Genomic DNA, 144,179 nt, shown 5'->3' with positions numbered 1-144,179 from the left:
GCTTTCATTTCTATTTTAAGCTATCTTTTACGTATATTGTTCCAAAACTTAAAATGTGATTATGCATGTATTATGCACAGTCCACACTGCAGAACTGTATTATGTCCATGGCTGATGGTCAGATTAAATTGAGGGGTTATTGGATTATGTTTTTAAGGGTATTCCAGATACAGATTGTAAATTGAACTTCCTATTACCAAAGCTGTTTCTGAAGTGTCTGAAATTGTGATTGTTTGACGCCATTTCCTGCTCTTCTGTTCCACTCCAGATCTAGAAGAAATATAAATATAATAACAGTTTCAATAAACTTCACTGGATGTTTGGAGTGCTGCCTACACTTTTTTCAACTTTACTACTGAAGGATCTTGCCAGGATCCATGGAGGCTCTGCACTACCTCTATTGAGGTTTCTCTCCACTATTTCTATAGTTCTATAGATATGAAATTGTATATAGTTACAAACTGATTGGGATGACGTCAACACACCCCTGAAGAAGCGAAACTGAAGGCGAAACTTAAAATCTACCATCAAAATCAAGCATGATAAACAAGGGACATTTACTCATTGATTCAGGCATACACCCACCAGAGCTCCTCAGGCTCATAATCATAAAAGCTGATTTTAGAAGGAAGGAGCCCATATATAACAAATATAAGATTACACAGTCACAGAACCGTATCTATGAGTAAGTGTCCCTGGTTTATTATGCTTGATTTTCATGGTAGATCACCTTTAAAGGACACCTGTCATCAGGCCTGTGTCACTAGTCCTGTCACCTCTACCTGTTGGAGCAGCTCACAAGGATCCCATCCCAGCCTTTATCTAGTTATTTCATACATTATTCATTGTAAAATCATCTATTTTTTTATCATGTAAATGAGGCTGGTCACATGGTCAGAGGCAGATATGTCACCCCTGTTACCCCTCCCCTCTCTTGCCCCTGCTCATGTCTGTGTGTACTGTATAGTAAAGCATTGCTAGTATGTGTGCTGCATCTGCTGACATGCTGCATCCTCCTAATATACAGGTGAGAGACACAGACATCAGCTACACATGAATCTGACATGTTCTGCTGTAACATGGCTGCCTGGAGCTGCTGTATCTCTCCTAAACACACACACATGGACACACAGGCTGCAGGGGGTGTGGCCACCAGCACCAGGAAGCACACCATTATACAGCCTCACATCATTATACAGGCTGTCAGTCATGCACTGGGGGTGTGGCTGTGCCTCCCACTCACTCATGAATAAGGTGGACAGCTTGAATATGCTAATGACTCATTGGACATTTCACAGGTCATTTGCATACAGCTTTAGGACCTCATTGCTTGGGTTTACAGGCATGTAGAGGGACAATGAAGGGATAGAGGCAATGCTCTCTAATGGCAGTTTATGAAAATATATTTAGTTTAGGGGGGTTATTTTGCATGACGGGTTCTCTTTAAGTTGGTTGATGTGTGTGTGTTTATATGCTACAACTCATCTCCATATTTTTATCTAGGGCATTTTTTGTGAGTATAATATATTGAATACTAATAATATCAATCTTGGTGCTTCTCCTCTAACTCTCTGTGCACTAGAGCTACTAATGTGAACATTGGAGCTTGGTCTGTGACCACAGAATGTGAGATCCTACACTGAGGTACCAGAAGTTACACTGCAAAAAGGAAGCATGGTGTGAGTTGGACACTGAGAGCAGCTATGCATTCTGAGGATAAATTACACAGCAATACTAAGGTATTGTTGAGAACTTCCCTAATATTTGGGATGTTGATGAGCACCACTTATAGAAATATTGAAACATTCCCACTGGAGTCGATAGCATAGTGAGCAGGAACTTGGTTATTCCTGAGTGTGAATAAACACCAAAAAATACCCCCACCAAATATGTCCCCACTAATCCTCTCCCCAGCCCCTTTATATTTATTCCATTTTTATTAAAATTTATGTTTGCAAAGGTGGTTTTAATCAATCCGACCTCTTACCAAATAAGAGGTCAGATCCTCGTATTCTGTTCCCTGGCAGTCGGCCTTATTTACGAGAGGTCGGGGGACACACCCCCTCCACGTCCCTATCAGTTGGGGACCTGTAAGAATAGTCGGCAGCAGCGCATGTATTGTGCAATTGCTGCTGGCTCGCTATGATGAGGCGCATTGACACTGGCCACGCTGTGCTTTTTGACCTCACCGGCCGGCTATTCTTACAGGTCCCCGACTAACAGGGGCGTGGATGGGGTGTATTGGCCGGCCCCCTCATGAATAAGGCCGACTGCCAGGGTACAGAATACAAGGATCCAATCTCTTATTTGGTAAGAGGTCAAATCGATTAAAACCACCTTTGCAAACATAAATTTTAATAAAAATGGAATAAATATAAAGGGGCTGGGGAAAGGATTAGGGGGACATATTTGGTGGGGGTATTTTTGGGGGGTGACAGGTCCTCTTTAACTGGAGTTGGAACCTAATCTGGTAAGAACTTAAATGGTTATTTTGTAATGGCCCAAATTCGGGACACTACAGATAGATTAACAACTGTTTTTCTCATTAATGACTAAAGAGCAAAATAACAAGTTAGATGGTGTATGGTGTATCTAAGTGGCCATGTATTTAAGAAGGCACCTTTGGTTAATAGGTAGTTAGAAATTTAGCTCAAAAATTGATATGGATATTTAAAAGTCATGGACATCGTACATTCTTTCATTTTATTCATTCCGTATACCTCTGAAATACTGCAGGTAAGATTGGTGTCTTCTTATCATCATGTCATTTATCTCCATTCCTTGGATGAAATAACATGTCATTTTAGCTGCAGTGACTTTGCATTTGAAGGGGATATCTGTTAGAGATAGTTGTGGACAAAATGTTTATTGTTAACTATAAAATCAGTAACAAAACAGATTGACTAGAGATAAGAGGTAAAATTAGACCATTGCTAAAACATTTATACAGCAAAGATTGGGTGTCGCTTCAACTTTGTACTGAAGAATGAAATAGGAAATAAATTGATCTTCATTTTAGACAAAAAAAAAAGTTACAGTCAATTCTATGAAAAGTAATGCACAGGATAGGGCCTAACTTGCTGATCGGTGGGGGTCTCAGTGATGAAACTCCCACAGATCATGAAAACTAGGGGTTCGGTAAGGTCCCACATACCTCCGTTGGACCCCTCGTCGCTCCATCAGAGTAATGGAGCAGAAGGTCGTGCATGACCATTTTGCTCCATTAATCTCTATGGAGCTGACAGAAAATGCTGAGCGCCGCGGCAGGAAGGCCCGTGTCAGGAAGGTGCTAAAGGTGCTGATTGTTAAGGGGTTAAATAACTTACACAATGCTTACTTAACCACGGACCGAAAAAGGAGCTAGTATAAAATAAATTTGCCCCATAATGGAAATAAAATAGTTTCACCTGCATTTTATACACTTATCAATGACTAAAATGACCATGGCCATGACCACCCTTATAATCCTCATGTAGTATTTTATATTGTAATAGTAATTACTGAATTATTCTAGTGGTCTTATGGTCATATGAAGAGTTAAATAGTCTACAAATTATGTGATATGTCAGAAAGAGTACAAGTTGAATGAGCTGAAATGTAATCAAACAACATAAGATACCACCTAAATCATTAGTCAGTAAACAGTGCAGCATAAATAATTTCATTTATTATGCTAGGCTTTCTAAATGCTATTGCTTCAATCCGTCATTGCGTACTAAAATCGCTCATCCTTAATGCAATGATTTAAGTATCCCTACAGAGAATTCAAGTCATCAGAAAGTCATTAAATACTGTAAAAAATGAAAATGACTATTACACAGCAGTCAACACTATTAACTGTTAGTTAAAACAGCATTTAATTTAAGTAGACAGCCACATTTTTACAGTTTACTTAGTACAAAAATAATGAGGACTTTAATGTTAATGTCATTTAACAACAATAAGATGTACATTGAATATCCATGTTGTAACATGAAAATACAAAGCATCTGTCTAGCTTTGTCTATCTATCTCCCTGAATTTGGAAAATAATGACCAGTCATACTGAATTTCTCCTCTGCTCAGTTCTTATGTTCTTTCTAGTGAAGATCCACTACCAGCAGCTCCACATTAAAACTATATCTGACCCACATTTGTAAGTGTATAGTGGAGTGTCTAAAGCCGCCTACAAGGTGGCCTTAATTGGCAAAGTTTTTGTAAGGAAAGCCCTCATCAAAGGCCTCTCACTCAGCCAAACTAGTTCCCTACGCTCTACTGAAGAAACACAACCAGGTCGAAACAGTCCTGTCTACAGTTAGGAATCTGTTCCATCTGGAATAGATGTACTGGTTTGATTTCAATCCTACATCATGTCATTAGGCTTCCTGAAAGTCATGCTTGATGTTAAGGAGGCTGTCTTACGAGGTAGCAAAATAGGTGTGTTTTTTCTTTCCCCATCCTGATAAACCTATTTGCATATATCTCTCTACTTGATGCAAATATCTATAACAAAAGAAATTGGGAAAAGCGCTCATAGGGCAACACTGTCAATAGAGGTGATGTTATGTTTTAAATAATGCTTAACTACTATTCCAAGTATTGTTGATATAAAGTTGTGGTATCAGGTCAGCTCATCTCTTTGGATCCTTAGTCAGACCTGTTGAATTCAAAATCGCAAAGAAGAAAAAGTGGAGATGTGTCGGAGCACTCCTTGTGTTATTTAAGATCCTTTCTGGAACATAAACATTCATACTCTGTTTCTTGTTAAAATTATTTTAACCCCTTAACGCTCTGCGCCGTAGCTCGTATAAGGGATGTATGAAGAGGGCTCACGGGCTGAGTCCTCTTCATACAGAGGTGGGGGTTGTTGCATATTGCAGCAAACCCCCACCGCTAATAACCGCGGTCAGTGCTTGCACCGATCGCGCCATCTTTATTAAGATCACCGCGCCCCCGAACGTCATCGGGGGGCGGCAATCGGTTGCCATGGTAGCCTCGGTAGCCTTTGTTTGACCCGAGACTATCTGGCATCTGCAGATTCGTTACAATGAGCCAGTGGCTCATTGTAATGAATGTGCTGCAAAAATGCCATATATTGCAATACAGAAGTATTGCAGTATATGGTAGGAGCGATCTGACTATCTAGGGTTAATGTACCCTAGATGGTCTAAAAAATAGTGAAAAAAAAAAAAAAAGTTTAAAAAATAAAATATTAAAAGTTCAAATCACCCCCCCTTTCCCTAGAACGGATATAAAACATAATAAACAGTAAAAATCACAAACATATTAGGTATCGCCGCGTCCCAAAATGCCTGATCTATCAAAATATAAAAACAGTTACGGGCGGCGGTGACCTCCGAGGCGGGAAATGGCGCCCAAATGTCCAAAATGCGACTTTTCCACCCTTTTACATAACATAAAAAATGAAATAAAAAATTATCAAAATGTCGCACAGACCTCAAAATGGTAGCAATGAAAACGTCGCATCATTTCACAAAAAATGACCCCTCACACATCTCCGTGCGCCAAAGTATGAAAACGTTATTAGCGTCAGAAGATGGCAAAAAATATTTTTTCTTTTTTGTACACATTCGTTTAATTTTTGAAAATGTATTAAAACACAATAAAACCTATATAAATTTGGTATCACCGCAATCGCACCGAGCCAAAGAATAAAGTAGGCATGTTATTTGGAGCAAAGAGTGAAAGTCGTAAAAACTGAGCCCACAAGAATGTGACGCATGTGCGGTTTTTTTTCAATTTTTCCACATTTGGAATTTTTTTTCAGCTTCGCAGTACACGGCATGTTAAAATAAATAACATCACGGGAAAGTAAAATTTGTTACGCATAAAATAAGCCCTCACACAGGTCTATACACGTAAAAATTAAAAAGTTATGGATTTTTGAATTTAGAGAGCGAGAAATGAGCCGAAAAACCCTGCATCCTTAAGGGGTTAATAAAGCACAATTGTTAAAAACAATGGCCAATTGCTACACGTTTCAAGGCTGTGTATAACAGCTGATTGGTGGAGTTACTGGGTGTTGCCCCACTGGGATCAGCCACTTATGACCTGTTCTATGAATAGCATACCAGTAGTATAAGAGCCCAAGTACTTGACTTTTTATCATGTGCCGTAGACTACCCCATGATTTCATTGATGAATTGTGCAGCCTAGTTACATGTGTATGGCTTAGGTACACCTGTCCAACTGCTCGTTAACACTTAATTTCTAATCAGCCAATCACATGGCGGCAACTCAGTGCATTTAGGTATGTAGACATGGTCAAGACAATCTCCTGCAGTTCAAACCGAGCATCAGTATGGGGAAGAAACGTGATTTGAGTGCCTTTGAACATGGCATGGTTGTTGGTGCCAGAAGGCCTGGTCTGAGTATTTCAGAAACTGCTGATCTACTGGGATTTTCACGCACAACCATCTCTAGGGTTTACAGAGAATGGTCCGAAAAAGAAAAAACATCCAGTGAGCGGCAGTTCTGTGGGCGGAAATGCCTTGTTGATGCCAGAGGTCAGAGGAGAATGGGCAGACTGGTTTGAGCTGATAGAAAGGCAACAGTGACTCAAATCGCCACCCGTTACAACCAAGGTAGGCAGAAGAGCATCTCTGAAGGCACAGTACGTCGAACTTCGAGGCAGATGGGCTACAGCAGCAGAAGACCACACCGGGTGCCACTCCTTTCAGCTAAGAACAGGAAACTGAGGCTACAATTTGCACAAGCTCATCGAAATTGGACAGTAGAAGATTGGAAAAATGTTGCCTGGTCTGATGAGTCTCGATTTCTGCTGCGAAATTCGGATGGTAGGGTCAGAATTTGGCGTCAACAACATGAAAGCATGGATCCATCCTGCCTTGTATCAACGGTTCAGTCTGGTGGTGGTGGTGGTGTGGGGAATATTTTCTTGGCACTCTTTGGGCCGCTTGGTACCAATTGAGCATCGTTGCAATGACACAGCCTACCTGAGGATTGTTACTTACCATGTCCATCCCTTTATGACCACAATGTACCCAACATCTGATGGCTACTTTCAGCAGGATAATGCACGATGTCATAAAGCTGGAATCATCTCAGACTGATTTCTTGAACATGACAATGAGTTCACTGTACTCAAATGGCCTCCACAGTCACCAGATCTCAATCCAATAAAGCATCTTTGGGATGTGGTGGAACGGGAGATTCACATCATGGATGTGCAGCCGACAAATCTGCGGCAACTGTGTGATGCCATAATGTCAATATGGACCAAAATCTCTGAGGAATGCTTCCAGCACCTTGTTGAATCTATGCCACGAAGAATTGAGGCAGTTCTGAAGGTAAAAGGGGGTCCAACCCGTTAGTAGCATGGTGTACCTAATAAAGTGGCCGGTGAGTGTAGACTACTCAAGGCTAGGCAGGAAGGCATCGTTACTTATTGCCACTTTTGTATTCTCTGTTTTCACATACACATGTGTTATATAATAGATTATTTACTTAATCAGCGCAAAGGATTGGGCATCTCAAAATCAACCAGCCAGTGTTAACGTATATGTCAATTAATGCAGCTGAATATTGTATGACCATGAAAGCCAATGCAATTCTGTAAGAGGGTGTTCCCATACATCAATTAATATCAGTTGCATTGGTATTTTATCCTCAAATCAGCATCTTTGCAGCAGTTTTACCATCAGCTGGATTGCTGAGGATGGAAAAACCTGCTATAAATGTTGACAACTTATTTTTATTTGATTTATATGTATATGATGCATTACATTGATACAAAATATTTTAATACACATTATATTAAGAAGTATAGTAAGAAGTACTATATACTTCTTGGCAAAACATAAATAATTTTGTTTTACGATTGGTTTTTACTCTCCTAGTTACGCCCCTGACTGCAATGTAACACATATTCTACAATACTATTTCGTTTCACTTCATCTGCAGATTATGATTATAAAGAAATATATCCAAAAGTTTCAAGCCACCCATAGTGGTGACTTTTGGTTCATATTGAATTTAAGCCAAATCTCTGTAGTTTAGTGCCCCGTTGACAGGTGTAGGTGATTCTCCGATACTTCCCATGACAGACTTGGATGGGATGTTTATTTCTAGAATCTTAGAAATGTTCAGGTTTTAAGAAGCAGCATAGAAATGAGCAACAACTGAACTGTTCTGTAATTCCTTAAGAATTGAACAATAGTTAAAGGGGTTTTAATTTTGTTTTACGAATGGTTTTTGAAGGCATTAAAACATCAAAAACTATAAGAATGTGCTATCTTTGTAACTTACCGAAAGAATAAAATAGTTGTCATTTAGACCCCACAGTGAAAGCTATAAAAACAAAACTTGTAAGAAAGTCGACCAAATTATTATTTTCTCATCCATCACACTGTATTTGCTATTTTTCCAGCTTCTCAGTACATTGCAAGGCATATTTAATGGTGCTACTAGAAAGTAGTTTTTTGTTCAGTAGAAAAAAGCTTCATACATATCTGTAAATAGAAAAATAAAAAAAAAGAGTGGGTATAAATAAAATCATACCTTCTTTATAAAACAAAATGAGTGGATATAAATAAAATCATACCTTCTTTATAAAAAAAACATGCCTCTTATCAAATGGGTGGTAAAAAGTGTGTAAATCTATTAATAAATGTGGTACATAAGCATAGGGCAGTTTTTCTGACGCCAATGAATCCAGCATTCTGGCATATGTTCAACTGTAAATCAATCCAATTATTTTAAACTAGTTATATGTAATAGATTATTTATTATGCTCTGTTTATTAACATTTTACATTTGACATATCTAGTCTCTTTAAATATGTTAATTAATAAAAATGAAAAACGCAAAACCAATCGGTTGAGATCACAATTTCCCATCATGAAGACATCCTTTCAGAATATTGATGAGTTTTCTAGATTCCCACTGTTAGAGAATCAATATCTGACTGCTTTAAAGCTAATTTTAATGAATCTCTAAAATTGAAAGAATATGATCTCATTCATCTGACTTGATAATTGAGATGTTTACAAGAAGCTACAAGTTATTACCATTCTACTGTCATTGATGAGTTTTTTTAACACAAGACGTCTTACATTTTGTTATTTACCTTTGATAGGATGGATTTAATCTCTAATTAAGTACAAAGAGTAACAAGTTACGAGATTACATTGCTAGTCAATGATTTCTGTAACTGGGAGAAGACTGTGACATTGTTTCTTTTACTGTCACAAAAGTAAAAGTGACACGCTAAAAATGGAATAGTGATGACTTTTCACAGGTACCTGCTGTCGGCACATGCGTGTTCTTTTGAATCTCAATCTGAGAAACATGAAAATGTTTTTTTTTTGGTGGTGTGAGTTTGAGCATTTTAAAAATTTATGTAAGCATTGGTCAGTTGTACATGGATTTGAGCCTAAAAAGTCTCTAATTTGCTTGAAAATAGGGGATGAAGAAGGTGCGAATCAAAGAAAACATCTGTCTTTGAAAGATACATTAGGAGCACTGCAACAGACACACACAGCGGTAAACTTCTTAACACCGTGGTATAGCAGCAAAAAGAAAATAACTTTCAAAAGGCGGAAACCCCCCAGAAATGACCAAAGTGAAAGTCAAAATAAAATTACCCCCCTGGTGCATTGTGTGTATATGACCCACATTATGGTGGACCTGAGAATTACCACTATGTACTATAGACTGTCTCTGCTCTTCTTTTACTTATGTTCCTTCCTTATTGACTTCATTGGGCACAGGTATTGTAATTTGTAGCTTCATTGAGCAGTTTCATAGTTGGGGAGATGAGAGTTTAGAAGTGAAAGGGGAATGGAAAAGACAATGGAGCCATTTTCTATAAGATATATTACAAAGTTCCATATATTCACTTGCATTATTGATTTATGCATTTTGTTGACAAGTTAGCAACCACAGCACTATTCCACTTTTGAACATAAGTGAACATATTAGTGTTCTATATAAAACTCACCTAAACCAGTGAAACACATGCATTGAAACCACCTTCTTAACCTTAAATAGTATGATACCCACTAGAGTAACATATATTAAATTACTTTATTACCAAATAAACAAATGACAAAGTGGCAAATGACAAAATGGTAATGGTATTGTGCAAACATCAGCATTCCACAATGGGGATATTAATATTTCTTTGCTTTGTTTATTAAAAAAAACAGAGACAGTTGAAAATTCAATTTCCTTTGAATATGGGGCCCACAGTGTCAGGGGACCACATCATCCAAACTAACACCCTAAAAAGTGAGTGTGTCACATTGTACAGCATATAGGGGCCCATTTGCTAAGGGTCCGCACACCGCATTTCCGTCGGGTTTCCCGACTATTTCCGACTATATTTGCACCGCATTTAACAGGGTTTTTTGGCGCACTCGATCATATTTTGGCGCATTCAGAAGCCTGCTATGGGGCCCAGCCTCTCCTAGTTATGTCCCTGACCCCTGTAACAAATATTCTACAACACCATTTAGTTTTACTGTATTTACAGATTATAATTTTGATAAATAAATAAAAAAGTTTAAATTTATCCATAATGGTGACATTTGGTTCATATTTAATTTAAGTCAAATCTCTGTAGTGTAGTGTACAGATGACTAGTGGCGTTGATGCTCTGATACTTCCCATGACAGACTTGTATGGGATGTTCAATTCTAGAATCTTAGAAATGGTAAGGTTTTGGAAACAGCATAGAATAGAGCAACAACTGAACTGTTCTATATCTCCTTAAGAATTGAATAATGGTTAAAGGGGTTGTACCAACTATTTAATTCCACAGGATAGGGGGTAACAAGCTGATTGGTGAGGGTCTGTTCAATCTATTCAATAGTATAGTTGTCTTGTATACTGCCTAGAACAGTTCTCAGTTATCTAAGGCAACTTAAAGAGTAACTGTACACTCTATATCCCAAGAGTAGCGGTTGGGATATAGAACAACCTTGCCTGTTATCTTTGTTGCCTATATCCAGCAGTTTCTTTACAATACCCCCGTGATTATCTCAGTGCTGCAAGAGCTTCTCCCTCTGCCTGCGCTAACCAGCTTTGCACCAATCTCCTGCCCTCCGGCCGCCATCAAGCTGCCGCTGGCATCAATATGTCACCATATACATCCTGTATGTGCACTGTGCAGTGTTCAGTGGATTTACTTGTGGGAAACTAAATGGATTTAATGCTAAATTACTTAGAAAGAGAACAAGAGGCAACATGGCATCTGTGGGCAAGCTAAATGGCCTCAGCCTGAGAGCATAGACAGACAGTAGTCTCTGCCTCAATTTTTGTCAAACACTTTCAGAACAGAAAATGCCATAACTTTGGGAAGAAAAGGGCGAGCAGCACAAAGTAGGCATTGTTCTATTTGTTTTCAAAGGGGGAATCACATATAATAATTCGGTAAAATCATTATAACTTTACAGTTATGCTTTAAATAGTTTTTTAATCCCTTTTAGGGAACAAGGTAGCTCACGGTTATGTTCCTGTAACTACCATTTCCATCTATGGGAGTTTTGCAAACATTGTAGGTCAGTTCTTCACAGTTTTCTTTATTCCTTACTATTGCTGACTTTCAGCTAATATTTGATATTCTTTGTGTGAGGAAAAATTATACAATTTTCTAATATACCTTTTGTATGAATTCTTCATGGTTTTCTAGATATTTGCATGCTGTTCTTCTATGGAAAGCTTCTATATTTACTTCCACTGGCTAGAAATCTGTCCATGGTCATGTGATGGACAGGGCAGTGCATGAGTTGTTAGTATCACATAGCTCTGATTTCTCTATCTGATAACGGCTCCGGCACTTGCATATCACATGGTCAGATTTTTATCTACTGAAAGTAAACAGCTTTCTATAGCAGAACAGCAAGCAGAGATCTAGCAAACTGCGAGGAATTGATGCAAAAAGTATATTGGAAGAATGTATAATTTTTAATTACACAAACCATATCAATTATTTGCTGAAAGTGGCCAACCCCTTTAAGTTCCCAGAGAAAGAACCTACAATTATCTCATATTTGTGGTACATGCTGTAGTTATGCCATAAATGTCTTTGAAGGGGATGGTCGCTTAACTCCATATTTTTTGTAATGAGTGTAAGTATTGGAAGCACAATATCAGGCAATTTACCAGTATACATCTATTAATATTTCTGCACCACTTTATTGATATGTAAAGTGAAGCCGTCTGTCTTTTACCACATCAGCCAGACATTCTTGTCCATAAAATGGCCACAGCTGAAGGGTCATGTGATCTCTAACTTTCCATGAACAATCCCCCTGCCAGGACCCTGATCTTATATTGATCAATACAATTCAGGTCCTGGCAGGGCGATTGCTCATGGACAGATAGAGATCACATGAACCTCAATATTATTGCATGTGGCTCCGGCTAGTAACATAACTGTCCTCTACAAGAAATTTCCTGATGACAAACGTGACTGCAATTTTTATTACCTTCAAATGAAGATGATTATCACTTGCAAGGAACATTATCAATGTAATATTTTATATAGGAGTTTAGCATAGGTGAATGTGTTAATATGCTTTTAAATAACATATATGGTAGCTGAGGTTGCTCTCCAACAAAGTAAAAGACAAAGGGCCATTGTTTTACTTCTGATCCCAAAATTTCTGAGCCCTAAAACTGAAGTTTGGGTGTTTGGTGTATTTCTCTTGACTTTAAAGGAAACCTACCACTTGAAGTGGCAGGTTTCAGATGGAAATACCGGGCACCAGCTCAGGGTGAGCTGGTGCCGGAGCTTATTTTTGTTAGTGTTTTAAACCGCGGTATCTCGGTTTAAAACACTTTTTAAACTTTATAGCCGGCGCAGGGAGGTACGCGCTCGGCACTTACCATGCGCGCGACTGTGCGCGCGGCTACATAGGAAGTGAAGGAGAGCCGTGCGCATGGTAAGCGCCGAGCGTGTACCTCCCTTCGCCGGCTATAAAGTTTAAAAAGTGTTTTAAACCGAGATACCGTGGTTTAAAACAATAACAAAAATAAGCTCCGGCACCAGCTCACCCTGAGCTGGTGCCCGGTATTTCCATCAGAAACCTGCCACTTCAAGTGGTAGGTTTCCTTTAACATCACTGGCATTTTGAGAGAAGAGACCTCTCCTAAGTAACATGAATCTATTGTGAAAATATCACTTATAGATGGTGGTCCCCTTTAAATGTTTATGCCTCTCTAAAACATGAGGCTAATTCCAAAACTTGGATAGCACTTACATATATAAATACATGTAAATACATTCAGAGTAATCTATACAGAATACATTTTGTTTTTTCTGCAACCTTTTCAACACTTAAATTGGGAGTTTCCTGTTTCCTTGAAATTTAAGAAACAATACAGCTGACTTTCCCAGAAATATATAATTAGATTAGATTTTTGGAAAGAGGCATCAATTTACATTAAGAATAAGTAAAGTTCTGGCTCAGTCAGATGGTGTTAGTTATACTAAACTCTTACTTCCCCTCTTCCTTCTTTCTTACACTTTTGTCTTTTCCCCTCCACGAGTATATATACCCTGCTTCATCTACATATACATCTATATATATTCCGGGCTCACTAAAAATGGGCAAATATATCCTTTACTGCTTAAGGGTTAGAATGTTTTATTTTTTGCTTTTCTTTCTATTTTTTTTATTTTAGCAGGACATCTGGTTTCTTTTTGATTGCCAGTGAATCAGTTTAGAGATCCAAACTGTGGGTTTGTGTGACACTGAAGCAAAGTAAACCCTGCAGTACTTGGTAATGCAAAGACATAATTGAAAGCAAATCCTCAGTTACAATTACGCTTTTAAGTTGTATGCAATTTATTTTACCAGCAGCTTTGAAATGATTAAATGACTTCCTATACTAGTAGACCTCTAGAAGTCTACAGTACGTTCAAGCACTGCTGCATAGTTGTGGTAGCCAAAGTTGATGTTAGCGTTTAATGTTTGAGGTATAATATGGCAATTAAAGAGCCTCTGGGTTATAGCATTAAGTTATTTATTTATATATATAAAAAGTCATGCAAACATATTGTGGTAACACACCTACTTAAAATACACGCATAAATCATTACAATATCCCATTAGAAGGGATTTGTGTTACGACAAGCTATCTTAAATTAAATTCAGATATAAGAGTCAGCTGCACATGATTCTGCTTGTAAAATTCTCACAAAGTTACAGGCAAATGCATTTTATTCTCAATAGTGATTTACGAGTAGATGAAATACCAGTAAAATGTTGCCGACAATCTTCTGGTACAAAAAATAAATCCCTGATTATTGATTTGATGAAGTTACGGCTGCTGTTTGGAAAATTTGAGACCATACATCAAAGGGGTGGTCTGGCATTTTAACATCCTATTCTAGGTCCACGTGAATAAAATCATATTTCTATGTCCAAAGAAACAGCACATGGACAGCACAGGAACTCATAATTGGGGCCATTTATTTGTTCTTGTGAAACATAATTGCAAATTGTACTACTCTTCACTATTTTATTTTTGAAATCATTTTTATTGATTTTCATAATTGTACACATACATATACACAGAAGTATATTATATTATTTACATACACATCAAATCATCTCCAGATCGTGTTATAGTAGTTTTGGATTAAGTCCATTTTCTCTTGTTGTTATTTGTTGGAATCTGAATATAAAATTAGTACAAGGTACATGAATAAAGAACAGTCAAGAACATTTTTAAACAAACGATATCGCTCCAGATTTTATTAGGGGATTCATTCCACCAAAATTGTGACTGGTCTAGTATAGTTGCATAATGATAATCTTTTAGGTCGGGGAGACCTAGACCTCCTATATTTTTGATAGTGTCTTAAATGCTATTCGAGGCTGTTTGCCCTGCCATATGAATTTGTTAAATTGTGTTTTTGTTTTGACAAAAAAAATTTCTGGAACTGGGATAGGGATTATACGTAGCACATTTAGATATTTCAGGAGTATCATCATTTTATAAACTGCTACTCGGTCAAACCATGATAGAATATATTTAGAGTATTTTTCCACATTCTACATTAACATTAGTGATAATGGTATCATTTACTTACTGGGTATGTCAGGTCTATTCCCAGATATTTTGCCCTCTCCAATCCAGTTCATATTTCCATTTTAGATTCCTCAATAAGTTTATGTGAATATTGACTGGTAGGATTTCTGTTTTCGTGTTATTTATCTTGTAATACGAAATATCACTAAAATTTTCCATTACAGTGATTATGTGTGTCAGAGAGGTTTCTAGATTTGTAGAGAAAAAAATAATGTTGTTGGCAAATAGCCCAATTTTGTGTCCCATATTGCCGATCTTTATCCCATGAATATCTGGGTTGGATCTTATCGTTATTGCTGGGGGTTCTATGGCTAGTATAAATATGATGGGTGATAGCGGACACCCTTGCCTCATTCCATTGGATAAGGTGAATGCACAGGAACAAACCCCATTAACAAATACTGGCAGATGGGAAAGAGTAGAGAGCCTTTATTGCCATAAAAATATGGCCTTTCAGACCATACTTTTGGAGTACTGCAAATAAATATTCCCAGTTTACCCTGTCGAATGCCTTTTCAGCGTCGACAGTAATAAAGGCAGCTGGAATGTTACTTAGCTAGCAATATTGTATTAAGTTTATAGTCCTACTGGTGTTGTCAGGAGCTTGTCTCGAGGGGATGAACCCCGCTTGGCCTGGTCCTATGAGTATTTTTAATATTAGTTTAAGACTATTGGCTATCAGTTTGGCGTATATTTTTATGCCCTCATTCAACAAGGAAATTGGACGGAAGTTGACAGGGCAGTCAGGTGATTTCCCTGGTTTAGAAAGGGTTATTATTATAGCTTCTAAAAATTCTTTGGGAAAATTCCCATTTATGCAGCTTGGGAATATATTTTAAGCATGTAAGGAGTTAGGGTATTTGCGAATTTTTTATACTACACTCCTGTAAGTCCATCTGAGCCAGGGGCTTTGTTCAGCCGGAGTGCATAATATTTTATTTTAAGCTTATCTAAGGATTTTGCATATTTATCTAAGAGTAGATTACGCAGGTTGGTTCTAGCTATGATTAAGGCTTCATTAAGAGAAGTAGGGTAGGGTTTTATTTCTAGAAATTCAATATGGAGCATTTGGGATGCGATTTCTATGTTATTAAAAAAAATGTTCCTGTGTTTAGATAATTTCACATAAATGCAGCCATGTTGTCCCTTAGAAACGAGATTGCTTCCTCGGATACGGCCACCTCTGATGGATTGAGTGCACAAATAAAAAAAAGGTTTTTGTATATAAACTGTCCAGGAGTTACTACATGTCGCACATCCACCCTGTGGTAATGATTGCTGAATCCTGGTGGTCTGGCAGGACTCTATAGCGCAAGTCTGGCCACCGTGGTAGTGTGACGTGGTCGTATCCGAGGAAGTTATCTCATTTCTAAGGGACAACATGGCTATGTTTATAGGAAATTATCTTCACACAGGAACATTTTTTAAATTAACATCCAATTGAAGAAATGTTTACACATGGCAAATTAATTTAATTAAATGTAAATGCCCAGATGGGAATACCCCTTTAAGGATGGGTGGAGTACAAGCCGGGTAATGTAAAGAATCAGCAATGGGCAGACCACAGTTTTGGTGGGAACTAGCCAGGAGAATAACAGGTCAGAAACCATGAATTTCAGTGACCAAACCAAATATTGGTACAGGAGTGTCAGGCAACTATTGCTATACCTTTGGAGGATACTTGAAAATTCATAACTTTAATATTTAGGCACCTACTTATAGGGAGACAAAAATGCCTTTCATCAGTAAGAGTTTCTGGGGAGTGGAAGGGGACAAGTTTGCACAGGGCTCACTTGTCCTTTGAATGTAACTGATATGTTGTATGTGTCCAATACAGCATAGCAAAGTCCAAATCACACACTGTAATAAATGGGTTAAAATCAGACAGCGATGCTCTCAAAGTAACCGATTTCCTCCCCTGATGACCTCACGGGGTGCCACGATCAATTCCAATATGGCATCACCAATCCCACGCCTGGATTTAAATGCCTCTGGCAGCTTTGCTGGTGGCAGTTACATGGTTAGCAACCACGATCGGTACCAGCACCAACTTATTCCTTAATATTCTTGTTTATCACTATACCTCCTAAATTGGGGGTAAAGGTATTAATTTTATAGGCTTAGTATCTGCAGTTTGCAAAATGGTTAAAAGAATGATATACATGTAAGTTTTGTGGAAGTAACTTGGAATTATGACATGTCATGAACCTGTCCAGCAACATCACAACTAAAACCAGACTTGACGCAAGCTGTCAGACTGGGTCAGAGGTGGCAAACTAACCCTGCGACCTCCCTGCAGGCTGTGAGCCTCCAACTTCAGATGTACTGCCCTGATAATGGTAACCCAGGATTGCCATTATCAGGAACCTGCTAGCAAACCCTGGGAGACACAGCAAGGTGAGAGGGGGAACTTACTTCGTCTAGCAGCTTCTGGTTGGTAGAGGAACAGGTAACAGGAATAGCCCAATAGTCAGAGATAGCCCAATGTTCACACAAGTACACAGAAAAATGCAAAACCAAACCAAACACTAGTTTGAATCAGGAAAAGCAGGTGCACACCTGGAGAAACAAAACACAGAGGGACAGAAAACAGATGGCAAGATGGCAGCTAGGCACAGAATTGTATAGTAAGATAATGGTCCAATAAAAAGAGCTGAGGTCGGATACACAGAAATGCAAATACCGTATATACTCGTGTACATGAAAACATGTAAACTTGGGGATGTGTATCTTTATTTCTGGTAGTTAAAGTGTCTCACTTGGTTTTGTGACTTTTCGCTGAAACTTTTGCTGTCGTACACCTTGGTCTGCACCCAGTGCAGTATGCCTTATGTATCTTTATTTTCCAGGTGCAGTAAATCGCCACCTAGTCCAGGGCAGGTGCAAAGGAAGGATTTTTTTTTCCATGGACCATTAACTTGGAATTATTTCACATGCTTTATGTGCACATTAACCTGTTTTTTAAAAATTCATACATTTTTGCATTTACATTTTTTTTCAATTTCATGGTCACACGCGGCACTTCGGTTGCATGTTCAAAGACATTAAAACAGCTGAGGAGAGGTTATTTGTCTAATTACAATGTCTTTCAAAATGCTATGAAAATGCAACCGCAGCCTCATATGTTGTCATCTCCCTGGGGTGTGACTAAAGTGCTTTGAAATTCAGGACACGGCCTCAAATCCAAAATTTACAGTAGTGTCCACTAGTGCATTTAACCCACTCACATTGCTTGTATCCTCTCCTGTATATAACCCCCTCACATGGCTTGTGTTCTCTCCTGTATATAACCCCCTCACATGACTTGTGTCCTCTCCTGTATATAACCCCCTCACATGGCTTGTGTTCTCTCCTGTATATAACCCCCTCACATGGCTTGTGCCAACTCCTGCATATAACCCCCTCACATGGCTTGTATCCACTCCTGTATATAACCCCCTCACATGGCTTGTGTTCTCTCCTGTATATAACCCCCTCACATGGCTTGTATCCTCTCCTGTATATAACCCCCTCACATGGCTTGTGTTCTCTCCTGTATATAACCCCCTCACATGGCTTGTATCCTCTCCTGTATATAACTCCATCACATGGCTTGTGTCTTCTCCTGTATATAACCCCCTCACATGGCTTGTGTTCTCTCCTGTATACAACCCCCTCACATGGCTTGTGTTCTCTCCTGTATATAACCCCATCACATGGCTTGTGTCCTCTCCTGTATATAACTCCATCACATGGCTTGTGTTCTCTCCTGTATACAATCCCCTCACATGGCTTGTGTTCTCACCTGTATATAACCCCCTCACATGGCTTGTATCCTCTCCTGTATATAACTCCCCCTCATATGGCTTGTGTCCTCTCCTGTATATAACCCCCTCACCTGGCTTGTGTCCTCTCCTGTATATAACCCCATCACATGGCTTGTGTCCTCTCCTGTATATAACTCCATCACATGGCTTGTGTTCTCTCCTGTATACAACCCCCTCACATGGCTTGTGTTCTCCCCTGTATATAACCCCCTCACATGGCTTGTGTCCTCTTTTGTATATAACCCCCTCACGTGGCTTGTGTCCTCTCCTGTATATAACCCCCTCACATGGCTTGCATTCTCTCCTGTATATAACCCCATCACATGGCTTGTGTCCTTTCCTGTATATAACTCCATCACATGGCTTGTGTTCTCTCCTGTATATAACCCCCTCACATGGCTTGTGTCCTCTCCTGTATATAACCCCCTCACCTGGCTTGTGCCCTCTCCTGTATATAACCCCATCACATGGTTTGTGTCCTCTCCTGTATATAACTCCATCACATGGCTTGTGTTCTCTCCTGTATACAACCCCCTCACATGGCTTGTGTTCTCTCCTGTATATAACCCCCTCACATTGCTTGTGTCCTCTCCTGTATATTACCCCCTCACATGGGTTGTGTCCTCTCCTGTATATAACCCCCTCACATGGCTTGTGCCCTCTCCTGTATATAACTCCATCACATGGCTTGTGTTCTCTCCTATATATAACCCCCTCACATGGCTTGTGTCCTCTCCTGTATATAACCCCCTCACATGGCTTGTGTTCTCTCCTATATATAACCCCCTCACATGGCTTGTGTCCTCTCCTGTATATAACCCCCTCACGTGGCTTGTGTCCTCTCCTGTATATAGCCCCCTCACATGGCTTGTGTGCGTGTGGATTTTAGACATTTGCAACATAAAGTCTCAAAAAGAAGCCAAAATTTGTGCCTTCCAGGATAGGCAACACTGAACATGTATCACAAGTAAAAAGACAGGATCATACATAAGTTGTAAAAAAGAACTGTCAAATATCTTGATTATACAACAAAGAGAAAAAAAACTATGATACATGCCCTCCAATGAGTATGATTGCAATAACCAGCAACCTCTTAAGAAACAGGGCAGAATATAAAGGGAGTAATGAATGCTGATCCCAGCAGCAGTCTATCACTCAAGCCATCGATGCACAAAAAACAAACTAACACCCAGCTTTCCCGATGGAAAAGATCCTGAAAGGGAGTTGTCAATAAAAGGCAGCCTTCATTTTTGCTATGCTTTCAACACTACTGAGCATGCATGCCCATTACTCACTTTATTCAATAAGTGATTGAGTAAAGAATATGAAAGATTTAATAAAATGTGCATCTGTTTGTTTCCCACAAAGTTCCATAGTTTATCCGTGATCAAACAATTTGAGGTTCATGCATTCATGAGCATAACTTATGTTACTACAGTGAGTGCTTTTAAGCAGTATACCCCCAGGTTTTTAAATGGGTGCATGTCCTATACAAGGTGAGAAAACACCAAAAAACACCAAAAAAAAATGTAAGTGTTGAACACTGCACACAGTCATTGGAAAAAAGATTTGCAGAGCCTTAATAAATGTTGATTGGCTTAAACACAATGGGTGAGATTTATCTGTCTTTACTAGTAAACTGGAGTAATTTGAACCTAAAATGCTGTGCACCAGATTTTTTTTGAAGGTTTTATAGCATATTTCATCAGTTTTCAGACTCGTCCAGAAAAGGGTCATGTCCTCTGTTACTAACGGGTGTGATCGGACAGACAATAGCCAATGCGCCAAAAAATTACGTTTGTGCACCAGAATTTATTTTAGTGCAGCAATCTATACCAATGTATAGCAACTAATAACTCTCAATCTTATACTGCATCAGATTAATCATTCAGCATCAGACACAGTGATAAATCTGTCAGAGCAGTGATTTGTCTAGTTCTACTCTGCACTGGTCTAATGACCAACACATTAATACATCTCCCCCAATTTCTTTAAATGTATTTATGTTTTTTTAAAGATTTTTAGGGAATTTCAATAAAAAGAAAAAAATAAAATGATTAAAGATCATATGGGATTCAGAAACACATAAGCTCATCAGGAATGGACAACCAACTTTCTCAAATTTAGTTGAACTTTTCAAGGACATGCTGTGTTAATAGTTTTACTTTTGGAGACTTGGGGCTAATCCAGACAACAGTGATAATTGACCATGTGACGTCCGTATTACACTAATTGCAATATATTCTAATGGATCAGCGCTCGCCGTAGTTTTTCATAGATAACTAATATAATATCATTTTTGAGGATCTGTGAAAAACAGATGACCAACTGATGCAAATAGAGCATGGAAAAATGGTCCCTTCCACCAATGGCTTTTTCCGTTTTTGCATTTCCATTTTTTTTGCTCCTCTATTTTAAGAATCCATAACCACTTTCTAGTGACAGCATTTAATATTCTATGCAGTGTACTGTGAACCTATTAAAAATTCCAAATTCGGTGAAAATGATTAAAAGCGCATATACACCATTTTCTTTTTATGGCTTTCACTGCACCCTCCACATGACACCTCCCCTTTTTTCTTTTGCTATGTACAATTATAATACTATACCAATATTTAGCATTTTGCCATATATGACATCAACAACTATTTCATATTGTGGTGTGTGTACCTGTGAAAGGTGTCATATTTTTGCAGGTTGAGTTGTTGTTTTAATTGCTACTTGTAATGTCCGTTCCTAAATGTCACTCTATTTGCAGATGTCGTTTATTTGTGTGTGAACAGTGCCTTAGCATTTGTGTTTGGGCGCATTCACACGTTGCGTTTTGACCTGCGTTTTCATTGCGTTTGAAACGCATATACAACAGCTGAGGAGAGGTGATGGCCATGACTAAGAGTGTCGGATGACACTGGAAACGCGTTGGCCGGAGTAGGCTAACTCATACCATCTGCAGTGTTGCTGTGCTGTGACTACGGCGGTAGTCACCATAATTTTATAACTTAGTTTTTATTCGGACTACGAGTCCACAATAAAGCAATCAAGATTTTTTCACCACCTGGATGCAGCACGCTGGATTATTTTCTTCCTTTCTCAAGCATATGTTCACGCAGAAGTCCGTGCGGAATCCGTGTCGTGCAGCTCTGGTCGGAAGTATAGGGTGAGCAATACTAAAAACGCACCTATTTATTTTCTTGATTTTGACCTGACCTGTATATAATCTGCTTGACCTGAGCTGTGTATATCCCGCCTGTCTTCCTGTATCTGTTGTTTGTCCCTCAGTATCATTTACCTTCTAGTGTTAGCCTGTTTTCCCTGTCTCAGACCTGTGTTAGTATTCTGTGCAGCAGTGTGAACACTGACCTATATCTGTATTCTGGTTAACTGTTCAGACCTGTGATAGTATTTTGTGCGCCAGTGTGAACACTGGTCTATACCTGTATTCCGGTTAACTCTCCGCTCCACCATCCAGCAGCTGCCAGATGAAGAAAGTTTTCCCAGTCATCTTGTAGGGTTGCTCAGGGACCGTCAGTTAGGTTCCCGATAGTGGGTTCGCCCTTATCAGGGCGGTTTATCTGCTTTATGTAAGGCCATAGCCCGCAGGGACGTGGCAGGGTGAGTTCGCCACCTCTTACCTAGTCTGACAGCTAGCACCAAGCTTGGTTGTGGTTGTGCGGTTTGCTGGACAGGTGCTGACACTACTATTTTCGGGACTGTATAACCTTTTGTTCATTTTGAATTGCAGTATTCAGTACAAAGCAGTTTTGCACATGATCTTTATCTGTCTGTCATAGGAATGGATCTTCACCCCCCTCCTTTTAGGCCCCTTTCACACTTGCGTTTTTTCACGTGCGTGTTCTGCGCGTGCTTTTGACGCTTGCATTGCACTCTGACATATTGTAATCAATGTTTTTTTTCAGATTTGCATTGTTTTTCACGCACACACGCATTTTATTTAACGCGCATTTAAATCTCAGCATGCTCTACTTTTGCAAGTCATGCGCGTGAAAAACGCACCTTATAAGTCTATGGAGACGTATCAAAAACGCATTGCACTCTGAGACACATGCAAGTCCAATGCATTTTCCACACATCGATTGCCATAGAAAAGATAAACCTCAGTCCAGAGGTTCAATATTATCTGTGCATGAAAAACCCATTGAAATTGCATTAAAAAATGCATTGAAAACGCATGTGAAAAACTGAGACACTGAACAAACTCTGACTGAAAACTTATTGAACTTATTTCACTAACCAAACCCTGATCGCACCCTGAGCAAACTCTAAGGTGATCTGCAATGCAAGTGTAGAAGGGGCCTTAGGGATCATGCAGATCACTGCTGAAAGGATTCTGGAGCTGTTCAGTCAGGACTTTATTTCACTTCACTCCCTGTACTCATCCCTGTCATCAATACAGGAATGTGAGAGGAGAAAGGAAGCCAAATCCTAATCTCCTTTGCATAACATTTGCAGCAGAACCATCTTTCTACGTAAATCAGTTATCTGCCGTTGATCCCAGAGCAGAATTCAACCTTTCCAATTCTGAGCCACTTTCTGGTGCAGAAAAAGGGGGCAAGTAAGTTGAAACAGATGAAACACAAAAACAGATCATTTTGGCCATTTTCTGATGTGCAATGGCTGTGGAATTACTGTTGGGTTAGATTCTAGAGGCCCCAGGCAAAACCCAGGGCTTGGCGATGTGATTCAGCAATCTAGAAATCTGATTTTATATGACACACACATTTTTATAGCTCATTTTGTGAGAATAATAAATTATACTTTTGACCTTTCTTTGGATTGTACAGTCTGCACTATTGTCTATTTCAATTCTACCTAAACCCTAGATCAGTGATGGCTAACCTATGGCACTGGTGCCAGAGGTGGCACTCGGAGCCCTTTCTGTGGGCACTCAGGCCATCACCAGAGATGACTCCAGGTATCTTCCTGCAGTCCCAGACAGCCCAGGACTTGCTGTGCACAGAGCTATTTTAAAGTGACAGCTCTACCTGGGACTATTTTCTGCTTTATTGCTGGTATCAATGAAAACTGTGACAGAGAAGGGAGTATAAATCACTAATTAAAGTTCTGTGTTGGCACTTTGCGATAAATAAGCGGGTCTTTATTGTAGTTTGGGCACCCGGTCTCTAAAAGGTTCGCCATCACTGCCCTAGATCAAAAGAAGCCAGGCGACATAGAGGAGTTTGGTTATCCAGTACACAGGATTCACAAGGTTTTTGTCGGAAGACGCACAGTGGGAACTGTCCCTGATCTTAATCTTCTACTCTTGGCTCAGAAGGTGGCTAGAAGTATCCATGTTATGTGACTTTTCTTCCTTGATGCTGATTTAAAGTAGTTTGACCACCGGCCATCTTTCTTCTATGTACTGGAATATGACTTTGCCAAATGCATGAGACGTGGTCATGAAACCATCAGAATAGCCATGATCAATATAAATACGCTTATTGATATCTAGACAGAAAACACTTTTAGTCCTTAAAATGTATCCAGTTTAGTGTCCTCCTAAACACAAATGTATTTTGCATAAGTCATTGAAAAAACCAAAGTCATTTAAAACGGATACGTTTAAATACTTGAAAGGGTTAAACAAAAAAAAATTCGACATCTTGGAGAAGAGCAGTCAAATACTGTTGTGAGGTCTGGAAACCTTTAGTGTCCACAAAGTTCAGTTCAGTGAGGTTGCGTGACATTTCAGATAATTCAGATTATGTTCAGATACTTTGTATTGTTAATGTGACTTGACATTTGACAGGGGAAAGACTCAACCAAATATTTCACATACTTGCACATCAGATTAAACCTCCTGCTGCAGTATATAGCTCTATGCTATCTTGTATGTATACATCTTTATCTCTATATAATATAATATGCTAATGACTTTAATTTAGGAACTGTTAATATGAGGCTGGTTCTGTGATTTCCTACAAAGCCAGAAATCTATTCAAGCCATTTTTCCCGTCTCTGCACGAAACCCTGTCTGTCAGAAGCATAAACACTTGCAATCATGCACTTCCAAGGATGCATGTGCTATCAAAAAGGGAGGTGTTAATTGCTGTGCTAATTACAAGATGATTGTTTTGCACTTGTTTTGCACTTGCAGGTGATTAAATTTTTAACGAAGCATATTACTTGGCACTGTTAGCACAGTTAACACATTTTTTTTTTTAATGCCTTGGGAGAAGTCCCGCACCGCAGACCCTTTGCTGGCTGTAATGTGCTGTTGTGTTTGGAACAAGCCTCTGTTTAGTATGTCAGTAGCACTGCCCCAGCTTCCTGCTTGGGAAAAAGCAGCAGCATATTATAATCATACCCAGCATGAACACACCGGCCAGATGCGAACGCTGAAATCACTAAGGTATTAGCTAAAAATTAGCCAGTGCCGCTGATGCCAGTCTCCCAGACTTCATTTAAAAACTACCACAACTCCAGCCAGTCAGACAGCAGCGTCTGATGGAGAAAAAAATGACAGCAAGTTTCATGTGATTTATATCTGCTTTACAGTGTCTGGTCCCAAGTGGACGAGAGCATGGGAACCTTGCATCTGTTACATGGGCAGACTTGTATGTCTGTGCTCCCACTGTGCAGCAAGCTGCATACATTGAGCACATGAGCCGCAGATGCATGCACACACACCATAAAAAACACAAGAACACCAATGAATCAAAACTCTGCAGGGACTTGTGATGCCATCTCATTCTCCATTGCTCTACTCTAGCCCATCAGTGATGTTGGGTGGTGGCACCTATATTGGCAGAAGCTAATATGCCCTCCAGCGTTTTGTCTCCAGCCGTGACTGCTGGAATAAAATCGAAGCTCAAAATTTCAGTGAGATAATATTAGTTACCATGCTGACAGCACTTGGCAGATTCAATCTACTGTAACCACCTACTGATTGTGACTCGTACCTATTAAATATAAAATCTTCCCAAATGAGTCTGCAGAGAAAAACAAAATTAAGACTAATGCACCATAAAATTTCACATTTCTGTCCTCTGAAATTATATTGATGCAATTTGAAGATGATATTTATTTGCCCGCAATTGAATTGTTGTAATTAAAAGTACAATCTTTCTTTTCTTTTTTTTTTTTTGCTCTCATTTGCAGATAAGAAACTAGGCATTACCCACCAATGTGACAGAATGTTTGCTCCGGCCTTGTCCTAGCAGGGTAGGATAATTGTGGAAACACTCCAGTAGCCATTTACATTGCTGTTTTTCAATGTGACTTTTTTCACGGCAGCTGTCACCATTTGATTTCGATATGAATTGCTAGGGCGTACTATAAGGTCAGCCACCTTTTATTCTCCCACACACCACAGCATGTGTTCTCTGCTGTAACACTGAAACTATAACTGTGGCCAGGCAGCGGAATCAGAGCATGCTACTGAAAATTGAGGATGAAGAGACGGAAATATTAAATTAGGTTACAGGATTACAGAACTGTTTAGAGTGCAAATCTAGAGAAATTAGTAATGTGTAGAATAGCTATAAGCCAGAAAGTAGAAATGTATCATAAAATCATATAAATATATATATATATATATATATATATATATATATATATATATATATATATATAATGTAGAAAAGTCCAAGCAGCACGGCAGTATTTTCAGAAAAAAGCACAAAAATTAAAGTTGTGTGCAAAGCCGTATTGGGTCCGGGCAAAAGAGGACCCTCCAAGTAATAAATAATGAAAAGGCAGCACAAAAAATTATGGTGAAAAAAAAAACGGTGGTTTTAATCCATAGAAGACCTTCTATGGATTAAAACCACCGTTTTTTTTCACCATAATTTTTTGTGCTGCCTTTTCATTATTTATTATATATATATATATATATATATAATATTAAAGTATTATATTTTTGTTACATTTATTTAATAACTACATACTTTTGACCTTTTAGATAGAGGTGGATGCTTTTTATCCAAATAAGTTGATCCTTGTTTCCAAATAAGTTGATCCTATATTACAAATACAGTGTAATTACCCAGTGTATTAGTTTTTTAGGTAGCACAATTACACAAAGCACAGTGTGGTTCATTTACATTTGTAAGTCTAAAAGGTGCCATTAAGGTTAAGTACTTATCTGCAGCCCTAAAGATCACAGGCTCATCAAATGAAATCTCACACAGACTTGAAAGGGTGTTTTAGGCTTCTAATGTGCTAATTACAATATGTGATCTAAGGAATGACCTATATTGCTGCCTATTACCTATATTATAAGTATTGGCTAAAATAAACATTATCTTATAATAGTAACCATTTTTATTAAATTGCCATTGCATGCTCCAATTGATGTGATGTAATTCTGGCGTTGCAGATGTATATGCATAGTAACAATATCTGAAATGTGTCTTTTACATCTAGGGGGATATTTATTAAGGCTAGTGTTTCATATTTCAGTCTTAGGCCTTTTTTACACATTCTTTTATAATGCATCTATTAACTTTAAGACGTGTATTCAGGTGTCCCATCTATGTCAACATCTGCAAAGGGTTCTCTCAGTGTTTGCATGCATTTCCTCCGGGTCCTCCGGTTTCCTCCCACACTCCAAAACATACTGGTAGGTTGATAAGATTGTGAGCCGCATGGGGACAGCGACTGATTTGGCAAGCTCTGTGCAGCGCTGCAGAATCTGTGTGCGCTGTATAAATAAATAATTATTATTATTAGGTATTCTCAATTCTACTTTTGTGCTCTCTGTGATTTTCATGGACACATCATACAGAAGAATAGTTTAAAAAAAATTGTTCCAAAAAGGTTTAAAATAGCCTATTAAATAAAACCTATGCCCGTAAACACACTTTGCAAAAATAAGTTAAATGTAGTAATAAGTTAAAGAACTCAAATAGCAAGTTTGTGGCACTAGAAGTATAGGAATGTCATTGAGCATGGAGCCAGGAGAGCAGGAATTGGAGATTGTAGTTGAGTCAAAGCAATAGCATGTTCAGGAATAGCCAGGAATTACATACCCTGTTTACCCTAAAATAAGACATCCCCCGAAAATAAGACCTAGTACAATTTTGCTCCGTCTTAGAAATATAAGGCCTCCCCTGAAATTAAGACCTAGCGGCAGTCATTGCAGCAGCTCCCCCCACACCATACATTAGTATTAGTGGATCTTTTAGATGCTGCAGAAGGTTGTGACATGGGTAAGAATTCATGGAATAAAATCACTGACTGTTGTGCTGCAAATGTGATCCCAGCAGCTACCGGGATAAGAAGGGTCATTTATGGAAAGTGCTTTTACTATACATGAGAGATTGGGGCCAATGATTCTAATAGAAATGGAGTCACAAGAAATACAGCATGAAATTCAGAGTTTGGAGAGTCATAAGAGAAGTAGATTTTTTGTTCAACGATAAATGTAAATTCTTGTTCTTGGAAAAATAAGAATCCCCTGAAAAAAAGACCTAGCGCCTCTTTAGGAGCAAAAATTAATATACCGTATATACTCGAGTATAAGCCGACCCGAGTATAAGCCGAGACCCCTCATTTTACCACCAAAAACTGGGAAAACCTACTCGACTCGAGTATAAGCCGAGGGTGTAGTATATAGCCAGTCTCCGTGTAGTATACAGCCAGTCCCAATGTAGTATACAGCCTGCCCCCATAGAGTATACAGCCTGCCCCCATAGAGTATACAGCCTGCCCCCATAGAGTATACAGCCTTCCCCCTGCCAAGCGAATAAAAAAAATAAAAAACGTAATACTCACCATCCGGTGTCCCGATCTTCAGCGCGGGTCCCGATCTTCACCGCGAGGCTCCCGTTCCTCGGCGCGGTACCAGGCGGCGGCGGTGGCTCCTCTTCTCTTCTGTAGCCGGCAGATCACGTCCATGTGATCTCCCGGCGGGCGCGCACTAGGATACCGCGGTGTTGCGGCTGATGACGTCATCAGCCGCGACACCGCTGCATCTTATTGTGCGCCCGCCGGGAGATCACATGGACGCGATCTGCCGGCTACAGAAGAGAGAAGAGGACCCGCCGCCGCCTGGTACCGCGCTGAGGATCGGGAGCCTTGCGGTGAAGATCGGGACCCGCGCTGAAGATCGGGACACCGGATGGTGAGTATTACTGTTTTTATTTTCTTTCTTGACTCGTGTATAAGCCGAAGTGAAGTTTTTCAGCACATTTTTTGTGCTGAAAAACTCGGCTTATACACGAGTATATACGGTAAGACACTGTCTTATTTTCAGGGAAACAGGGTAGTATTACAAGTAGCAAAAATCACTTGGAACAGTCTTGAAAGACATTTGGGTAAGACTCGGCACAAGTTGACCAGTGGCAGGGCCCGCACACAGCTAATGTTTTGGACATGTGCTAAATCTAGTGTTGCTAGCACAAGTTGTCATGTATATCTATGGGCTTTCACATGTGGCCATTGTTTCTACTACCCCGTATGTGAGCAGAATGCCCAGGCTTTGGAAGTATTTTCCCTTCTTATCGGAACAAGCAGATCTTGTACGCTGATGACATGTGGGCCACACCCATGGGTGCACTGTTTGCAGTCTGAGTAAAGCATACATTAATTAGTAGGTAGCCTAAATTTTTAGCTGGAAAAAAACAAATCAATTTGCGAACTTGTTTGTGTTTATCTAGAAGATCTTTATGAACTCCCTACCAATAAAACATGAATAGCGAGAAGAACTAACCTTAGTTTTATGGTTCTGCAGGGTGTGGATGAGCAAAAGAACAATTTATATGGTAAATATTTCACCAGAATCCCATTTTATTCTATTTGAGGGGGAGAGGTAACTGAGGCATCTGTTTTTGCTCTTAGTATGCTGTCGAATAGGAAATTGACCCTTTATTTTTTTGCATTTTTTTCACATGTCAGTCTTTTTCAACTGATCCCTGGTCCATTGAAAACATTTTAGAGCCTGTCCTATTTTTTCATGTCTGCTAATCACACATGACAATACAAGTCAATGGGAGTCATTACTCCTTAGTCAGGACATTTGTGACTGCCTATTCTTGGGTTTTGGACTTGTTTTGTTTATCCTAGAGGTTGATATACCACGTAGCTGAGTCTTTGTGTTTTTTTGCAACTTTTAATTAAAAAAGTCGCACAAAAGTCCCACTAATGTTGCAAACTTTTCTCCAAACCCTTCTAAAGTTTGTCTTCAGTTTTATCGGGACTGGAGTTTATTTGCAAGCTTTTAACCATGATTTGTGCCAAATTATGACTTTTCTACATCTGCGACGTTCACATTTCGATTTTAAAGATATATAAGGCGCAACACTGAAAAATACTTTGCTTTCCACTTTGCTAGGCAAGTGGAAAAGTCACCATTTTTGGTGCATATATATCAAACGTGCCAAAATAAGCTGCAAAAATAAGAGAAATAAAAGAGTTAATTCAAGGATAAATTACCCCCCCCCCCCCTGCTAAAAATTTTGAGAAAACTGGTGCAGTCAGTTATTTTTCATTAATAATTAGTGTTGATCGAACCCAAACCATTAAGATTGAGTCCATGCTGAAACTTACTAGTACCAACCCATGGGACCTCATACAGGCAATGCCCACAATTGGTGCCATTTCTTTTGGCATTTAGGGGACATTAGTGCCTGTGAGCATGTGTTACATTTGCCGGTGGCCAGCGGCGATTGTGGCTATTACTTGTGGTGTTTTTATGTCTGGGTCTACTTTGTCTGGTCTGCTTATAACTCCTTATAATACTTTCTAACTAATTTTAATCCTTCAGTTCTTTGTAGCAAGAAATGCGTTACCAGCTTAAAAAAGAAACTCAGGTCAAACATTTTAACCGTTCAGGTCTTTCTTCTATAAAAAGCTATAGCTGATTACTTTGTAAATTACCAACTACTTTGACTTTGATCGGTACTTTGTATAAATAAACTGTAAACTTTGCTCTTGAAGCTTTAAAACTCAGTTTAAAATTTACAATAAAACTGAAAATTACATAGTGATGGCCTTGGAAGTTTTTGTTTTAGAATCATTTTCTGATTTTCAAAATATTGGCTGATCCAAACAAGATCTTTCAGTATTTTATTCCTAATCCAAGAGAGTGAGAAACATGTTATGACAGCCAGAGAGAAGAGATGTTTGGATGAAGAATAGCATCTATGAGTAGATTTAATCAATAGGTATAATAGTCAGTCAAGGACAATCCTTGCTGGGCCCTACTTCAGGGAGTTTGAAAATTGCAGGGATTTATCCAGCTCCACAAAACTATTGTATTAGACTTCTATGTTGAAAGATAACTTTTAATGAGACTTGGGAGTTTGTAAGTCCTCCTGGAACAAAATTTCTTATAAGGGTGTTTTTTTCCTCTTTAATTTTTTTAAGAACATTGCAAATAATGACTGGGGTGGAGATTTAATCATAGCTTGAACTTTAAAACTTATAGAAACAAAGTTTAATTTATCATTGAGTTTCGAATGGGTATAATTTTAGGGAATTTCGACAGCACACATAGTAATAACAGTAATTTTCAGGCAAAACCATTCTTGTGTCTACACGCGGAGGAAAAACCAAGCTATGCTGGCTGTCAGTGCATGTATAGTCCTTCTCTGCTCTCTTGCTTAACAAGTGATTCTTTTGAGCATAGTTCATTTTTTAAGCAGCTTCTGTGGCTCATTCCATCTATTTTTGCCAGGTAAGATATCATAAGTATTACCCATAAAGTGGTTTGTGATTACAGGCCTACCTAGAAATCAACCTACCTACAAAATAAGACAATGTCACTAATGCACTGGTCCCATTCAGCAGTTTAAGATTAGAGATGGATTAATCCATCATAATCTCCAGCGAGTGTTTAGATCGTGAGCCCCGTTGGGACTCGGACTGATTTGGCGGCTCTGTGTACCATTGCATAATCTGTGTTTGCTATATAAATAAAGGAATTATTTTGTTAGTGTTATTAAAGGGCCACTGAGCTTTTATGTTAACACATGCATTTACGCATGTTTTATTAGTTTAAAACGACATTCTTAAAGAAATACACTACATGTATTTGATGGTTTTAACCCAAGCATACTTACATGCTGGTGTGTGCCCTATGAACAGGATTCATTTCTTCATCCAGTTATTAATAGTTTACTTTAATGTGAGAACGGACTTTAAAAAAATATGCAAATGAGCCGCAGGGGCTCCCAGGTATGTCACAGAAGCCTCTTTTGGCTCCGTCAGCTGTCAGCGACTCTCTGGCAGTAGAAAGGAGAAAGGGGTCATAGGCACTGATAGTAGAGGAGAATAATTACCGGAGCCAGAAAGGGCTTCTGTGATGCACAGGAGTCCCTGAGGTTCATTTGCATATTTTAAAACTCCCTTTTAACACAGCTAAAACAGCTAAATGAAGAATGTATGCTAGGTTAAAGTCACTTAATCCTTTTGGTGGATTTCCTTTAAAATATACCACTAGACAAGCAATACATTGCAAATTCTTCTGTTCAGTAACTGTTTTCAACCATTAACTTGTAAACCCAACTGTTCCAGTAGCATTTTGCAATGTTTGAAGCTGCTTTTTATATTTCTTTTTTTGATTAGATTTTAGTTAGCTTTATTGGGAAAATATGATATTTATACATGGATAAAGTTTGCATGAAAAAAGAGCACCAAAAACATAAAACTATTTAAAAAAAACTTTTAAAGTTTGCTATGTGAAAACAGATACATTTTTTTTTTACTCTTTGAATGATTTAGACCCCTAATAGGGTAAGTTTTCTGTGAAATAGGAAAGTATATTTACCTTTGGCTTGAGAGATCCAAGCTATTTAATTAAGATGAATAGTGTTGAAAAACAATGTAAAATATATATTGTTGATCATTTTGTGCCATTTATCCTGGAGAGTCTTAAGCCAAAGGAAATGACTAAATTGTATGTAAAATTGTAAGTTTTGTATGTAATAACATAAAAACAAAATTCCCTCGACAGAACCTAGTGATCTGTGACAGTTAGCTTGTCGAGAAAATAAAGTTTCAGACTTTTATGAAGGATGCAGTCATGGAAAGCTGGAAGTGATTTTTTAACAACAGTTAAAAAGCAACAGGTTCTAAAATATGTATTTGCTAAACCAAAATTATATTTACCATTTATATAACTTCAGTATCATATATGGATAGCTTGGATCCACCAGTAAGATCCAGTCTGTAGCCCACTGTATAGCTATGTGCAAATAATATCTGTCTTGCAGAAACTGACTCCAGCACCGATATGCAATGATGGTTAAAATCAGCTTTTATTGTAGAATATAACCATAAAATACACATCATGAGATCATGAGTAAGACATGTCTTGAAACGCGTCGATCCAGATGAACTAAATGTACCTGCTATTGCATGTTTTTTACTGAATAAAAAGAAGGAAGCATGTATATAACTCCAGCGTGGTCAAGTGTGCTGAATTTTCATTGTTGCTGATTGTGCTCCGTGGCTTCGTACGATTTTTTGTGCACCTGTCGTTAACTGGAATTTGTGCTCCAATGAGGAAAGGGTGAGCTGGCTTATTTCCAACAACTGTCTTTTTGGTTTATCGATAAAGTACACATGGTGCCTGGCTCAGTGTCCACACTGCAAAGTCCTGGAACATGATATGATGACTGGACACAAAGGTGGTGATCTGAGGTTTTGCTTGTTATGTGAGTAAATATTACCCTAAACTCATTGGAAAACTCCTAAAGATTATCTCCAACACAAATTTCTTTAAACGTTTACTTGCCGCCTGGCCCTTGCCTTTGGCCATTTTTGTCCTGGTGGCCTTTTCAGTAGTCTGCACACTGGCTCATGCCTTATGCCAGGGCTTTCTTAGCTCCCAGAGCCAGTAACTACATGTTCACACAGAAGCAGTCTTCAAATAGCAGCAAGGCACTTTACACTGTAGCTGGATGTTATCTCAATCATACAATGCATCTACAGAACACAAAAGTAATCTGGGAACTTTGTTGAATAAATTGGTAGATTATTAAATAAAAATCTGCTATATGTTGAATGTGCTCTGCCATATACAACTGAGGCAGAGGCTGGAGACCCACCTAGCTCAGTGGTCAATCAAGGGATTTAAAAGGATATTCCCATAAGGACAAGATTCAGAAATGTACTCAGGATAACAAAATAACACATTCGCTAATTAACTGTTATTAACAAAAATACAGCATTTCACAGATATAATTCCAACCTGTCTCGATTATTCCTGGTGTTTACAATTTTATTTGTCCCTGGATACGACCGTAAATATTCTAACTAAAGCTACTTCACACAGACATGTGTCCGCCGTACCGCAGCATGACGGCCACACACGTCAGACACAGGCACTTCCTGCCGGCAAGCAGCAGTGCACAGAAACTCTATGTGCAAACCCCTATGGGCCTGTCCAAGTCTAAATACTTCAACTAGTTTTATTAACAACGTCTCAACTTTACAGTTCTTTCAATGCCCAGAATTCTTAACGTTTGGTTGTTATGAAATCCTCGCTACTTGGTTTGTGATTACTTCAATATGGCAGATATGGGAATTCTATGAAAACATTAAAGCACAGCAACTGTTTTGCCAATAGTCTGATGAAAAACCGTGTTCTATTTGGATTTGAGTGGTTTGCATCTTTTTATATTTTTCTCAAAACTAGTATCTATTTAAATTTTTTATTGTAAATGTTTCATTATTAGATTTTTGGGGGATTGGCTTGGTGCCCTGGCACATTAATGAGCCGTGGGTAGATATCAAAAAGAGAAGCACAAGTCCATTAAATATGTTTTTTACTTCAGGATCCATTTTTAGTTGAATGCAAAAAAGTTAAAATTCATAAAAAGACATTTACAGAGGCAGGGCCAAGCAGTTACTTGATATGAGTTCATTGACATACATAAAATGAACAAATACAAAGTAAAGCAGAGAAGAAGAGAAACTACTTCTATTACATACCATGCAATGAAGCATGCCATTATTTTTCTTCTAATGGGTACCATTATATTTTGCACATATTTTGTTTTCTAATATGATACATAGAGGATAGATCTGTAACAACACATCGGTATGGGTCTTTTGTACTCCGCAAGAGAGGAGTTGCTTTTCTGCATCAGGAATGAGCCAATGTTGGCCATATACCTTACCTGAAATTGTCAATTTTTTAATCAACTTTAGATGAATGTGTATGGGTGCTTATAAATACAGTATACTTAAAGGAAGTCTATTATGGGGAATTTACTTTCTGAAAGATTCCCCATGGTAGATTCCCCCTTCTTGCAGCAGCTGCATCCTGTCCTGCCCAGAGACATAAAAATTGGAGCTTGCGTGGTGCCGGAGACGCGGACGCAACAAGCGGCTTGGCGGGTATGCAAGAGCGACTGGGGGCATGGAGTAACCTTCGCTCCCAGCAGCTTCTGAAATAAATTTGCATATACATGGATTAAAGTTTATTTCTGCAGCAGCTGCATCACAAAACTAGGGAAAATGGGATTGGGCTGCTGCTGGGATGGAGAATCAACCATGGGGAATCTTTCAGAAAGTAGATTCCCCGTGGTAGATTTCCTTTTAAGAGGAATTGTAAGTTTGTAAGTGAACAAACTTTCCTGATTTTTTTCTCTGTAAAACAATTGACAATAATGTGTAAACCATAATGATTACTGTCATGGATAATTAGTATTTTAGAACTTTGTTGCTATGGTACATAGTTTCCTGTTCTCTGTTACAAGTATAGTGTCAGTAAAATAGGGAGAGGAATAAAGATGTCAGTTATGTAAACAAAACATACATCAAATAGCAGCCTTCATCCATTGTAAACCTGTCAATTTAACTCTTGAGATAAAGCTAAAGTCAAAATAAGAAGAAAATTTAATTAAAAGGAAAAACAAGACAAGGGGAGTATGATCTGTTAGTCTAGTATTGTTAAAATAATATATGAAATTGATTCAATTGGTGCTCCTGTGAACACGGCCTTTTTCTTCCCCACTCCAACACTTTACAAGTGATGTTACATCTGTTTGTTGGCTTGTGTGAACCTAAGACCTTTTCAAGTGAATGGGGCTGAACTGCAATTCCAAGCAAATCTACTGTACCATATGCATATTCTGCAGTGTGTTTGGTAGCAATTGAATTTTTACTGTACTGATCCCAGAATAACACTTTAAGGCTACATTCACACTGCCGTATGGGGGAAGTATATACGTCCGACGTATATACGGCCGATATACATCCCCCATAGATGGCAATGGGCGCACGGCGCCCAACGGGAGCAGTACGGTGCCACACATGTGCGGCACAGTACTGCTCCGTAACCCGGAAAAAGATAGGACATGACCTATCTTTCTCCGTAGTACGGCGCCGAGCGCCATATGTTCCTATGGAGAGGGGCGCGGGTAAGCTGCGCTCACCTCCTCCTCCTCTCCCCGTGCGCTGCCGTTGCCCGCCGTGCTACGGTACGGCGGGCAACGGCAGTGTGAAATAGCCTAAGGCTGCATTCACACTGCCGCAAGGGGACGTATATACGGCCGTCGTATATACGGCCGATGTACGTCCCCCATAGACGGCAATGGGCGCACGGCACCCTATGGGAGTGGTTAGGTGCCGCACGCGTGCGGCACTGTACCGCTCCATACCCTGGAAAAAGATAGGACATGTCCTATGGAGAGGGGCGGGGTGGAGCAGCGCTCTCCCCCTCCTCCTCTCCCCGCACGCTGCTGTTGCCTGCCGTGCTACGGTATGGCGGGCAACCGTAGTGTGAATGCAGCCTAGGGATGACTGTACATTGGCCAGAAGAAAAGTGTACATCATGAAGTCAATGGGCAACTATTGTCACCTTATACCTATTCAGTGGCAAATGTTGATCTTCACCTGGAAAGGTGGGAACAAAGTCTGCACAGAGCCTAAAAAAGCATAGGGGATACAATCCTATATGAATTTGATTCTACATATCTAAATTGGACGTGTCCAGCTTTGCTTTACTGACTCTCAGTAATTGAAGAACTTCTGTAGTTTTGTAACCTCATTGCCATTACAATTGATTATTCATATACTTTTCATTTAATGAGGAAATACTGACTTTGGCCTGACTGTTGAGATTATGTGTAGCCAAGAGAACAAACACTGCAAGCACTGGATCTGAATGTTGGTAATGTTACACAATGACCTATTTCTCTTTCTTGTGGAGAATTTGTGGAGGGAAGGAGTACATGAGCCTGTGAAAATGGAGACCCCAATTCAAGACCAGTGCAAGCCCCATTGACCTTGGGCAAGTCACTTTATTTCCTCTAGCCTCAGGCACAAAATAGGCATTTGTGATCCTTGTATCATGACTTGTTTTGTTCCAAGAGGAGAGATTTTACACTAGTGCCATTATATAAAAATGTAGGAAAATATATTGAATTCCTAACAATAATTTCATTTTATAATGCTGTGTATAAGCTGTTATATGGCTGGGAAAATCTGTCTACCATTCTCATTTATAAAATGCGATTCTTGTAATTATTGTTGTTTTCGGAGACCACAAATGTTTTGTTGAAGCATTAAAACCATTCCATCAGCAATGCAATTTTTCCTGGCATCTCTTAGCATGACCTTGTCCGAGAGAAATATAGAGGACCTTTTTCAGTATTTAGTGTCTGGAAATGCTGATAACAGCACTGATGCCTATCGAAAAAAATTCTAAGGGAATCACCTTATTGTCAACATTTATATGTGATACAATAACCAAGACCTGGTAAAAATATATTATATTTATAGATTATTTTTTATACAAATAATGGATTATAATAAATTATTGGTTTTTATTGCATAAATGAAATTATTAGTAAAAGGTTTTCATAATATATTTTAATTTGCTTTTGCACTGTGTATGAAACATGGTTGCATTAAAAAATAGTAACAACATATTGAAACTTGCAGTGTGAAATGCGAATATTCGGTTTGAATTATATCTTTATTGCTCTACCACATGCATTACTGTCATGTTATTCCTTATATAAAGCTTTGATGCCACGGATGTACATGGAATAGCACATAATCATTGATCAACAGTGGTGGCATCAAAGTGATTGAAAGCTGAAACTCCTGTAGCAGCCACTGTCAAAGAAACTCCTGGTACTACCCATTTAGCCCCTTAGAAGCTGGAATCTATAGTGAATATTGTATTTAACTTGGTTGTCCAGTTTCCTCAAATAAATGTTATCTTTTAGAAAGTACGCAGGCATAGGGTATGAACGCCCCATGCCAATCCACTGGCGGTCGCAGAGCCTCAAAAATAATTTCAATTTCTTGGGCGCTGCATGATTATTTCAGTGCTTCTATGCCTCAAACTAGTATAGAAGCACTGATAAATTCCCCCAATATGTCTTTTGCTAAAAACCCTTATGCAGTGATTTAGTGACAGATCTTTGTCCTGCAGAGTACAAAGCATAAAAATCATTTATACTTTATATTCATAGTATGCGCATGTGGTATGATCAACTTTTTACTAGCAATTGTTTCCTATGAAGTCTTAACATGCACAATTTACACAACGGGTGCTCTCTATGTTTTACCAAACCTTTCTGTTTTAGACACCTGCTTCCACCTTCTTTGTCTCTGTTTTTTGCTCCATAGGGAATTTGTTGTGAACCCTGGGAAAATAAATGCCTTGAATGACTTTGTATTTTCCATGTACTGTGAAAACCTCAACATAACCCAGCTTTCTGTTATCATATTTGCTTCAGTGTATAATTTTCACTAAGAAGTTTTACATAGGAGTTTCACATTTGCCTTTATTGTGAGCTATTGTTACAAGTTTAAGGTTGCATAATTATTGATTTTAGGCAGGACAATCATAGTTATTAGAGATGAGCGAGCACTAAAATGCTCGGGTGCTCGTTATTCGAGATGAACTTTTCCAGATGCTCGAGTGCTCCTCTCGAATAACGAGCCCCATTGAAGTCAATGGGAGACCCGAGCATTTTTCAAAGGGACCATGGTACAGGAATAAAATGTGTTATTTAATTGAAAAAGAATGTCTTCTGATAAGTTAGCAGATGTATGCAAACATCTGCAATCTATTCTTCACTGTTCCGCGCGTATATTATCTCCCGACAAGTTATCAGATGTGAAGAACAGTGAAGAATAGAATAAAAACAGTGAACACAGGATCATTTAAGTGAAAAACGCAGTGAAAAACACAGTGAAGAATAGATTACAGATGTTCGGCACATCTGCTTACTTGTCGGGGTGATACGCTGTCCCGGGATCCGCTCCTCTTCTTCCACTGATGTCTCCCCGTGCTGCCCGATGTCTCCCCCGTGCTGCCCGATGTCTCCCCCGTGCTGCCCGATGTCTCCCCCGTGCTGCCCGATGTCTCCCCGTGCTGCTTGATGTCTCCCTGCTGCCGTTCCGCGCGTATCTTCCGACAAGTAAGCAGATGTGCCGAACATCTGTAATCTATTCTTCACTGTGTTTTTCACTGTCTTTTTCACTTAAATGATCCTGTGTTCACAGTTTTTATTCTATTCTTCATTGTTCTTCACTGTTTTTTTAATTAAATGCTCGATCTCGAGCAGGGGAAATACTCGTCCGAGCAACAAGCCGTTTCGAGTACCTTAATACTCGAACGAGCATCAAGCTCGGACGAGTATACTCGCTCATCTCTAATAGTTATAGAAATTGAAAATAATGTGCAATGAAATAATGCTATACACCGGCAATTGAGAGAACTGTGTGGATAATCCAGTGAATGTAGTGGACGTTGCATTCTTTTCTTGATTCCACCTTTAAAGGTGTTGGCAGAATAAAGCTGTGTCATACTGGTTTTAAGTAAACACACAGCGCTTGTTGTGTCAGCATAAGAGTTATGATTACTGCCATGTATTATCACAACACCAGAGCACGTATATCTTCTTTGAACCATTCTCTGTAGTGGGTGGGGACAGTATTGCTTTAATGTCTTCTATTTAATTAGAAGGAAATCCATTTTATACCTTAACAAATGTAAATACATAGCATTAGGTGTAATATCCGAGAGCCACCAGCCTCATTCATTAGCTCTGACCGGTCTCGAAGGAACCTTATTAAGCCTGCTCTATACTGAAGAATGTCTTATGATTTTGGAGTCTTTAGTCTGGTTTGACATAGTTTTTCCTTTTTAGTGGAGGAGAGCTAATTTACTTACCTTTTTCCCAAATCTTTGCCTCTAGTTAAATCTCCCTATACTACCTGAATCTCCTCAATGAAAACTAAAAACCTTTTGAGTAGCACTAGGTGTCTAGTGCACATTCTGTTAGGGTCAGTAGGAACACCACAAACAGATAGAAAAGTTTCCCTAGCCCCTTTTGCATTAACAACTTTATAGCACAGAATGTCAAGTGAAGCTCTGATTTCATAATGATTTTTGCTAAATTATTATAGGAGAGTTCCCATTTCTAACCACACAGAACAATGTCCTTATTGTGCTATTTGCCCTTTTCTTTCCAGAATTATGGCATTTGTCTGTTCTAAGCTACTGAACAGAAAAGTATCTCAACAGCAGTGAGATAAGTTAAAACTTACCTCTTCCTGTATCTGCCTAAAGCTCAGTCAGTTATAAGCTGCTCTTTCTTGATGAAGTAATGTACCAGCAAATACAGTGACTTTGTGTTCAGTATAGTACAGTATAGTACAGTACAGAATAGCAATATATAGTGACTTGCCTGTCAGCTTTCATCACATGGTGGAGCATGAAGCATGTAACACATAGTAGAAACCAGTAGTGAAACCATTACTTGAAGTGTATAGTCTGAGCAAGAACAGCTTTCCTGTCCAGAGATCAGAGGGTGGGTGAATGATTGATGCAGATGTCTGTATGACACAGTTTAGGTTCACCACTCTCCTACTAACTACCCCAGACAGTGCCAGATCATACTTGACAAAGGTCGTGGTGACCGAAACGTCGTAAAGTTTTTCTGATCTGTACAATAATATATAATTTGCATTCATTTGCTAAGGTGAAGGCTTTACTGTGTGAAATATTCACTAAAATAAAAAATCCATGCGGTGTGTGCCATGTTCTCTATTTGGAATACGGACGGATTGAGAATCCTACATTGAGCACCACCCACATATGGTGTGCGGTTACTACTGTTTCTACATGACAGTTTGGGTTCAAGAGTGACAGAAAGAAAGTTCTGCAGAATCACAGACTGAGAAGGTGGAAATTATAGGGAACACAGGAGCCCTTGTACCTCACTATTCTTTGCAGGAGTCTTCTGCATCCACACATTTGCACAGCACACAGGTCTCCTTCTAGCTACACATAGACAGTACCACATGACCTCTCACTCCCTCCAGAAGGAGCAGAGATCAGCATTTGCAATTGCCTATTTTTTGTGTAAACAAGCTACATTCCGACTGATATAAGCAGCACAGTAGGGATAGGCTAAACTGAGGATAGCAGAGAACCTGTTGGATATAGGCAGTACAAGTAATAGGCAAAGTTGTCAAACTTCACAAGAGATATTAATGTAGTTCAATTAGCTTTGTTGTTATAAGATATTGCACAGTAGCATGATATAGTTGACAATAAGGCAAAATTCCATTAAACAAACAAATTCGGTAAAACTCATTAATATATACTGGAGGCATACCAAATTATAGGGAATATATAGGTGCCTGCATACCAGAAAGGTACCTGTGGATGATCCCTAATAAAATTGGTGAGACTGCTCCATTTTGTGTTTGTTTGTTTTTACTTGCTCCACTGCACCTTATTCTTTGCACTTCCTAATTGACCCATATCTGTGGTGGAATTTATGTGATATTTTAGTGTACTAGTAGGCAGATTAGTGCAATAGGTCCAAACTGTCCAAGTTTGCACTTATAACTTACAAAGGTGGTAGGGTTGCACATACCATGCACTTAGGGTATGGTAGTGTATTGACACTATTTTGGTGTAATATTTTTGTGTGTTGAGTCTCTTATTGTATTTTAAAGGGGTATTCCCATCTGGGCATTTACATTTAATTAAATGCATTTGCCATTTGTAAACATTTCTTCAATTGGATGTTAATTAAAAAAATGTTCCTGTGTGAAGATAATTTCTCATAAATGTAGTCATTTTGTTCCGTAGAAACCAGATAGTTTCCTCGGATACGACCATGTCACACTCTGGCAGCGGTGTCCAGACTTGCGCTATAAAGTCCTGCCGGACCACCAGGATTCAGCATTCATTACCACAGGGTGGCTGTGCGACATGTAGTAACTCCAGGACATTTTATATACAATAACCTTTTTTTTCTTTGTGCACTCAATCCATCAGAGGTGGCCGTATCCGAGGAAGCAATCTCGTTTCTAAGGGACAACATGGCTGCATTTATTAGAAATTATCTTCACACAGGAACATTTTTTTTAATAACATCTAATTAAAGAAATGTTTATATATGGCAGATTAATGAAACTGAATGCGAGTGCCCAGATGAGAATACCCCTTTAACTGTGATGTATAAGTTACCGTATATGCTTGAGTATAAATTGACCTTAATACAGTATAAGCATTTCATTTTACCACAAAAAATTAGGAAAACTTATAGACTCGAGTATAAGCCTAGGGTGGGAAATGTAGCAGCTAGAGGTAAATTTCAAAAATAAAAATAGATACCAATAACATTACATTTATTACATTATTAGGCAGGAGTCTTTGCTCACTAATGCAAAAATCCTGCTTTATAACATGCTGCCTGCAGGTAGGACACTATGTACAATCTACTCAGCTGCTCTTGCTCTATTTCATGCTGCCTGCCCATAGGACATATTCAACAAAATCCCTACCTCCCCATGCTCTACTATATAGCTGCCTTCCCCTCTTGCTCTATAATATGCCGCCTATACTGCATTTTCATAGGGGAAGATAGGGCTACAAGGTGACTTGTGCGTATCTTTCCTACTATCGAGTGTTTGAACTATTACATGGTTTAGGATTATTTCGGACACTTTACATAATAACTGCAGCTGCCAGGTCACAGGTGTTGCTGCATCCAGGTCCACTTTTGTAAAATTACCAGAGGTCAGGCACATAAGAATGAATAAGGGTGCAGAAAGCCAGTCCATCCCGGAATGAGGAGCTGAGGTCAGAGATATGGATCCTGGGCTCCGAGAGTTCAGGTGGGATGATACATATAGAACCTTGGGCCTGGTACTGAGGGGGCCAGAACCTCTGCTCGACAGTGCAACATGTGCCCAGGCACCAGTGTTGGGAAATCTCTGGACTTCACCCGCGTTTTCTCTGTATTTTACGTTCCCCCATATCCTAACTACTCCTAGTACTATTTTTTTAATATATATTATATATAAGCCAAGTGGGTATTTTTCAGCACAAAAATTGGGGAGAAGGGTCGAAGAAATAAAAAAAAATAAATAAAAAAGATGGACAAAACACAATAGGAGCTTTTTATAAAAAATCTGTATTTTAGAGGACGGTTACATACGAATATCAAGGACCACTTTGATTCAAACCCCAGCCAAATCTTTTGAAAATTGAATCTTGAATGATTCTCTAATCTCTATATACAACAGTATTGTGTTAAAATGTATTGCATCAAATGGCACAACTGATGGCATAAAAAAGTCAAGTATTGTAATGATACATATAAAAAAATAAACACTGTTGTACTATCAAGAATATGTCACCTTTGCTTGACTGGCTTGGTTATTCATAAAATTATAAAATGGAAACCCTTTTGTTTTTTGCAGGGAGATGTCAAATGATCTATTTTCCCAAACTATTGTTTCCCTTGTAGACCCATAGTGATAAGGAAGTTGAGTGTCAGAAGCCTTAATAGAGCTTTTGTAGTCTCATTAGGGGCTATTAGACAGAACTGGGTCAGTGTTTTCAGTTTCTACGGTAAGCATTTGATTGGCTGGGCACTTAGTCAAGCCACACTTATATCCAAGTAGACGCCCAGTTATGCCCCTGTCAAAGTGGATTCTTGAGTAATCTTTTAAGTCCAATGACACCATAATCAGATTTTTCTGATGATGGTTACTGTATGCAAAAGTAAGTCATTGGGGCACATTTACTTACCTGTCCTATCGCAATCCCTGAGGTGCGTTGTCCGACGAGGATGAAGTCCGACGCGATTCACTAAAATTGTGCGCCTGATATCCTGCATGTGTCGCTTCCCTGCTGAGGTCTGCCGGAGTTCACCTTCTTCTTCCCAGTGTATGTGAGTGCATTGTCTTGCAATTTGAATTTTGAATCCCACGCTCAGTTCAAATCAGTCGGGTTGTGGCCAAGCCCCCGACTGTGTTGCATGAAAGTCTGCGCGATTGCACCAAAATCGGATCGCGTGTGCAAAAAAACCCTGTTAAATGCGGCGCTAATTGGAAATAGTCGGGAAGCGCGACGGAAATGCAGTGTGCCGACCCTTAGTAAATGTGCCCCATTGTGTCCCTTATATGTTCTTCTATAGGTGTATGGCCTAGAACATCCAAATATTCAGTACTATAAACTGTGTAAAAGCATTAAAATGGACAGGTTAAGGCCTATTTATGAATTGTCTCTATACAATCAGAACAGCTTAGAATTTTTTTCCCTTTGGGTGTGTAAAACCAGTTTCTCTGGTATATCACATCAGCAGACTAAGGACAGAGTACTGAACCATGATGTCTAACTGGTTTTAGCTGCTGGGTGTGGGTAAAAAACTATGCTATATACTTATTTCTTTACAGATTTAATTCTTAAAAGTAAATGTCAATGAAAAACCTACTCAGTCTAATAGTTAAACAGTCACTAAAATTTGTGTATCACATGCAGTACTCTCACTCTGTTTTGATGTTTTTTGCTGTTGTATTTTACTTCAAAGGTTAATTGTAGTGAATAGATATTGGTCACCACAGACATGTACTGTATATGAGTAGAGCCTTAACTTTACTGCATCAATTATGTTGTGAATTCATATTAAACAAATATATTCACAAATATTGGTCAACTATATAGCTTCTAAAAAACTATATTGTCTTTTACCTCAAACAACTGGATTTCTTTCACAAACTGGCATCACAACAGAGAATTCTTGTATCCTTATTCTCCCATGTAACGCTGGCATAGCGCTGCAACAACTGGAGTCAATTACTAACATCCTGTCCTGGCCCAGCAAAGCTCTACGTAGATGAAAAGTTGTCCTAATTTGCTCAGTACAATCTACATCACTTTGCACATAGCTTTGTTCATGGTATATACATACTAATTAACTTAATTAAGTGTATAACTTCGTAAATTTGAAACTTTTTTTATAACCATTGCTATTTATCGCTGATATTTATGGGATTGTGAAATGATGGATATCCATAATATTCACTTTTCAGGACTTTTTTTTAAAAGAGTGTGGAAAACAGTATCGATAAATTTGCTCCATTATGTTTAAAGTAAAAACACAATTTTACAGATATGAACTGAACTGCTTTGTTTAAAAAGATCTCTTAGATATTATACTGCTGGGATCTATGTAAAATACTAGTTTCTACATAGATTTGTAAAAGGTAAGATAAGAAATCTTTCAAAAGAGGATTAAAACAGGAAAAATAATCACCATAGCCCTACGATAACTGATGACAAAACATTTAAGTGGTATGCTAATTTCTAAACATGAAGCCCATTCTTGTATGGTGAAAGTTTTGACATTTTTCTAACATACTTTCTGTATTACTTTCTCATAAGTTTCAGGATTTTTGAGCTTACTGTCATTCAATAGGAATCTTTATTGTTCAGACAGGAAACTGTCTAAACTAAACTCCTCGCCCCCTCAGCTGGTGTATGCAATCTCCTTTCTAGAATTTCCTCCTTTATGGGAAATATTCCCGTTTGCCTATTAAAAAACCCTCCCCCAATGTCAGGCAAATATGACTCTTCTCTCTTTACATGAGATGAGTTAAGTTTACTGGTTGCAGGGGGGGGGGGGTGCCACTTTAGAAGCTATGTTCTATTCTCTAGTATCTAGAACATGCTTTTTGTGTCACATCAAAGATAAGAATCTTATCTTACAAATGACATCAAGCTTATGGATCTGTGAGCTACAAAACTGGATATATGGGCAGATAAATACAGCCAGTAACTGAATCTTTCTCGGCAGTTTGCATTTCCTGCCCGCATCTCAAGTTTTGTAGCATACAAAGCCATAAGCCTGTTTGATGTCATCTGAAAGATGACTCAAAAAGCACATTTCTAGGTGATAGGGATTTTATGCAGGGCTCTAACAACCCTCATGATTTTTAAGGTGATTTCCAAATTAACCGTTACATGGGAGGATGAGATAGCTGCCAGCAGCGAGATGATGGATTATAACAAAGACACGGTCTTAAGCTGCACTCAAATCACTCTGTTTATTTCAAAACCGCAGTCGTGCATATACAAACAGAATAAGCTTGCAGAAGGTGTGAAAAGGTGATATAATAATTAAATGTTATAGGTTAGTTTAAATACACCAGAACCTCCCCTCACTTTTCCCAAAATGTTGATGAACTATGCACTTTTTTCTCCGAGGCCTTGTTCTCATATAAACCGTATGTTTAAATTATCCCAGCTACAAAAAGTACTGAGAATGGCTCCAGAGGCTCCTTGCTAACCAAAATAAGATAATGAGAAGAAAACAGGATGAAGGACAACTATCTCTTAAAAGAGTAAAGGAGAAGCAGGCAGACAAGCAAACAGATTACCCAAGATGGCTGAATCATGACATTGAGGACAGTATACAAAATGGAGTATGGAAAAAAATATGATCTCCACCACACTAGGTAATATAGAACAGAAGATACAGAAAACACTACCACTGTAACCACTTAACTTGACTCAGGAGGTGAGAAAAGTCACATTTGCCTCACTTTGGGGGATATTTTTAGAGATAAATGGGGGAAATTTCCCATAAAAGAGATAATTCTAGAAAGGACATTTCATACCCTAACCGATGGGACCAGTAGTTCAGTGTGGTAAAACCTGGAGACTTCTTTAAATTGATTAAAATGCTCATTTGCTGAGTGTCTACTTCTGGCTTGATTGATCTGGTCAAAAAGTACTAAATGGCAGCATTTTTCAGTCACAACAGGTTTGGCAGGATCCTGACTGTCTCTAAGAACTGTACAACATCATGAGATGTCCTTGTGTGTCCATCACATGAACATAATGGTTATACACCATAACTAAGCAACAGAGATTGTTACTGAATAGCAAGAAGCAGAAATATTGAAAAAAAAGAGATGGTGTATCATCTATTTTCTGAAACCCAAATACCACTTTAATAATCATCATTCACCTAAGTTACTATTAGGCAATATGCCCCATTGCCTAATGTGGCATGAAAAAGTTCACATGTTATATTTACATTACATTCACAACATGTTAAAGAGGACCTATCAGGGAGATTTGGTCCTTATGGATCTGGGTTTTAGTGTCCCAAATCGTCCTATAGCTAGTCCCTCCTCAGCTTCTTAAAAAAAAAACTTCATACTTACCTAGAGATGAGTCTGATGAGGCCATTGGACCCATCTCTTGTGCTCCCACCACCTGCGCAGTACTACAATGAATCCAGAGCTGTATACACCAGCTTCATTACGCAAGTGCCTTAACCACGGAACATGCGTTGTGAAACCGGGTGCAGTACACATGCTTCACTGTGCGACTGTGCAGGCATTGGGAGCACTGGAACGAGGTAGGTATAAAGGATTTTCATTATAATAGTGGCACATATGGATTTGGTAAAGGGTCCCGTGGGACCATTTTAATCTGTTACAACGGGGTTTATTTACAAAGGGTCCACGGATCGCATTTCGGACAGGTATTTAGAAGGGGACTGTGTCGCATGGGATCGGATTTTGGCGCAATTGGCTTTCATGTGATAGAAATCGGAAGGCAGATCCGTCCGACGGATTCGGACTGAGCGCAGGAACTGTGTCGCAAGACATAGACTTACATACATCCAGAAGAAGATGGTGAACACTGGCGGACCTGAGCGGGGAAGCGACACATGCAGGATATCGGGCGCATGATCTTAGTGAATCGCGGCACAGTGCATTATCGTCGGAACAATGCACTTTGGGTGAACTCCTCGGACAGAGAATATGCCCCAATATCTCCTTTTGAGAAGTTTATTGCATGCACATGAACACAACACAATTTTAAACATAGAAAGATCTTGTTGACATACAGAACGTAGCAATGATCATAGAAAAATGATCCAAGCACTTCCACTAGAAGTCATGTATGAAGTCAAGTCTTGTTTGCAAAATGCAAAATAAGATTTAGTCTTGTATCATATACTAGTATCCACATACTTACATTTCTCATTAACGTAAATCCTCGTACTCTCTGTAACAAGGAATTTTTTAGGATCAAATTATTTAGGATCAAAACTATTTGATAAGTATATTGAGTGCTACTATTTAGCACTCACTATATTTAGCACTGGCCAAAGTGTGTACTTCTAAGTTTTTGTTAATACTAAGCCACTAAGATTCTGAAATGTTGGGAGTCAGTTAATTGAAATTTTACCAAATTACTTAACTGTAAACTAACATTGAGAGTAAATATTTACAAAAAAATTGCGCTAATCAGGTTAAAGACCCTTTTACATATTAGCCACCCCTCTCCCTACATTCAACAGGCTGCATAGTCAAGCGACTTGTCCAATCACCACCTCCACTTAGACTGTGATCACTTGGTAATTTGGTTCCATAGGTAAAAAACAAAACAATAACACCCAACCCCAACCAACACACAATCCACCAAATCAATTCTTAACCCTAGAATGCGTGAAGTCGTAAATCTACACTTTTACGTAATAGGTTCAGTGAAAATCATATGGAGAAACTCACATAAAATAACTTTTACAAGTTTATTTCTAATTTGTAAAATATGATATGAGTAATGCACCACATTTTAATTATATTTTTTTGTAGAAAACACCAAAAAACGTATTTTTCCCAAATGTCCTCAGGTAGCTGTCATGAACTAAGGGTGTAGATTGTCCATATGGATAGCAGTAATCCTTTATGTGGACTGCAGGTTATGATTACTGGAATCTTCTGTGAGTATAGCAGGACTGCAACCCCAATATAAATTACTGAACCTATTTATAATATAGGGTTACATTCAATAAGGTTTGGCTCTTGAATTAATCTATACTTCTCTAAAATTAATGAGAGTATCTCATGGTCCTTTGTATGGAAACACTACATAATGGCAGAATGGAAATTGGACGACTACTATAAACTATAGGAGGTATTATTACTAGTGGCTATTAGCACACTATAGAATATTTATAAAATGTTACCAAATGTTACCATAAGTACCATGTACTCTTGTTTCTGTTGAGACAATAAGACTGTGAGTGGTTGATACATTGTACACTGTTTCGGGCACCCCTACGATCCATATCGCGGATCACGGGTGCCCCCATGCCCCGCTGCGCCAGCCCCTCTCCTGGTTCCCTCTCCTTACAGTATATTACTAAGCTGGGGGGGCTTTATATGGGATACAGTATATTACTAAGATGGGGGGGCTGTATATGGGATACAGTATATTACTAAGCTGGGAGGCAGTATATGGGACCTGTAATTGAATTGGGGGTAGGGGGAAAAACCAGGCCTTTAAATATATCAGAGCAACTATATAACTAAATTATATATATACACAGTATATATTGTTAAGGAGATCGCACTGGTTTCGGACGTCATCTTGACTTAAGAAATCCCAAAATAAGGGACTGTCCGCCATTTTAAGTATTAGCCAAGGGTCAAAGCACTGTCCAGTTCAAACTTAATTTTATGTAACCTGTTTGCTGGCCTGTTAGCTAATTCCCTTTGACATTTAATGAGAAGCCAGTCTGTCCTACATCTTTAGTTCAATATTTTGATTTTTGGTGCCAGTTTATCTCTTCTTCTCAGGAAATTAGTATAAACAATATCTGTGTACAAGGTCCTTGAGAACTGAGCACAATTTTTTTTACCAGAATGTGCTGATGACCAATAGATTTGCAGTATACTATTCACGCCTCTTTGATGACTCTTCTGTTTGTGATATTATGCATTTGAGATATTAAACGGGAGTAGATCTTTACATACACTAAGAGACTGACGTGTGTCTTGGTTTTTATGTTCAAGTTCCTGCTACCAGGACAACCATGAAAGAGTTAATTAGAACTCACCTTACAAAAGTCAAGAGGGCTGTTGGGGCCCTGCATAAAAATTCCTATCAATATTCATTAGGGGGTGCTATATTTACATTGGCCAGGCTATATATTTTGCACTGTATATAAAATCATATGTAGCAAAATAACATATATTAGTTATAGGATACAATGGATTACTTTGCATCATGTAAACCCAATGTTGGGGGGGGGGTCTGTATTAATAATTTAGGGGAGTTGTATATTGATTGGTGTGCTGTACATGCTATAATTTCAGTAGAATATTTATGTATAATGAAGGGATGTTTTGTATGTGGGGAGAGTGAGGACAGTTGTGTTGTGAGGGGTATATATTATTTAGGAGCACAGTGTTGTTATCCAGGAGACTTTATACTGTAAGTGACTGTGGCATTTTTAGGGAAGCCAGGTGGAGATGTGCTGCATGGAGCTAAAGATATCTGGTAGTGAATTCAGTAGGTACTACGTCATGGATTGGAGAACCTGGAATAAAGTCCTCCTGATGGAAGAGATTGTCATCTATAAGGTACTAGACGCCACTATTGACTCAGAACCTGTAGTCAATCACACAGCGCACAGTGTCAGTGAGCTGCCTGCGGGGAAGTAATTTGTTAGTAAAGTTTTCAGCATTCACTGAACAGGGAGCGGGCAATGGAGCAGGAGTAGGGGGAGCAGCATTTTAATATTCACCTCAGGCAGCAAATATGCTAGAATCGGCACTGTTCCAGCGGTGGTCCAGAGGGTCCACAGACTCACAGCCCTGACATACACATAGCATCAACTAATTTGAGGAAGCCTGTGGGACAATGTTCTGAATGGTCTCCATAATAAAGTCATGGCTGAGGCTGCAGCGCAGGTAGAGGTAATTACTGGATGCAGTAATCGCACATTGTTAGGAATGGGTGTGTACTAACAATGGGCTGGTATGTTTGACTGGTGTTTCACCATTAATGGCTCCCTGATGAGCCAGTATTATTATCTGGTGAAATGCATCGTAGATTGTAGGGCTAGTTGGACTAAAAGAAGGGTCTCAGATTAGATTTCCTATACATGTGTGCATGTGTGAGGAGGGGGGTGCTCTTTTTAGAGTGCAGCCGAATCTCTATTACATGATGTGAACCGATGAACACAATGATCACACTAGTATCACTAGAAAACTAGAAAAGGACAACCTAGAATTGTTACCACAAGATTAATATAAGCTAAATAATGTGTATAAGCCCTTGTTACAACCCTACCATTTTAAAAAAGGGAAATTTCGATCTGTAGGGGTGTACAACTGCAAGACCTTTGGCAAATCTTTTAGAAACATAACCGTGATTTTTTTTATTAATGTTTTAAATTTATATTGAATAAAGGTTATACTTAATAATTGAATATGGAACATAGTTCCCACCTTTTTTCACTGCTGTAATTTATAGAGTGTAGACAATAGTTGTTTTTTGCAAGTTTGTAGGTTTCATAAATACCAATTTGGGTAATGTTGAACCACTCTTTATTCAAATTGTTGTACAACAGTAGGAATAAAGTGGGAATTATGGCAGTTAACCGCTTAAGGTCAGGCCATTTAAATTTCCATTTTTTACTCCCCATCTTTAAAAATCTGTCTCACTATACTCTGATATCCTCCAGCTCACTATACTCTGATGTCACCCAGCTCACTATACTCAGATGTCACCCAGCTCACTATACTCTGACATCACCTGGCTCACTATACTCTGATGACACCCAGCTCACTATACTCTGATGTCACCCAGCTCACTATACTCTGACATCACCTCGCTCACTATACTCTGACATCACCTGGCTCACTATACTCTGACATCACCCGACTCACTATACTCTGACATCACCCGACTTACTATACTCTGACATCACCCGACTCACTATACTCTGACATCACCCGACTCACTATACTCTGATATCCTCCGGCTCACTAGACTCTGACATCACTTGGCTTCCTATCCTTTGATATAACTTGGCTCACTTTACTCTGATGTCACCCAGTTCCCTACACTCTGATATCACTTGGCTCACTGTACTCTGATATCAATTGGCTCACTATACTCTGATATCACTGGGCTCACTATACTCTGATGTCACCCAGCTCACTATACTCTGATAACACCCAGCTCACTATACTCTAATATCACCTAGCTCACTATACTCTGATATCACCCAGCTCACAATACTCTAATATCACCCAGATCACTATAATCTGATAACACCCAGCTCACTAAACTCTAATATCACCTAGCTCACTATACTCTGATATCACCCAGCTCACTATACTCTAATATCACCCAGCTCACTATACTCTAATATCACCCAGCTCACTATACTCTGATAACTTCCAGCTCACTATGCTCTGATAGCACCCAGCTCACTATACTGTAATATCACCCAGCTCACTATACTCTGATATCACCCAGCTCACTATACTCTAATATCACCCAGCTCACTATACTCTAATATCACCCAGCTCACTATACTCTAATATCACCCAGCTCACTATACTCTAATATCACCCAGCTCACTATACTCTGATAACTTCCAGCTCACTATGCTCTGATAACACCCAGCTCACTATACTCTGATATCACCCAGCTCACTATACTCTGATATCACCCAGCTCACTATACCCTGATGTCACCCAGCTCCCTATACTCTGCAGTGGCATAACAACAGCCATAGCAGCTGCTACAGGTCACGAAGGCCGCTGCTGGAACATGTTGTTAGTGAGGGGAGGCTGCAGCTGGGACATGTTATTAGTGATGGATTGTATTATGTTTAACAAATTATAGTGACAGTATTTAATATTCCATGTATGGCATTGCAAAAATAGAGAAAAAAAGAGTGCCACTCACTGATCTTCCAATGCAAGGTTTTCTTCTTTTTAATTATACAAAAAATGTGCATACTCACAAACAGGACCAGGGTGTAAGGAGGGAAGGGAGGATGTGCAGATTGCCCACAGAAAGAGGCTACGGCTGCTTTGCGCAAGCAGCGCTTCTTTCGGCCATCTACAAAAATTAAATCCTCCTGTACAAAAGAATATTCTTCATTTTGCCATGTTCTGGGGCTAATAACTTTTTCATACTTCAGTGTACAGAGCTGTGTGTGGTAATTTTTGCGAAATGAGGTTTTCAATGCTAACAGGCTTTACGGTCTTTTGATAACTTTTTATTAGACTGTTACTATGTTGCAGAATGGCGAAAAAGTGGTATTTTCAACTTTGGGTGCCATTTTTCGTTAGGGAGTTAAAGGCCGGTAATAACCGTTATCATATTTTGATAGATCTGACATTTTGGGATGTGGCAATTCGTAACATGCTTATGATTTTTACTGTGTATTTATATCAGTTTTAGGGAAAGGGGGGTAATTTGAATTTGAATTTTCTTCAAAGTTATTTATTTTAACTTTTTAAAAATTTTATTTATTATTTTTAAGACCTCCTAGGGTTGTCTGATTTATCCTACCATATACTGCCATACTACAGTATGGCAGTATAGGGGTATTTTCCACATCACCACATCATTATAATGTGCAAATCACTAAAATCAGACTGCCATGACATGACAGAGACTGTCATGGTAAAAGATCGCCATGACGTCATGGGGAGTGATGATCTACGCCAATATAGCGGTGCCCACATGCTACTTGAAATTGCGGGTGTTACCAGTGGGTGTTTGCTGCAATATGTCTACTTGTTTGTAAGCAATGGTATTGTTTATAGCATAGTGGGGGGTACATTGTGTCCATGCCTTCTATTCTCACTCTTCTCTAGTTGCAAAAGTTATAATATTGAAACTTTTCTTGTCATTGAATAAACCTTTACAGTTTTATGTATGTTTATTATTCAGCCTCTTAGCTTCATTGGACAGCAGTGTGTGCTTGTGATGATGTCACAGGAGGCAAGTTTAGCCCCTCCATCTTGCTGATTGTAGTTATTTTTAGAGCTGGAAAACATGGTCCCCATGGGCCAAAAAGGTACTAAATGTAGACTAAGATGCAAAAAGCTTTCAGGACTGATTCCAAGGGACACTTGGAGCATAATTATGTTTTTTTCTTTTTTTTCAGAATGATGGTTATACTTTAACTCTCATGCTGTCCTATTCGTTCTGATCCTCCTTGAGATGTTCTACTCCTTCATTAGAGTCCAGCTGTGTTTAATTAACTGATTTGACTTGATTAGGAAAGGCACACACCTGTCTATAAAAGACTATAAAAGACTTCACAGCTCATAGTGCTCAGAGCACACGAAAATCATGAGGTCTAAGGAACTGCCCAAGGGACTTAGAGATAGGGATCTTGCCAAGGTTACAAAAAGATTTATGTAGCACTCATGGTTCCTAAGAGCACAGTGGCCTCCATAATCCTTAAATGGAAGAAGTTTGGGAAGAACACAACTCTTCCTCAACTTGGCAGTCTAGCCAACTTAAGTAATTGTGGGAGAAGAGCCTTGGTGAGAGAAAAACCCCAAGATCACTGTGGCTGAGTTCCAGAGATGCAGTAGGGAGATGGGAGAAAGTTCCACAAAGTCAACTATCACTGCAGCCCAACACCAGTCGGGGCTTTATGGCAGAGTGTGCAGACGGAAGCTTCTCCTCCGTGCATCACATATGAAAGCCTGCATACAGTTTGCAAAAAAAAAAACACATATAGGACTCCCAGACTACGAGAAATAGGATTCTCTGGTCTGATGAGACAAAGATTGAACATTTTGGTGCTAAGTGGTATGTTTGGAGAAAACCAGGCACTGCTCATCACCTGCCAAATACAATCCCAACAGTGACACATGGTGGTGGCAGCATCATGCTATGGGGGTGTTTTTCAGCTGCAAGGACTTGATGACCAGTTGCAATTGAAGGAAAGATGAAAGCATCCAAAAGTACAGAGATATCCAGAGTGCTCTGAACCTCACACGGGGCAAAAGTTCACATTCCAACAAGACAGTGGCCCTAAGCATGCAGCTAAAATAACAAAGCAGCGGCTTCAGAACAACGCTGTGACCATTTTTGACTGGCCCAGCCAGAGCCCTGACTTAAACCCAAGTGAGCATCTTTGGAGACACTTAAAAATGGGTGTCCACCAACGTCACCATCCAAGCTGAGGGAACTGGAGAGGATCAGCAAGGAAGAATAGCAGAACATCCTCAAATCCAGGTATGAAAAACTTGTTGCATCACACCCAAGAAGACTCATGGCTGTACTGGCTCAAAGGGTGCTACTACTTAATACTGAGCAAAGGATCTGAATACATATGACCATGTGCCATTTCAGTTTTTCTAAATTAGCAAAAATATCTACATTTTTTTCTGTCTAGATGAGATGCAGAGTGTACATTAATGAACAAAAAAAGTTTTTTGTTCTTACCAATTGGCTACAATGAAACAAAGAGCAAAAAATTTTAAGGGCTCTGTGTGCTTTCTGTACTAACTGTTTGAAGCAATTTTAGATTGCATGTGAGACTCTGCCCCAATTTGTTATTTACTAGATTTACTCTTAAACAAGTATCCAATAAAACTTCTTGTATTTACTATAATGATGCAGAAGGAAAAAACTGAAAAAAAGAAATTCAATTTACTTTGGCTAAGAAATAAATAGAATGTTGTAGTTATGAAACAGTTAATGTTATAGTCTGCCTCTGCTACTCTGGGGATACAATTTCCTAAGTATATATTTACCATTAAGTGAAACCATAAACAGGAAATAAATCCTGGATATAACATATTAAAGGAAGGACTGACAGATATTACAAACCAAACTGGTTATAGTTCTTTAATCAAATGATTAGGTAAATACACAAGACCCAGATTTATTTTTAAACATTTTTACAGAGGAACAGATGGGACAGAGACTTTTAAAAGAGAAATGTTTTTCCTTTTTTTCAAAGCTATATAGGAAGTGCCAGCATCATTGCAATAACTGAGTGGGAGTAGAGAGATCCTGGAATGCTTTCAAACAGCTAGGACCTTGATCATGTAAAACTCTAAATGTGAACAGCCGGTCCTGAGAGAAATGTCATTTAACATACAGCCAGTGCAGAGAATGGAAAACAGGTGTCTTGTGGCAGAACCAGTCCTGCTTAGATAACAATCTGGAAGTAGTGTTCACAAATGACTGCCAGTGCAGCTATGTTTCCGGATGCATCAGGAAAAAAGCGCTATAGCAAATGAATCGTTGTTTATGATGAAAGTGTTAATCCTCCGAAAAACTAATACAATAAGGAACATACAAATTATAAAATTATAAAACTAGGGGCACTTACTCATAGATCAAGTGACTGTCTTCTTATATTTTTATGAAGGGCTTCCTACCTTCTAAAATCAGCTTTTAGGTTTATGAACCAGAAGGGCTCTGGGGTGAGCCCTGCCATTTTGTAGCTTCACGGACTGTTACACTGTCTCACCTACCCCCTGTTCCCTCAGCACTCCCCCCTCCCTCTGCCTGTAATCTCACAGCAAAAGAGGAAATTTCAGCACACAGTGGGAGAGGGAAAATTTTTCTGCCTTTTAATCTGCAGCACAACCCCCTCATTAGCATTATTTAAAATTTTAGTTGTAAGAAGGTCATGGATAGCAAATGCAATATGTCATATACCACAGTCACAGTGCCGTGATCTATGAGTAGTGTTTAGCAGACCCGAACCACAAATTCCGGGTTCGGGTTCCCGGACACGTCCGCAAACTTTATTAGAAGTTCTGGGCTGGTTTGGCTCATTTTTCCCATTCTGATTAACATCTACAATCAGTGCTGGCACGAATTGTGGATATTAACTCTTTAAATGCCACTGACAAAGTATCCAAAATCATTTAAGGGGCTGGGGAACATGGTGTAGCTCACCTTCCGGCAGCGCTGTGGGCTGCCATTTTGGGGAGGATTGTCACAGTTGTTTAAATTTTAAAGTTATCAGTTAACAACCGTAATTGGTGCAAGCTAACTTAGCTGAACCCAAATTTTAAAATATCTGCTCATCACTATGGGTAAGTGTCCCTGTTTTATCACGCTTGATGTTATGGTAGATTTAATTAAAAATTTCAAAATTCTATGCTAAAGTTATATTTTGTATGTTATTGTGTAACCACACTCTTGCAAAAATCCCAAGAGCAAATCCAATACAAGGTAGATGATAGATAGATAAATGGATGGATAGGTAGATGAATGGATAAATGGATTAAAAATCTACAGACACTAAATGTGTTGGTGCAAAGCAACTTGTTTCACCTTTATTACAGATGAAACAATATTTAAAACTTACTCTCTAAAAACTGTTCTCATCATTCCAATTTGTTGTAAATCTCAAATCTAGCCAATTGATTTGAGCAAAAGGACCATCATTAAGAACTACATGTATTGAAATGAATGACAAACTGTGCGTTACAGTGTTTAGTCGATTATCCACGCAATATGGGCTTTCCCAGATTCTGCCTCCCTCCCACCTCTCACATGCATTCTGGTCTTACCACCTCAGCAATATTATCATGCGCCTGTTGCTCCATGACATGTCATCTTGTCATGGATGCATATGGCAGAATTAATGACCAACGCTTCAGGAGTGGCAAAGTCTCCTTCTCAGTACTCTTTCACCAAAGCTAGAGGCACATGTTACTAATATAGGTGCTTGAAGGGGAGAACTTTGTTGAGGCCTGTGGATGTTTTACTACATGTGACATGTAGTAATATGTGTTACATGTGACGTTGAGTCATTATACACCAGCATACGGCACCAGGATGGCTTGCGAGCCGTAAAATACTTTCTATCCATGGAAAATTTTGAACCTGAGTTTTCAAATTTTTTGTTACAGCTATTAGAATTTGTACTCTTTCACAATTTTTTCGTGTTCAATGGGTCCTTCTACCTGCAGCTCCAAGGGACAGCTATGGGGGCATCATGCGCGCCCTCATATGCAAACTTGGGAGAGGGACCTGGGGCTGTGGGAGAGGGACCTATTGGAGGATGATTGTGATGGACCGGGTCCTCTTTTGGGCCCGGTACATCGATGACATCCTGATCATCTGGAGAGGCAACCATTTGGAATTACAACAGTTTTTTGAGAGACTTAACCAGAACCAGGTGAACGTGAAGCTCACATATGTGGCGAATAAAGAGATGGTTTCCTTTCTAGACGTGCTTCTATACAAAGACTGGGATGGATTTCTAAAAAACCAGCGTATTTAGGAAGGAGACATCAGTCAATTCACTGCTCCATGCCTCATCTTCACATCCTCCCTAAACAATAAATGCAGTACCCATCGGACAGTTCCTTCGGATTAAGAGAATCTGCTCCACAGATGAAGCATTCGAACATCAAGCAGATGATCTCCGTACTCGATTCCAACAACGGAGTTATAGCAACAGGACGATCAAGACAGCCTATTGGCGGGCAAAGACAACACCTCGAATGGTCTTACTGATACCCAAAACAAAGAAGAAGCCAACCCCACAGGTCAGATTTAATACTAATTTCCATTCACATTGGAACGAGATGCGCGCAGCACTAGGTAGATATTGGCCGATCTTACAATCAGATCCAGTGATAGGAAAATATGTAGCCCCATACCCCATGACAACACCACGTCGGGCTAAAAATCTAAGTGACCTACTGGTGAGTAGCTACTATACTTCAGGGAAGCCTAAAACAATCTTTGGAGCTAAATTGCCAAAATGGGGCTGCAAACCGTGTGGCAAGTGTATTGCCTGTCCCAATGTGGAAATTGCAGATACTTTCTCCAACTCTTCTGAGACAAAAACTTTCAAAATCACACAGAGTATCACCTGTAATAATCAAGCAGTGATATATTACGCGACATGCCCCTGCAAAAAGATTTATATTGGCATGACATCCCGAGCCATGAAGATTCGCATTAGGGAGCATGTGCGTGACATTAACGCATCAAGAGACGCAATGTTCAATACAGAGGGCAAACCGGTAGCTCAACATTTTAAGGAAAAACATGATTCAGATTCAAGACTCTTGAAAGTGCGAGGCATAGATAAGATTAATTTGGGCATTAGAGGAGGACCCATACAAAAGAGACTAGCACAATGCGAATCACAATGGATATGGACCCTCAATACCATACAACCAAATGGACTCAATGAATCAATAAGTTTTGCCCCCTTCTTATAACTGGGCCCAATGGGACATTTGACCACCATATAATATATAAGTAGTTGTAGTTAGCTTCTTCGATTATCATGCTGTATCTCCCCACCTGCGTCATCCTTTTCTAAATATTCCTTTTAAAATGATTTTAATTGTTTATTTTCTATTTATTTTCTAGTTATAGGTGACCTCAATATTGTTCCCCACCACAGCCAATTTGAGAAACTTGACGGCTATGTGAAAAAAATTATGTGAATCGATCGTATTTTCTATCAAATTCTCTTGGACTCAAATCGGCAATAGACTATAGTCATTTCCATCATATGACCTGACAATCTGGTATTGGTCCTTGGCTTCCCTTAACCATTTAAACATAAAAAATTAATAATAAAAAATGAACTTCATGAAAACTGTAAATTGATAGTGGGGCCATGGTTATCGACCGGTAACCATAATGAACCCCTCAGGACCAACCATGTATAAACAGATATAGTTATGTGTAGCGGCATGGTCTTATACATATGTACCTTATTTAACTCTTTGAATCTGTACGGTGAGGACATAACTATGTCCACCATATTATCTAACTTAAAGATACAATAGTTTTGGCACTTCACTTTCTCACCCCCTTCCCTTTCACATTCACTGCACGTGTCCACCCCCCTATCCTCACTTTGTATAGGTTAAGATTATTAGTAATTCACCAGCATATGTGTATGCACATACCCAGTACATACACACCCGTTATATTATCAATATTCATCATTAAGGTTAACCCTTTCAGGACCTGACCCTTTTTTGTTTTTTCATTTTCATTTTGCACTCCCCATGATCAAAAATCCATAACTTTTTTATTTTTCCATGTCCAGAGCTGTGTGACGGCTTGTTTTCTGCGTAACAAATTACACTTCATAGTGATAGTATTTATTATTCCATGCCGTGTACTGGGAAGCGGGAAAAAAATTCAGAATGCTGTGAAATTGGTAAAAAAACGCATTTGTGCTGTTTTCTTGTGGGCTTGGATATTACGTCTTTCACTGAGCGCCCCAAATGACATGTCTACTTTATTCTGCGGGTCGGTGCGATTACGGGGATACCAAATTTATATAGGTTTTATAATGTTTTCATACATTTAAAAAAATTAAAACCTTCTGTACAAAAATTTTTTTGGGGATTTTGCCATCTTCTGGCACTAATAACTTTTTTATACTTTGGTGTACGGAGCTGTGGGTGGTGTCGTTTTTTGCAGATTTTGATGACGTTTACAATGTTATCAATTTTAGGACTGTTCGACCTTGTGATCACTTTTTATAGAATTTTTTTTTTTTTTAAATGACAAAAAAGTGCCATTTTCAACTTTGGGCGCGATTTTCCGTTACGGGATTAGACGCAGTGAAAAAATGTTATCATATTTTGATAGATCGGGCATTTTTGGACGCGGCGATACCTAATGTGTTTATGATTTTTACTGTTTATTTATATTTATATCAGTTCTAGGGAAAGGGGGGTGATTTGAGTTTTTAGGGGTTTTTATTATAATTTTTTTTTTTAACTTTTTTTTATTTTTATTTTTACTATTTTTCAGACTCCCTAGAGTACTTTAACCCTAGGGTGTCTGCACGATCCTATCATATACTGCCATACTACAGTATGGCAGTATATGTTTATTTTACTACTCATACATTACAATGTGCTGATAGCACATTGTAATGCATGGGTTAACCCGAAGTAGCCTCGGGTCTTCGTTAGACCCGAGGTTACCATGGCGACGGATCGCCGCTTCCCGATGACGTCACGGGGAGCGGCGATCCTCGAAAAGATGGCGGCGCCCATGCGCCGCCATCCTTTTGAAGCCGCCGACAGCTTTGCCGGCGGTGATCAGCGGGAAAACACCCGCGATCGGTGCTGGCACCGATTGCGGGTGTTACCGGTAAGCCTTTGCTGCAGTATGCAGCAAAGACTTACCGGCTATGGAGAGGGCTCAGCACGTGAGCCCTCTCCATGCACCCGCGGCCGACCCGTGACGTGCCATTACGTCACGGGTCATGAAAGGGTTAAGGTGTTTAGGTGTACTGCTTGTATGTGTCCAGTATGTTTAGTATGGGTTTGTCACAACAAAGCAAATAATGTAAATGTAGACAATATGGTGTAAATATTTTAGTACCTTAATTATATTTTTTAAGACTTCACATGGGTTTTTATAGAAATATAAAATACATATATATCCTTCACTTATCAACAATAATAATGTTTTTTGTTTTAATTGTTGTTTTACACAACATTAATTAATTTATTTATATATGGTCACGTAATTATGTATTATCTGTCTATGACAACAAGTGCACTAATTTGTTTTTATAGCCAAACTAGGAATCAATAAGGAAGTATAAATTCATCACTGTCTAAACCACATTGTATATGAAATTGTATATGTTTGAAGTATAAATTCATCACTTTCTAAACCATATTGTATATGAAATTGTATATGATCACGGGCATTTTAACTATTCCTTTAATTATATATTTAACCATACTGGTCAGCTCATTAAGACTACCTAGATATGTTCAGTTTAGTTTCCGCATCTACATACCATGGTTATGTTAATCAATTGATCGGTATCTTCTCTGCCGATTAATCTTTTCCAATACGCATGCGCGGCGGGGTAGCGATGCGTCACCATGACAACACTTGGCGCATGCGCACTCCTTTTCCTTTGCGGTTTGCTCGTCTCTCATCACCACGCATGCGCAGCCGACCCTCCTCACACTGCTATTATGCAATAGCGCTGCTGATAGGTGGAGGAGGTAGATAATTAGTCACCTATGACCTTCATGGCGCCAGATGAAGGCTTAATCAAGCCAAAACGCGCGTCGGGGTAGGAGCTACCCGGGTCACGCCTATTGGGACTATCCACATGGGTAAGGACACATCTGCATTAACATCATAATTATATATTACATAGGCCAAAGGCATTTTCTTTATGTCTGGACATATGTGGAACATTATGTTGTGACTGTACGGGCAGAGTTCTTTTCTGTGTATCCCATCCACTGCTGTAATCAGTTTTGAATTTTTGTAATGGATTTTAACCAAGTTTAATAAAGTTTATTGTTAATTAAGTAAATTTAGTCGTGCATAATTTGGCTTGATCTCCGCTTGGAGACACAATAGGTTATATGCTTCAATTAGGTGTCCGAGGTATCTCCTCACCTCAGGCCTCTTAGGACAGATTGAGACCCAGGTGGGCGTTTGTCCTATTTCTGAGATTTCGGAAATGTAATTTATGCACAGTTAGAATGTACCACATCTCCTTATGAAATTATAGATCTGATGCCTCTTATGGGTCTGACTCTGAAATAGGACCTGTTTCACTTTAAAACTTTGGTTTTGAAGCCAGGCCACTTACAGACCACTTGCAGAGCCAGATGCTGGTGAGATACACTTTTTATATAAGGCTATAATTCCCAGACCTGACATAATGTGAAATTATATTCCCATTTCCTCCACGGGCCTTCTGAGGTATTTCAGTCCTTACAGGATTTAAAGGACATCTACCACCAGGATAAAGCATTGCAAAAAAAAAAACACACTGATATACTGGTGTGTGCCTCTTCTTTTACCTTCTAATGCACTTGTTTTAACACAAAAATGCTATTAAAATAATGCAAGTGAGCTAGAGGGGCTTCGGGCTTCATGAGTGTCAATGGAGCCGGAAGCCCCTTTTTCTTCTTATAAACAAGAGCATATGAAGACTTGACACTAACCGGGGTGGTGGGGGAGGCAAAACACCAGTATGTCAGTGTGCTTGGTATACAATCCTTCATCCTGGTGGTAGATGCCCTGTAAAGAGCTATAGTGCCTAGTTTGACTTTTTGGCAGTGAAGGCTACATTTTGCCAACTATACAATTGCCATCATCTTGATGCCTAAAATAAGAGCCAAAGGTACGGGAATGTAAATTCTCAAATTGAAAAATTCTATCTATCAATTTTGATGGGGCTGACTAATTGTTGTATTTTAGGGTGTGTTGACTCTTCCTCAAGAAAAAGAATTGGCATTGATATTGGCATACCTGTGGTCACATGCTTGTTTAGCCAAGGTGTATATGTAGAAACCCCATAACAGGGTAGTATTTCAGAGGACCCCTCCCTCTATTCAAAATATCTTGTGGGTACTTGATATGATGTCATCTCGATGGCCAATGGATGTGGAAGAGCAGGGTACTGAACAGTCACCAGGGTAACCAGAAGCATAAAAAAAAATAAAATAAAATATATATATATATATTTCTCCATTTACTGTACATTATATATACCCATACTTGGTTATACAAATACCCTTTTTCTGTGCAACCAATTATTCTGCTTATATCATGTCCGCTATGAACATATTGTTTTGCAAGTTTTAACAATTTTATTTGATATTAAGGGATAATTGATAGGTGGAGTGGTTTTATATATATAATGCTAAAACACTGAGCAAAACTTGAGTGAATTTCTCCCTCCCTCCATTTGTAAATTACACAGCATGGCCTAAAAAATGAAGTTGTTCAATAACAATGATACAATTAGAATACTGATGGAGTAAAGTCTAACTGATTTGGGGGTTTAATTTCCAATTAAGCTTCACATCTTGCCAGTGTTTTTCTTTCTGCAGAAGTGATTGCTAATCAGAAAATAGAAGAATCATTGATTTCTTGACACTTTTCAAATGAAGTAACACAAAGGCATTGTTTGCCCTGCTAATGAAGGAAAACATAAGGGGAGGACGCTTAGCGGAATGGTAAAGCAGTGCAAACATTTTACTATAAAGCAGAAATCCTTTATATTTCCAGCTCATGTTAAGATTCTGTTAACATCTGTGTAATCGTATTTTCCTTACAACTTCTAAATGAATAACTCAGCACAAATGATTATTATGGATCATTTAAATGACACTCATTTATTTTACTCTCTGCATATTTGAATTTTTTTTTTTGGCTGCATGCTTTATGCTTTTTTTCTGGTTGCCTTCAGAATGTGAGGTCCTTACTAAGTACAAAAAATGAGGAAACTGTCTCTTTATGAATATTAATAAGAAAATCAAGGGGGACAATGGCACTTCAAGTTTCATCTCTCTATCTCCTAGAGGCGCAGGCTCTGCAAGTTGTCACCTTGGTGTATTCAGTGTCTCTTGAAGCACTAGACTCCTCCAGAGAGAATGTCAGTCCCAGCCCTGGGCAGTTTTGACAAACAGAGTATATATTGATACATGATAAAGTATGCTAGAAATCACCCCAGCGCTAAAGGCTACTATAGTTTTAATATCATCATTTGAATTAACAAGCATTCTGTGGAGAAATAATGAGCTTTCATTATTCAGCACATCATCCTTACCCAGGGAACTCAGAAACCATTAGCTCTTGAGAACTTAATGAAAAGATGATAAAGAATATTTTAGATAAAAGTTTGAACAGGAGCACTTGGTGTCTGAGGTAAAAATTTAATGTAGCTGGTGAATGATGACTCGATTATCCTCATTTAAGATATCTAAGAGTTAAGAAGACGCATGCCGTTTTTATGGTTTCAACTCAGGGCCTACAAAATAGATGATGTAAAGACGGTTGTGAGAGAAGACACACAGAGCACGTGCTGCAGTCTTTCACTGTCTCATTCTTAATATAGTTCTGGGAACATAAATCATTTTACTATAATTCACACAAAACAAATTTAATGTCATAGTTTCCATACTTTGGTTAAATTGTGAGGCTTTTTTTTTAACAAACTATAACAACAAATATACTGTACATATCTAACAAAAGTTGTACATATCTACTCATACAGAGACCTACATATGACTATTTACCATGTACTATAAATGATACTTGGTAGGTGTAAGGGGAAGGCTCTGTCACAGATTATGCTTTTGAGTCTAAGATCTTCATGTTACATTATCATCGAAAGTGATTATTATTAGAAAATATTAAGATGTTGAACCCCTTAACCAGTAATCAAAAGTAAAAAAGGATGGCAAAAAAAGGATGGCACCCACCATTTTGGTTGAAAGTATGAAGAAAGATAAAAAATAGTCTACAACGTTAATACGTTAATACAAAGACATTAAGGTATGCTTCATAGTACGGTAAGTGTATATTTCATTTTATAGCCATATCACAGTTCTATAAGAAATTTTACAGGTTTACTTTATTATTGTATGTGAAACTCAAGTAGTCAAGAGGTTTTCTGAATTCCATGCAATTTTTCTACTGATGGCCTCTTGATAGGTAATTAGTAAGTGATCAGTGGGGTTCCAGCACCATCTTCTAGCTTTTGGCACCATATTATATATCAGGGCAACAGTAACACATTAGAACACCTATTAATTAAATTATTTGGTGTCATTTTGGTTGCTAAGAGCTATAAATGGAAAAAAAGCTTTCTAAAAATCTCTGGTAATCTATTTCTCAAATAAAATGAAAATAGATGAAACAAAAATAACAGTTAAACCTCTGTTCTTTACTTTTTTTAATGGAGGTAAGGAACTGAGGTAAGGAACAGTAGTGTGAAATGAGCCTAAGCGGTTCTGAGGATGTCTTTAAAGTTGCACAGAATTTGCAAGGTGAGCAATAGATTTTTTTTTGTCAAATGTTTAAAAATATAATAATAAAAATCAAATATTGATAATATGTTTATATCTTCTGCTGGGTTGGTACAGTTTATAGCCTTTAAATTGTATTTAAAAATCTAATTCTGTTTCCACATAAATTGAATTATGACTTGCAGCCTCAACTTACTAAGCACTTATGTGATTTATCTTTGATTTCATAATATTTACCTTTAAACCATCTTAGTAATTTCACAGTCTTTTCCACTGTAGAGATGTTTAATGTGGAAAATATACATTTTACATGTGCTCACCATAAGGGGGTATTATATTTATATGTCCCTTCAACTCAATATAGTTACATTCACTCAGAATGAGCTATGAGCTGTCACCTAACCTTTTACATCCTCTTATTTTACAACTATTATATATTATTTAATCCATTGGATGCATAAGGATGGCAACCAGTCAATGTCATATTACAGCAACAGAACCTACATATAGAAAAAAAAGTGAAATCATTTATTTTTGTCAGCAATTCTCCATATATGGTGGCATAAATATTTTCAAATATATTTTGATCAGTTATAGCATTAAAAGTGGTAAATGCAATAACAATGAAGACAGAAAGTTAGAATAGCCATCAAGTGGTTTATGTAGCTAAACAGGAAGAAGGGAAAGGAACAAATGTAAGTATCAGATTAGGTTGTTTAGATACAAATTGTGATGACATGGCTTATTCCTGGTATTTGGTGGTTAGTACCTACCAAAATTTAAAATGTCCCCCATATTAATTTGGAATCTCTATAGAAGTAAATTGAAATGTCTTCACAAATGCAACTTTGTTTTCATGTTTCCATATGTGACCCCTCAGATAGATCTTGGTCATTAGGAAAATTAGAACTTGGTCTTTAAGATCACTCCTGTGTCTTTCAGTTATTGATCACTTCTTTTGTGAACATGCCAAAATGTCTTTGGTGTTCTTTTTAATGGATGGTCAAACAATATAGTAAAATAACAAAATAATAAAACTTCACTTACCTTTCCCACTCCCTGGTGGATGCTTGACTTCCCTCCTTCCAGTAGTCAGAAGTCTGGCACATCCACCGCAGTGTGTGATGTCACTGGGGCACCTGCACCAAGATTGGGGACATCCTCTGTCTATGGCAGAGCAGGGAGCGCATTGTTCCCTCGCTCTGCCATAGAAACCAGTATGTGGGGGAGGGATCCGTGTCAATCCCTGGTCACATAGTGGGCAATTTTGGTGGACATGTGACCCACAGAATGGCCCACACTATTATGCACCATAGGTTGGCAGGGGCCCCTTTAGAAGCAGAGTAGTGGAGGCCCCGATTTGGGTGTCTTGGTTACAAAACCAAACTGCACATTACAGTGTACTTTTTATATCTAAAACCTGTAACAGACAAAAGATCCACTGAATCCACTGTGTTATCCAAACATTTTTTCTGCTTTCACCACTATTCAGATGTCTGTTAATTGTTGTGGACAGATCAAAAGGTTGCTACCTCTGGTGGTTGTCTTGGAGTGTCTAGCAGCTGGCCCGGTAGGTACAAAGCAAATTTTGTGTCACCAAGGGATCGGGCAAGCAAATGGACAGGGTAAGTCTGTGGTCAGGGTCGGCAGTGTAGCAGCAAAATCATTGAACAGCCAGAATCAAGACAGGCAGCACAGGAGTGGAATTCAGAAAAAAGCAAGAGCTGTATTCAAAGGATTACAGATCAGGAACAAAGTCAGGGAACAAGCCAAGGGTCAAACACATGGGATCCACAGAATCAAATGCAACTGGACCTGCAGGAGTTGTTGAAGAGTTAAATGTGAATTTAAGTAACACGAATTTGACAAACAAGTAGTTGATGATATTCATGATATGTATGTTCCCCTTTTTCAATGTATATAAGGAAATATCTACCAATCCACAGCTGAAGTGCAAGGAGAAACTGCATGTCATACACAAATTGAATGGAGGGTTTCTGTCACTAGTTCATGTTGTTCTCAGTGAGCATAAGTCTATCTTCCCTTTCAAGATTCTTTAGTGATCATAACATCACATATGTAACTCTTTTTTTTTTTTTACTGCTATTGGTGTATGTAATGGAACACAATTTTAACCTTTGCTGCATTTTTATGTAAAAGAGATTATTTATATTATCATAATTTATATGCCATGCCATGGGCATGGCATATGACAAAGGCCCTGCCTACCCACGGCGGATACATCATAAGCTTTTGGGAAATTTGGAATTACAGTAAAGGCCTGTGCACAGGTACGGGGCCAGAATGCTCCAAGTCTCATGCTGGACCATTTTGTTGCCCGTTACCCCATCCACACACACACGCATGGCATAGTCGCCAGAAAAAAAATAATTTCTTGTTTTTATGGTGTAGAAGCTCTGATAAAGTTCTAGAAAAGCTCTAGCTTTCAGACAATTTCAGAATCAAAGCTAAGTGCAATATTAGGGATGCCATACTTGTCTAAGAAGGCATAGGTGGAGGGTGGGAGGAAAAACATGCCAAGTGACATCAGAAAGACTGGCAACAGACTTTTACTGTGAAATATTCATTCTTCCAGCCTTCTAAGGATAATAAGGTAGGAAATATGACAGTTTGTCAAGTGACTCTTGCTGCTCTCTAGATTACTTGAAAGCTGAAAGATATTAGCAATGTGCATGTTATCCCATGTATGGGTGTCATGTCCGATCAGATGTTCACTTCAGATAATATGCACATATAGGAGCATATGATTTTTAGAAAACATTCAAGTAACAATTATTATGCATAGTTAAAATAATGTAAATGATTCAGAAACCCCTGGCTCAGAAACTGTTAAATTTATATTGATTTAAGACTTAGCTATTATATCTGAACTTAGAGTAAGGACAACAGAATTGTTACAGTGTTTACAGTATCTTGTATTATGTTGATTACTGTGTTTCCAATGCTTCTTCAGACCACACAATCAAAAGAATGCTACATGTTCAGATCACACGTTAGCGGCAGTTAAAAATAGAATCTTTTTACGATTCACTAAAGAAACTTCTTAACCAGTGATTTTTTGCAGATTTGGAAATTCATTGGAAGTGATATGGTGCTTCACGCTGGCAGTAAAAACCACAGAGTAATAACTAAAGAAAAATAAATAGGTTCACCTTTTATTGGGTGTAAATCTCCTAGAGTATGGCTGCACCGAACAAGCATATAGGCTGTAGAATAAAGTTGTATACTGCTTCTAAAAATACCAGTCTTTCTGTATTCATTTTCTAACTACTGCATACATTTTTCTCTGTTCCTTGACTTGAGTATACAAATACTCTACACCAATACAGGCCAATTGTCACTTGTCATCAACTGGAATCACAATGATTTTCAAAAATTTAAAGCTTAAAAAATCCTACTGAGAGTATTTACTAATGGTCCGCGGCCTGATTTTCTGACATTTTTGGGGATTGCATGGCTGTGACAGGTATTTAGCAGGGGATTGTATTGCATGTCATCCGATTGTGGTGTGGCTGCGCTGGCTTCCATGCAACAGAATTTGGGCAGGTGTGCCATCGGACAATGCAACTGATTCGGACTGAACGCAGGATTTAACATTCAAATTGTGTTGCGAGAAAATGCACTTACATGCACCAAGAAGAAGAAGCTGAACTCCGGTGGACCTGAGCGGGGAAGCGACACATGCGGGATATTGAACGCACAATCTTATTGAATAGCGGCAGAGTTAAATGGCGTCGGACAATGCACTTTAGGTGAACTCCTCCGGACAGGTAAGTAAATGTCCCTCATAATGCTAATAAAAAGGAAATTTATCTAGAGCAACCTGCAAAATGTTGTCTGCTTCTATCAGATGCATCATGGTAAATACTTAAATTTTAGAGGTGTTATCTTTTTTACAGAATTTTATATTAAATCTGAACAGCTGTTGTTTAACTAAATCAGCCCACAACTTTTTCATATAACAAAATGAAATTGCTAATGACTAGAGATGAGCGAGCACTAAAATGCTCGGGTGCTCGTTATTCGAGACGAATTTTTCCAGATGCTCGAGTGCTCGTCTCGAATAATGAGCCCCATTGAAGTCAATGGGAGACCCGAGCATTTTTTTAATAAAACTGAACAGTAAAAGAACAGTGCAAAAAAAAAATTCCAGATGTTTGCAGATGTTTTACTTGTAAGAACACATTGAAATAACACTATTCTTCACTTTGCAGGTGTTCGCGCGTGTCTCCCGCTAAGTTAGGAGATGTGCACGAACATCTGGAATGTGAAGAATATTGTTCTTTCAATGTGTTCTGCACTTAAATGCTCCTGTGTTCACTGTTTTTAATGTTTTAATTCTATTCTTCACATTGCAGGTGTGCGCGCGTGTCTCCCGATAGGTTCGGAGTAGAGATGAGCGAGCACTAAAATGCTCGGGTGCTCGTTATTCGAGACGAACTTTTCCTGATGCTCGAGTGCTCGTCTCGAATAACGAGCCCCATTGAAGTCAATGGGAGACTCGAGCATTTTTCAAAGGGACCATGGTTCGGGAATAAAATGTGTTAATTAATTGAAAAAGAATGTCTTCTGATAAGTTAGCAGATGTATGCAAACATCTGCAATCTATTCTTCACTGTTCCGCGCGTATATTATCTCCCGACAAGTTATCAGATGTGAAGAACAGTGAAGAATAGAATAAAAACAGTGAACACAAGATCATTTAAGTGAAAAACACAGTGAAGAATAGATTGCAGATGTTCAGCACATCTGCTTACTTGTCGGGAGATACGCTGTCCCGGGATCCGCTGCTCTTCTTCCACTGAAGTCTCCCCGATGTCTCCGTGCCGCTGCCTGATGTCTCCGTGCCGCTGCCCGATGTCACCGTGCCCCGATGTCACCGTGCCCCGATGTCTCCGTGCCCCGATGTCTCCGTGCCCCGATGTCTCCGTGCCCCGATGTCTCCGTGCCCCGATGTCTCCGTGCCCCGATGTCTCCGTGCCCCTATGTCTCCGTGCCCCTATGTCTCCGTGCCCCTATGTCTCCGTGCCCCTATGTCTCCGTGCCCCGATGTCTCCGTGCCCCTATGTCTCCGTGCCCCTATGTCTCCGTGCCGCTGACCGATGTCTCCGTGCCGCTGACCGATGTCTCTGTGCTGCTCCCCGGTGTCTCTGTGCTGCTCCCCGGTGTCTCTGTCCTGCTCACCGTGTTCTTCAATGTGTTCTTCACACATATATATTGTTCTTCACATGCTATTTTGTTCGCACCGTTCCGCGCGTATCTTCCGACAAGTAAGCAGATGTGCCGAACATCTGTAATCTATTCTTCACTGTGTTCTTTACTGTGTTTTTCACTTAAATGATCCTGTGTTCACTGTGTTCACTGTTTTTATTCTATTCTTCATTGTTCTTCACTGTGTTTTTTTAATTAAATGCTCGATCTCGAGCAGGGGAAATATTCGTCCGAGCAACGAGCCGTTTCGAGTACCTTAATACTCGAACGAGCATCAAGCTCGGACAAGTATACTCGCTCATCTCTAGTTTGGAGATACGCGCGCACAGCTGCAAAGTGAAGAATAGAATTAAAACATTAAAAACAGTGAATACAGGAGCATTTAAGTGCAGAACACATTGAAAGAACAATATTCTTCACATTCCAGATGTTCTGAACATCTCCGAACCTAGCGGGAGACACGCGCGAACACCTGGAAAGTGAAGAATAGTGTTATTTCAATGTGTTCTTACAAGTAAAACATATGGAAACATGTGTAATATTTTTTTTACAATAAAAATACTTTTATTCAATTTATTTTATTAATTTACTGCTCGATCTCGAGCCGGCGAGATACTAGTCCGAGTAACGAGCCGGTCCGAGTATGCTAATACTCGACCGAGCAGTATACTCGGACGAGTATACTCGCTCATCTCTACTAATGACCAATTTTTATTTTTTATATTAAACTAATTTTTTCTGGTAAATTTGAGAAATTTTAAAATACATGCATTTATGAAATGTTTGTATAGTGGTTAAAGTGGCCATTCATTAAGAATCACCAAAATGGGGGGACTGTGTAAATAGGGGGGTTCTTTATATATTTAAATACATTCTGGGCGTGATGCATGGAAATAAATGAAATAAATCCTGTCTGCTCGTAAGTTGAAATGTAGTTGAATTGTTGTATGTCAGAAAAGGTATTTTTGGTAAATGTAACTCCAGACAAATTTATTTTTGTCTCTATGACAATTGGATTTTCATGGAAAAAAGGATCAACAATCATGCTTAATTGCAGGCACCTTGTCGGACAGTGTGTACTGGTAGGGCTGTCATGGCGTCTGGTGGGTACTGGTTAATACTTTTGTGTTTGTGACATATGTTTGAATATGTGTTAATACATTGTACAATATTACTTTTCTGTATTGGGCATGTCGCAATAGCAGTACCTGTCATATATAATGTTACATTGGCCTGGATAGTGTTTAGCCAACACCAGCGTTGTATACACCTGTAATAGTGTACCCCTCCAGTTTTCCCACATTGTCCGTATTTGCGTTTGTTTTTAGATGTCCTTTTTTAAATGTTTTTTTTAGTATTTATTTATTTGCTGTAATATACTGTTGATTGAAATTACAATAAAGATTCTGATTTATTTATCAATTGAAGCATATTTGTGCTCTTCTATGGAAGCTTGATAGGGGTTATTTTATTAACAGATCATTGCAGCCTTGGACAAAAGTTCAGTAAATAACCAGCATCCAGAGAGCTTCACAAGAGGTCACAGTGAGCAAAACGGTCTATAACTAGGAGTCATCTGTAAGTTGGGCTTTCTTAAAGGGGTTTTCCCATGAAAATTAGGTCCTACCTCAGTCTGGACTTGATTTGTGGGAAAACCCCTTTAACCCCACCTTCAAAAATCTATAACTTTTTTATTTTTACACATAAAGAGCTATGTGAGGGATTGTTTTCTTTGTAACAAATTGCAGTTCATAGTGATGGTATTGAATATTCCATGCTATGTACTGGGAAGTGGGAAAAAAATTCCAAATGCAAAGTGAAAATGGTGAAAAAACTTGTTTGCGCCGTTTTCTTGTGGACTTGCAAATTACATGTCTACTCACAGGGATACCAATTTTGTGTAGGTTTTATAATGTTCATACATTTACAAAAATGGAAACCTCCTGTACAAAAATTTTGGCGGGAATTTTGCCATCTTCTGGCACTAATAACTTTTTCATACTTTGGTGTATGGAGCTGTGTGGGTGATGTCATTTTGTGCAACTTTTTATGGCATTTTCAATGCTACTATTTTTGGGACTGTATGACTTTTTGATCACTTTTTATTGAATTTTTTAATATTTAAAAAAATGGCAAAAAAGTGCCATTTTCGACCGTGGGCGCTATTTTCAATTTTGGGGTTAAGCGCAGTAAAAAACTGTTATTATGTTTTGATAGATCGGGCATTTTTGGATGCGGCGATACCTAATGTGTTTATGATTTTTACTGTTTATTTATACTTATATCAGTTTTAGGGAAAGGGGGTGATAAGAATTTTTAGTTTTTTTATTATAATTTTTTTCATTTTTACTTTCACTATTTTTCAGACTCGCTAGGATACTTTAACCCTAGGTTGTCTGATCGATCCTACGTTTTACTTCCATACTAGAGTATGGCAGTATATGGGGATTTTCCACCTCATTCATTAACCCCTTAACGCTGAAGCCACTTTTCACCTTCCTGACACGGCCCATTTTTTCAAATCTGCCCTGTGTCACTACAAAAGGTTATAACTTCGGAACGCTTTAACATATCCAAGTGATTTTAAAATTGTTTTATCGTGACACATTGTACTTCAGGTTAGTTGAAAAATTTTGGTGGTATGTTTTGCATTTATTTATGAGAAAATCAGATATTTGGTGAAAATTTGGAAAAATTCTTGATTTTCGAACTTCAAAATGTTCTACTTTTTCCATACATAGTCATAACCGCAAAAAAACTTAAAAACTAACATTCACTAAATGTCTAATTTATCTGGACATGGTTTTTTCTGCATACTGTTATTTTTGTAGGATGTTATGGGCCTTTGAACGTTAGGTGCGATTTTTCACATTTTCATAAAAAACGCAAAATCCTGCTATTGAGGGGCCTGCTCAGGTTTCAAATCACTTTGAGAGGCCTAAATAAAAGAAAACCCCATAAATTACCCCATTATAGAAACTACACCCCTCAATGTACGTAAAACAACTTTTATGAAGTTTGTTAACCCTTTAATTGTTTTACAGGGGTTAAAACAAAATCTGATGCAATTTTGAAAGTAAAAATTTTTTGGCTAAATTAATGTGTTTTTCAAAAAATGTAGAAATTCTCAGTGGATAAAATACCAAAATGCTCCACAAAATTTGATACCCAATCTCTTCCGTGTATAACAATACCCCATATGTGGTGGTAACCTGCTGTATGGGCACACGCCAGGGCATCAAAGGGAAGTTGCGCCATCAGAGCAGATTATGCATTGTCACTTTTTATTGGCTATACACTCTTTATTTTTTTGGCAATTTGGACATATAAGGGCTTATTTTTTGCGACATGAGATGCACTTTACAAATACTTCATTTTAGTGGGTCTGTAGCTTATTGATGAGATTTTATTAACTCTTGAATGTATGGGTGAAAAGAAAATTGTCAATTTTGGTTTACTTTCTTTTCGTATTTTTTGGGGGTCGTACACCGTTCACTAAAAATATTATATTATCTTCATTCTATAGGTCACTACGATTACGGTGATACCTCATTTATATAGTTTTTCATTTATTTTTATTACATATATTAAAATTTTACTGGATAAAAACTAATATACAGGAAATCTCATTTGTTTTCGCATTGCCATCTTTTCGTAGACGTAACTTTAATATTTTTTGGTTGACAGAGCTAGTTTAGGACTCTTTTTTTACGTGTTGAGTTGTTCTTTTCAGTGGTACCATTTTTGCACACATAACTTTTTTTGATCACTTTTTAGAACATTTTTGTGTAGAGATTTTTTAAAAAATGTACATTTTTGGCGTGTTTTTCGGGTTTTGTTTTTACAGCGTTCACCAAGCGGGTCCAATAATGTTTATGATTTATTGTACGGATTGTTACGGACGCGGCGATACCAAATATGTGGGTTTTTTTGGCGATTTTGTGTTTTTTTTACTTTATTGCATGTGTATAGGGAATATTTGTGTTTAGGGGACTTTAACTTTATTTAATTAATTATTTTTTAATAAAAAATGATTTTATGTAATGTTTTTAACATTTTTTATTAACTTTTACAGGTTAGCTTTAACAAGTGATCCACTGATCACTTGTTCAAGCTATTCTTCACATTACACAGTGTAATACACGCTGCGCATTCTCAGTGTGTTACAGCCGGGTCCTGTCAGAAGGCAGGACCCGGCAGCCGGAGGAGGATCGCGCAGCCCCGGGCAGCGGACCCCTCCCCCCTGTAAGCACCGCGCGGGGGGGGTCCGATTCTTCTCAAATGCCCCTTGCATTTAAAGGGGTATTCCAGGAATATGAACCTCTGATAAAAAAAAACAATAATGCTATAAATATGTTACTACAAAAACACACAGTGTCAACAATCACAAAATAAAGGTTACTTAGTTTGTTTTTATGTTCTGAAAACCTTTATAGGGTTTGTAAAGTAGGTGGAGTCATATCCAAGATGGCCGACACTCAGTACTACAAGTCCCATGAGCCTTTAGTATTAGACATGTCTTCCTGACCTTTTACTTATCTTCACAGATATGTCAGTTATAGCCCCTCCCTCTCCTGCTCCCAGTGGTTTCCAAGGTGATCACCTCACAGAAGGGCCTGCTCTATTGCTCCAGTAATAATAGCTAATAAATCACATTTTTCCATCTACCATTGTTTTATTTGTCTGTGATTATCATTACTTCTTCTTGCCAAAGCATGGATGGTGTCAAACAGTAGTGTCCATGTTGCAGTGTCCAAGAAGTCTTACATCCTAGGGTGCGATCACACGTTGCGTTTAACGCATGTATTTAAAAAGGCATTGGAATAGCTGAAGTGTGATTTGCCTAATTAAACAGCTGTTAACACTTGCGTTTACAAAACTCAAATGTTAACAGATTTGTTAACATTATATTAACAAACATCTGTGTTAACCATGATGCTAACCCATGTGTTAACAACGCATTAACGGTTGCGTTTTGTAAACAAGTGTGTTAATTAGGCAAATCACTCTTCATCTATTGCAATGCATTTTTAAACGCATGCGTTAAACATGACTTGTGACCACACCCCTAAAGTTAGTTTTACACATCAGTATTCTGCTTAGTACTTTGCATCAATATTAGAAAACCAAAACCAAGAGTCCATCCTAAGCTGAGAAATCCACAGGTGTTTCAGAGTTTCTCTGTTTAGCAATTGCTCTTGCTACTCAGTAAGGGCGCGTTCACACGTTGCGTTTTGACCTACATTTTCATTGCGTTAGAAATGCATTACAACAGCTGAGGAGAGGTGATTTGCCTAATTACATTGTTAACACATTCATTTTGTTAACGCATGTGTAAACATTGCATTAACAAAAGCAAACAGTACTGTAATTAGGCAAATAAACTCTCATCAGCTGCTCTAATGTATTTCAAACGCAAGGAAACGCAACCAAAACGCAACATCTGAACGCTCCCTAAGGACGCTGCCACACGTCACGTCTTTGGACCGCTTTAAAGCAAGTGTTTTCTGTCCATTTAAAACCGTGTGCGTTTGGTTGCTTTGAACCAGTTTATCTTCATTTCTAGAAGTGTAGTAACATAGAGCAGCACCTCAGCTTATCAAGATCAATAGGGAGTTTTCTCCTACTGTTATGTGCATCCAGTTATTTTCACTACTATGCTATGGATAGGTGATGTGGATGCATGTGTAGGGTGTATTTGAGTATATGGAATAAGTATGTGTTGAGTTGTTTTCACATATATGGTAAAACTACATAGAATCATCATGGTTGGGAAGCATTTTGGTGTATATCTCTCAGATATACAGTGTACACCCCCAGATGGGTTCATATATCCTTTGCAAGTTTGGGACATAATATTTTAATATTAAAATTTTTAAAAATAGTGAATAGTCCTATTTAAATAAAATTAAATTATACAATTAAATTGTATATAACTACATATGTTTTTTGTATTTGGCTGTAGTAATAATTTCAGCTATGTTCACACGACCGTATTGCGTCCAGATCACAACCCCCATAGAGGTCTATGGCACTTGATCACAGTGTGGTGAACACATTGGCCAGATTTATTAATAGTGAGGCAAACTGCACTACATTTGATAAATTTGGGCCATTGGTGCAGAGTGCACCACATTATTAATTACTGCTGCACTCTGGATGTGCGAATCATGCTTAGACTGAGTATACCAGTTTTTTTCAATTGATTATGTGTTATTATATGGTAGTAGCCAACTAGTGGAGACAGCTGGGCGCTGCTGGTCCCAGATCCGCAAGGAGCATATAGTGAATGAATAGTGTATATAGATAAATGCAATATATGGATAGGATGTAGAAATATATACAGTATATGGATAGGGAATATATATATATATATATATATATATATATATATATATATATATACATACACACACACACGTCCTATCCATATACTACATTATATACAGCATGTGGATAGTGTATATACAATATATGGGTAGGGTGTAGATATATACAATATAGAGATAGGATTAGAGATATATGCAGTATGGATAGGGAATAAAGATATATACAGTACATGGACAGTGTATACAGATATGTACTATATGTTCATACACTTTATTCATATCCTAAATCCATATACAGTACACATCTTGACACTATTTATTTATAGGGTGTAGAGACATTTGCAGTATATGAGTATATATATGTGTCAAGATATGTATTGTATATGGATTTAGGATATGAATATATAGTTAGAATATATATATACATCCTATGTACATCTACTCTAACCATATATTCATATCCCATATCCATATATAATACATATTCTACATGCATTCTATAGATGTACACATTTTATGTATTTCTTTATTAGATTATGGAGCATGCATGTTATTATGCATGATATGCCTTGTATCCACTTCTCTGAGGTACAAGTAAAGTTTATTAATTGAACAAAATAAAGAAACAGGAGATGGATTTTACCTGGTTACATGATACAATGTTGCAAACTTAGTTTTGTGTAATAATCAGCAGGTGCAGAGGAGCTGGAAGCTGTGCTCTCTACTGTGTGAGGCAATGGCAGGTCATGTGACCGGCCCAGCTACAGATCGAGAGAGAGTGTGGAAGAGGCAGAGCTGACCCCATGCTGCTGAACACAAACGTCTGACGTCAGCAGCAGCCGCCATCTTCCGTCCTGTGTCCTCTCCCAGTGGAGGGAAGGCACAGGACGGATTAAAGAGACAGTAGGTTTTTTTTTAAACTGTGAAATATTAGGTCAAAATTCTTTTTCTGCTAAACCAAGCAGAATTGAAAATAACAATCAATTACACATTACATTAGATTTTAATGACCTTTCTAAATGCAGATTATCCTTATTCCTGGAATACCCCTTTAACAATCGCGGGTGTTAGAGGCTGACACCTGCAGCTGCCAGAAGCATGACGTAATAGTACTGCATTTTGCGGGAATGCACCTCCCGCGATGCAGTACTATTACGTCAAATGTCAGGAAGGGGTTAAAACTATACAGCCTTGGATCTTTGGAAGACCCGGAGTTCTCATGGCAATCTATCGCCACTCTCTGATGACCTCATGGGGAGCAACGATCACCACCAAGATGGCGACGACAATGCACCGCCATCTTTTTGAGGCTGGCGGCTATGTACGGAATTACACCCATGATCAGTGTTACCGGTAAGTCTTTGCTGTAATATGCAGCAAAAACTTACCACCTATGGAGAGGGCTAAGCTCGTGAGCCCTGTCCACATACCCATACCCGACGTGCGACGTACTATTACAGCGCACTTCGATAAGGGGTTAATTAGACAACTGTCAATTTTTTGGTGCAATTTTGTGTTTGTGCCACATTTGCAGTGCATGGATTTTTGCCAAGTACGCCTTATTTGACATAGGAATCCAGATTTTTTTTCTAATTTATGGTATGCAACTTTTTTAAAATGTCTCAGACATATAATAATCAGACATATATGATAAATCAACTTTTTTTTTTAATATAGGGAAAAAAATGGATGTGTTCCAATTTTTTATCTTCATACAGCAAAGGTAAGTATTTCAAAATAATGCATTTGATTTCATGATATTGTGGACTATATTCCAATGAAAGAATACCCCTTGAAGAAGAATACCCCTTGAAGAAGAGGCGAAACGCGCGTCGGGGTTTTGGTGGCCATGTGGACCGGGATATACTAATTAACATCCTTATCTGGAGGCTGCCGTTGACTTGGTTCCATGATGCAGCCGGGTGTGTATGCCTATATAGTTCTGTTTACTCTTTGATAATACTAATTTGTAATATATGCTCTGCTAGCTGGTATCCTGTGTAGATGCTTACAAATGATGTTTACAAATGATGTTTACAAATGATGTTTACAAATGATGTTTACACATTTGTACTATTAAGTTACAATATGTTGTTTTGCTAGCTGTGATTATACAATATTAGGCTTTTCACACCTTACACACAGACTGACTATTTGTGTGCTATACTCATTGTGATTCCCTTGGCCACATGTCCACCTGTTTAAGATTTTGTGCATGTATTTTTTAAATGATTTTAAACTGTCCTTGTGTAGTCTGTGATTTTTTAGTTTAAGAATTGAATAAAGAATACTGTTGTTTTTGTACCCTCAAAGATTGTTTTGAGTGTTTGGTTTATAAGTGCATTTTCCTACATATAGGTAGTATATATTCCAATGAAAGGGCAGGGATTTTGGCTTTATTGTTATCATCCCTGTTTTGCATTTTTCTGAGTAATATTTTTTCTTTCTTTGAGTGAGACTATTTCCTTAGGGACCTGATCACAGTTTCTCCTACTTCTAAGCAACTCGCCCAGTGGAATTGCTTTCATTGTTTGTTTGGAATGTTGGCTATTTAAATGGGAAATTAAAGTTACCTGAAGTATGTTTTCTGCATGTGCTAGAAAAAGAAAGTGTGACCAGCGATGCCTCTAACTCTCAAATCTAAGAATATCATTTCTGTCTTATGAGAGAAATGTGTAAATTTCAAATTACAATGATTTAAATTAATAATATTGAACAAATGAGAGTATGGCAGATATGTCACCCCTCCAAATGAGGAGGAGATCATAGATATATCTACCATGCCACTCAATACTGTCACAAAACAATTTAGTGTCCACATAAATAATCCCCAACTCCCACCATGACATCACAAGGTACACCAATGAGGGTGAATATTGTGCCCCCATTGGCACTACCAGAACCTGCAGAAAATACTTTCCAGAAAACATAAAATAATTATGCAACAAAAAGTGATGTGTGACTTGTAAACTATATTTCTTTAAGTCAATAGCGTAATTACTATACTCTATTAGATGAAACTACAAAGGGCATTGTCAAGTGGGATCAAGGTGTACAGGGAGACGGCATTACAACTAGAGATGAGCGAGCACTAAAATGCTCGGGTACTCGTTATTCGAGGCGAACTTTTCCTGATGCTCGAGTGCTCGTCTCGAATAACGAGCCCCATTGAAGTCAATGGGAGACTCGAGCATTTTTCAAGGGGACCAAGGCTCTGCACAGGGAAGCTTGGCCAAACACCTGGGAACCTCAGAAAAGGATGGAAACACCACGGAAATGGACAGGAAACAGCAGGGGCAGCATGCATGGATGCCTCTGAGGCTGCTTAATCGCACCATTATGCCAAAATTATGGGCAACAGCATGGCCATGACAGAGTGACAGAATGAAGCTAGATAGCATCTAAAACATCCAATAATTGACCCTGACACTATAGGGGACGGCATGCAGAGGCAGCGGCAGCAGGCTAGAGAGTGGCATGGCGACATACCCTAAATGGACTCAGGCTTCAAACCAATGGGTGGCAGAGAGGAACCAAAGGAGGTGAGCAAGAAGCGCTCAAATAATATCGGTACATGATAAAAGTTTGCCAGTATATTTTGTGGATTACACAGCAGGGTGGCGACAAAGTTAACATGGAAGCCATGAAAACAACCCAAAATTCTGCCTGACACAGCTCGTTTGATAAGGGGACCATGTATGGAGGCAGTGAACTAGTAGTAGATTAAAGGTGCTGCAGTTAAAACTATGTTAGTTGGATCTTGGCATGGAGCTGGCGCTCCGCTGCCAGGCGAGCTTTCGCCAATCCAAGCCCCTGTCTCTAGGCTACTCCCCAAACAGCACTTCTAAGAACCTTTTGTATAAGATCAAGTGTAGTAGCGTTCTTATAAGTTTAGGATATGGCGGGTGAGGGGAATGTAAACAGATGCGCAAGAAGCGCTGAAATAATATCGGTAAATGATAAAAGTTTGCCAGTATTTTTTGTGGATTACACAGCAGGGTGGCGACAAAGTTAACAAGTTTGTTGTGGAAGCCATGAAAACAACCCAAAATTCTGCCTGACACAGCTCGTTTGATAAGGGGACCATGTATGCTTACAGTTCATGCCAGTCGCTGCACTGGCTGCCAGTCTCCTTTCGATTACAGTTTAAAATAATAACCCTCATCCATAAAGCTCTGTATAATGCTGCACCCCCCTACCTCTCCTCTCTTATCTCAGTCTATCGCCCAACCCGTGCTCTTAGATCCGCCAGTGATCTTAGATTAACCTCTACCCTAGTGCGGACCTCCCACTCGCGTCTCCAAGACTTCTCTAGAGCTGCACCAATTCTATGGAATGCTCTGCCCCGGACTATCAGACTAATACCTAACCTCCAAAGTTTCAAACGTGCTCTTAAAACCCATTTCTTTAGGCAAGCCTATAACACTCATTAACTGCATGAAGTTTTAACTCTTCTACTAACCCGTCCTGTGTCGTCCTCCCATCTGTTATCCAGCAACCAACAGGCACCAGACTTCTCTGCAGTCCCATTCACCCTGGACGTGGTATATAAGATGACGGCTGAGTGGTTCAAGCGACAGCAATTCCATTTATTATATTTTGTTCTATTCCCTAAGAAGAATGGCTTGACCATTAAATATTCTTTTACCTCGTGTTACCCCATCATCTTCATAAACCGTAAGCTCTGGCGAGCAGGGACCTCACTCCTGTTGTTCCATACAAATGTTGTGCTCTGTTACACTACATTTGTATTTGTTTCCTATGATTTGTAAAGCGCTACGGAATATGATGGCGCTATATAAATAAAGATTATTATTATTATTATTATGGAGGCAGTGAACTAGTAGTAGATTAAAGGTGCTGCAGTTAAAACTATGTTAGTTGGATCTTGGGATGGAGCTGGCACTCCGCAGCCAGGCGAGCTTTCGCCAATCCAAGCCCCTGTCTCTAGGCTACTCCCCAAACAGCACTTCTAAGAACCTTTTGTATAAGATCAAGTGTAGTAATAATGAAATAATATCTTAACGCTAACGCTGAAATAATATCGGTTAATCATAAAAGTTTGCCAGTATATTTTGTGGATAACACAGCAGGGTGGCGACAAAGTTAACAACTTTGATGTGGAATCCATGAAAACAACCCAAATTTGTGCCTGACACACCTCGTTTGATAAGGGGACGATGTATGGAGGCAGCTATATGGACGACTTTTGGAGGTAGCAATGGAGACAACGTGTGGAGGCTGCTATGGAGACAATTTAATTTGCCTGTATGTGGCAGTCCAAAAAAGTTTTCAAACCAGAGGAGCAGGTAGGTGGCCCTCCAGAAAAATGGAATAGATTGAGTGCCTGTATGTGGCAGTCCAAAAAAGTTTTCAAACCAGAGGAGCAGGTAGGTGGCCCTCCAGAAAAATGGAATAGATTGAGTGCCTGTATGTGGCAGTCCAAAAAAGTTTTCAAACCAGAGGAGCAGGTAGGTGGCCCTCCAGAAAAATGGAATAGATTGAGTGCCTGTATGTGGCAGTCCAAAAAAGTTTTCAAACCAGAGGAGCAGGTAGGTGGCCCTCCAGAAAAATGGAATAGATTGAGTGCCTGTATGTGGCACTCCCAAAAATTGTTTAAAACAGAGGACCGGGTAGGTGGCCCTCCAGAAAAATTAAATGCATAAAGTACTATAGCTAGAGCCAGTGGGCCCTGTCAAAAAATAGCCAGTTTTCTCTGCTTTAGTGTACAAAGAGGAGGAGAAGGAGGAAAATGAGGAGGAGGAGGAGGAGTGCATAAATTATTCAGGTTGACCTTCCTTCACCTGGTGGAGATTGGAAATTATGAGAAATCCAGGCTTTATTCATCTTAATAAGCGTCAGCCTGTCAGCGCTGTCAGTCGACAGGCGTGTACGCTTATCGGTGATGATGCCACCAGCTGCACTGAAAACCCGCTCGGACAAGACGCTAGCGGCAGGGCAGGCAAGAACCTCCAAGGCGTACAGCGCCAGTTCGTGCCACATGTCCAGCTTTGAAACCCAGTAGTTGTAGGGAGCTGTGTGATCATTTAGGACGATGGTATGGTCAGCTACGTACTCCCTCACCATCTTTCTGTAAAGATCAGCCCTACTCTGCCGAGACTGGGGACAGGTGACAGTGTCTTGCTGGGGTGACATAAAGCTGGCAAAAGCCTTGTAAAGCGTACCCTTGCCAGTGCTGGACAAGCTGCCTGCTCGCCTACTCTCCCTCGCTACTTGTCCCGCAGAACTACGCACTCTGCCGCTAGCGCTGTCAGAAGGGAAATACTGTTTCAGCTTGTGCACCAGGGCCTGCTGGTATTCATGCATTCTCACACTCCTTTCCTCTCCAGGGATGAGAGTGGAAAGATTTTGCTTGTATCGTGGGTCCAGGAGAGTGAATACCCAGTAATCGGAGCTGGAATAAATTCTTTGAACGCGAGGGTCACGGGATAGGCAGCCTAGCATGAAATCTGCCATATGCGCCAGAGTCCCAACGCGCAAGAATTCACTCCCCTTACTGGCCTGACTGCCCATTTCCTCCTCCTCCAACTCCTCCAACTCCTCTTCTTCTGCCCATACACGCTGAACAGTGAAGGTCTGAGCAATGCTCCCCTCTTGTGTCTCGCCAACATTCTCCTCCTCTTCCTCCTCATCCTCCTCCACCTCCTCCGATATGCGCTGAGAAACAGACCTGAGGGTGCTTTGGCTATCAACAAGGGAATCTTCTTCCCCCGTCTATTGTGACGAGCGCAAAGCTTCCGACTTCATGCTGATCAGAGAGTTTTTCAACAGGCCAAGCAGCGGGATGGTGAGGCTGATGATGGCGGCATCGCCACTGACCATCTGTGTTGACTCCTCAAAGTTACTCAGCACCTGACAGATATCAGACATCCACGTCCACTCCTCATTGTAGACTTGAGGAAGCTGACTGACCTGACTACCAGTTCTGGTGGAAGTTGACATCTGGCAGTCTACAATCGCTCTGCGCTGCTGGTAAACTCTGGATAACATGGTTAATGTTGAATTCCACCTCGTGGGCACGTCGCACAACAGTCGGTGAGCGGGCAGTTGGAGGCGGCGCTGCGCTGCCCTGAGAGTGGCAGCATCTGTGCTGGACTTCCTAAAATGCGCCCAGATGCGGCGCACCTTCGTGAGCAAATCTGACAGATTGGGGTATGTCTTGAGGAAACGCTGAACTATCAGATTTAACACATGGGCCAGGCATGGCACATGTGTCAGTCTGCCGAGTTGCAGAGCCGCCACCAGGTTACGGCCGTTGTCACACACAACCATGCCTGGCTTCAGGTTCAGCGGTGCCAGCCACAGATCAGTCTGCGCCGTGATGCCCTGTAATAGTTCTTGGGCGGTGTGCCTTTTATCGCCTAGGCTCAGCAGTTTGAGCACCGCCTGCTGTCGCTTAGCGACGGCACTGCTGCTGTGCCTAGAGCTAGCGACTGATGGCGCCATGCCCACGGATGGTAGTTCGGAGGAGGAGGTGGAGGAGGGGTGGGAGGAGGAGGAGGCATAGTAGGCCTTTGAGACCTGGACCGAGGTAGGCCCCGCAATCCTCGGCGTCGGCAGTATATGACCAGCCCCAGGGTCAGACTCGGTCCCAGCCTCCACCAAGTTAACCCAATGTGCCGTCAGCGATATATAGTGGCCCTGCCCGGCAGCACTCGTCCACGTGTCCGTGGTCAGGTGGACCTTGTCAGAAATGGCGTTGGTCAGGGCACGGATGATGTTGTCTGACACGTGCTGGTGCAGGGCTGGGACGGCACATCGGGAAAAGTAGTGGCGGCTGGGGACCGAATACCGAGGGGCGGCCGCCGCCATGAGGTTGCGAAAGGCCTCGGTCTCTACTAGCCTATAGGGCAGCATCTCCAGGCTAAGCAATCTGGAGATGTGGACATTAAGGGCTTGGGCGTGCGGGTGGGTTGCACTATATTTGCGTTTCCGCTCCAGCGTCTGGGGTATGGAGAGCTGAACGCTGGTGGATGCTGTGGAGGATCGTGGAGGCGACGATGGGGTTTTTATGGCAGGGTCCTGGGCAGGGGGCTGACTATCAGCTGACACAGGGGAAGGAGCAGTGGTGTGCACGGCCGGAGGTGAACGGGCTTGTTGCCACTGAGTGGGGTGTTTAGCATTCATATGCCTGCGCATACTAGTGGTAGTTAAGCTAGTAGTGGTGGAACCCCTGCTGACCCTGGTTTGGCAAATGTTGCACACCACAGTCCGTCGGTCATCCGGTGTTTCCTTAAAGAACCTCCAGACTTCTGAAAATCTAGCCCTCGCCGCAAGAGCCCTCGCCACGGGAGCTTCACTAGTTGACACATTTGTCGCTGATGCACCAGCTCTGGCCCTGCCTCTCCGTCTGGCCCCACCACTGCCTCTTCCAACCTGTTCTGGTCGAGGACTCTCCTCTGTCTCAGAAGCACTGTGTTCACCCGGCCTATCAACCCAGCTTGGGTCTGTCACCTCATCATCCTCCGATCCCTCAGTCTGCTCCCCCCTCGGACTTCCTGCCCTGACAACAACTTCACCACTGTCTGACAACCGTGTCTCCTCATCGTCCGACACCTCTTTACACACTTCTTCCACTACGTCAAGAAGGTCATCATCACCCACAGACTGCGACTGGTGGAAAACCTGGGCATCGGAAAATTGCTCTGCAGCAACCGGACAAGTGGTTTGTGACTGTGGGAAGGGTCCAGAAAACAGTTCCTCAGAGTATGGCGGTTCAAATGCCAAATTTTCCTGGGAGGGGGCAGACTGGGGGGGAGGAGGCTGAGGTGCAGGAGCTGGAGGAGTGCCGATTTCGGTGACATGGGTGGACTGCGTGGAAGACTGACTGGTGGACAAATTGCTCAAAGCATTGTCGGCAATCCACGACATCACCTGTTCGCACTGTTCTGGCCTCAACAGTGCTCTACCACGAGTCCCAGTAACTTCAGACATGATGAACCTAGGGAGTGTAGCTCTGCGGCGTTCCCCTGCTCCCTCATCAGCAGGTGGTGTCTCACCCCACCCAGGACCACGGCCTCTGACCCCTGCAGTAGATGGACGCCCACGTCCCCGCCCTCGTCCTCTACCCCTAGCCCTCGGGTTAAACATTTTGAAAATGAAAGTTATATAACTTTAATTTTTTTTTTAACTTTTTTTTGTGTTTTTTTGTGTTTTTTTAGGTTTTTTTTTTGTGTTTTTTAGTTTTTAAAACCAAACAATGCTATCCTTTTGCTATGGCTATTTTCTAGCCAAGTATGAAAGCACACTGATGAGATGACGCTGAGTTATGAAAAAATAAATGGAAAATAAAAAGGAAATGGCAGACTGTGCCTAATTGAAATCCAACCCCTAATAAATTTTCCCACTTCGGTCTTTGCGATGGATATGTGCGTCACTAAGCGCTAAACACAGCGGTCGCAAGTCTCACTCCAAATTCCTCACAATTGGCTAGTATATGCACTGCAGCAAGGACAGCCACCAGCAGATCAACCAGAAATAAAATATATATAACGCTATTGTAGGCGTAAGTAAGCCGTTTGGATTCTCCTTTGGCTATTTTCTAGCCAAGTATGAAAGCACACTGATGAGATGTCGCTGAGTTATGAAAAAATAAAAGGAAAATAAAAAGGAAATGGCAGACTGTGCCTAATTGAAATCCAACCCCTAATAAATTTTCCCACTTCGGTCTTTGCGATGGATATGTGCGTCACTAAGCGCTAAACACAGCGGTCGCAAGTCTCACTCCAAATTCCTCACAATTGGCTATTATATGCACTGCAGCAAGGACAGCCACCAGCAGATCAACCAGAAATAAAATATATATAACGCTATTGTAGGCCTAAGTAAGCCGTTTGGATTCTCCTTTGGCTATTTTCTAGCCAAGTATGAAAGCACACTGATGAGATGACGCTGAGTTATGAAAAAATAAAAGGAAAATAAAAAGGAAATGGCAGACTGTGCCTAATTGAAATCCAACCCCTAATAAATTTTCCCACTTCGGTCTTTGCGATGGATATGTGCGTCACTAAGCGCTAAACACAGCGGTCGCAAGTCTCACTCCAAATTCCTCACAATTGGCTAGTATATGCACTGCAGCAAGGACAGCCACCAGCAGATCAACCAGAAATAAAATATATATAACGCTATTGTAGGCGTAAGTAAGCCGTTTGGATTCTCCTTTGGCTATTTTCTAGCCAAGTATGAAAGCACACTGATGAGATGACGCTGAGTTATGAAAAAATAAAAGGAAAATAAAAAGGAAATGGCAGACTGTGCCTAATTGAAATCCAACCCCTAATAAATTGTCCCACTTTGGTGTTTGAGGTGGATATGTGTGTCACTAAGAGCTAAACACAACGGTAGCAAGTCCCCCTGCAAATTCCTCACAATATGGTACTAGCTGCACTACTAAGTTATTGTAGCCCTAAGAAGGGCTGTTGGGTTCTTGTTGAATCACTCCTGCCTAACAGTAATCTACTAGCACCCTAACGCTGTCCCTGACCAGCAGCAGCTCTCTCCCTAGCGGCATCCAGACACAGAATGATCCGAGCAGCGCAGGCAGCGGCTAGTCTATCCCAGGGTCACCTGATCTGGCCAGCCAACCACTGCTATCGACGTGTAAGGGTACCACGTCATGCTGGGTGGAGTGCAGAGTCTCCTGGCTTGTGATTGGCTCTGTTTCTGGCCGCCAAAAAGCAAAACGGCGGGAGCTGCCATTTTCTCGAGCGGGCGAAGTATTCGTCTGAGCAACGAGCAGTTTCGAGTACGCTAATGCTCGAACGAGCATCAAGCTCGGACGAGTATGTTAGCTCATCTCTAATTACAACCCAACCAAGTATAGTTTTCTAACCAAATAAATTCTTAAAACATCTGATAAATCCTGTAAATAACCAGATACCCTCAGTACCAGGGGTTGTAGTAAACTATTCAACCATTCACATTAATTGAACCTACGCATAATACAAAAGGTCTCATGGGTGTAGGGAATATCTGTTTGTGTATTTTTGGTAGACCATGTATGATTGGTTCCTGTACTTGCTGATAATCACTTTGTTTAATTGTGATGGTGTCCTCGGCAATACCTGCTTTAATTATTTTTGTAGTTTTTTCTTGAAAAACAATGATTGGGTTGTGTGCCAACTCCCTGCACCTCAGTATCATTTAACATAATCATGATCTGTGAGTAATAGGTCTTATACATCAATACCACCGTACCACTCTTACAATATCGTCACATTCTTTAAGTTCAGATATTGCCAAAAAATGTTCTTCAGATAAATTTTTGTTATATTTTGTGGTGGTATCATTTTGTAGGGTATATAAATCCTGCAAAATTTTAATTTGGGACACATCCATGGATGGTGTACTTGATTCCATAGGATAGAAAAATTGCTTAGTTTTAACCTATGGGGTACTGCTAGGCCCATAGCAGCTTCTATGGCTGCTACCACTGTAGTTACGCCCTTGTTCACTAGGGATACAATTATGTGCTCCATAGACTTGTCTAGGGTTATATAGCAAAATGAACACATTAATTGCAGAAAGAAGAACATGCATCTGACCAACAAAAAATTTTATATGTTAGGAAAAGTTTTATATGAATAGTTCTACAAGTTACACAAAACCAGTAACTAGAGAAAATCATAAAAATATACTTAGGTAACAACAAGATGATGAAAATAAATAAATAATAATAATGTAGTGAAGGATATAAGTCTGTACAATACACTTATCAAATAGAGCTGTCAACATTTTTTACCTCTAATTAGTTTTAAGTTTTACAGAAAAAAACTGTATTTTTTCAAAAGTAAATGTCAAAAGGCTGTGCAATTACCACCTTTATCTTTCCCAAAGTCTCCATGTGAAGGGGAGAAAAACTGAACTGCCAAAAAACCCTGAATGAATAATTTATAAATGACTGATGCATCTGGAATGTTGTTCCAGGCATAAAACAGTTGGATATCAATAATCAAAAGAAGTTGGATTAATTTAAAGCTCAAATTTTTATCTAAATATTACAGCCTGTGCAGGCTGGTAAGGATATTTTTACATTTTTTTTAGTGATTTAGAATTTAATATGTTCAGCCACATTATGAATGCAATTTGTAATGCTAAATTATCAAGAAAAGCATAATATAAACTTTAACCTTCCAATAGGAAACATAAAATAAACAAGTTTACAGGTTTTACTTTGTATTTTCTGTATACACTGCAGTTTACTGTATATCATTTATTCAAAAAGCTAAGTTTACAATGCTGTGTACAATGTAACAGTTCATGGCTTCAGTTTCCTTTCTGATATAATTCGTCATGTATTGTTGAGATGATGGATTTTAATTAATAAAACCTGGATTTTCAAGTGGAAGAGAACTTTACCTTTACCTTTATTAAAGGTATTGTAAGTAGGGCCTATATATGATGCATAGTGCACCACTTTCTGGCTTTTAATTAAAGTAGGTGCGCTGGGACATGGGAGAAGATGGGTCTGAGTGGGGATACCTCTGCCATCTAAATCTACTGTGACCTGTGCCAAAAATGGCCCAAGTAATAGATGATATCGATGGTAGCCTTGATATGAAGCAAATTGCAATACCTGTGCATGAGTACCACCAGAATCACTAAGAGGTAAATTTTTCTTATTAATTCTGACATTTCGCACACTGGGTCCTAGTCTTAATATGCTGCCAGTGTCTTTTATTGGATTGTTTGGCTTTGAAAGATATTTTCAAGGAAAATCTTAGTTATTCTGGTGGATTCCATTTTTTCGACCCTCCCCTTTGAGCCAAAATTGCTTTGTAAATCCATGCAATCCATTACTTACATTTTTTAATGCACCTGTTGGTCCCTGATCTCTGAGAGCCTCTGTAGAACACTATGTGATTGGTTTAATGTTGGGGTCAGTCTGACAAAATAACAGTGGAGAGCTATTTTAACAATCCTTTAAAGGGGTTTTCCCACAAGGAAAAGTTAGGCCCTATCCACGGGGTAGGGCCTAACTTGCTGATCAGTGGGGTCTCAGTGTTGAGACCCCCACAGGTCATGAAAAGAGGGGTCTGATGGTATACACGTACCTCCGTTGGATCCCTAGTCGCTCCATCAGACTAATGGAGCAGACGGGCGCGCATGACCGTTCTGCTCCATTAATCTCTATAGAGCTGACGGAAATTGCTGCGTTCACCAATCTCCGTCAGTTCCTTAGAGATTAATGGAGCAGAATGGTCATGCACGCCCGTCTGCTTTATTAGACCCCCACTGATCAGCAAGTTAGGCCAGTAGATAGGACCTAACTTTTTTTAGTGGGAAAACCCCTTTAACAAGTCATCATACATCAGGTTGCATGGTATAGTTGTATGTTTATGTATTTACATTAGAGTAAATAAATTATATACGTTCTGTAATGTCAAGTATTAGTTGACAAATTATTCTAAGGTTTATCAAGTAATTCAATGTAACATTTATGATGGCTATCTATGGGATGACTCAGCATAGCATAGCAAGTCTCTTACAAGATCTTGCACTGTATCACACACATTATAATATGGTGTATACAACCTGTTGGAAATATGTCTACCTTCCATGTTTAATTGTCCTCCCTATGGTATAGGAATTTATTCCCTAAATTGCCATATGCCTGTACCCATAGTCTTTGTATCTATGGGGTAACATGTTCCCACTTTCAGTGGTCATTGATGTAGCCTTAGGAACCTCTTTATGGTATGTTAGTTATGCATTTTGATATTAATGGGTCATCTATATGTTTAAAACAACTAAAAAAGTAATTCTCTTTGCCAGTACTCACAGAGTCAGTAAAGGCAGTAAACACAAGTGCAGAACTGAAACTGGTACAGTGGGGAGTCAATGAGTGGTGAGCAACAATTTAAAGAGGACCTGTCACCTAAATTTTCGGCACTAGGAGCTGCTTACTAAAGTAAGCAGCTCCTAGTGCTTGATCAAACGCCGCAGTGTTAGAGTGATAGCGTTACCAGAAACCTCCGGTAACGCTATCAAACACTGCGGCGGGGTACAGTGTAATCATCGGATAGCTTGCAAAGCTGTCCGATGTATTCATGAGGGGGCGGTCCGAGGCACTGCCTCTTCCCCGGACCGCCCCGCTCGCTCCATAGGCCACGCCCCAACCCCATCCCCTCATGAATACGCCGGACAGCTTTGCGAGCTGTCCGACAATTACATTGTACCCCGCCGCAGTGTTTGATAGCGTTACCGGAGGTTTCCGGTAACGCTATCACTCTAACACTGCGGCGTTTGATCAAGCACTAGGAGCTGCTTACTTTAAGCTAACAAAACTTGCGTGGTGCTGCACCTTCCCTCTTATGAGCTGTCCTTAATGGTCCTAGATGGATCCAGCAAACATCCACTATTCAATAATCCAGTAGAAAAAACTCTTTTGTGACCGGAGCTCAAAAACGAAAAAGACGACCCATGCACGTTTCCTCCTTATTTGTGCACCAAACACAAGGGATCACTTTCAGGGATAAGTCACCATTCAGACCAGAAACCGTCAATATTTTCACTCCTGTCCTAGTCTCCTCCATTCACTGTATATAAGAGACATATCCAGACATAGTGCAGACAGACAGTTTCAAACTTTTCAAACTTTTATTTCCAGTTCTTCTCACATAAGCTGCTTTGAATGCATTTTTATTTCTTTGTTAAAAATTCATTCTGTGTTTAGTTTTTAAGCAGCTTTTGTGGAATGACATAGCATTAGAGATGAGCGAGCACTAAAATGCTCGGTTGCTCGTTATTCGAGACGAACTTTTCCAGATGCTCGAGTGCTCGTCTCGAATAACGAGCCCCATTGAAGTCAATGGGAGACCCGAGCATTTTTTAAATAAAACTGAACAGTAAAAGAACAGTGCAAAAAAAAAAATTCCAGATGTTTGCAGATGTTTTACTTGTAAGAACACATTGAAATAACACTATTCTTCACTTTGCAGGTGTTCGCGTGTGTCTCCCGCTAAGTTAGGAGATGTGCACGAACATCTGGCATGTGAAAAATAGTGTTCTTTCAATGTGTTCTGCACTTAAATGCTCCTGTGTTCACTGTTTTTAATGTTTTAATTCTATTCTTCACATTGCAGGTGTGCGCGCGTGTCTCCCGATAGGTTCGGAGATACGCGCGCACAGCTGCAAATCCATTATTTGCATTGTGCACTTTAGATATTAAGTGATACCTTCGCCTCCCCCCCCCTACTGATGTCCCCACGGTTATTTGACTTATCTATTGTGATGTATTTCCATCTTCACCCCCATTCCGATACCTGCATTATTCCCCTTCCCCTGTTTTATCTTGTATTTTAATATATATCTATTATGTTCATGCATATATTTAATAAAGACGTTGCTACTTTATTTTCATGTGTAAATTGGCCTAATTTCTAAATAGGTGCTTGTGCTATATACTGGCCAATATAGAAGGTTTGAATTATTCGAGGAGCAATAATTATAAACATGTCGAACAGTAAATACCAGTAAATATTCACTCCTCCCTATGTAACCCCAAAAGTGGTATTACTAATTATTGCTGTGTTACCCACAGAAAAGGAGTTGCTGGACCAATGGATTTCAGCGCCAGGGAACAATCCTGGCTTGTGCAGGCGAATCAGGTGTTTGGGAGTGAGCCCATCACACTGGAAACAGAGGGTCAGAGGGATGTATGTGCATCTCAGAGTCACCTTAAATCACTACTCCACAAAAAGACACGGATATGGTGGAATAAAATATCACTGGAGAAATATATCCAACAAGGCCTAGTGCCAAGAGGTTTACGGATACAGGTTTTCCCGTCCTTTCCTGTTGAAGATGAGGATATGATCTCGAAATGGGAAGCAAACTGTACGGAATGTTCCATGAAATTTATGGGATTACTAATTGAGTTGAACAAAAAAACACTCACAGAAATCGATGCAGAGATTGACACGGTGAGGAAAACTCTAGTTGAGTCGATGACGAAGGACTCCCTGATGACGTTCAACCAACGCTTGGACGAAGATTTTAAAGAATGGGAGAAAAAAATCCAAGAGACTAAAGCCAAGAAATATACAAGAGACGTAATGGATTTTCAACAAAAACGGATGTATCGCTGGCGTAAACCACACTTTACGCTCTTTAATCGAAGATCCATGAGCCGATCCTCATCCTTTTCATCCAATGCATCTTTGAATGACCACACTGAAGGTGCAAATTACAATGGACGAGGTCGACAAGGTCAGGGTGGAAAAAGGAAATTAGTCCAAAATCAACCAGAAAGCAAACGGAAACCAGAGACACGAAGCACGACCTCTAGTACAACCATGAACACCCCAGCGAGCACCCAACTGAAGGTAATAAACTTAACTAATCATGTATTGTCTAGGGATGAGATGCAAGTGTTAGAGAAAGGATTAACATTCTCCCCCTGTGCCCGATTTAATGCTTTTACAGCCATAAAAGATTTGAACATCTTCGCACGGTCCCTTATTTATAAAAAATGGTTCCACTTAGAAGACCCTAAAGAGATCTTCCCAACTACTATGGAACAAGAGGCCGTGCAGATCTTAGAAGAACTGGAGGAAGAATCGAGAAACACAGGATCTATTGAGGGTAAGATTCCAACTCGCATCCGCCCCAAATCGCGCAGATTTCCAACCTTGTCCGCCTGTCCAGCTGTAGAGCTTTTTGTAAAATTAGTCTCGGAAGACTTCAAACAAATCCCAAAGGACATACAGGGAGACAATCTAACCCCACAAATGCGCAAAGCTCTCAATCGCCTTAAGAAATTAGACGATACAATCATAAAACAGGCGGACAAGGGGGGAAACGTTGTATTATGGCCGAGAAACATGTATGAGGCAGAAGCTCTAAGACAGCTAAGAGATAAAATGTGTTACAAAAAACTTACCTTCAACCCGACCGGTAAGTTTGTAGAAGAATTACATAACATATTACAAAGAGCGACAAGGTCCAAGACCATATCTAAAGAGTGTGCCGATGCCCTGTTTATCAAAGTACCGAAGACCCCAACGCTGTACCTTTTGCCAAAAGTGCACAAAAACTCAAATAATCCCCCGGGCAGACCAATTATCTCGGGGAAGGGGGGACTAACGGAGAATATTGGAAAATTTATAGATCATTACCTTAAAGATATAGTAGAATGTCTACCATCATACATTCGCGATACATCAGAGCTCTTACAGAAGATAGAGGGAATCCACATGGATGAGGATATGATTTTAGCCACACTTGATGTGGAGTCATTATACACAAGTATCCGACATCAAGACGGCCTTAGGGCCGTACACTTTTTCTTGAGGACCACCACTCTGGAGGAGGATATGAGAAACTTGATCCTCCAGCTGCTGGAGTTCGTCCTCCACAACTTGTTTGTGTTTGGGGGTTCCTTCTACCTGCAGCTCCAGGGCACGGCTATGGGGGCGGCATGTGCCCCCTCATATGCCAATTTGTTCCTGGGGCTGTGGGAGAGGGACCTCCTCACGGGTGATCGGGATGTCGCCATGGACCGCGTCATATTTTGGGCGCGGTACATTGACGACATCCTGATCATCTGGAGGGGGTCGGCCCAGCAGCTTGGATCATTCGTTCAGACGTTAAACCAGAACGATCTAAATATAAAACTGACATATAAGTGTGATCAAAATAAGGTGGATTTTCTTGATGTTATTTTAGAACGTGATAACCATGGATACCTTCAGTCGGATGTATTCAGGAAGGAGACTTCGGTGAACGCCCTTCTACATGCATCATCTTCCCATCCCCCCCAAACCATTAATGCAGTACCAACGGGGCAATACCTACGAATGAAAAGAATCTGTTCTACAGAAGAAAGCTTTGAGAACCGAGCACAAGAATTGAGACAGAGATTTCGAGATCGAGGATATAGCCAAAGATCATTAAGAAAAGCTTACAATAGGGCTAAGTCCACCCCAAGGATTGAACTTCTCTACCCAGAACAAAAGAAACAGGAGAATCAAAAGGTAAGATTCATTACAGAATATCATTCCCACTGGTCACAGATGAAACAAATCCTGGATAGATACTGGCCGATTTTAGAATCAGATACCACCATACAAAAGTATATCCCATCATATCCAGGGACAGCAGCCCGTAGGGCCAGAAATCTAAAAGACATATTAGTGAAAAGTCACTACATTATGAAGAAAAACCAGACCTTTCTAGACAACAAAGGTCCGAAATGGGGCTGTAAGCCATGCGGCCGTTGTGTAGCCTGCCCCAATATCATCCGGACAGAAACATTCACAGATTCAAAAGGCGAACAACTGTACAAGATCACACATACCATAAGCTGTAATACAAAGGCAGTGGTATACCACGCCACGTGCCCATGTGGGATGATATATGTAGGGCTAACGACAAGGGAATTGAAAACGAGAGTACGGGAACACGTCCGTGACATAAGGGCCGCAAGTGATCCAGAATTCAGCACAGATGGCCTTCCGGTGGCCAGACACTTCAAGGACTTCCATGAATGTAATCCTAAACTGCTACGTGTCTGTGGCATCGATCACATCATTAGTGATATTAGGGGAGGACCAGTGGCACAGAAATTGGCACAATGTGAGGCCAAATGGATATGGACCTTACAGACATTGAGCCGATTGGGTCTCAATGAAACTCTGAGTTATGCATCATTCCTCTGACCCTCGACCTGGGCAAGACTGGGTCTTTTAACCTCTTTAAGAATTGTAAGTGTTGATTGTGTTTTTAACAGATGTTTATGTCTTCTAGACTCTTCCTGTGATGCCTGTAGCATGACTATGATATCCTTGAGAGAAATGTGACGCGTCCAACACCTGACACAAGCACACCCTATGGACTGTATACCGTGAAGAAATGATGATACACCGATCCAATTGACATATCGGCTTTTAACCGAAGTGATATACAGGTTCCCCGCTATACATCAAAGTATGGGACCACACGAACTAACACTCTATTCTAGAATACCATTGTTGTCAACGAAACCAATTAAGAGAAGGTGACACCTTCTTCCACACAGACACACATTGACTAATAATATTTTCATATTTTTGTTTTTCACTGCAATATCGCACACTACCCCCTGCCACATCCCACAGCCCACCAGTCACAGCCACATTTACTTACATACACACCCCTCTTTCTTCTCCTCACCCCACTTAGCTCCACATACACATACACCTGCTTTCTCTCCCCCTCCTGAGTCACACCATAATTTTGATTTTATACACTTATACACTTTTTGATCCTTTTTGATTATTTTTGATTTTGTGAGTGTTGAGATTGCCTCAAGGAGGACTCATTGCATACGTACACTTTAACACACATGATACACTGTCACACCTTACATTTTTCTGCACATACACTCCTAGGTTGTGAGTCGCACCATAAAATATACTGCAGAATGCAGATCCTTGCTTTGAGTTTCGGTCCCATGATGTATACACTTGCGGCCATGGACCGCTGGTCAAATGCTGCTGTTGGTAACCTATGGCAAATTATGATAACCTTATTCTCTTACAATAGCATCAACAATGTTATCATCTGTATGTACCCATTCATCTGGCACCATATTACTTTGTTAAGGTACAAATGCCAATAATTGTAATTGATCTGTATTTTCTTTCATATACTTGACCATAATTGACACGGTACTCAGTCAAACTATTACATAGTCTCTCATATGCATAATGGGCTTACAGGTCACCTCACCTATTCACACAATTTCCCTCCGGTGTGCGCACGCGCGCGGTACGATGTCCCCGTCTCTTGTCTGAGGGCTCGCCCCAGCTGACTGCCCCGGAGTGACGTCAGCGTCACGTGACGGGTCATGTGAGCGGGGACGGACCTCGGGCAGGAGGCGGCGCTTGTCCGTGCGACGCGCGCCCAATAGTTCCGCCGGGATTACATTTTGGAGTCCACAGGTGAGGGTCCGCGCAACCCATAGGCTACAAGGCCCATATATACTCAATCTTGCCAGTAACACACACATTCCCCCAGACGAAGGCTAGCGCCGAAACGCGCGTTGGGGATCATCCGGTCCGTGGTACACTTGGGACATATCAGACACTAGGGGTAAGCAATGTTCTCTCCACCTTTTTGAATGCACTTTGGCTTAATATGGAGACATATACCTGTACCTTCTCCCAATATGCACTAGCACTTTGACTGGCCTGTTGAGACATTGTGGCAATCCATTATTTGCATTGTGCACTTTAGATATTAAGTGATACCTTCGCCTCCCCCCCCTACTGATGTCCCCACGGTTATTTGACTTATCTATTGTGATGTATTTCCATCTTCACCCCCATTCCGATACCTGCATTATTCCCCTTCCCCTGTTTTATCTTGTATTTTAATATATATCTATTATGTTCATGCATATATTTAATAAAGACGTTGCTACTTTATTTTCATGTGTAAATTGGCCTAATTTCTAAATAGGTGCTACTGGTATAAAACAGCAGACTAAAATACATACACAGTACGCTCTGTTATGCTTAGGTTTTGAAAAATGTAGTTAAAAAAACAGTAACTTGTTAGCCCCTTCCCCGGGCTCCCACGGTTAGTTAATTATTAGTTGCTCCCTGCTAGTACAACGATGAGCCGATGTTTAGCTCAGCACCGGAGTTGAGCCGGCATTGGGTATTGTGGGATGTACGTGGTCATCTACTGCTGACATCCCTTCGTTACACATTCCACCGCGGCATTTAAATGGCTGCAGGGAGATTCCCTGCTTGATCGGTGCCCCACCTGCAGCGTTTTCGGGGGCTGACGATTGTTGCTATAGCAACCCGGGGTCTGAGCTAAGACCATCAGATACATCAGTATTGCAGGGTATTATAATGAACAAGCAATCGAATGATTGCTCATTCATGTCCCATAGCGGGACAAGTAAAAAAAAATGTAGTTACACATTACACTTACATATACAATAAAAAGTGAAAGTCACCACAAACCCCACATATGTAGCATCGTCACGTCTGTAATGACCCATACAAAAAAACCCCAAATCATTGTTATACCTGCACGCTGTTGTAAAGCACAATAAATCTTGCAAAAAAAGCTCTTATCTAGCTATATAGACTGAAAAATGCTACTTGGAAAATGGTGTTGAAAAAATTTTATTGTATTAAATTAGTAAAATGTATTGTGGTAATCATACTGACCCATTGAATCTTAGATATTACTTAGGGTAAAAAAGTCAAAAATCTATCAATTGATCTTTTTTCTACAACCCTCCCACAAATAGGAGGGAGGGTTATAACCCTGACGGTTATAACTTTGGAACACTTTAAAATATCCAGGTGACACATTGTACTTCATATTAGTTGGACAATTTAAGTGATAAGTTTTGTATTTTGATCTGCAAAAAATAAAAATTTGGAAAAATTCTTAACTTTCACCATCCAAAGTGATTCATAACTAACATTTCTGGAATATCTATTTTCTGATGACATTGATTTTTATGTGTCTTCTCATTTTGCTAGGATGTTGTTAGGCTTATAAATTTAGGTGCAATTTTTCAAATTTTCCTGAAAAATGCCAAGACTCATGTTTTGAGGCCCAACGTGGCTTTGAAGGGAATGTGAGAGGCCTAAATGTACTATACTATACTACATACTGTATACTACTATAGTATATATATATACTATATATATAGTGATGTGGGAACTGAAGCAGGGTAAGCATGTGCTCTTTTGTCTTCTTACCCTTCCCGTATGGAATTTCATGTAAAATTCCTTTAACTGATCCGGCTCTCAAGGGGCCAACACTGCTAAGGTCCCTTTTATTGGGGTAATATGCACAGGCAGAGGCAACACGGTGCGGCTACTCCACGTCCCAGTAGCCTCTTTGATCCTCCTACCCAGATATTTTCGATGCACCTACCACCGGATCTACCATAATCGGTAGATCTGTCATGCTAGGTTTCTTTTAGCATTAAGCTGACAGTTTTTGGTTTGTGTTCGATAAAAATATAATTAAGAAAACACTTGAGTATATTGTGTATGCAAGTGTATCTGAAGTACAGATCTACAGTAGATCTACACAAAAAAGTTATTGTGGTCAAATTGTGGCGAGGCAAAAACTAAGTCAATTTTTGTTCCCTTAAATAGGGATATATTATGGATTTTTTCTGAATTCTAGGTATAGTCCTTTTTAATGAACTTTTAATTGTACTACAAGATAAGTTACGTGAATGTATAACAAACAACATTGGGACATATATTGTCAAATGGAAATAAGAAGGTATTTGCTACTTACAGACACAGGAGGGGTATAGAGAAAAAAATTAGATGTTTTCACTTGTTTATTCTGTATTACAGAGGAGTATCTAAGGAAGATGTGTTTCGTGTACATATAATATAGTGTAAACCAAGCGTTTGTAATTTGCCTGTCTCACTCAAATAAGCATTGTTTCCCTGCTCACACATTGCAAATAGTAATCTCAGACCTCCAATGGGCTCCAGGACTCCAAAACCATGCTATGCTATCAGCAGTAACATGGTTAGCTAACTGCTGTGACTAAATGGATATTGTGAATCACTGCAGGCAATGGATGAAAAGTGATGCCCTCCCAGCACACAATGCTTCTGTGCAGAATTGGTCAAAACAACACAACTTCACAGACAGAGCAGCAGAAGGCACTGGCTCCTCTCTTTATTACCTGGAGCAATATGTGCAGAGAGGGGAGATAATGAAGTACTTGACTAATTCAGTGTGATCCAGCTGACTAAGCCAGGGGGCTTTGCAGAGCATGCAAAGCTACAGAACCCAATGCTCTCCATTTCCCCCGGTACCTGCACAGCCAAAACAAAGAGCAACAAAGATCAAAAAACTGCAAAACGTCAATAGAATAAAAAGCACAGGCAGGCACCCTGTAAACGGCTGCTCCTAAATGTAGCCATTCTTTTCCCAGAACATGTGCCAGGTTGTGATTCCAAGATCTTTAATAGTGTGAGATGCTAATCACTCCAGAATCACACCACTCACTGTAGCTCAATGGATATAGAAATATATGTTTACTGTATTTATTTTACACAATAACACGCACACAACCAACATAATCAATGCTAGTAATTCAGTCCCTGAACTTTAGTGGCACTTTGCCATTATGTTCATGTCATTCTGCAAGCTACAAAATCACCAGATGACATATAGCAAACTCCATTGCTCTATGCTATTGCAAACAATGGGACTTCAAGTTAAAGTTTTAGCTAGGATAATCCCTATCAAATATACTTCATATAGTTCATTGCCAAGTGATGAATCACAACTTTCTTGCAATGTATCCCACAATTCAGCATTATACTAGCCTCAAATACTATCACACAGTATCCTTCAGTCAGGGATGACTTCATCACAAGAAGATGGAATAGTCAAAGGCAACTGCCAAAGTAATTCCAATCCCAACCACAGAAATAGTTCAATCACGAGATCAGCTTCATTGAAAAGTAAGACTTCATCCAATAAATTTGTAAGCTGGAGGCGTCTTTGTTTTCTTAACAATTTGATGTGACATCACTCTGCAAGAGGGGAATTCCATGAATCATAGAAAAAAAATCATATACAGTATATCTATGTGGACATAGGAGAGAGCGGCACACATTCCTCATTTTGTATCCTAACTCAAATGGTTAATTGTTATAAAATGAGATATGATATATTATGTTTCAGTCTATTTATTCAATCATTAGTGATATGCAAAGTTTCATTGATCTTCTAGAAAGATCCAGATAGAGAACAGTTTTCCACAAATCTGGATACTGTAGTTACGCCATCTTGGTACAAGTTTCTCTATCCAGGTAAATATTGATGACATTAATAAGAGGTATACAAAATAATAATTTTCCTCTTATCTCAAATAGGTTATTTCATCACTGCCATTCACAAAATATGTCATACATGTCTCATAGAGGCAGGTTCTATTTCTAGGCTCTCAGTGTTCACTAATATGAGTTCCAACCCCCCTTACGCCACCTTCTCAATGATTGATTGGAGAGGAGTATTGAGTGGTCCGGCATGGAGCAGGGAAGTCCCATGCCAACACAAAAGCTATAGCTTGAGCCCAGTCTTTGTGCAAGTTCGGGCGAAATTTTATTCCAAGCATGGTCAGGCATTAGTCTCTTGATATATCTGGCATAACAAAAGCCTGATACAAAGTGATAAATATCCCCCAAAGAGACAAGGCACTAGCCACCAAAAATCCTCCAGAACGAAACAGGTCCTTGATGTAAGAACTTTATGTTACCAGATTAATAATCTGGGCTACCCTGTTTTCACATGTTATGAGGAGTATTTGTTCTATTGTAATATTAAGATAGTTTTGAATGTAAAATATTTCAAGTTAGAGAAAAATAAGATGATTTTTTAAAATGTATTTGTATTAAATTCATGTTTTCTTTGCCATGTGAAAAATGTTAACACTAGTTTTTAGGTTCCGGTTCACACCTTCACTCAGCAGATTCCATTGCTCTTCCATTACCAAATAACGGAAAAAATTGTGGAGTAGCCAGAGGGTTAAAGGAAGGTAATCTTCCATTAATGGGGAACGGAAGGTGAAAGGAAGACTCTTCTTTCACCTTCTATTTTTAGTGCAGGTGTGTGCTGGGCCTAATATCTAAAAACAATGCGAAACCTGATGGAAACTTGTAGATCCCATTATAGACTTAATGGATCCAATATGAACCATCCAGAAAAAAATCAAATACTTTAAAAACAGACCCCTTGATGTCAGTGTGGACAGGACCTTATTATTCACAAGTAGCCATAGCCAAGGAAGTAGTATGGAACATTCTAGAAGTTGTAAACAATATTTAAATAAAATACTCTTTACATAATGCTCTCTATGATGGGCATCTTCCTGCAACCTTGATCGAAAACTCATTTGTATATTGAATTTTTCTTTGTGCAGGTTTTATTCCTGTACACCTATACAGACTTCTCTAAAAGGCTGCTGGATCTTATTAAATGCTACTCCTTTGGGTTAGAAGCTACTTAAGTTGTCTTTTCACACTAACCACAAGATAATAGTCTCGCTTGCACACAACATGTATTGTATGCTTCAACATGTATATATAAGGTGCTCACTATGGAGGCATATGATATCAGTAACAGAAAATTAAATTACAGCGTCTGACAGTGACATGATGTAAACAGACAAAATATTGTGTACCTTTCTGGTTACTGCACTCTCACATTTAAACATTTTGACCAAAATGCAGTTGGATAGATCTAAACCATTAACTCTGGTTGGAACTATCTGGAATTGGCATCAGAGGTTAAAATAAACCTGATTAGCTAATCTCTAGGGTGGAGAACTTGGACTGGACAATATTGTCTGTGTGAATGTAGAAAAGAGATTAGCTGACAAAACAAAACCCTTGTTTCATTCTTTCTTATAATATACATATTATGGATGAGTTTATTGCTAAAGATTTCAGACCAAGTAGACCATTACTGATATCTAGAAGGTTGGTCCAAACAGATTGATTACTGAGATATCATATCTTGTTTGGGTTTTAATATATTTTTATAATATTTTATACATATGTTATGTTATTGTCAGGATCAGTGGATCCTCTGGACCACCGCGGGAGATGGAACTAGCCGACACCTGGGACCGGAGCCCAAGCGGCACCTGGTTTTCACCAGAGCCCGCCGTAAAGCGGGTTGGACTTGCTGCGGCAGGATACCACCAGGTCGTTCCACAGGTGTGTCCAGCCCGCGGTGGCAGCCGAGGTCGAGGTACCTTAGCGGATGACGGTCTCGTAGTCAGGTCCAGGCACAGGGTCAGGGCAGGGGCAGAGATGCAACGTCAAGTCCAAGTCCGAGGTCAGCAACGGGAGGTCCAGGCAGGTGGGAGCGGGAACACAGGCACACGGAACACAGCAACACGGAGGAACTCGGGTAACACGGCAACACAGGACTCAGGAGCGGGAACACACAGGAATACACAGGAACGCAGGAATACACAGGAACGCAGGAATAATCACTTGGAAGCTCTCTCTTAGGCTATGAGGCACAAAGATCCGGCAAGGGTTACAGAAAGAGGCAAGCTTATGAAGAATTGGGCAATATGGCCAGCGCCAATTTATGGCGCGCTGGGCCTTTAAATTTGGAGAAGGTGCCACGCACGCGCCCTAGCAGTCGGAGACGCATGCGCACAGCAGAGGGGAGCGAGCCAGGAGCCGGGGCGGGTGAGATGCGCTGGCGACGCGCTGGCGGGGGCAGGGCAGCACGGGTGAGCCTGCGACCCGCGATGTGGGTCGCGGGACCACCCGTGACAATTATTACATATGTAACTTATTTTCTGCCTATTGTAACATAATATAAATATAACAAAACATAACATAACAAAATATTCAGACAACAAGGTGAGATTCTGATGAGGCCAGGGAAAAAATATTGCAATGTTTATACTCTTTGGGGGACAATTATCAGGGTTTCTGGTACAAGCCCAGAAGTAATTGCAATTCCTTGCAAATCGCCAGCAATAGCGATTATTTCCCTACTAATGCCAACTTCCAAAGGTGCCAGGTGTACATTTGTACACCAAATGCTGGCTCACCCAGCACCATGGCATGATAAATTCACCCCGTTAACTTTTTTTTTATAATAATAAAACATATTTATTTGTATAAAGGCCACCATACTCTGCCATGCTTCACAGATCATGGGGTACATATACAAGTAAAATAAGACATAACAGAGTAAAAACATGGTCAGATAAAACAACACGAGAACTTTTCACATTTTGTTACCTTGTGCTAAAATCTGTACTCAGTATCACATAATGACAAAGACAAAATATTAAAATCTATGTGAATTTATTGAAAATGAGAAATGTAAATACTGGATAGATAACAGTATGTAGAATGTAGTTGAAGTACCTTTGGCAGTACCCTATCCATAATACAAGACTCTTTCAAGGTTTTGTAATTGTAATTGCACAATTTAAATCCAGTCTCTTTGTCTATGATGCTAGAAGGTTTGAGGGCCCAGATTTGTTGAATTTATGCCGTTTCATCTCTGTCTTTTATCTTGAGCTCTGTCAGGTTAGGTGGGGACTGTTAGTGGATATCCATTTTCAGCTTCTCCAAAAGGTTTTTTTTCTTTTTCCCTTCTATTATATCCAATATTATAAATCTAACATAAAAAACATTGATCAAATTACACCATCACATTGTTCACATCGGTAGCATCTTCATAATTAAGTACAAAATAATATATAACCTATCATTACACCAGTGCTAATATTCAGATAGGATGGCAAACCCAACCTCCTCCTCCTTCCCCAACAGTTCAATCACCAAGTAGAGGCATAAAAACCTGTTATTTTCCTTCCATCTTGCTCCATAATTCCTGGAAACTAATGTCCAATTTCCCATAACAAATTCAATTTATCAAGAGAACATTCCACAATTAATGACTCAAAATGTTTGATCTTGTTTAAGTGGGTTGTCCATAAGTCACTTTGAATTGTTGCGGTTGTGTGCTCATCATCATTGTCTCCTTCCAACCTTCATCCCAAATGGACAACCAAAAAACTTTGCACCATGCTTTCCTTCAGAAAATATCTATGTAGCAGCTTTACCTCAACTGTAACCAGTAGATAGATTGATTGATAAATAGATACAAAAACGGTAAGTGTTTTTTTCTGCTTTAATTTTTAGGCGTATTAAAAGATTTTTTTTTTAGGAATATCTAGATTTCTTATTTAGTAATATTCTTTCCAGTAAGCATTTTTTTGTCCAAATAAAATGTTAGATGAGTGTCACTGTGCCCTTTACTGAAATATTCATTATGTTATATATAAACGCTATAAATACTTGATCATAGTACAAATTGCATCATTACTAAGACTATATATATGTGATTTCCTTGAGATTATATGTTTGCTACTGCACAATTTCTTAACATTTAAACGCTTTTTTAAATGTTTTGAGTATTTCTAAAAATTGTAGAGTGGTTATTATCTTTGTCATGCAAGTGTCGTGCTATATTAGTTATTGTAAACAAAAGTCTGTGTTTCAAGCATCTCTTGTAGTATAACCTCCATCATATTGTATGTATATTGGGTATTTCAATATACAAAACTTGACCATCATAATTATGGACTAATACAGTCTTATGCTATCATTACAGAACTAATCATACGGTTCATTGATTTTTTTTTAAACAAGCACATTGGGGCAGATTTACAAATACTGTATAAGAATCATTCAATATAAGGCAAGACAGTGGAGCCAGATTTATCACAGTCACTTATGGTGAGATAAAACTTGCATATATTTACTATCCACCCTACGTTTACACCTAATCAAGAAGGTTGATAGAGTTTGACACAAGGTATCATATTGGAAGTCTTTCCCTTTTCCCATGCCCTTTTTTTTCCTGCCCTTTTTTTCCCTACCCTTTTCAATAATCTATGATTAGAGATGAGCGAACATACTCGTCCGAGCTTGATGCTCGTTCGAGCATTAGCGTACTCGAAACTGCTCGTTGCTCGGACGAATACTTCGCCCGCTCGAGAAAATGGCATCTCCCGCCATTTTGCTTTTTGGCAGCCAGAAACTGAGCCAATCACAAGCCAGGAGACTCTGCACTCTACCCAGCATGACGTGGTACCCTTACACGTCGATAGCAGTGGTTGGCTGGCCAGATCAGGTGACCCTGGAATAGACTAGCCCCTGCCTGCGCTGCTCGGATCATTCTGTGTCTGGATGCCGCTAGGGAGAGAGCTGCTGCTGGTCAGGGAAAGCGTTAGGCTGTTCTATTAGAATAGTGTTAGGCAGGAGTGATTCTACAAGAACCCAACAGCCCTTCTTAGGGCTACAATAACGTTATACATTTTTTTTTTATTTGCTTGTGGCTGGGCTTGCTGGCACTAGTAGTGCAGCTAGTACCATACTGTGAGGAATTTGCTGGGAGACCTGCGACCGTTGTGTTTAGCTCTTAGTGACACGCATATCCACCTCAAACACCGAAGTGGGACAATTTATTAGGGGTTTGATTTCAATTAGGCACAGTCTGACAGTTTCTTTTTATTTTACGTTTATTTTTTGATAACTCAGCATCATCTCATCTGGCATAGCAGTGTGCTTTCATACTTGGCTAGAAAATAGCCATAGGAGAATCCAAACGGCTTACTTAGGCCTACAATAGCGTTATATAGTTGATTTTTGGTTGATTTGCTGGTGGCTGGCCATGCTGTAGTGCATCTACTACCATATTGTTAGGAATTTGCAGTGAAACTTGGGACCGTTGTGTTTAGCGCTTAGTGACGCACATATCCATCGCAAAGACCGAAGTGGGACAATTTATTGGGGGTTTGATTGAAATTAGGCACAGTCTGCCATTTACTTTTTATTTTACGTTTATTTTTTCATAACTCAGCGTCATATCATCTGGCATAGCAGTGTGCTTTCATAGTTGGCTAGAAAATAGCCATAGGAGAATCCAAACGGCTTACTTAGGCCTACAATAGCGTTATATATTTTATTTCTGGTTGATCTGCTGGTGGCTGGCCTTGCTGTAGTGCATCTACTACCATATTGTGAGGAATTTGCAGTGAGACTTGCGACCGTTGTGTTTAGCGCTTAGTGACGCACATATCCATCGCAAAGACGAAGTGGGACAATTTATTGGGGGTTTGATTGAAATTAGGCACAGTCTGCCATTTACTTTTTATTTTACGTTTATTTTTTCATAACTCAGCGTCATCTCATCTGGCATAGCGGTGTGCTTTCATAGTTGGCTAGAAAATAGCCATAGGAGAATCCAAACGGCTTACTTAGGCCTACAATAGCGTTATATATTTTATTTCTGGTTGATCTGCTGGTGGCTGGCCTTGCTGTAGTGCATCTACTACCATATTGTGAGGAATTTGCAGGGAGACTTGTGACCGTTGTGTTTAGCGCTTAGTGACGCACATATCCATCGCAAAGACCGAAGTGGGACAATTTATTAGGGGTTTGATTGAAATTAGGCACAGTCTGCCATTTACTTTTTATTTTACGTTTATTTTTTCATAACTCAGCGTCATCTCATCTGGCATAGCAGTGTGCTTTCATAGTTGGCTAGAAAATAGCCATAGCAATAGGATAGCATCGTTTGGTTTTAAAAACTAAAAAACACAAAAAAAAAACACAAAAAAAACACAAAAAAAAGTAAAAAAAAAATTAAAGTTATAACTTTCATTTTCAAAATGTTTAACCCGAGGGCTAGGGGTAGAGGACGAGGGCGGGGACGTGGGCGTCCAACTACTGCAGGGGTCAGAGGCCTTTGTCCTGGACGGGGTGAGACACCACCTGCTGATGAGGGAGCAGGGGAACGCCGCAGAGCTACACTCCCTAGGTTCATGTCTGAAGTTACTGGGACTCGTGGTAGAGCACTGTTGAGGCCATAACAGTGCGAACAGGTGATGTCGTGGATTGCCGACAATGCTTCGAGCAATTTGTCCACCAGTCAGTCTTCCACGCAGTCCACCCATGTCACCGAAATCGGCACTCCTCCAGCTCCTGCACCTCAGCCTCCTCCCCCCCAGTCTGCCCCCTCCCAGGAAAATTTGGCATTTGAACCGGCATACTCTGAGGAACTGTTTTCTGGACCCTTCCCAGAGTCACAAACCACTTGTCCGGTTGCTGCTGAGCTCTTTTCCGATGCCCAGGTTTTACACCAGTCGCAGTCTGTGGGTGATGATGACCTTCTTGACGTAGTGGAAGAAGTGTGTAAAGAGGTGTCCGACGATGAGGATACACGGTTGTCAGACAGTGGTGAAGTTGTTGTCAGGGCAGGAAGTCCGAGGGGGGAGCAGACTGAGGGATCTGAGGATGATGAGGTGACAGACCCAAGCTGGGTTGAGAGGCCGGGTGAACACAGTGCTTCTGAGACGGAGGAGAGTCCTCGACCAGAACAGGTTGGAAGAGGCAGTGGTGGGGCCAGACGGAGAGGCAGGGCCAGAGCTGGTGCATCAGCGCCAAATGTGTCACGTAGTGAAGCTCCCGTGGCGAGGGCTCCCGCGGCGAGGGCTAGATTTTCAGAAGTCTGGAGGTTCTTTAAGGAAACACCGGATGACCGACGGACTGTGGTGTGCAACCTTTGCCAAACCAGGATCAGCAGGGGTTCCACCACTACTAGCTTAACTACCACCAGTATGCACAGGCATATGAATGCTAAACACCCCACTCAGTGGCACCAAGCCCGTTCACCTCCGGCCGTGCACACCACTGCTCCTTCCCCTGTGTCAGCTGATAGTCAGCCCCCTGCCCAGGACCCTGGCCCAAAAACCCCATCGTCGCCTCCACGATCCTCCACAGCATCCACCAGCGTTCAGCTCTCCATACCCCAGACGCTGGAGCGGAAAAGGAAATATAGTGCAACCCACCCGCACGCCCATGCCCTCAAAGTCCACATATCCAGATTGCTTAGCCTGGAGATGCTGCCCTATAGGCTGGTAGAGACCGAGGCCTTTCGCAACCTCATGGCGGCGGCCGCCCCTTGGTATTCGGTCCCCAGCCGCCACTACTTTTCCCGACGTGCCGCCCCAGCCCTGCACCAGCATGTGTCAGACAACATCATCCGTGCCCTGACCAACCCCGTTTCTGACAAGGTCCACCTGACCACCGACACGTGGACGAGTGCTGCCGGGCAGGGCCACTATATATCGCTGATGGCACATTGGGTTAACTTGGTGGAGGCTGGGACCGAGTCTGACTCTGCGGCTGGTCATATACTGCCGACGCCGAGGATTGCGGGGCCTACCTCGATCCAGGTCTTTCAGGCCTACTATGCCTCCTCCTCCTCCCACCCCTCCTCCACCTCCTCCTCCTCCGCCATCAGTTGCTAGCTCTAGGCACAGCAGCAGTGCCGTCGCTAAGCGACTGCAGGCGGTGCTCAAACTGCTGAGCCTAGGCGATAAAAGGCACACCGCCCAAGAGCTATTACAGGGCATTCCACATCAAACTTGTCGCAACCCTGCTGTGTAATCCACAAAATATACTGGCAAACTTTTATCATTTACCGATATTATTTCAGCGCTTCTTGCGCATCTGTTTACATTCCCCTCACCCGCCATATCCCAAACTTATAAGAACGCTACTACACTTGATCTTATACAAAAGGTTCTTAGAAGTGCTGTTTGGGGAGTAGCCTAGAGACAGGGGCTTGGATTGGCGAAAGCTCGCCTGGCAGCGGAGCGCCAGCTCCATCCCAAGATCCAACTAACATAGTTTTAACTGCAGCACCTTTAATCTACTACTAGTTCACTGCCTCCATACATGGTCCCCTTATCAAACGAGCTGTGTCAGGCAGAATTTTCAGGTGTTTCACCAGATACATAGTGGAACGCGGCCCATCTGTCGCCGCCATGCTGGAGACCTGAAGTTGCAATCATAGCAGTGCAATATGGATGCCCCATACTGTCGCTCTTAATCATGGAACCATTTCCGTAAAAACAATTAAAAATAGAACCACTATGCTATTCGATTATTCCTAGGTGAAACATTCAAACGACCCCGCCTGCTTTGAAAATTATAATTTTTTCAAAGTAAACGCTTCTGGCCCCCAGGCCCATTTTGGGTGGGGAGGAGCCGAGAGACAGGGGCTTGGACAGGCAAAAGCTCGCCTGGCAGCGGACCGCCAGCTCCATCCCAAGATTAGGCAGCCTCAGAGGCATCCATGCATGCTGCCCCTGCTGTTTCCCGTCCATTTCACCTCCACAGCGTCCACCAATGTGTCCATGCGCAACTTTCAACTGTCTATACCCCAGACGCTGGAGCACGAGAGGATATGCAGCACATCATCCCCTTATCAAACGAGCTGTGTCAGGCAGAATTTTCAGGTGTTTCACCACATACATAGTGGAACTCGGCGCGTCTGTCGCCGCCATGCTGGAGACCTGCAGTTGCAATCATAGAAGCGCAATATGGATGCCCCATACTGTCGCTCTTAATCATGGAAGTCCTCTCCATGGCTGCCTCCAAATGTCGTCCCCTTATCAAACGAGCTGTGTCAGGCTCATTTTTCGGGTGTTTCACCAGATACGTTATGGAACTTGGTCACTATGTCGCCACCATGCTGTGTTATCGACTAAATATACCGTCAACCTTTTGTTCACAGAGGAAATCATTTCAGCGCTTCTTGCTCACCTCCTTTGGTTCCTCTCTGCCACCCATTGGTTTGAAGCCTGAGTCCATTTAGGGTATGTCGCCATGCCACTCTCTAGCCTGCCGCCGCTGCCGCTGCCTCTGCATGCCGTCCCCTATAGTGTCAGGGTCAATTATTGGATGTTTTAGATGCTATCTAGCTTCATTCTGTCACTCTGTCATGGCCATGCTGTTGCCCATAATTTTGGCATAATGGTGCGTTTAAGCAGCCTCAGAGGCATCCATGCATGCTGCCCCTGCTGTTTCCTGTCCATTTCCGTGGTGTTTCCATCATTTTCTGAGGTTTCCAGGTGTTTGGCCAAGCTTCCCTGTGCAGAGCCTTGGTCCCCTTGAAAAATGCTCGAGTCTCCCATTGACTTCAATGGGGCTTGTTATTCGAGACGAGCACTCGAGCATCGGGAAAAGTTCGTCTCGAATAACGAGTACCCGAGCATTTTAGTGCTCGCTCATCTCTATCTATGATCCCTTGCACAATGTGCAGAAAGTATCCAAAAAATGTGCTGCAGGGTGTGAAACCTTACAGCCCTCCTGCCTGGCCAATAATTCCCTTTAGAAAAAGGACAGATAATACAAGTGAACCATTTTAGCTCCAATACGCAATATAATGTTTTAAGGAAAAAAGTATATTTCATGCCGCATACAGTGAATGGACATAGTTGAGAATTAAGCTCTACGTTTTCAAATGCTCCCTTTAGAATTTTTATCTTAGCTCTATCAAGATGTTGTGGCATGTCCAGAAAAGGGCTGTGTTCAAAAGGCATCTGTAATGGGGAGCTCCAGAGTTGAGAACTCCAGACAGCAGTGTGAGACCTAAACTGATATTCTAAGATGATACAGGACAACTACGAGCTGTTCCCTTCCTATTGCATTTTGCAAGACTAACACATGGAAAATACACTAAGGCACTGGTCAGAGGTGTAGGTCACAGCAGAGATGGATGATAAGGCACAAAAACACAGTCAAAAGGGATAGACACTAAATGTAAGCCAAGGTCAGAAAACCAGAAATTCAGAAGCACAGAAACAGCAGCAAAACATAGAAATCTCACAGGCAATGAGCAGGTCAAGCAAAACTAAAAATGGCACAGGACCTAATGAGAGTCAGACACTTATAGGAGCCTGCTCCAGGTCAATCAAAACTTCAACTGTTGTTAGACAGAGCAGACGGATAAGGGAGTGGTGCAAACAACTCAAAATGAGCCAGCAAGTTAAGTTCACACAGGCAACTGACAAGTGAAACAGAGAAAAGATGCAATCTGCAGAGAGAGGAAGGACGGATGTTACAGCATCCAAGAAATATTGATAAACTTAGACATTTTAGGAAGGTATTTCTAATATTTTCACATACATGAAATGTTTATTATTGTGGATTTCTGCAAAGGGGATGGTCCAGTTATTGAATACGAAGTTTCCAATATGAATGCCCTGCAATGCCTAACACCTAACCGACATGTGACATAATACTACGTCACATGCCGGGTGAGGGTGCATGGGAAGGGCTCACGGGCTAAGCCCTCTCCATAGCCGGTAAGCCGGTAAAGGCTTACCGGTAACACACGCGATCGGTGCCAGCACCGATCGTGAGTGTTTTCCTGCTGATCACCGCCGCTGGCGGCTTTCCCTGTGACATCATCGGGGAGCTGCGATCCGTCAACATGACAGCCTCGGGCCTTCGAAGTCCCAAGGCTGCTTTGTGTTAACCCATTAATTACAGTGTGCTATCAGCACATTTTAATGAATGAGGAAGAAAATCCCCACTGTAGTATGGCAGTATATGATAGGATAGTACAGACAACCTAGGGTTAAAGTACCCTAGGGAGTCTGAAAAATAGTAAAAATATAAAAAAGTAAAAAAAAAATTATAATAAAAAAACCTAAAACTCAAATCACCCTCCTTTCCCTAGAACTGATATAAATATAAATAAACAGTAAAAATCAAAAACACATTAGCTATCAACGCTTCCAAAAATTCCCAATCTATCAAAATATAATAACGTTTTTTACTGCGTTTAACGCCGTAACGGAAAATAGCACCCAAAGTTGAAAATGGCACTGATAACATTGTAAACGTCATCAAAAGCCGCAGGAAATGACTCCTCACAAAGCTCTGTATACCAAAGTATAAAAAGTTATTAGCACCAGAAGATGGCAAAATCCCCCCAAAAAATTTTGTACAGGTTTTCATTTTTGTAAATGTATGAAAACATTATAAAACCCACACAAATTTGGTATCCCTGTAATCATACTGACCCAAAGAATAAAGTACACATGTCATTTGGGGCATACAGTGAAATACATAAAATCCAAGCCCACAAGAATACAGCACAAATGCGTGTTTTTTTACCAATTTCACTGCATTTGGATTTTTTTCCAGCTTCCCAATACACAGCATGGAATATTAAATACCACCATTTCAAAGTGTAATTTGTTGCGCAGAAAATAAGTCATAACACAGCTGTACATGGAAAAATAAAAAAGTTATAGATTTTTGAAGGTGGGGAGTGAAAAATGAAAACGCAAAATGAAAAAGGACTGCGGCGGGAAGGGGTTAATCAATGTGTATAATGTCATGCAATAGTTATCAACAATGCACAATGCTTGTGTTGCATCATTGCCTTTTATTTATTCATTCACAGATATTAAAACTCTGATACCTAGTTATCCCTCATCCATAAGTAAAATGTGAACTGTGTACAGGGGCTTGTCAAATGCAGCTGGTATTATGAAGCTTTAACAATATACAAATTACTCATAACTTTTATAATTGTGTCTAAGTGCTTGTTAAAATTAGTAATTATTTGCATTGGCATATTTATTGACCCAAGATAATATTCTTTTATCTGCTTATTTACTTTTCATTCTCACGTGATAGGTTTGACCCTGAGTGCCAAAATCTTTAGACCACTTGGCTTTCCATAACAGTTAGTCTCAGTAAATGTGCCTGATGTAGTGGACTCATTTGGAGTACAAATGAAAAAAAAGACACATTGACATTGCTTTGGAGTATCATAAGATACTAGATTGCTGTGTCACGATATTGAATTTTCTGGAGCATGGACTATATTTTCTGGCCCATGGGTTATTTCCTAAGATTTCACACCAAGCATATGCCTATTTTTTGGACAAGTCGGAAATCTTCCTAAAAATGGTCTAAAGCCTTCAATAATTGTGGTGCATGCCATTTCAGATGGAAATTACAGTATTTTGGCATAGACAGATTTATGCATCTGACCCAGTTCCTTGACATTGAAAAAAGAAATCTGGTAACTTATTTTAAGTTTTTACAAGACGTTGCTATACAATTTCTGTCTATGCATTAGACTTCTAAGAGAGAGTCAGAAAAATATCATTAGCTGGCTACTGTGCTGAGATACACATGATACAAAGTCTATAAAGATAACTAGTTAAAAATGAAACCAAAACAAAAATAATTTAAAAAAATCACCAAACAAAATAATAAAAAACAGTAAAATATCGCACTTCTGTGAAGAGTAAATATTTGCTGCGATACAAAGACCAAGTGCCTTTAATTAAAAATGTTGAGCGTAAAAGACTGTGTTTCAGTGTTAAATTCTGTATTTTACTATCTCTTGAACTGGCATCATTAAAAATGAGTAAAAGAAGCATACCAGTCTTGCTAGCCTGGGGACTTGGTATAGTTACTTCTAACACATCAATCAGCTAAACCATGTATATGTTGCCTGTGCTTTTTTTTTTTTTTTTTTACAAATGTTACACTCATGTTTAAATAACTCACAGGTCAGTTGTTTTCTATTTTCAGTGTGCAGCAAGGCAAGCGAAAGCTGCCTGTAAAACGAATGACTAATTTCCATTGCTTTCTGCCATTCACCCTGGAGGTGGTCACAATCTGGGCCTCCCACTGCACATGGAAAACAAATTGAGAATGGAATAGGAAATGCATAATTCCTGCCTGTAAGGGAACAGTTTAGACTGTTGCAACAGCAGGTTTTTTGCTGTGCTCATAATCTAGTGAACACGATGTTCAGCCTAGCACACCTTTTCATTAGGGAAAGTCAGGGAACAAGACCAGAAAAAAAGGCCTTGGGTCAGGCAGCCACTGGAACTATCAGCAGCTATGAAACCTTCTGGGACTTGGAGAAGGTGACAGCAGGTGGAAAAGCATTTAGCAAACCAGGTCAGGCTGTGGAGGCTTTAGAAGCAAGTCTGCAATTGCAACGACTGCCTGGCAAGTATTATCTACTGATCAACGCAACGTGCCAAAGGGCTGGTGGGACACCCCTTCAGTAGCTTTCAGTTGTATCTAACAACAGTATAACAGAAGGCAAAGAGAAACATTAGCAGGGTCGATTCCTCGGTGTAGACACAGCAGTAGCTCCAGACCTTTTTCGCGCTCTTCTTCAACCTCTGTCTTGCAGCTTTGGCTGTCTGCCTGCTCTAATTACCTCATTCCCCAGATACAATCATTCCAAAGTACCTTTTGCGAAATAGAGAGTGCTGCAGCAAGCTGACCAAAGTTCAAAGCAATTATGAACAGGGTTACTTTAAATTAACAGCCACTTTTACCAGCTGGTCGGCATGTTTCGTGCCATAGATAATAACACGCTTTTTAATGAAATTACTGAGTAAGACATGAAGTTCCTTTCATGGTTTCTTTGCATAATAATGCCTGCGACATATAATAAAGACAGACAAACTTATACAAAACTTAATACTTACTTATTTTAAAATGAGTTTTTAATCTTAACAACTTTGATGAAAACAAAAAATTGGTGATAGGCTTGTAAACAAACTAATGAAGACAAACAGATAAAAATTGTCTTATTAGTTTTAAATTGAAATGACAAAAAATGACCCTAAACTTATTGCAAGCAATGTTTTAAAATGTATTATTCTTGTCAGGGTCCCTGTACCATTGTTTTTGCACATTGTTTCCATGTAATCCTATGGGCTTATACAGATGGGCGTGTTTCTGCAGCTCTTTGCATGAGTTCACCGATCCAGCTGCATAACTTAAAACAGGTACTATCCCTGCCCCAGAGCCCACTACAGTCATGTTGAGGATTTGTACAAATACTGGTGCCTTAGCTCAGTTTAAAGCAACACACTTAATGAATATATAACAATATTGTTATCTTTAAAAACTAAGTTGGGGCAAATACAGGCAGTCCCCGGGTTATGTACAAGATAGGGTCCGGAGGTTTGTTCTTAAGTTGCATTTGTATCTAAGTCAAAACTGTATATTTTATAATTGTAGTTCCAGACTAAAAAAATTTTGGCCCCAGTGACAAGTGGAGTTTAATGAGACCAATGATTATCAATAAAGCTTCATTACAGACACCTTACAGCTGATTATTGCAATCTGGGACTATAGTAAAGCATTCAAAAAGCTTCACCATAGGTCAGAGGGGTCTGTTTGTAACTATGGGTTGTCTGTAAGTCAGGTGTCAGTCCTCTAGGGGGACCGCCTGTAGTCCTCTACAGGCAGTCCCTTGGTTATGTAAAAGAAAGGTACTTCAGGTTTGTTCTTAAGTTGAATTTGTATGTAACTCGAGTATATCAGAATGTAACTCCAGATAATTTTTTTTGTCCCTGTGACAATTGGTTTTTCAAAATTTTGGGTTGTCACAGGAACAAGAATTAACAATAAAGCTGCATTGCAGACAACTTTGATAACTCTTGAAACTTGCCTGGGGCTAAACTCAGTAAATTACCAGCATCCAGAGGTCTGTCTGTAACTAGGAGTCATCTGTAAGTTGGGTGTCCTTAAGGAATATCTACCATCAAAACCAAGCATAATAAATCAGGGACACTTTCTCATAGTTCCAGGCACTATTACGGTTGTAATCTTCTTATATTTGTTATCCATGGTCTCCTTTAATCTAAAATAAACTTTTATAATTATTTTAATGAGCCTGAAAAGCAACTGGGGCGGTTCCCAGAGCCCCATTGTGTAGGAGTATATTCTCCTACCACTATGTACTGAAGCTCCCAGTGAAATTACATCAGGCAGAGGGAGCTGTAGTGCCGAGCAGGAGTAGCATGATGAGACAGTCTAACGTACTGTGAAGCTGTAGTAAGAAAGGGGACTGGGAACTGCCCCAGTAGCCTTTCACACTCATTAGCATCATTTTAAAAGTAGATTTTAGAAGGGAGGAAGCCATGAATAACAAATATAAGAAGATTACCCCAGTCACAGTTCCTGGATCTATGATTAAGCGTCCATGGTTTATCATGCTTGATTTTTACAGTTGGGGACTGTGCGCATATTAAGATATCTACCAAGAAATCTCATCTAATTAAAAACAACTTTTTTGTTTATGACAATATGATGGGTAAAAATGTATGTAAAGGTATAGGTGTAATTGTATTATTTTACATATTAGAACAGTACTTCAGTATATTTTAAACATAATATATTGGTCAGAAGAAATGTTAAACAGAAGCAATGTTTTTGTTGGCAAACCAACTAATTTTAGTACAACTTTAATCAACGAAACTTACAGTAGTTTACCAACTAAAGGGTTAATTCCACGAAGACAAGTTTCTTACATATACTCAGGATAACAAAATAACACATTCTCTAATTCAATGTTATTAACAAAAAATACAGCATTTCACAGATATAATTCCAACCTGTCTCTATCAGTCCTGGTATACACAATTTCAGTTGCCCTTAGACAAGACCCTGTGACTTCTGACTCAGGGTCGGGAAAGCCATCTTGCTCTGCTGTCTGCCTCTAGTCCCCACCCTTGCATTCCACAAAGCTCACGGACACTCACTTCCTGCCAGAAAACACATCACAGCACGGCACATAGTGAGGAAAGCTGAAAGCTACAAGCAGATACATTCTTTATCCCGGGGAGGGGGAGAGAGGCACATCAGATCTGATAGTGTGAGAGCACATAGATAGCATTGTGTGTCATTATGTCTAATATGCATGTCATGGATCTCATCATCTCTCATCTGCCTCATCTCTCTTTCTATGTGTCAGATACTAGTGAATATTAAGAAGCTAAATGAAAGTGTATATAAACATGTACCTTGATATTCTAACCACATTGTCAGGACACAGCATCTCAAAGAACAGAGGGATCATATCTGCTTAGAGATTTCCTGTCCACACTCTGGAATCTTACACTGACCATCGCTGAGTGATAGGAACTAAAACAGCAATAAAACTGAGTAAAATTGTAAAGTAAGGGGTTAAAATGATCTTTATTGTGAAAACATTACTAGGGGATTGAGATTTGAGAATTTTCTTTCATGGGAAAACCCCTTTAACAACTTTGCAAATTAAAAATAGCTTACCCCAGGAAAGTTACCATATATACTTGAGTATAAGCTGACCCGAGTATAAGCAGAGACCCCTAATTTTACCACCAAAAACTGGGAAAACCTATTGACTCGTGTATAAGCCGAGGGTGTAGTATACAGCCAGCCTGCCCCCAAGTAGTATACAGCCAGCCTGCCACCAAGTAGTATACAGCCAGCCTGCCCACAAGTAGTATACAGCCAGCCTGCCCCCATGTAGTATACAGCCTGCCCCCAAGTAGTATACAGCCTGCCCCAAGTATTATACAGCCTGCCCCCAGTATGCCAAGCGAATTAAAAATGAATAAACTTAATACTCACCCTCCAATGATACTCACCTTTAATGCTCTGCGGCGGCGGCTCCCGGTCCTCACCGGCGGGGCTCCAGGTCCTCTGCGGCGGCGGGGCTCCAGGTCCTCTGCGGCGGTGGCGGAGCTCCAGGTCTCCGGCGACGGCGGGGCTCCAGATCCTCTGTGGCGGCGGTGGGGCTCCAAGTGCTTTGCGGCGGCGATTTCTCTTTTCTTTCTTCACTGGCTGGCAGTCGCGTCCATGCGATCTGCCGGCGAGCGCACACTATTTTGCGGCGGTGTCGCCGCTGATGATGTCATCAGCGGCGACACTGCTGCATCATAGTGTGCGCCCACAAGCAGAACGCATGGACGCGACTGCCGTGCTGAAAAACTCGGCTTATACACGAGTATATACAGTATATAAGATTCTTTCTAAAGAAAATCACAAAATAATCAAAAAACATGTTTACAATGTTGTTGAGTAGTTGTAATTTGTAAAACTTCCATGTCCTATAAGAGAGATGTTCTTCATTCATAAATTCATTCATTTCAATTTGTTTATAAAAGTATCTGCTTTATTTAATCTCTAATGGACAAAGAGTGGTTGGACCATTGTACTTGTACAGTTACCCCATCTTTTACTTACTCTTTTGTTACCCCATCTTCCTCATCCCCTTTTTGTATGCTCAACTATACCAATAAAAAAATATTATGGTCATAAATCTGATCCTAGAAAATCCAAATAATCCTAATTAATATATAGTATATTACAAATTATTTTTATTGATGATTTAATATAATCAATCAAGTAAATATAACATATACAAATCCCTTTTTTTACTGTAGAAACATAAAACGTATGCTTACTAGTGTGTTGAAAAATCCCTTAATTAAAACTGCAATTTGCTGATTGAACTAATACTAGAAGGTGCACATTGATACACCAAATCTCACTATCAGTGGGAATGTGAAAATTACGAGTTGCTCTTTGCTAGCCAGAAGCAAATTCTAGATACTTAATTATAGTTTACTTATTAATATTATTTCCCTGTTTGATTGAGATCGCTGATTCATTTAGTGATATGCAAATTAAAATGAATTGCGGTGGCAAAAACTAGTAAGATTTGATACCCACAGGTAAAAGGCATCCATTCCAGTGTCTAATTATGTTCTGCTTGCAGGATTGATCACGCTTCTGAAGTGATAACCCTCATTGCAGCACCTCACCTGTGAGCCAAAACTGACAATTAACACCTTCTGCTTCAATGGTTTTCAACACAGTATAGTTCAATGACGTTTTCACATCACTCACATGCAACACCTATAGGTAGATCCACTAAAAATACAAAGCACAAAACTTGATTAACCTGCTGATAAGTAAAAACAAATCAATGACTATATAAAAGTACATTTATAACGGAAATCAATATTATAACACAAATGTTGAAATCTAAATGCACCTTGGCTAAAGATAAAATCCTTTCATCATAGAACTTCAGTTTTAAAAACACAGTCCTAAAAAGCATAGATTTTGCATACAGAATACTTGTTTGAGGTAGACACAAAAAGTGGGCTGAAAGATAATAGAGCAGGGATTCTAGAGAGTAGAAAATGTAAATAAAAGTCTTCTGTGTGCAGTTCAATTAAATATGTTTGGAGTACAAGAAGATTGTATAGTGTAAGCGATAGGGAGCCTGTTGACATTGGTAATCTAATTAGACGCACTTATTATTGCAAGTATAAATATTTTTTGTTTATTGACTTTTCTAAATACTAAAATTTAGTTATGTTTCATTATGTTGTTTTATAAATGTGTTACAAAAATTTATATAAACAGTTTCTATTCATCCATTTATCTATCTATCTATTCGTCTGCTATCTATCATTGTTAGAAATAAGAAATATATAACTGAAAAGATAAGTGTGTATGATGTTTTATTTTAGGTCAGGAAAAAAAAGTTGTGAATTTTCTATCCAAAAATTAGTGGTTATTGGGGCCAGTGAACAATTCCTTGTATGCCAGTGTGTGACATCATGGAAGCAACTTGGATGTGAAAAATTGTCTGTTTATGAAATTAAAATATGTGGTTAATTTTTGTGCTACATGATTGAAACCAGACAGTGAAATATATCACTTTTTAAAATGTATTTTCTTTTAGATATGTGACAGCAGTAATGAGCAGTAATTTTAACATAAAACAGTAAAACAGTAGTAGATCAAACCCCTAGTGTTCAATTCCCAAAAAAGAAATTAAGTTCAAACAAAATGAAAAAAGAAAACAAAAAAACAAATCACTATCCTTTCCCTAAAACTGACACACAAACATCCTAAAATACCTTATCTATCCAAATATGAAAAGTATTATTCCTGGTGGTGAACCCCGTAACAGAAAATAATGTCCAAGTGTCTAAATCACTACTTTTTGCCATTTTGCAACATATAAATATTTGAATAGAAAGTTATCAAAAGGTTGTACAGTCCCCAAAATGGTAGCAATGTAAACACCAGGCCGTCCCCCCAAAAAATGACACCTGAAAAAGTTATTGGCCTAAGAATATGGCAAAAAGAAGACATTTTTTCTACAATAATATAAAATTTGGTTGGACCTGATAAATTTTGAATTTTTCCTCCAACTTGCTTAGCATATTAAATCATGCCACTAGGAAGTACAATTTGTTGCACCGAAAGTAACAGAAAAATAGATATGACTTTTAAAAGGAGGGCAGCAAAAAACTGAAACACAAAATGGAAGAAGTGCATTGTCAGCAAAGGGTTAATTGCTAAGTTGCATCCTTGGGGCATCCCTCTTTTACAGATCCAACAGGACCAATTAGTGCTAATATGAAAAATGACTAAGGTACACCACACATCCACAAATAGATATTAAATGTGAACAAGAAAAAGAGGGATGTGTATTGTCTGTGGTAAAATACACAAAAAAATTATCTTCAAAGAATATATATACTTAAGATAAGATAAGATAATCCTTTATTAGTCCCACAGTGGGGAAATTCACATTAATAGCTACTCCTTCATTGAAATACAAATATAAATAGCACAGACAAGTTAAAAGCCCTTAAAACACATAGAAGTGTGTATGTCTGTATGCATAATAAAGAATGACAAGTATGCACAAACTCCTAAACCCCAAATGTCTGGTGCGACCTATACCTGGTGAGAAAGTGCAAATGGATCCCAACGTTTGTCAATATCTGAATAACAATACAATGGATAAAGGAGGAACAGGGCCAATCAGGACATACCCTAGGCCCACTTTCCTGTCGATCAGGAGAAGCACTGACATTTGTTTTTATTGATCTTAGATCGGATCATGCCTACATTCATCTAGTCTAGTATATTACAGGATGCACCACCCAAACTAGATGTTCTTTCTTCTGTTGTATAAACAAAGCTAAAAGACCTGTTAAGTCTACACCTTCTCATAGTTTCCAATTACCAATCCCCCATTGTCAGTATATAGGGGTTCCATCGGCTCTGACCATTTTTTTCATATACAGAATGCTTGGGGATTTGTTTTACTTGCTTTGGCCACTTTGTATTTTGGCTGGTTTTATTTGCATCTTACAGATTTTAGTAAATGTTTTTTTAAATATTAAAGGCTTCAGGTGACCCATCAGTTTTATATTTTGAATGCCTTCTTTTTTCACATATTGCCTTTTTAACTGTATCTGTTAGCCACAGGGATAAATTTAGAATTAAACTGTTCCATAAAATTATCCCGCAAAAAGTTGCTTAAACGTCTCCCCTTCACAGATCAAGAACCTTGACCCCAATTAATATTTGGGAAGTTAAAGTCTCCAATGACTACTTTTCCCTTCTGTGCAGCGTGCTGTGACCCTCTATTTCCTCAGAAATATATATACACGATTATACACCAAAAAAATTTCAGAGCTTTTAAATGTCAACCTATAAAGTTAAACCTCATCACATTCTCCATTGACTATTTTCTTATTCACACTTGCTTTCAAATAACTTCTGATACTGTATATAGACAGCACCTCCGCACCTATTTGCCCTGTCTTTCCAAAACATTGAAGACCAACACCCCAATCATGAGATGCACCTTGCCATGTCTCTGCTCGTCTACTACATCTACGTATTCCTTATACCAGGGCCCCAAGCTCACCCATTATTCCGCAATACTTCTGCGCATGAACCAGAGCTGTGTGTGTCTGCACATGTAGCAGAGCTTTGTATATTTTGCGACCAATAACATTTTTTAAATTGGTCTCAAATATATTTTTCTTTTTTTTGTCCATCTTATAGTGCATCTTAAAAAATTCTGATACAATATTACCGTTATTTATTTAAAATTTAGCAAAATGTATGACTTACAGCTTAACCAAAACCCAATTATACCCAACGTTAGACCATGCTGATAGAGCAAGTTACACATCAGAATAATCTACTGTTATTTTTTACCATTAACTGGAATAGAGAACTCATGGAGAATTAAATAGCTTTCACACACAAATATAAAGTGGATAACTCTTGTTTGGTTTATGGTAATATGTCCTATTATTGCCAGCTCATATGCTTTTAATTCCGGGACAATAATCTAGAAATTACCCAGGTGATTCTTGTGTCTGTTTTTTTATTGAATTATCTTTAAAGTGCAATTTGCAAAGAATATGATGATTCACTGAATAAGAGATAAAGACAAAGCACTCATAGGCACCTGAAAGTAATCTGGAAGGAATGCAGATTCTCGATAATCTGCAGATGTTCTGGGATCAGTGTTCATTTGTGGTTCATATAAATTTACCTGTCTCATAGTGATATTTATATAAATTATGAGAAGTAAAAATAATTTATGGTAGATATTTTTTTCTTTTTTTTTTGTCTTTTTTTTAGAAGTAGCTCTATATGTACCAGACATAATACGGGGCATAAATTGTGGTTGCAGGGGGTACAACCACAACTTAGCTGTTAGCTAGAGGGCCAGCTGGCAGATGGGGCAGGAGGGAAACATATATAATCAGTTAGAATTGATAATACATCCACATACACGGTCTCCGTACACTCCTCGGCTTTGGCGGTCAACGTGGTGACATCATAATCTGTGCGCAGGCAGATTGTACAGATGTGTCTCTGCCTGCGCTTCTACAGTAACAGTCTGAGGAGAAGAGAGAGTCAAGGGATCACCAGAGTATGGAACTGATGGACAGTACATTAATAAGGGAAGGTCACATTAAAAGACAAAGGGGTCACTGTCTCTGCTTGGAGAAAACAAGCTTTTATCTGCAGAGGAGACAAAGCTTCTTGACTGCAAGAACTGTGAATCTGTGGAATTGCCTGCCTCAGGCGAGTTCACAGAAGGGATATAGAATTGTGTTCCCTTATATCAGTTCCCCTCAGCCTATACCACGGTTTAGTAGTAATCAGTGAATAATGGATCAGAACAGACGCAGGGGTATTATCATTAGGCTTCTTTCTCCAGTGTTTTAGACTGTTTTAGGAGTTTATTTTATGTCAGATTTATCATGGTGGCTTAGACTGCTTGATAAATGTTTCATATGTGGTCTTAATATATACATTGGATTTGGAACATTTTGGTGAAAAGGGGGTATGTCTACCACATCTGGCACAAGAAGACTATAGTGAAAAGGGTAGTGAGTTGTCAAATGTTGCAAAAAAATAAAGTTGCAATGTTTTGCATAAATCGGCAGTTGAGACAATTGTGAGACTTTTGTGAGACAACTGAAGTTACTACAATGGTAAATAAGTCTTATAAAAAATAATTTTTTTTTTTAAATTGTGCAAGGTGGAGTACATTAAAGGAACTTATCATTACTGGTGTATATGGGGAACATTACAGTACAGGGGCCTTTGTATAACATTACAGGGGGATTTGGGGACAGTAAAAACTTTGTAAAGGCACTGTAAAGACATTGCAGAGGGGTGCTGTGGAGGACATTACAGGTGGCTTTGGAGACATTACTAGGGGCTGTGAATACTTTGGGGGTGGGCCGGCTGATAGCGACATTACTCGGGGCTGTGAAGACTTTGGGGGGGCTGTGGGGAATATAATTGGGGGCTGCAAAGACATGTGGGCATATGGGGGACATTACAGGGGGCTGTGGGGAACATAACAAGGGGCTTTGGAGACATTACATGGGGCTGCAAAGACATTGGGGAGATGTAAGGGACATTACAGGAGACTTTGGGTACAATATTGGGGGGGGGGCTGTGAAGACCATGGGAGGGATATTGGAGAGATTACTGGGGGCTGTAGGGGACTTCTTAGTGGGGCTTTGGAGAACTTCTTAATGGGGCTGTGGCGGACATCGAGGGCTGTCAAGACATTAGGAAGCTGTGTTGTAAACATCACAGAGGGTTTTGGGGACATTACTGGGGGGCTGTGAAGATATTGGGGGGAATTGTGAGGGACATTACAGTGGGCTTTGGGACATTACTGGGGGGGGCTGTGAAGGCATTACTGATGCTGTGGGGCACTTCTTAGTGGAGCTGTGGGGGTCATTACAAGGGGCTGTGATGACATTGGGGGGCTGTAGGAGACATTACTTGGGGGCTTTGGGAACATTACTTGGGGGCTTTGGGAACATTACTTGGGGGCTGTGATGACATTTGGGGGGTGTGGGGGACATTACTGGGGGCTGTGGAGGACTTCTTAGTGGGGCTGTGGGGGACATTGGGGGGCGTGGGGGACATTACAGGGCACTGTGGGGGACTTCTTAGTCAGGGCTGTGGGGAACATTACAGGGGGTTGTATGTATGTACATAATATATACAGGCAGTCTCCGGGTTACGTACAAAATAGGTTCTGTAGGTTTGTTCTTAAAGGAAACCCACAACTTCCAATGGTTTGTATAAGCAGCAAATGCCGTGCACCAGCTCAGGGTGAGCTGGTGCCGGCGCTTATTTTCGTATAGTTTTTAAACCGATATAAAGCGTTTAAACGCTTTATTAATCTTTATAATCAAAGTGGCTGCACCGCACCGTGGTATGCGTTCGGTGCACCATGTGCCTGAATAGGAAGTGGTCGCACGCATGGTGCGCCGAGTGCGGACCACGGTGCAATGAAGGTACTTGTATATAAAGATTAATAAAGCGTTTAAACGCTTTATATCGGTTTAAAAACATAACCAAAGTAAACGCCGGCACCAGCTCACCTTGAGCTGGTGCACGGCATTTGCTGCTTATACCCACCATTGGAAGTGGTAGGTTTCCTTTAAGTTGAATTTGTATATTTTATAACTGTAACCCCAGACAGAATTTTTTTGGTCTCTCTGACAATTGAATTTTAAAAATGTTGGATTGTCATAGGAACCAGGATTAACAATAAAACTTAATAGCAGACACCTTTGATAACTATTACAGCTGATCATTGAAGCCTAGTTCTAAAGTACAGTAAATTATCAATATCCAGAGGTCCTTTTATAACTAGGGGTCGTAAGTCGGGTGTTCTTAATTAGGGGACTGCCTTTATATAGGTTTTATGGCTTTTATAACATGTTATATTAGGAAACATTTATTATTTGTGTGTTAACAGTATTTTCAGGAGGACTTTCTATGTATCTTTATTAGGCCCCTTTTACATGATTGTATGGCGACTATATGCAATCTGTACAAACAGCAGCTAGCATACTGCTACCATAAGAGTGCATGTGCATGGTACAATGAGCACAGTTGTGTGTCACCGTGCCATTGCCGTAAAAAAGATCTTTTTTTGTAAGAACGGCCCAGCTGCACGGCTTCTTATGGAGTGGGCAGGGGTGAGGAGCAGTCATACCTCCCCAGTCAAGCAGTCCTGGCTTGGGTGTAGCATGCATGAGTGTGAAAAGAGCCTTACAGTAAAGGAGAGAGAGATGATGGGGGCAATAAAGAAAATAAGATGTATGTGTGGTGAATTCCACAGGGAGAACTCATGGCTGAAGAAGAGACGTGGTGATGTCGGGCCTAATGGAGAAGATGGAGGACAACTACACTTCTGGCACTGGGTGTAACAGGTAGGGATTTCTCCTGTATTTTCTGTAGCTGTATATGTTTTGTATAGGCTGTATACAGGAGTGGGCATTACTGAAAGTGTTATACATATGCATTGGGGCCCGTGCCCTGGATGTTTTACCACCCTAGCAATGCCCCTGCTGCTCAGTAAATGCAACAGTGACCGGTTGCGGACAGTGCTTGGCAGAGTGGCCTCTCTTGGTATTTCCTATGACTTGGGAGATACCTGGGAAGTCAAGAGCTGTGGGGAAATGTCTGTAATGATTTGATATTTTATATATATTTTCTTTTTCCAAATATCCATTTTAGCTAACATTAATGTCCATAATTTGTTCTTTAATAAAGAGCAAAAAAGGGTGTTTTCTGGAAAATTTATTATCATTCTCTGAAACTAGAACCCCATCAGGTGTAATTACAACTGCCTATATCTGGAATATTCCAGTTCCACAGTGCAATTATGTGGGACTTTAGAAACAGATCTCAAAGATACATCTGACTGTATAGGATGGAATTGCTCATCCTGAGATGTATATCAGTCACAAATAATCAGAACCATTTTAAACATGTAATATTCATTGCTGTAAATCTAACGGTCATGGTTAGACTTCCTTCTTCTACACCATGTGTGGGGAAGTTGCCATCCAGCTGGGATAAAATTACATATTCATGAAAAGTTATCAACTCAACACTGTAACACAGGCCTGATAATATAAATGTATATTTTGAAGTGCCCATATTTTTTGAATTGTAAAATAATTCTCAAGGTATACATTTTTTTCTGTTTCTGAAAAATAGTAAAAAATTAAATAAAAGAAGTTAAAAATATTAAATTTAAAAAAACATAAAAATTCAAATCACCCCCTTTCCCTAAATTTTATATAAATATACAGTAAAAATCACAACCATTTTAGGTATCTGAAAATGTCTGATCTATAAAAATATATTTCCGGCGTTTAATCATTTAACAGAAAATAGCGCCCAAAATTGCAAAATATAAAAAATTCTTTAAAAAGTGATCAAAAAGATATACACTCCTCAGGATGGTAGCTTTGATAACATCATCAAAAGTTTAAAAAAATGACACCACAAACAGTTTTGTACACCAAAGTATGAAAAAGTTATTTGCGCCAGAAGATGGCAAAATGAATATTTTTTTGTACAGGAGGTTTTAATTTTTGTAAATGTATGAACATTATAAAACCTATATCAATTTGATATTCCTTTGATTGTACAAACCCAGAGAATTTAGGAGATATGTAATTTGGGATGCACAATGAAAGTCATAAAATCCAAGCCCACAAGAAAAAGGCACATTTTTTCAACCACTTCACTGCATTTGAAATTTGAAATACAGTCACTATGAAGTTCAATTTGTTACGCAGAAAACAAGTCCTCACTCAGCTCCTTACATGGAAAAGTAAAGAATTTATAGATATTTAAAGGTGGGGAGCAAAAAACAGAAACACAAAAAGGAAAATGAGCCCAGTCGTTAAAGGGTTAAGGAGAAGATGACTCGTGTGGTTTGTCTCCTTTTTCCCTCTGGACTCACCACACACCCTCTGGTAGAGAGTCAGATAATGTAAAATAGCACATATTGCTGACAAAGGCATATTTGAATTAACATACCGCAGGCTATTGGTAAAAACTACCTCCCTGATGACAGGTTCCCTTTAAAGGAAACAGCAACTTTTAGGTATTTATGTTGACAAGTACGAAAATAACTACATTATGTAGTCAATGGGCAAAAATGTATCTTACCACCGGAAATTGAACATTTATTCCTCAATTTTTTACATCAATCATTTGACCATACAACCTCTTTGTTTTTGGCCCTATTTAGATTTTTTCAATTAAAGAGTATATTTCAGAAGGTAATTAACGTAAATATAAAGGGGCATCAATCCTCTTATCGTACTGTATAATTTTCACTCATAGTTTCTGCAGGTAATTCTCCCATCCTAAGATGGAGTACATTCAGATGTAATACTTTATATTATCCACACTGCATCTTGTATTGCACTTAGCAAGCATAAATCTGCTAGGATACCTACTAGGATAATTTAAGCAAAGACTTTCTTGCTCTGAATAACTTCAAGGCCCTTTGAACCTTTAGGTAAAGCATTTAATACTATATCGATCTAAATTTTTATGGAAACACTTAGAGAACATATAAACTCTTTGCAGATGTTGACCTGGATTGGACTTGAACACAGGACTCCAGTGCTGCAAGGATGTAGTGATAACCATTGAGCCACCATGCTGCCCTATCACTATTTGCCACTGTGTGCTGAATCCCCCTTAGAGCTATTTTTGGCTTCAGTATGCACAAGTTATGTAATTAAAATAATGATAGCTCTAAAAACATGTATGTTAGACACAGAAACATGAAGGTTGCTTTAGTTTTGGTGGAATAGTTTAATCAATGCTTCAAATCAGAGATGTTCCCCTACTATATAGATATAAAGATGAAAAGATAGATTGCAAGGTTTTTTACATGTATGTTAATCCCTTATCAAACGACCAACATCACGGAACTGGTGCTCTATAAATAAATTAATAATAATAATTGCAATGTTGAAATAGGTTTGTAAGGCTTTTCCACATAGAAAAAGCTATCCTTCTAGAATATTTAAAGAAACTTAGTTTTACAAAGTACAGTATGGCTATGAAAGATACATGCAGTTAATAACAGGTCAATAAAATTAATAGCACCTACAAAATTTCACTTTGGCCAAAATTGACAAACATTTATCTCATTATTTTTAATTGTCTCTATTTCTGTTGTTCATTGTTGACACATGATTATTTCAACAGAGATGAAAGCATGGACATGTTCATACAGAATATTTTTATCAGGAACATCATTTCATAATTATAATGATGAGGCCTTGAGTAATAGAAAATGACTAAATCACTTCTATAAAAAGGATTTAGCATATACAATTAGTATCACTGAACAAAAGTTTGGTATTGGTATATTAAACTAATCAGTATGTCTTGTTAGATTATGTAATATTTACTTCCCCACTAAAGTGAGTGGTAATGTTCCCATTTATCCGCAGATCAATATTTACTTACAAAATATCTCCTACAATAACTAAACCTAAACTCTCCATGCTGTTATTGCAGCTCCTATAGAAATAGATGGAGAGATCAAGCCATGGATGGTCACCTCTCTAGTCCCTACAACTGTGAGAATAGAGAACTCCTGTTTTTCAAAGAGATTCTGGTCCCAGAGCAAATCTTTGGATTACTGCTTTAGACCCCGAAACTAAAGTTGTAATCCATTAACTTTTACTTCCAGCGTTTGTTATAACACTCACCCTAGGAAACAAGGGAAAGCTATGTCTTAAGGTGCTTAGAAATAAGTTGAACTGCCTTGATCTATATGGACACTACAAGCAATTGTAATACCACCAATGGCCCTACATTACTCATTCGTCCATGACACATCATACATACTTGCTTCATACTATGTAATCCTGGCAACCAATCAGTCACATTCATAATTAGCTCTGTGCCATCTGTATGTACAAATGCTAACCTTATCTCTGCCTATTTCCTGAATAGGTCTTTGACTTAGTACTATATGATAAAGTCTCTCAACTCTCTTCAATCTTCCTTGAACTTTATTCACATTAGTATTGTTCATTACAGCTGTATAACATAATTCATGCAGCTTGTGAGTAAGATAGACTTGGTCACTAGGTTATGTGAGACTTAGCACAGTGGATTTTTCTGCAAGTTGAAGCAACATGCTCTATTTTCTGGCCAGAATTTGGGTACATGCCACCCAGAACAAGGGCATGTCAGTCAAAATCCATGTTGGACTAACTGACGGAGGATTTTGACCCCGTACTTATCTGGTGTGTGAACTGACTCTCAGGGTGTTTAATCTTTTCTCCCCCTACAAATCTTGCCAGATCCTGGCAACTACTTTTATCTCAGAGAAAACAATGAATTTAAAATAAAGCATACAGAGGGGGAAACTGCTGCAGAAATCATAGAATTGTCAGAAATAGTGTAATTGTGCGTATACAAACAGGGCAACCTATGCTATAAAAACATCTAAAGCAGTGGTGGCGAACCTATGGCACGGGTGCCAGAGGTGGCACTCAGAGCCCTTTCTGTGCACAACTCAGGTCATTGCTCCAATATCACCAGACAGGACCAAATCCACCAAATCTTCTTCAGGTCCCAAGCAACTTAAGGGATGCTGCTCTCAGCACTATTTTAAAGCGACAATTCATTGGCTGTTTGAAACAGTGGGAAAAGTGATAAGGTGTTGACAGAACTGCGTTGCCTTTAGGGGTCATCCTGCTGACCCACCATTCTTCCTGGAGAGAAGCTACAATGATGGTGTAGAGTGCAAATCTGTAATATATTACATATTTAATAATTGTAATCTGTTTTGTATCATTCAAAATTGTATCTTGTATGAATGAAGCAGAGCAAATCATTGCCCCCATCCTATATTGTCATGCCAGTCATATCAGTCACCTCGTAAGTAGCCAGTGCATCAAGTCTCTGGTCTGTTGATGTTACAGTGAAGGTCAATGGGCTGCTATGTTTGCTTGTTATGATTTGAGCAAATGTTGGATCATTCTTGCAGAAGACAAATAAGCATGCCGTAAAATTAATCTTGCTCCCTCCTTCCACTGCTCTCACAGATCAGTTAATAAAATGTATAGGGACTCAAACTGAGTAATCTGAACAAAAAAAAGCTTGTGCTAAATACAGCTCCTATCAGTTTTACAGCCTTGTGCAAAGCTTCTTTTCTGAGCAGTCTTACTTTGTAATTTTGTTCTCTGGCACTATGTAGATAAATGATCTTAAACGCTGGCAAAACAATTCCTGCAGATATAGGAGCGCTGAGTGTTAAGTAGTTGAAGTAATTTATTGGCAAGTTTCCCCCCAAAAAAAGCACTGGGTTTTTGAATGACTTTATTAAATCTGGTGACTTTTCAGGGTTACCTTTTTGGAATAATTTTTATTATTTCTGTGGTTAAGTTTACAAATGCAAAAATGCCCCATACTATTTTTTTTTATTTACAATGAATAAAAAAATGAAATATTGAACATGAAACAGGGGGGGGGGGGGGTCAATAAATATTTCTGTGAAGATTTTGAGATATTTTTGTTCACACACAACTTTCAAGGTGTTGTGGGATGGTAAATATGAGTGCTCAACTGAAAATAAATTTGTTATGTAGCCAGCTTCCCTCTGGTGCACTTAGGGAAGCTGCATTTACCAAGTGCAACATTTGAAATGATGCCTAGCAAATTGTTGCAAATGTATATAATCTCCCCAGTGTCTTGAAAAGCCAGTCATTTAACATCTGACCAGGGGTCATTTATCATAGTTGTTAGCATTTCTTTTCTCTCTATTCATGCTTTTATAAGTGATAAATGCTTTTTTGGACCTATTTGAATGGTTTTACAAAATTGGAGAAGTTGGTTTCTAAGTAAGACGTGCCTTGTTTGACTTGCTCCTTCTTTTGATGCTAATCGGCTGAATGACACCAAAAATAGGCACAAACGAAAACCAGCAAAACCTTGGGGTAAGCAAGATTCTTTCATGGGAAAAGGAAAAAAATCGCTAAAAAAGGCACTAATTGTGCCAAATTAAAACTAAACTAAAAAAAAAAAACTGGAATGGAAAATGAAACAACAAAGAGACTTCACAATGATAAATGACCCCCACTTTTTGTGTGACGCTTTGACAAAATTTTTGTTTTTGTGGCCTTAAAACTTTACTTTAAATACTTCAAAAAGTTGCATAAGCAGAGGACGCCTTGATTTTCTATGGCAAAAACAATGGGGAAGTTTATCAGAGCTTGTCGCCAGTTTTATGGCATACAGGTCTTGAAAATGTTGCAATTCCTGCTGCACGGCTAGGAATGTTGCCTATATCTCCACATGCACCACCGCTACCAGGGATGCCCTGCATTTGCCCACCTCCTATAGCCTGTGCCAGGCACTGGCGTGTACCTACTGATAGATCCAGCATGTGCAGGGATCAGTGTGTCAATGTTTGAGCGCATGGAACTTTACAATGAATCGGACATATATAAAATGTTGCAATTATTATGGTATGTGCCAGGTATTGTGACTTTTTCATGCCTTTTACACAAACTGAGACATGTTATATCAAGCCCTTAGTGTTTTGTAATGCAATACCAAATTGATGTTAGAGTCTGTGGTATTGGCTTTATCTCATATATTTATTTACAGTGTGTCAAGGAATACATCAGCTCTAAGCCAATAACCACTCATATGTAGTATTTCCCTAGAAAGAAACATAAATGTTATGGGCCTACAAATATAACAGAACTGCTGTGAGCTTGCTAGGATATTAATTGCCAATTGATTGCAATGATTTACATATACCTTCAGTATTAATACTATAAATAAAATGCTGTAAACCAAATGTATGCTACATTTATATGGATACTACATTTTAGTGTTCTTATTTTGTCACAGAAATACTGTAAAAAATGATACTTCTTTTAATAATGGTGCATCCACCAGGTAGGATGATTCAGTAGGAAAGCCAAACCTAGTTAGTGACCATAAATAATAACTGCATTATTCCTTTGTCTTGCCCTTTTGCTCACACTAATCTAGCTTGACAGCTAGTTTTGCTCTTTTATTAGTTCCCCGTCAGCTGTGATCACTGATGGTGAAGTCAGGCAGCAACATTTACAAGTGCCACCCCTTACCGGCACCTTTTCAAATAACGCTGTCTTAATTCTCTGGAGGAGAAAGAATTATTTGGATAAATAGGTGTATGGTTGTTCACTGCCTTTGCTTGCTGATTTACACAAACACTAGTGGGGCACATTTCTTCACCTAATTCTGAATTGCTTTTGTCACACAGATTATTTTATAGATATAAATATACACTTTATTTCTGTGTTATATTGAGCAATGATAGATGATTTTTAATGCTTGCTAGGTTGTGTTAAAAATAATAATACCTATACAGGGAAAGTTATATTGCCCCTCGGATAATAAATTGTTCTTTTTACCACCTTCTGCAGGATGGGTTTATATCCATAATATAAACTACAACATACAGTACTCTTAGATCTCGGTTTACTGTTGATTTTTTACAGATGACCTAATAATGGATGAGAGAAGACAAGAGGAGAATGCCGGATGGTATAATGGGGGTGAATAGTCCTGCGTGTAGCTCCTATAAGAAAAGGACATGTGAATAGTCCTATAGAACATCTCTCCATCTTTTCCAGTATCTAGAATATGGAATGTTAAAAACAATATCACATTATTAGAGATGAGAAAAAGACAATAGTGTATGAAAGTGGAGTATACCTGTTTCAGAGCCAAATATGTAAAACTGTTAACTATGATAGCGGGTATGTGGGGCACATATTCTCCATTATATTCCTAACCAGTATAGTAAACATGATCACAAAGCCTACAAGTATATTTATTATAAAACCAATACCTGCACATAGTTCTCCTTTAAATCAAATTGCTCTCCCTGAAATGAACAATTCCTAGCACATTCTTCATTAATATTTTGTCACTCAAAACAGAAATCCTAGAAATTAATAGAACATGAGGTGGATTATCCATGGAATTATATTTGGACATAAAGTGATAATTAATGTGTTCTAATACTCACACCATTTTAGGAAATTTTTGCATGACACCTAATTCTGTTCATGAGAATTGAACAGTTCCATCAACAGAACCTGTCAGGGGATTCTAATTAAAACATGCGGCTTACCTACTATTTTTAAGACAACAGAAAGGAAAAGGCCGTAACAGCTCTGATGTTATACTGATTCCTAGTGAGATTGTATTAGCATAAATTGTAATAAAGTGCTTTCCAATCCATTAGCACTTGTCTATGGTAATTAAATGAACTTTGGAATGCTGAATGAATGAATTAAAAAATTCCCATTGTAATTGCTTCTTTCTTTGTATATGAAATAATACAGCCAAGCTATATCATACACACCTACACACATCAATACTGGCTTATCACAATGACATCTAACAGGGATGGGATATATAAGACAGCAAGTAAACAGTCAGTTTTTGAAGCTGATGTGTTGAAATGAAAAATGACAAAGTCTAAGGATGTAACAGGGGTCAGATTGTAATGGCTAGATGGCTAGGTCATAGCGATCCCAAAATGCAAGGTTTAGTTGGATGTTGTTTGCACAAAGTGCTTAGTTCCTTCCAAAAGAGGATGAAAGAACAGTAAATCATCAAGATCATGGGCATCCAAAGATGATCAATCCGCATTCATAGATAATGATGAATAACCAGCAATTTCGATTCAAGATAAAAGTTATTGAGGCACAAATTGCTGTGTATGAGGTTGCATCAGCCTGGTCTGATGAATCATACTTTTGTACCACATGGTAGGTCAGGTGCATGAGGAACCTAACCTAACTTGTGGAAGAGAGCGCAACAGAGGCAATAAAGGAAGAAAGAAAGCCAACAGAGTCAGTGTGATGCTCCGGACAATGCCGTATTGAAAAGCCTTTGATTCTGGCATTCATGTTCCTGTTCCAGTTCTTAGCCACCACGGTCCCTCATGGCAGTGACCTTTTTAAGCAGGATAATGTGCCCAGCCACACTGGAAAGACTGCATATGAATGCTTTTAGGAAATTATTCTGATCAAGCACCTCTTTTATATTCTCAAAATTCTAGCATGATCAAGGTATACCTCATTTGGAACTTTATAGGGCTTTTATGAATTGCTGTCTTGGGTTAAGACATCACACGTTAAGAGGAGTGTAGGTTAGTATGTGTAGGTGTTTTTTCCTTTTTTTAAATGGTAGATTTCCTTTAAGCCTCACGTAAGGCTAGAGGTCCTCCATTTTCGCAGAAACTCAATTCTCCATTGTACTGATCCTAGAAGGAATAACAAGTTATGATGGTAAAGGGAAAATGTTCATTCTAAAAAAAAAAGTTTACTTAACTGAAGCTTTCTATGTAGAGCCAAGAAAAGAAAATATTGGGCGTCATCTGATGATAACTAATCTTTAAACACTCAACTAACATCAAATAGCTGCAGGTTTCTACTTATGTTCTTCATGTGGTTTTAAAGTCTTCTGAAGACAGAAGATATCACTGTGAGTAACATCTTGGCAGACCTGTGAGACTCGTCATCTCTATTAATGTCACCTCATACATCAGCAGTATTTTTATCTGAATCAGGTATTATCATAGCCTTCTTCTAAAGTTATGAAAAACCCTTTGAAAGTCATGTGCAAAACTTGTAAAACCAGAACACTGATAAGGTGATGAAATAATTGTCAAATTCTCCTCATCCATGGACTTTTGTTATTCTACTACTACTTTGAATAATCCTACATTTATACAAGAGCAATATGTGGTATGAAGTATTTATTTTGTGCACAAATCCCTGTGAGTATCCAGGAGGTTCCCAGGATTATGATATAAATGACCTATCGTAGGTTAGGTTATCAAAATTACATTGATGGCGTCTAACACTGACCAACTGCACAAAGTGGAAGTGTTGCCCTGTGAGCAGTATTTTGGCTTCTCAGGTCGGTAACATCATATTCATTCATCAAAAGGCCTGATTATAGCGCAGTCCCATTAAATGAGGGATCTGTACAGGAGGCATTTATAAGACCCCATCACTCTAATATTGATGGCATTTTTAAGGATATCAATGCCCTGGGAAACCCTGTTAACATTTTATAAAATTATTAATTTTTAAAACTTTTATGACTTTTTTATTTATTTATTTAAATGCTTTATTAGAAAAAGAAAAACATTTCCATTACAATCCACTATTCTTAAACAATAAATTATACTTATAACAATATAGCTTTGAATATACACAAAATCTGCCCTCCATTCACTCCTCCCTAATCCACCCCTCTCTTCTGGTACCTAACTAAATAAATAAAAAATTAGTTGAATCAAACTATCCCCTCCTTCTTTTCCCTTCTGTTATATTTTGAATAACCTTTTCCTCCTCCATGCCAGTTATGCATTCCATTGGTCCCATACCATTCTCAGATTGCTTCCTCCTCTATACTGTATCTCAAATGCACATTCATACCTTTTAATTTTCTCCACTGACTTTATCCATTCCTTTATAGCAGGGGACTTATCATCTTATCCAGTGTTTGACTATTATCAGTCTTGCAATGAAAATAAGTTTCACAACCAGTTCACAATCCTGTCAGATATATATCCCAGAACCCCAAGGAATGCTGTTTGTGTCAATCCTACCCCTAGTTGGGCCTCTATCTTATCAAATACTTTGCACCAATAATCGTCTATCGCAGGACACAACCAAAAAACATGAAAAGCATCCACATTTTCCCTCCTACATCTAAGACAACATGAATCATTTTTGAATCCCATCTTAAACATATGTGCTGGTGAATAATAGATCCTATACAAAATATTTAATTGCACCTATGATTTAAGTTCACTCAACACCTACAAACATTATTATATATTACATCCCATTGTTCTTCAGTAATCTAACCCACATCTTTCACCCATTTAACCTGACTAACGTGAAATATTCTAATCAATGATACTCCTAAAAAAGTGATTTATCGTTACTAGATTTGTAGGTGCACATTACCATATCCCATATAAAGTTCCAATTAACATTCTCTTCTATTATGAAAATACTATTATTTTTTCCCTCTTCAATGCATGTGATAGTTGCATATATCTAAATTACTCATTATTCATGAGAAAACCTTGCTTTAGCCACCACTGAAACAGTGCTTATACCTCTTCCCTTCCAATTTGTGACACGCACTTAATTCCCTTTCGTACCTAAAACCCAATAATTTCAATTTCAGCAACTCTGGTATATTTACATTACCCCATAGCGGTGTGAGTTCAAAACTTCCTTTAAAGGAAACCTACCACTGCTGATGGTAGGTATTAGATGTAAACACTTGAATTGAATTCATCAAGTGAGTCATCAAGTGAGTCTATGCATGTTGTTATATTTATTTTTTGTTAGATTTGTTATTTGTTTTTTTTTTGTCTGCCAACACACCATAATGTTCTTGCAAAGCCAAGTTGCAAATCATGAATTTAGTTCAGTATTGTGAAAACTAAAAACTTTTGAAAACTTTTTTTATTTACATTTTATCATTTGTCTGTTATATCCCATCTTTTATTGTGTTTCTTGATGTACCCATTGTTTTTTATCTTGGGGCCTGTGTGATTGCTATAGGTTTCGGCGCTGGGGTTTCCTTTTTTTCTCATTTTTGATACTAATATTGTCCCTTTGCACTTTACTATTATGGGCCATGCTATTGCATTTTTATTATTGTCTTTCAAATTATCTTGTATCATCATTACTTATCAAAAAAACTTTTTTCAGGGGCCGTGGTCTTATCACCTTGTTATGTATTCAAACATATGTATCAACTTAATGATGCTGTATTTTTATATTTTCTCTAATTGTTGGCCACCTTCCAAGTCATGGTTTGTATATCACTTTTATTTTATCACTTTGTCACTTTGCACCAGCACTTTGCATTTGCACTTTTTCTTTTTTGGCACTGCATGTTTCCCACTATACTTACTATTATATTTTTTATGTACTTCTCAATTATTTTTTATTGTCCTAGCTATTATTACATGTTGCATCTACTTCTAGCGTATGCATTATTTTTCATTATGTCTTAAGAATTGCATTGTATGAATTTGTCTCACTTTAGTGATTTTCACCATCCTTGTATGTAATAACATATGCCGTACTACACATCAATCATGCTGTTAGGTAGTTTCTGATATTCACTTTGTCTTTAATACAGCTGATTGTTGTTTTTTGGCTACTCCTCCCTGTTTCTGTATGACATGGTACTTTTCCATTATGCATTTTCTCCGGCCCACACACATTTTTCCATGCACCACGATGCCTATGTATGTTGCCGGCCCGCTATGCATTTGGCTGTCACGTCATTAAGGGGCGGGCTTCACCTCCCTTCCACTGCCCCCCCTGTCTTACAGAATGAATTACAGAATGGCGTCATCCCTTGACAAAGACCTGCTGCGATTGAACGCGCGTCGGGGTGCAAGCCAGGTAATATCATGTCCTTCCTTTTGTCGCATTAGCTTTCACTTAGTCTGCAATACTTACATTTGTTAATCACTGGCCGTGGTCCAGCTTTTGTGACGTCTGCTACTATAACAGTATATCCGTTAGTTACATAAGGGTTTCATACCATCATTATTTTACCTTTACCTCTGTTGAGTACTGTTCACTATATTCATGGGTCTCTTATACTGTATATTATGTATTTATATCATGTGTCTTAGGACGTATTACCTGGCGTGCTTTCTTGTATCCATTCTGAGATGCTTCTGTCTTTTTTATACATTTTTATTGTTGTCCACTAATAAAGATTTTCATTTTCGTGTCACTGTATTGAAGCCTTGTTCTTTCCTCTTGTTTCCTCCATTTTGTTTTTTTTTTGGTGAAAACTAGTCTAAGCAAATAATGAATTTGGTTCAAGCAGGGTCTATTTTAAAGTGACTTTGCGCTGTCCTATGTTCGTTTGACGCAAGGTTGCAACACAGCATTTGTACCACAATTGCGCCAAAACAACGCCAAAAATAGAAAAAAACAATGATAAATTGCCCACATTGTTTATTGTGAGTCTATAATATTTGCTAATTATGCAGGAAACTTTCAGAATAAGGGGTTTTGGTTACATTCTTCTTTACTTGTGTATATGCACAATTTGCACTTTGATTACTAGTTTGTCCTTTGGTGGTAGACTCTGAGTCACATGAACCAGTTTTCCCAACCTTCGTCATCATTTTTAGAACTTTATGTGCTTTTGAAATGTTTTTTCCCTGTTTATGGTCTTCTTTTCTTGTTTGTGATATAATTGATGTCCAAAATTTTTAGGCCTGGAACATTATTTTGCATCATCTGTTGATGCTTTCTACCTGTTGTGACATCATCTCTTAATTCTTTTTGAAGTGTTGCTAGCCTTGTTTTCTCTTGTGTATAAGTTTTTGAGATACTGAAATCAACTGGATACAGTATTTAGCTAATTGGGAAGGCTTTCTATCTCATCTCATGAATGCCTATAATGTCCTCCAGAAAAGTAACGATTCATACAAATATATGTATAAAAGTAGAAGCATGATTTCTGTTCAGGGTTATGTAGTGAGGGAAATAAGTATTTGATCCCAGGCCAATTTTGAAAGTTTTCCACCTACAAAGAATGGAGCGGTCTGTAACTTTTATTATAGGTACACTTCAACTGTGAGCGACCAAATAAAAAAAAAATGCAGAAAATCACATTGTATTTAAATTATGTATTAGAATTTTATTGCACGAAATACGTATTTGATAGCAAAGAAAAACAGAATGTAACATTTGGTACAGATCCAAAGATTTCTGATCAGGTCTGGAGACTGGCTACAGCACTCCAGGGCCTTGAAATGCTTCATACGTAGCCACTCCTTAGTTGACCAGGCTGTGTGTTTTGGGTCATGGTCATAGTGGAAGACCCAACCATGACCCATCTTCAATGCTCTTACTGAGAGAAGGAGATCTAGTGATACATGGCCCCATCCATTCTCCCTTCAATATGGTGCAGTTTTCCTTTCCCCTTTGCAGAACCCCTTTCCCCCAAAGTATAAAAGTATAATGTTTAACATTACTAACGGTAATCTTTGAGTCTATGTTCCCAGCTGGCATCAGGGCATTGACCAGGTCCACCTGTGTATTTCTGGGCTCATTTCTGACCTTTCTGAGAATCATCCTTACCCCATGAGATGAGATTTGCATGGAGCCAAAGGCTGAGGAAGATTGACGGTCAACTAGGGTTTCTTTCATTTTCTAATAATTGTGCTATTCTAATAATAGTTGCTGTCTTCTCATCGAGCTGCTTGCCTATTGTCCTGAAGCCCATCCAAGCCTTGTGCAGATATAAATTTTTTTCCCTCGTGTCCTTAGACAGCCCTTTGATCTTGCTTATGTTGGAGAGGTTGGGGTGTGATTGACAGGTGTCTTTTACACAAGAAACAAGTTCAAGTAGGTGCAATTAATACATTGACAGCATTGAGAGAGCCAGATTTCTTGCTGGCTCTTAGGAGATGAAATACTAATTTCATGCGATAAAATACAATTTTATTATTTTATTTGATTCTATTCTCTCACAGTTGTAGTCTACCTACAATAAAATTTACAGATCTTTCCATCTTTCTATGTGGGTGGGAAAACTTGCAAAATCGACCTGGGATCAAAACCTTAATTCCCACACTGTGTTTTTAATGAAACTCTACCCTGGCCACTTATTTTATGTGTGAATCTACAGGGTCGGTTACCAGGATATTGTGCATCAACAATGAAGCCTTCAGCTAGTTGACTTTTCCCTAGAACTGCAATGACTTATATTTTATAAAAGGGGTTAAATCATTTTAAATACCCTTTTCAGGAAAATAAGAGTAGAATATACATTCTGATTCATGATGTTATGCAATGTTTTCATTTTAGATGTGTCTAAAAGCATTTCTTTGTCCCGATTAAAACCCTTATGATAACAAGCTTAGTTTCTGCATTTCATCCGGTATGCATTGATGACTAACATGCTTATAACTTTTAACAGTTTTTGTTCTCTGAATATGACTAGAGTTGCAAAGCAGTAGAGAAAAGCAGCAGGTATAGAAAAGGGAAATGACTGTCAGTGAACATAGCAGATTAGTCACTCCATACACATGAAGTGAATTTCAGATATCAGATGAAGCATGACTGCTATGATCACAGAGCAATGTTTGTATATACTCTACAACAATGAAGTGACCTGCCAATTACTGGAGGAACATTCCTCAATCTTTCAGGCAATGCCAAGCTTAAGCCTTGTGGTCGCCTCCTGAGAGAGAAACCAGATCAACTTGTATTTCAATGCAGCAGGTGTAACTAAGTTCTATGGTTTTTCTGGTCTCTAACACATTTAGACTACAGGCAACAGCTCAGAACATTGTTTCAGAGCATAATGATAGATTTTTTGTTTTGACATTTCCCCCAAACGTGAGGGATTATATAAAAAAAAAAGTTTTATTTTTGTTCTTGGCAAGGTAGTTTTTAATGTGTGTCATTTAGATTACTAACCATATATTAATATTGCATAAGTTTTCTGTTTATTTTGTGGCTAAAGCACTAAGATGTTGCCATAAGCCATGCAAAAGCAAAGGATTGTGGTCATGGCTTAAGGTTTCCATGTTTTTTTGTTGCAGCTTCCCTCAATGTGTAACCACACCTTTATCACAAGAAGGGAGCAGGTTTAGGCAACCTTTTTCACTTAAGGTGTACACTATATAGGTGTAATGGAAACCCAGACAACAGGACTAAAAGTCTCTTATGGGAGGAGTCCGGAGGGAGGAGTCTGTGGACCAGTGGACCCTCTGGACCACCGTGGGGGATGGTATGAGGCCCGTGGTGGCAGCCAAGGTACAGGATATGCAGGAAACAGCCTGAGCCTGGCATGACAGCAGGAACACAGAGGAACACTGGTAACGCTGGTACAGACTGGAGACAGTGCTGGACTGGAGCCCTGGGAGGCACACCAGTAAGCATATGGGAATGCTGGAAACAGGAGACATGGAGGCGTTTGGGAATGCTGGAGACAGGAGACACGGAGGTGTCTTGGAACACTGGAGACAGGAGACACAGAGGCACCTGATAACGCTGGAGGAACATGGAGGCGCCTGGAAACGCTTGAAGACAGCAGCTGGTGGGCAATCACTTCAACAGGAACCCCTGTGGGAAGCGAGGTGTGGAAACCTTGGAAGTTCCTTGTAGAATGCTGAAGATCCGGCCACGAAGGAAGGGAGGTGCCTTTTTTGTTTTTTTCATTTACATTTTTCACTCCCCACCTTCAAAAATCTATATGCAGTGAAAATGGTGAAAAATGGCATTTGCGCCATTTTCTTGTGGGCTTGGATTTTACGGCTTTCACGGTGTGTCCCAAATGACATGTCTTCTTTTTTATTAGGGTCGGTATGATCGCAGGGATACCAAATTTGTATTTATTTATTATACTTTTCAAAATGGCAAAAAAGTACCATTTTCAACTTCTCCGTTACAGGGTTAAACTCAGTGAAAAACAGTTGGCATACGTCGGGAAGGGGTTAAAAATGATGCCCCATAATAGTACAATTCACATTGTTAAGGAGTAAAAACAAATGTTAAAAAATTTTAGTTTTTATTTGGGGTTAAAGTTACTAAAAGTCGAAAAAAATGCCTTTTTTTGTAATGTACATTTTGGCAGTACAGTTGGCGACTCATTGCAGGGGCAGGAGAAAATGCATCGACACCAAAAAACATTGCTTCAGATGAGGAACATGCACTATTCATTGTCTACGGATGGTGAGGATGTCTAAGGATTGTCATAAAGGTGGTGAAACAACAAATCCTCATATGAAAAATAAAAGCTATATCTTGTCGTAGTTGAGGATGCAAAAATGAAAATAAAACTACTACTGCTAATAATCTGTATTTATATAGCGGCATCATATTCTGTTGCGCTTTAAAAATCATGGGGTCATATACAAATAATATACTACATTACAGAGAAAAAACAGTCATTTGAAACAATAGGAGTGAGGGCCCTGCTCACAAAAGCTTATTGTCTATGTGGATTTGGGGTTGACACAATAAGTATAAGAGCTTTTATAATGATCCAACCATTCTTTATAACTGAACACAATTAAATCATTTAATATATTAAAATGCTGCTGCTTGAACCAGCCATCAGCCGCCATCTTATACATAAAGTCATTGGGGCTGCAGAGAAGTCTGTAGCTTGGTATCTGGTGTTTGCCGGATAACAGATGGGAGGAGGATAGGATGGATTAGTGAAAAGAGTAGAAATTTCATGCAGTTAGTGTGATAGCCCTGCCTAGGGATATGGGTTTTAAGATCACATTTGAAACTTTGGAGGTTGGGTATCAGTCTGAAAGTCTGGGGAAGGGAATTGGCGCAGCTCGGGAGAAGTCCTAGAGACGTGAGTGAGAGATGTATCTGAGATGCAGAACGCAAGAGCAAGCAAGAGATTTAATGTATGGTGCAAATTAGCTGGGTATCATCAACATAAAGATGATACTGGAAACCAAATCTGCTGATGGTTTGGCCGATGGGGGCAGTATAGAGGGAAAAGAGAAGAGAACCTAGGACTGAGCCCTGAGGAACCCCAACAGTGAGAGGAAGATGAGAAGAGAGAAATCCAGAAAAAGATACACAGAGATAGTAAGAAAACCAAGAGAGTTCAGTGTCCTTTAGGCCGATAGAGCAAAGCATCCTGAGTAAGAGTTGGTAGTCCACATTATTAAGTACTGCCAAGTACCTTTGGATTTAGCAGTGAGGAGATCATTGGAGAAAGATCAGTTTCAGTAGAGTGCATAACATGAAAACCAGATTGTAGGGGATTGTAGTGAGTTAGCTGAGAAATAGCGGGTTAGTTGAGAATAGACCATGCGTTCCAGGAGCTTGGAGATGAAAGGCAGATTAGAGACTGGTTGGTAGTTAGTAGCACTGTATGGGTCAACAGAAAGTTTTTTTAGTAAAGGGGTAACAACCTCATGTTTAAAAAAATATGAGGGAACAATACCAGAAAAGAGAGAGGTTGAAGATTTTAGTGAGGAGAGAAGTGACTGCAGGAGAGAGGGACTGTATGAGATATGAGGAGATGGGGTCACTGATGCAGGGATTGGGTGAGCAGAGGAAAGGAGCCTGGACATAGAGCCTTCCTCTATGACTGGCTCAAAGGAAGAGAGTGTGCAGGGTGAGGTACCGGAGGGAAGGGGATTAATGGAGTGAGTGGATTGAGAAAAAGCAATCAATTTTATCTTTAAAATAGGAGGCCAGACCTTCAGCCCCAAGGTCTGTGAGAGGTGGCTGCACCTTTGGTGTTAGTAAAACCTGCTTCTTGGATACAGACAACAGGTGCACTAAAGCTGGGTTTGAAAGGAATCAAGATAAGTGTAACCAAACTGCTAAGTAATTTTATATGACTAGGACATTTTTTTTTGTCCAGAAAAGCCCAAAAGAGAAATGTCAGTAAATGTAACTGTGTAACTATTTATTTTTTTACCTGTCAAACACCTTCATAATTTGTGCTCCTGACTATCTATTCTCTTTGTTATTACAGTATAGAATGAGAATTTCTTTCAAAACACAATTGTTTTCTTCAGC

General features: G+C 39.5%; 1 protein-coding gene across 1 annotated transcript; it reads left to right on the top strand.

Annotated features, from left to right (window-relative positions):
• Positions 1-92,435: 92,435 nt before the first annotated feature.
• Positions 92,436-93,975, top strand: LOC140134071 (uncharacterized). Its single transcript, XM_072154722.1, has 2 exons — positions 92,436-93,558; positions 93,659-93,975. Exons 1-2 carry the CDS (start codon positions 92,794-92,796, stop codon positions 93,662-93,664), a joined length of 771 nt encoding a protein of 256 aa, XP_072010823.1. The 5' UTR covers positions 92,436-92,793; the 3' UTR covers positions 93,665-93,975.
• Positions 93,976-144,179: the final 50,204 nt, after the last annotated feature.

Source organism: Engystomops pustulosus, chromosome 5 (assembly GCF_040894005.1).
Source record: "Engystomops pustulosus chromosome 5, aEngPut4.maternal, whole genome shotgun sequence".
NCBI classification, from domain to species: domain Eukaryota; kingdom Metazoa; phylum Chordata; class Amphibia; order Anura; family Leptodactylidae; genus Engystomops; species Engystomops pustulosus.
The sequence above is the reverse complement of the archived record's forward strand: the minus strand, read 5'-3'. Positions and strand labels throughout refer to the sequence as shown.

Coding starts and splice junctions, on each gene's coding strand:
- LOC140134071 (XM_072154722.1), top strand. CDS start 92,794: ATGGATTTCAGCGCCAGGGAACAATCCTGGCTTGTGCAGGCGAATCAG.